Raw genomic sequence first — 144,179 nt, forward strand, 5'->3', positions numbered from 1 at the left:
GGTTGTGGAAAAGGTGCTCTATACTGGGTTAGGGAAGCTACTTCATGCTATTGGATCTGTCCCAACGTTGTAGGAAATGTCATACCCCATGTACCTAATATAGACCTCATTGTTACCAGTCTTTTAATTTTACTCATTCCGTTTTTCTGTCTCCCAACTGGTGCAAGAAGAGCAGACCATTCTACCAAACAAGTCTATTGACACTCGGTATTGCGGAATATATTAAGCCTACCAAATTGCATGGATTTGAGCCCATTGCTACACTGTTGTTGTAAGATTGACCTGCGGAGATTGAGGCTGATGGCAATGATGAGACTTTTTTTGAATCCATAGATGGTATCTTGGCAAAAATACATGTGATTGATTGCCTGTCAATAGTCAGAATACATGTTTCGCTTTGTAAAGCCAATTTTCTGTCCCTTCTGTATTAGAAAAGCTCAAATATATTCAATCAACCATGAGAGGACTTGCTGGCTCCTGTAAGGAAGGTACTATTTAGGGCCCTCTCAGTATTTGTCTGTGCTGTTGGCAGACTTAGTAGTTAGCCCTGACTGTAGCTATATCAACCTTGATGAAGGGAAGTCTGTGTTCTTCAGCCTGTGGATACCATCCATCCCTGTGACTAAGGTACTTCTTCCCCAAACATTAGGACTCACTGATGAAGTATAAGTTGGGGAAAAGAGATTCACTAAAGTTCACAGGATGGTTCATTTTATTCATCTAATTTGAGTTCTTCCTCTATGGAAGATGCCCTCTGCTGACGTTTATATGAAAAGAGATATTTTCCCCCTGTCTGTGCCCATGAGAGATGTTGTTGCAGAGACCTGTAATGCAGACCTTTCTGTTATCAATCTTTTAACTTTGCTTTTTCCATTTTCTGAACTATTTCTAACAGTCAAGTTGACTCTGCCCATGAACTGGTATAAATCTGGTCTTCAGGCAATCTTCCTTCCAAAGCATACAAATCACCAGAAGAATTTCTCTTCACTCTTTTCTTTCAGAGCTGTCCCTGAGTGGGACAGTCGCATAACAGACACCTTCTGCCAGTTGGTACCAACATTCTGGGTAGATCCCATTAACCAAGCCTCTGTTTTCACTTTTTTTTCAATGAATTAATCTTTAGAAACTCCCCCATAAGTCCATAGGTGTGGGTGAGGAAGACTTATTCTATTACTGAATTCGTTATGTTCTGCAGTGACAAGAAAATAACAAAATGATTTCAAATCTTTGAAACATGATAAAATTTGACTTATGACCCAGAAATATGATCTATTTTGGTAAAATTTTTGTATGCATCTGAAAAAGCGTATGTATTTGGCCACTGGTGGATGTAACCATTCACAATTAGACTTTTTAAGACAAAAAATGGATCCAGTCTTCAAAGCTAACTTGTTAATCTTAAAAATTGGAGTCAGTGGGTAACAAAATATATTTTGAGGGTCAGTGAGCAGAGAAATAAATAGAACTAGATTTGCAGTAATTTTTTTATTATAATATGAGCATCACTAACCAACATTGGCAGTATGATTCCAATTATTTTATCTCTGCTTCTCCAGTTTCTCTGAGAAAGAAAAGGAAATAATGTTAATCTTGTGAAGTTATTGGGAAGATTAAATAAGCTAATGCATGATGAGCGCTAGTAAGACTCCTGAAACAAAGAGCAGGTCTCTGTCCCCTGTAGATCTCTGTGAACAGAAAAGTCAAGTGCAAGCACTGTGCGTTCCTTACTCTTCTCACCAGATTTGTAGAACTACTGCATGTAAGCCTTGTGAGGAATCTCTTAGAATCCAATAGCGAGTAGCTTCTGGGTCAGGAAGCTTACAGTGCATTGGGAGGAAATCGGCCAGTGACTTGGCAATTGCAACTTTAATCATTCTCAAAGTATCTGTGGCCTGCCTGTTATATTTAAGCAACTATAGTTACAAAAACTATTATGGAGATCCATATGTAGTTTTAAGTTTTTGTTAATATATAAAATATATTTGATTCAGCATATCTCAAGACATTACTTAACATGCAATCAATATAAAATTCATACAATCTTTTACATTTTCCTTTTAGTAATATGTCTGTGTGTTTTTATATTTCCATCACATATAGATGCTTACTTGACACATTTCAAGTCCCCAGTGGCACTTGATATGTGGCCAATGTCTATAAACATTAGAGAGCACGATTTAGAGAATACCAAATTATGTAAGCTATTTCTCTACCTTCAAAATTTACAATATGGTAGGAGAAAGTTAATTATAATGCCATGTATGCAATGTGTAATACCACTTCTGCAAAACAAATCAATTTATCATTTTATTATTTCTATTTATTGTGTACATATATAAAGAAAAGAAGAATAATATCAAAGGTAGGTGAGTCAGATATGCCTGTCCAAATACAGTTCTGCATTGTATAGGTTGACTATTGAAGTGTACAAAAGCCCAGGGAACTTATTGAGGGGCATTTAAATATAGATACTTAACTTTAACAAGTTATCTATTGGTCAGTCTCTAACCTTGTGAAGTGGAAGGTGAGAAATCCTCATAGAATTTCAGGAGAAAAACCTTTCAGGAAAGATTTCTTTTGTTATGCTACTATGCAGAAATAACTGCAAAAATATAAAAGGCTTTTCCTTGGACAGCCAAATGTAAGCATAATCCAAAAATTATTCTCAAGTGATGAGAAAAGTCAGGATTGGGGCCTCCTTGGTAGTGCAGGCAGTTGAGCATGGTGTTGTGAAGCTGTCTGCAGCCTCCGCAGCACGGGTTCGATCCCGGCTGGATGTGGAGATACCCACATGGTGTGGCAGACCTCTCCTGTCTTGCCCGCGCTCCCCTCAGCAGTGTATTTCAGTCAGTCTGCCTGTTCTGTTTCCCACTCTGTCTCTGGTGAATCCTCTCACCCTCCTGCACATCTGGCCTGTACCCCGGTTCTTGTAGGCATGAATAAATAAATCTTTAAAAAAAAAAAAAATGAAAAGTCAAGGAATGAATGGGCATACCAGGTAATTTCATTTTCTTTCAGGTCCATGGTTTAAAATTCTGTGTAAATGCCCCTGTTTGTTTTAAATCCTGACTCACTGATCAACACCGTAAGAGACATCCCTCCCTACTTATCTACTTCTGTCCTCTGTCTTCTTGGGAGGGACGGCCATGTCAGGTATCTACAGATCTGTGGGGAGTCAGAGGTTAATAGCTGGCATTGCTTCAATTTCCTGCTCTTCTTTTCCAGACAAAAAAAAATAAAATAAAACCTTCAAACAAAATGTTCTACCTGCCTCTTTGTAGCTGTAATTCCACACCCTTGTCAGAAGGCTGCTGGGTGGTGCTAGATTTGTAAGTAGTTATGAGCATTCATTAATCAATTCCTTAGCCAGGAGCACTCAGGCAGCTGCTATTATGTCAAACAATTATTTATCCTGACAAGGGTGGAGCATGTAGGAAACATGGCAGCAGCTGAATTCACTTCTCTCCTTTATTTTCAAGCAAAATGATAAATTACCCCAGAACATGTTTCTCAGGTTCTTTTAGAAAATATGTATATATTAAAAATAATGCAGGGAATGTGGCACTACTCTAGATTGATTCATACAGCTCTGCCTACCCAGAAATAACATTGATCTTTTTTAACCCCTTGGTTTTGAAGATCAAAGTAGTCTTTGCTACAAAACGAATTACTCATTCATGATAATCCCTGTTTCAATAGTCATCTAGAAGTTGATCTCCTGCCTTGTATGTTTGGTGACTAATATTGGAGATCTCAGGAGTAGTTGTATTGTGCCTTATTTTTCAGTTATGGGATTAACTGTATATTCTATTTTTTAAAAAACTTATTTATTTTTGTGTAGAAGAACCGGGGTATAGGCCAGAGATGGGGGTTGTGAGGATTCACTAGAAACAGAGTGGGAGCAAACAGGCAGATTTACTGAAATACACTGCTGAGGGGGACAGCGGGCGAGACAGGAGAGGTCTGCTGTGCCATGTGGGTAGTTCCCTGGCCCGGGATGAAACTCAAGCGATAGTGGTGATTGTGCTGAAACTTACCCCCTAGACCACCACGGAGGCCCAAAACTAGTATTATTTAACTGAGTAACTCCAGAGCAGATAGAGATTGCATCTGCTATATCTATAAAGGAGTTGACTCTTATTATCACTATCTGGGCAATGTGCTACATGATGTGATGATGGAGGATTAATTTTTTCATAAACTTAGTGGAGTAGCCTGCACCTGTGATTTGCCTTATCCTATTTAATGATTGCAAGGGCTTCTGCATGTTCAGCATAGATATATTTGTTATTCTATCCAGTAAGGACATCTCAAAGACATGTCTGGCTTTGGCCAGACATATAATAAATATAATGATATATCATGATAAATTATTTCACACAAGAGTGAAATAGTCCCTAACTAATTTGGTAAAGTGTGTTTACTGTATTAATAAATCAAGGCTATGCAGATACATTGGAAATTTTTTTATGAACATATTTCATAAATAAAAGTAATAAAGAACACTGGAGTGTGTACCCTCAAGGGTGTTGTTTAAAGAAATAAATAAGTAGGATTTTACTAAGTGCTGATTCAATGAAGAAATATTAGCAATTTCATAAGAATCAAAAACATTAATTTAACTCTCTTACTCGTCTAACATACTCAGATGTGTAATAAGGATTAATAAGATGTCATTGAGAAAAAATTAATTTTTACAACTCAGGGAAAATTGCTGAGAATAGGTTTATCTTGATGTAAGAATGCTTTAATGGATTCTTGAAAATATTCATCAAGAAGAAAGTCATCAACTAGACAATAACAAGCTCAGTATTAAGTAAATGCATTTAAATGCATTTATTTTTTCATTTTATAACTGCAACTAAGATTTAGTGGTATGATATACTAGTTCTCTTGAGCTTTTATTCTTATCTCAGTTCATCTGGATTTCAAGGGTATGGGAGCTCAATTAAAGGAATGTTTGCCAAGGCACACCTGGTTCCTTGGCATCCACCTGGTTGGTGCAGGAGCACCTATTAAGTCGTTGAAACATTAATGCTCTTGGAATGCTATTAGTATGTTAAGTTACGGTGCATACTGACATTATTATGTTCTCCACCTTGGGTTTGTGTTTCAGCAATGAGCCTGTCCCTAAAATTCTCGCTGCGCTATAACATAATGTCAGTTGTGTGTGACCACAGAACTTTAAATATCTTCTCAGGGTTTTTCCTCTTTCAGTAATCATGTATTGATCATTGCTGTAATATTTTACAAACAGATCTATCAAATTACAAACAAATGCAAAACTCTTTGTGTTACATGTGACTAAGTGGGTGTATAATTTTTCTGGTAATATTTATCAGATTTTAGTATTGGGTTTATGCCATCCTCATAAAACAAGTTGGAATATATTATCTCCACCTCTTTTTTCTAAAAAATAAGAAGATAAAGTAGCATTAGACATGATGTGTTCCTTAAATGATATATAGATTTTCTGTAATGAAGCTATAGGGGTTGTTATTTTCTCTGTGGGAAGGTTTTGGTAATGGGTTCAATTTCATGAAAAGATGTAGAATGATTCAGATGTTCTCATTGTTCTTCTGTCAGGTTTGGTTAATTATGTTTGTCAATGTATTTCTCCAGTTTACCTAAAATATCAAACTTATTGGCAAAAAGTTCTTTATTATATTGCCTTATCTTCTTGATATGTATGAACTCTATAATGATTTCACCTCCTTAATTCCCAAAAATTTGTTTTTCTTTTTTTAAATTTTTTTTTAAAAATTTATTTATTTATACAAGAAACGGGGTACAGGCCAGATGTGCGGGAAGGTGAGAGGACTCACCAGAACAGAGTGGGGAGCAGAACAGGCAGACAGACTGAAACACACTGCTGAGGGGAGCAGCAGGAGAGTCAGGAGAGGTCTTCCTTGCCATGTGGGTTTCTCCCTGGCTGGCCGGATTCGAACCCACATTGCAGAGGCTGCAGACAGCTTCATAGCACTGCGCTCAACAGCCTGAGATCCAGGGAGGCCCTAATTTGTTTTTCTTTACTTTTTATTCCTTGTAGGAGACTATCAGCTTTATTAATCATTTCAAGAAACTATTTGTAGCTTTGTTAATTTACTCTGATGTTGTTGGACTTTCCATTTATATAACATTTTAAGCTAAAAATATATTCTGTTAATTTTTAAACTTTTTTTGAGGTCAGCTTCTATAAAATGAACCATTTTGGAGCATACAGCTCAGTGGCATTTAGTATATTATCAATGTTAGGTGACCCCCATGTGTATCATGTTGTAAAACACTGCCTTCACTTGCTGGACAAGATCTTGACAGGAGGAGGTGTTAGGGCTCCCGGAGTAAAGGTAATAGCATGACAGATGCAGGAGAAGAGTGAATACATGGGCAGAGAAGCACACTGAATGAGGTATTCACTATCGTTACTTTGAGGTATTTCTCAACCATGTCTTCATTATTTGTAGAGTCAGTCAATATAAGTGAGCCTGGGAGTGTCTGTAAATGTTCATGCTGAGCCAACACAGAGCACTTTACTCTTGCCCCATTAACATATCTTTCTTCGGTACGGGCCGTCTTGTCTTCCCGAACAGTCTTTACTTACAAGGCAGAGGGTACAGATGATCAACAATGCTGAAAAACCTTCAATCTCGAAATGAACGCAGCCAGTTTAAATTACAGCCACGGTCATATTTGGGTAGAGGACTATTAGATTGGCAAAGATTAAATGAATGATAATCCCTAAAGCCTAACATTGATGAGGGCATTAGAAGGGATAGTCTTTATGATATATTCTTTATGATAGAAAGGGGTATTCTTTATGATACTGCAAGTGAGGGTATTTGTTTGGCAATATTAACCAAGAATTTTTAAAATTCTGTGTATTTCTCGGAACCTACCCTAAGGAATTAAGTATGTAAATTCAGAATATTAATCACAGCAATGAGTAATAGTAATGGAAATTTGGAGGCAACCTAAACTGTCAAACAAAAGGGAGACTGATCAAATAAACTGTCACATTCATAAAACAGAATACCATGCAAGTATCAATATAATGAGAAAAAGTATTTTAATTAATGTGGAAAAATACTTAGAAATTATTAAAATGTTTTATATGTGAAAGTCCTTTGATTAGCTCCTTATCTGGGTTAGGGTAGATAACTCAAATGTTAATAGTGCTATTCCATGGGTAATGAGAATATCTGTCTTTCCAATATTTCCTGAGTGTTATATCACAAAACATGCGGGTAACAAAGATTCACAGCTGGGTGAAACTGTTGTCCGATTCACCAGACTTCTCTCAGAGCCATCTGTGTACGTCCTTGTAAAATCTAGTTTTAGCAAAACCCCACTAAGGCCTTTAAACCATGGTGGCTGAAATAACTGTGCTATGATATTATTGGGGGAAAGCTTTTATTTAAATGAATAGGGATCAGGATTCAGATTTACAGCCCAAGGGCAGTGCCAAGGTGTTGTCCACCAGGGCCAGAGATAAGACAGTTTTAAAGGCTCAACAGGGAAGTGGACTAAGTTCCATGTCCTTTATTTGAAAGTTTTGGATTGGTGGACAGGTGTTTTCAAACAAGAAGTAGCTATGTGGGGTCTTTTATTTCAGACAACAGATGGCCTTCCTGTTTCTTCCTAATCATGGATAGGGAGAGAAAAGAGTGTTGTTCTCTTGTAGTAACTGATAAGGAGAAAGCAGGGAGTGGAGTTCTTTCAGTCACTGATAGGGAGCTGAGTTAGGCTGCTTGTCACCAAGAAGTCTCAACATGGCAGTAAGAGGCCAGGTAAGTGGAGCCTGTTCGATTCAAAGGAGGGTCCGCAATCAGAACCCCCCAACTCTTGCTACCTGATGAGGTTCCTCATTCTCCATATTCCGAGGTGATATCTGGTCACCCTGGCTGGTCTAGGGCCAAATCTCTCAGGGAAGTTTACACTAAATGCCCCTTTCCTTGGATGTTTTCTCTTAGTAATTTTCATTCTCTCACCCCCAACCTCCTCCATGACTAGCAGTTCCCTCTGACTCATGTTATATTTGGGGTTGAGCCCAGTTGCTCGCCTCCAGCATAAAACCCCACTGTTATGACTCCCATACCTATTGCGAAGGTCTGGAATAAAGTCAGCTTAACTACTTAACAGGTGCCATCAACCTTTACTTTGGCATAGATTACCCTTCTGTTTATTTCCAGTCTCCAATTCATATTTTTTTTTCTTGACCAGCAACATCACGTCGTTGAGAAACCAGTTTGCTTGAAGAGCTAGATTCCAGAGAAAGATCAGTAGTGAAAAGGTTTGGAGAAGTAAGTGAAGGAGTCTAGAGGGTAGATTGACTAGGTTCACTGATAATTTAGATTTGTTGTCCTCAAACAAAACAGGTTCATGCTATCTTAAAAGTCAGAGCAAAAAGATTGAAAACACTGAGTTTTACTCTGTAGTGTTTTACCCCGTATTTCCTCTGTCTGGCTTTACAGAGAGCAAGCAGTGGGGTGTACAAGATCTCTCCAAAAGGGATCTTGTTAATACTCAGTTGAACAAAGAGTAAGACACCCCAGTCTATAAGGAACAATAAAACAGCCAGAAAGCAGTAAACAGTGCAGTTAGTTCTCTGCAGAGAATTCGAGTTGTGACATGGAACCTGCCTTTGAATCTTCCATCTGCCAAAGTAGAAATGGTAATAATATTTCTGTTTAGTATTCTGAATTTGATTTAAAAATCCTCTTTGTAATTACTAATCCTCTCCTTATTAAATACATATGGAGCAAATATTTAAAGATTATCAATTTGAAATGATGCAGAGTAACTTTTTGGCCTCAGGACAATCATAGGTTGTACTCCGTTTTTTTTTTTGTTTTTTTTTTCTTTTGTATCTTATTATCAAGCACTGGAACCTGAATATGAGAATATAACCACGCAAAATATTTAGACTTATAACTCTTTTAAATAACATGACAAAAGGAATATCATACAACAGTCTTGAAGGAATGTAGGCCTCCTAAAGACCTATCAGAGAAACCAAAGGAAATTTTTTAGAAACCCTGCATCAGATGTTAAAAAAAATCAAACATGTTCTCTATGAAAAAAGATCAGGAATTTTAAAAAAGGCCATCAAAGGGAATCTATTTGATGAGGGAAAACTATAGAAGAGCTAAGTATGTAATAAGAGCAATTAAAATCCATAATGAATATAATAAATACCATAGTTAATAATACAGAGAATAAAAATAAGTTCTAGAAACCATCCTAGAATATGGGGGAAAGCATAAAATGTAAAGACTATAATGGTAGCTGTGGGAGAAAGAAAAGACTCGATTTATAGATATTATATATCTATAAGATCTATTATAAGATACCTATTATAAGAAAAGACTGAGAGACAATAAGACTCAATTTATAGATATTTCTGAAGAAAGAAATCATGTTAGAAAACTTGTAACAGAAATAGTAAGATATATAATTTAAGAAAAATCTTCTGAAAAAATACTGAGTACATTGACTGAGAGTTTACACATTACTACTGCCAAATTAAATACCTGAATAAGAATTTTAAAATAATCAAGGAGAATTTGGACCCCAGAGAACAAATCTAGGTCGGCCATATTTGAACATTAAATGTCAGAAAAAGTTCCATTCATTGTTGAGTGGTTGCAGTCCTGAGATTGCAGGAAATAATATCATAACTTTCCTACACTCATTACAAGGTTGAGCTGCAATTGCTACATATACACACAAATAATTTTTCTTGAATTGATTCTCACTTCTTTAAAAAGTCAATCCTGTGCAGCCTGTGAAACTGTCCATAGCCTCTGCAGCACGAGTTCCATCCCCTGCTGGCCAGGGGACTACCCACATGGCACTGCAGACTTCTCCTGTCTCACCTACTGCTCCCCTCAGCAGTGTATTTCAGCCAATCTGCCTGTTCTGTTCCTGGCTCTGTCTCTGGTGAATCCTCTTACATTCCACACCGCTGGCCTGTACCCCAGGTTTTTATGCATAAATAATAAAAAGTCAGCCCTGCTATCCCTACAAATGTACCCTGTCCCTTATCCCCAACACACAAGAGTGGGAACATGCCAAAATGTATTTTTTTAATGTAAAAGCTCTGGGTGAATTATTTATAAATTCATTTCTTTGTTTTCTTAATTTTATTTTGTCAAGATTTGTCATATATATGTATATATTGAATAAATTTCAGAAAATACAAACTCATCATGGTGGTAATTTCTAGAGTTTGGTCCCTAGGGACTAAACATTCATAAAATGTATAATGGAAATAAGAATTCAGTCTTTTATAACTTTGAGAGTTCAATTTGTGAGCACAGTAAAATACCAAGGAGACAAAAATCTCTTCTCTTTCGTATATATTACATTTAATGTTTGAAGGCTTTCTAGATATAAAAGCTCTGAATAAATTTTCTATAAGTCATCTATGAAGTCTTCTTTGTATCCTCTGACCAAATCAGAAACTCAAATTACATTTTGACCCAGCACAGAAGCTCCTGGTTCCATGCTTATTTTTCTCCACACCTGAAAAAGCCATCACTGACTTTCACAATGTAGGACACCTTATAGATTCTTACTTGGCTCAGCAGATCTGCCTGTGAGAAAACAAATGAGGCGTGGAGATTTAGATGGAACTGTCTAACACAAGCACATGTTGTTATGTCATTAATGAAGAGAATTAAATCATCGCGCTGCTGTTCTCCAAGTTTCAAAGTCAACTTGCTCCTTTTGGAGGCAACTGGCAAAAGCAAGAATTATTAATTCTCTACAGGAGACACCATGTCATTTGTTATGCAACCATCCCTCTGTGTTCTGCATGTGATGGTGTCAATGACTATAGACTAAAAGAGGTTCTATTGTTATAATGACATATGGCTGTAATGAAAATCATTGACCTGGAATCACTGGAAAGAAATTTGCAGGAACAGCCCCTTACTTTGGTAAAATAACACTTTTCAAATATGACCAAAAACTATGAAATAGGATGAATCTTTTCTGTAGAGTCTCTTTTTCCACCATTTTGGATTTTTTGCACCTGCTTCTCTAGCCACAGTTTGGGCTATAAGTAATAAAAGTAGGACTAAGGAGGCCCCAGAATATTAATATAACTGAGTTGATACTGTAGAGGATAAGAAATCATTCTTTCTCTAGCATATATAATGAACTGCTCAGAGTTTGCATACAGGTAATTGAGTTACCTGCAAATTTGGCCTGGCTTGGAAGTTGTCCTTCTTTCTAATGTAACAGTAAAGTTTGAGTTGGGTAGGTGTTTTCCTTGGGAAGTTTTATGGAATTTATTAATAAAACCACCTCATCCTGGGCTTTTGTTTTTGGGAAAGCTTTTGATAACTGCTTTTTTTTAAGATTTATTTATTTATACACATAAGAACTGGGATACAGGCCAGAGGTGTGGGAAAGGGATGAAAGGATTCAGCAGAGAACAGAGTGGGGAGCAGAACAGGTGAACTGGCTGAAATACACTGCTGAGGGGAGCAGCAGGTGAGTCAGGAGAGGTCTGCTCTGCCAAGTGGGTCAGCTCCCTGGCCAGCAGGGGGTTGAACTGCTGTAGTGGCTGCCAACCAAGGAGGTCCCTGAAAACTGTTTTAATTTCCTCACTATGATGGGCTGTTTGAGTTTTCTATTTCTTCCTGATTGAGTAATGGAATGTGTGTTCTGAAGAATATGACCACTCCTTCTATTTGTTGCCATGTAATTATACATACTACTTTGTATTTCTGTAATATCTGTTGTACCTTCTCTTTCATTCTGATTTATTTATTTGTACTTTTTGTTTTCTTCTTTGTAATTCTGCAAAGATTTGTCTATCAGTCTTTTCAAAGAATCAGCTCTTGGTTTTTGGTAACGTGGTACCCATTATCCTTATGTATCTTTAAGTTTCCCCTTCTTCTAGAGCTTTGTATTTTTCAGTGTTTCTTCATTTTTCCTAAAAAGGTTAGATATTAGACAAAAGTAAAACCAGGTGAAGAAACATCCCAGAGAAGTCCTTTTCCTTGTCTCATAAATTGAACCATCTAGGCATATTCTTTCTTCATCTAGGTATGCATTTGCCCGACTGGGAGAACAATCTGACTTACTTAAGGTGTGGCTGATACCTTATGCTAGCACTGTGTAACCTAATTTAAGCAAGCTGTAGGGGCACAGGAAATCCATTAATCTCTGAAACACCATCCTGAACTCTAGCCAGAGAAATGGTCTTGTTGACCAATAGCATTCTTTGATATGTTCATAGGGTTGCTGATTTTGGGGTCATGTTGAAAAAAGGCAGTTGCCCAGGTAACAAAAGCAATGACCTCCTCATGGTTTTGTAATTCAGATATATTCTTAGGCAAGAGTCTGCTCAAAGACACACCCATTCTGGGAATAGGGAGTGAAAGTGGGTGCCTGTTTGTGAAGAAAATGCAAGAGGGGTTTACAGATTCAAATCAGGAACAAATAATTGCAACAAAAGCCATAGCATGGGCCTCCCTGGTGGTGCAAGGAGTTAAGTCACAACCTATGAAGCTTCTGCAGCCACTGCAGCACTAGTTCGATCCCTGGCCAGGGAGGTGACCCACACGGTACAGCAGACCTCGCCTGACTCGCCTGCTGCTCCCCTCAGCAGTGTATTTCAGTCAGCCTGCCTGTTCTGTTCCCCACTCTAACTCTGGTGAATTCTCTCACCCCCCACATCTCTGGCCTGTACCCCAGTTCTTGTATGCATAAATAAATATTTTTAAAAAGCCAAAGCCTGTTCAAGAAGAGATTTATTAAGCTGAACACCATATAACTAAAGAGAGATTTATATAAAATGGTCAAATAATCAAATAATTATCTGTTAAGATAGAAATTTGGTGACATAGGACATGTATTGGGTTTTCAGAAAAGTTATGATACATTTTTGAATAGAAAAATACATCATGACTTTTGTGACAACCCAATATAACTATGTGCCACAAAGACATATATAAAACTGTTGCCTGATATGAGCTAATTTCTCAGCAATAGCATCTAAAGCTAATTCATGAGATTACATGAAGTTAATGTCACTCTCAGAAATTATGTCTCCTGAACCACATCTGCCTTGCCCTGAATGTGCCATGACCGAAATGTATATTAGCAATAACAGGCAGGAAACTGTGGATACCTGGGGGTGAAGAGAAGCTGCTTGCTTACTGCCATTCCAAGTGATCTCTTTAGATACTGGTCAGCTTTTCAAGGCTTTATTTTGCCATATGTTAAAATAGTTGTTTCCAATGCAATAGAGCTTCTTGGATATCAGCTGAGTTCTGATTGGGAGTTATGCTGCCTTGTTTCCAACTGTGCTGGACTGTTTACTCAAGGCAAGGTATTTAACTATCTATCATACATCACTTTCCTTATTGATAAAGTGGAGCTAAAAGTAAATATTTACCTCAAAGAGTAGTGAAGAAAATTTTAAAAAGTACTTAAGTCGGTGCCAAGCAGCAGAATAACTAATATTTATTAGTCATTATTATATTCTTTGTAAAACTAGCTTTTTGGCACACATTTCTGTAACTCAAACCTCAGCCGGCTGATGAATGTGGTTACAAAATCTGAGCTCTACTAGCATTTTATTTTCTTTTATTTCCAGTATAATTGTAGTTCAGATGTAGTATTTCAGAAATTTTTCAGGATTCAAATTGCTCTCAGGCCATGGAATGTTGTGTTTATTGTTTAATTATCTATAACCCCTGAGTTCTCTCTCTTACCAGTTTTAAGCAAAGTTGTGAATTGGGTAAAGTTAGTAGACACTTATCCTGACCCCAGTGTCTCTTACTCCAAGTTAGTAACTATAAATGTTTCTCCCTGCCCATCTTTTTTTTCTTTTCTGAAGAGACCTCCCCAGCAATCTTCTAATGATATAGTCTGGAACTTTCTTTTTATTTTGTCAATTATTCTAAAAATTGGGTGGCAGTATCCCTTAGAAGCATAGAATTATAAAGTTAGAATTTTACATTTTTCAGTTTTACAGACAACCAGTTAAAGCCCCTAAATAATTGAGACTACTCTTCAGTGTCCACAAACATTGAAATTCTACAAATATTTTCTAGCTGGTGCCATTATGATAAACTTCAAATTCTGTGGTTTGGTTCATTTCTCTTTTTAAAACACAACCTGTCTTCTGTTCCTACTCTTGCAAGGATTCTGAGAGAGCAGTGTGTAGAAAGCTCTCTCCGGCACTCGCAAGTGAGAAGACACAACATTCCAGTATTCTCTCTCCTAGTAGATATAGCAGTAACCTAAAAGAATGCATAGTGAGGGCCTCCCTGGTGGTGCAGCGGTTGATTGCTGGGCTGCGAAGCTGCCCGCAGCCTCTGCAGTGCTTGTTCCATCCCCTGCTGCCTGCAAGGGTCCCACATGGTGCAACAGACCTCTCCTGCCGCACCCGCTGCTCCCCTCGGCAGTGTTCTTTGTCTGCCTGTTCTGTTCCCGGCTCTGGTGAATTCTCTCACCTTCCCATGCTTCTGACTGTACCCAGTGCTTGTATAAATAAATAAATCTTTAAAAATTAAAAAAAAAAAGAATGCATATTAATTTCAATATCATGGTAGCAGAGGAAACAACAGATTTGCGTGCTGGGGGCTTCTTACAACCATATAAATTATTACATGTGCGCAGCAATTGCTCAGTGTCCCTAAGCAAATTATCTGTGAAAATAAAACATGATCTATGTTTAGGTCATTCTTCCTGGCATGAGATTTTACATAAACTTTACAGAAGGCTCTACTAAAATAAGCTTATTTTAACCTGTGATAACTTTTCACTACAATCAACTCTTTGGATAATATTGCTGACACATAATGTATATTGATGAAGGCCACACATTTTTTCTTCATTATTTTAGAATCACTTCCACTTTACATGAACTTCCATAGAGACCTCGTACTTGGTTCTTAATTTCCTTTTCTCCTATAACATCTTGCTAACAGTCAAAAAAAATTATCTGAAAAGGGCAAAAAATTAGAACGAGAAATACGATGAACCCTCATTTTTTCATGTACTTGTTCTACAAGTATTTATAAAGTGCTTTGGGAAAGTGGTTAGATCTAGAGCTATACATTTTAATGAGATAGTCTTCTTGTTGTCAAGTAGTTTACAACTCATTAAGGAAACAAAACAATAAAGTACACATGTTCCTATGTCAAAAGGTCAGAATTGAAGTGTGTCCCACCTCCTATAAAAATTTCAAGAACAGCATTAAATTAAGACTGGAGAAACCAGAGTTTTTCAGAGCAGGTGGATTATATTGAATCAAGGGTTTAGCTTGCCATGAAAAGTGGGACATCTTTCTAAGAGCAGGAAAATAGAACTTAAGTATTGTCCATGAGGGAAAAAAAAAGGTCCAAAGGTCCTAGTATCCCATTAGATAATCTGACATGAGTTGGAAATGAGGAAGACAGTAGAATGAGGACAAAGACTCCTGGGGTGAACTGATAACAGACACATCAATGAAATGAATTGGGATGTTTTGAGGTCTTCTCGCTGTCCCTGTTTCTGGCCGGGCCTCTATTATTCCACCTCCAGGACCCTGAGAGTCTCCATAACTCTACTCACTTAAGTGCCAACCCTGGTACCTGGTACCATCCCCTCCTGTAACACCGTCAGTGGCATTCAGAAATTAATTACTTCAAAGTACAAAAAAATCCCAGAATCAACTCCTAGGTGAGGTAAACCCCTAAGATTTGTATCATGCTGCTTTCATTTTCTGCAGTGTTTAATTCTTTATAAATACGTATTTTTTCCTTTAGTGTTGAAAATGGGAGCCCACTGTGACTGTGGTCACGGTTAGTAGGAACCCAACCTTTTGTTGACATTCCCTAAATGTTAGATATTAATGAGAGGAGATGAGGCATTTAAGAGCAAGAAAGTAATTAAAATGCACCCCAGTTGTTCTAGCTGCATTAGAAACATATGGGAAAAAAGTGAACACTTCTTATCAAATGTAAGCAAAAACTATCTTTGGGGAAGCATGGCCTACATGAAATTGTAAGATAGCTTTACAATTGAAATATTTTTAAAATTTCCAACCAAAAAATCATTTGCAAAGGTCTTTTACATTGTGGCTGAGCATGTGAAATATGTGTCACTAATTTTGGGGATGTATAAACACATTTCTCTAGAATCCTATCAAAATGTGAGGCTTTACTCCTAATCCTTTAAGATAACCGTTTAGTCAGGTAATGAATAGCAAGTGGCACAGAACAAAATCTATCTATACATTTGAATTTGAGCTTTTCTGAGGCCCCTTTGTTCATGTCAGGCTGCTTTACTCGGAGTCCTTGCACTAAACGCCTCTGGTTGCATTCCATTCAAGACAAAGGCATTTCTTAGGGATGTACCTCTCACAAAGAGGTATTGATGGACCAGGAATCAGAGTTTGGACAAATGAACATTTCATTATAACACAGCCTAATTGTTAAAGCTCTTCTTATTGAAAAGAATAAAAATTTCATGAGTCATCACAGTGGTGCGGCCTAAGCTACTCCTCCTCTTCCCCACAATGCACAGAAAGCATGGTGGTTTTAAACTGATCATTGGGCATTTCGGAACCTCCAGTCCTTCCTTCCTTTTGCTCTAAGTTCACATAAGTAGCACTTATGAGATAACATTGGTAACAATTTTAAGCTGAATTTTATAGATGGAGTTGTTTAATTGCAGCAATCACAGGCAAAGGAAGTTCAATTTAAGAATATCCTGGAGGACCGACTGGGAGAACATTTTTGCACACAACACTAATGATAAAGGACTGATCACAAAAATCTGCAAAGATCTCATGAGACTCAACACAAACAAAGAAAATAATCCAGTCAAAAAATGGGCAGAAGAGCTAAAAAGAAACTTCTCTGAAGAGGAAATGCAAATGGCCAACAGGCATATGAAAAAATGTTCAACATCACTTGTTATCAGGGAAATGCAAATCAAAACTGCCATGAGATACCATCTTACACCAGTGAGAATGGCACATATTAAAAAAACTAGCAACAACAAATGTTGGCAAGGATGTGGAGAAAAAGGAACTCTCCTGCACTGCTGGAGTGCAAACTGGTCCAACCACTATGGAGAGTTGTATGGAGATTTCTTGACCCAGTAAACATACTGCTTCCATATGATCCAGCAATTCCACTCCTAGGTATTTACCCAAAGGACACAGAAACATCAATTCCAAAGAGCACTTGCACCCCTATGTTTATAGCAGTACTATTTACAATAGCTAAGCTTTGGAAACAGCCCAAATGCCCAAAAATAGATGACTGGATCAAGAAGATGTGGTTCATATACACCATGGAATATTACTCAGCATTCAAAAAAGATAAACTCATGCCATTTTCAGCAACATGGATGGAGCTGGAAGGGATCATGCTCAGCGAAATAAGCCAGAAAGAAAAAGAAAAATACCGGATGGTCTCACTCATAGCAGGAATCTAGAAAAATTAAATAAGGGACCAGGAAAAAGAATAACTAAAAGAAAAAAAAATCAAAATCAACAAACAACTATGAACCAGAGACTCTCTATGGGGGTTGGGAGGCGGGGAAGGGAGGGATTGAGGTCAAAATAAGGGGAATACAATTGTATGGGGAATATAAAAATAAAATTTATTAAAAAAAAAAAAGAATATCCTGGAGGGTCTGCCCCTCCATGTTCAGGAGGATTTGATTTTAGGACCTTTTTAGCTTCTCCAGGAAAGCTAAGTATTAAGCCTTAAGTGTAAAATCTGGGAGGAGGAAGGATCAAGGCATAATGCCAATCACTAATCTGAGAATCAGAAGTCATACCATTAATTGGACAATAATGTTGAATATGTCATGTAACCAACTGAAAGCTCAGTATGTCTGAGAGGGGGACAGGTGAAGTTTAGATTAATGAGGACCACAAATGCATGGCAACCAACGGGCCTCACACCTCAACAGGCATTACTGATTGATTGTAGAAGTGTTGTTGGATAACACCCGAACAGGCATTACTAACTCATCTCAGAACTGTTGCTGGCTAAAATGTTGTGTCTCAGAATCTTTGCCGACACGACACCCCCATCAAGTTGGCTCTCTCAGTTTAAACCTTTCTTCTAAGTTTATGAAGCTACAGTTGTCATCTGTGATAATAGATAAATTATATTATTCTTCTCCTCATAGTGCTCCCGTGGCTCAACTTTTCATTTAAAGTTAATGCCGAAGTCATTAAATGGCCTCTAGTCAGTTCTCTTCCCTCACCTGCCTCTCTCAGACAACCTGCTCCTTCACAGTTTTATTTGTTCCTTAAATATATTAGGCATGCCATTTTCTCAGAAACTTTGCAGTAATTGTTCCCTCTACATTGAATGTTTTCTCCTTAATACCCCTGTGCTCACTCCCTAATCTGGTTCATGTCTTTCCTAATCTCAGTACTTCAGTGGTACACAAGTTTGGCTAATTACAACCCCCAGGCCAAATCTGGCCCTGTGCATGATTTTGTCTAGTCCACAAGGTAAGGATGGCATTTACATTTTCAGTTGAAAAATACATAAGTCAAAAGAAGAATATGTTCTGTGACCCATGAAAATGATATGAAATTCAAATTTTGCTGTTCATAAATAGTTTTTGAAACACAGGCTGCTTTTGTGCTGAAATGGCACAGATTTGAAAAACTCTGGGAAATATTTTATAGTCTACAAAGTCTAAAATATTTACCAAGTGGCCCCTGACAGAAAGAGCTTGCTGAGACTTAGAATAGGTTTATCATTTTATTAAAATTTGCTAGAATCACCTACAACCCTAATATCCTCTCTTTCATTTGAATGAAATCCATGGTTTTAGAATCTACATTACAGTTAATCTTTCAGAGACTATTTATCAACTTTGACTGAAGGACCAAAGCAGAATATTCACAATTGTCTGAATAAGCTACCAACATTCTTCTTTAAGAAAACACTTATTGATAAAATGGAATTCAGAATATCTTAATAGGAACAGCAGCAGGCCCAGCCAATCATGATAGCAAAAATGTGGCAGTCTCCTATTATGTGTAGGAAGCTGCTGCTTATCAATTAGAATTTAAATGTAAGGACTTGTAAAAGAGGTGCAAAGAATCAAGACATTCTAGCCCCAAGATTGATATTCTTATGAATATACTGTATTACCTGCAATACTCGTGGCAACAAGGAGAGGACAACATAAAAGACAGTTAAATGAGGGGACCATTTTCAACAATGCCAATCCCACTGCCAAGAACATTAAGATAGTTTGCAGTAACTTACTAAATGTTTGGCTTTGTAAAGATTTTGAAATTATTTTCCATAATCATGTGTACATTTGAGCATGGAGCTGACATGGCTGCTGCTCTCCCTGTCCCAACCCAAGTCCAAACACAACATGACTTGAAGGGCTATTTATCTGTTGCATCACACAACAAGCCAAACATTTCTTGAATTCCATTTTATCAATAAAGGTTGATTTAACAAACAAGAAATTTAATCATGTATGTGTAATTCCTCCTTTAGCCCCATCCTTTAAAAACATGATGCCATTGTAAAAGAGAAGTTTCTCGTGGGGAAAGATGTTAGTCTTTTTTAATTGGAAAGTACTGTTACTCAGAGCATAGATGGAACTGTTTTCCTTCCATTAGAAAGACTGAAAGATTCAAGTCTCTGTTGTTCCTTAATTTTTCAAATGGATTTTTCTGGCTGTTTTTCATTAAGATGTGTTATCAGCTTAAATTTGCCTACTGTTTAATTAAAATAATTGTCAAAGGGTGACAATCTAACACTCTAAAAAAAAAAAGAAAACACTTATCACGTTATACCATATTATACACATTCCTTACATATCCAGGGGAACTAATATGGAATGACAGAATTACATCTGTTTTACTCCCTGACATATACTCAGTACTCTGAATAGTGTCTAGCATGTAACACTCAATGAATATATTTTTGGAATGATTGAATTCAATGGACGATAATGGCAAGAAGCAGATATAGATTAGATAGGATAGTCAGAGGGGCCTTCAGGAAAAGATGATATTTGAGTGTGAAAGGATACTAAAACTTTAGAACAGATTTTTTTTAATTAGGTACTAATGAGCACAGAAAGCTTGCATAGAATAGTCTGAATTAATATAGAGCCTGTGAGGTGGGGAGGTGGTGAAAAAGTAGGTTGTGTCCAAGCTGTGAAAGACGTAGAATGTCTGACTGAATGCTTGACATGCTTGAATTTAAGCCTATAAAACTTGGGTATTTTAGGAAGGTTTGCCTGATAATATATTTTTAAAGTATGACTTGAAATTGGTAAAATATATATAAATACATATATGCACACACACATACACACTCACACACACACATATCTATACATATATGAAGTGCAGTAGCTTGGATTTCCAGTTTCTAAAGGTTTAGCGTTGGACAGTGGCAAAGGATTTGGAAAGGATTTGGGGAGTAGGGGAAGAGGAACCAAGGATACTGTCTACTGTCGACATTTTGATCCTCAGTGAAGCTGTGCCATTGTAAAAAAATTGAAAGGTAGCAAAAAGAAGAAAGCATTTTTAAAAAACACAGCACTCTACTTTAGTTCTTTGAAATTACTTGAATAAATGTGCATGCAATTCCCATGTGTTTTTAAAGTGGGTCTTAATGATTTTTTAAAGCTGTGTTCTCTTCTCTGTATTCTCAATACTATTTGACTTTCTCATAATGGTTACATTACATTTTCTACAATTACAAAAAGATATAAATATATCATATCAAACTAAAAATAATGATAGTAGTTTAGGTGCATAACAAAATTTACAAGTATCTGCTGATATTAAGAACAGATTCACTTACATATATTAGCTGTGAAAAGCATGAGCTTATAGCAGAATCTGAGATGAAAGAATTTAAATAAGCTAACAGTTGAGTCCGTTACAATTCTTTTGTCGAGTAATAACAGGTCCTGCAACCGATTAAATTAAGATAATAAATTTTGGAGATTAAATCTAGATCCAATCCCAAAGAATCACTTCATTGATGCTTGTGTCATCTTTAAAATGGGGATGACAACCCTTTTTCAAAGGGTCTCAGTGGAATTAATATGATAAAGGATATAAGCACCTATATACTGAGTAACTATTTCAAACATGGCAACTATTATTAAGAACGCTCCTGCACTGCTGGTGGGAGTGCAAACTGGTCCAACAAATATGGAAAGCCGTGTGGAGGTTCCTCAGCCTACTAAAGATAGAGCTTCCATATGATCCAGCAATTCCACTCCTAGGTATTTACCCAAAGGACACAGAAACATTAATTCAAAAGGGCACCTGCACCCCTATGTTTATAACAGCACTGTTTACAGTAGCTAAGATACGGAAACAGCCCAAATGCCCAAAAATAGATGACTGGATCAAGAAGATGTGGTACATATACACCATGGAATATTACTCAGCATTCAAAAAAGATAATCACATGCAATTTGCAGCGACATGGATGGCGCTGGAAGGGATCATGCTCAGCGAAATAAGCCAGAAAGAAAAAGAAAAATACCGGATGGTCTCACTCATAGCAGGAATCTAGAAAACCTAAATAAGGGACCAGGAAAAAGAATAACTATGAGAAAGAAAAAATCAAAATCAACAAACAACTATGAACAAGAGACACACTATGGGGGGGCAAGGAAAGGAGGTATTGGGGTCAAAATCAGGGTTTTACCATTGTATGGGGAATATAAAAATAAAATTTAAAAAATAAATAAAATTTGTAACCCCTGGGGGGGGGAACAACTAAGTACTATATCAAGGCAAAGCATGAAACTGAATAAAAAAGAAAATGGAGTTTGAGAATCAAGTTAAATTTATTTGATCTTTGACTTGATTTGTTCCACTTAATAACAGGAGCTGTGTGAGGTGCTGGTGATACCTGTATTATCAAAGCCCTGCCCTGTGTTTAAGGAGCTACCAAACACATTGCCTATGGTATCACAATGTCGTGATTCAAGTTCTAAAGAGCAGACTCCCCAATGAAAGTTCAGAAGATAAATCCTTGTGTTTTTGTGTGCACTGATGCTTTCCACTAAAAATGAAAACACTCCTATTTCGAATTTATTCTTTCCTTCTTTCCATTATGTGACAGTTATATACTGATTATCTTCCATTATCAAACATTCTTCTTGGATCTGGCCAGATAACAACAAAGACAAACAAAATTTCTTCTTCCAAGAAAGTTTCAATCTGATAAAGGCAAAAAGTAAACCAGGAAACAAATAAATAGAAAAGATAATGTCAGTAAATAATGAAAGCTATAAAGAAAATCAAACAATGCTAAGTGCACGGACATTTCAACTTTCCTGTGGGTTGAATTTCTTGAAGGCTTGGCGTGTGGTAGGTATTTACATTTATTTTGGTTGGTTATTTGGTGATTTGGCTTAGTTAGCTTTGAGTGTTGAATCAGGCTTTTCTGAGCAAGGGGTATCTAATGAGACCTCAGTAACAAAAAAACCTGTCACAGAGAGAGAAATATTTGGGGGAAGGGAATTCAAGGCTCAGGGACTAACTAGAACATATCACCTAAGGTAAAAACTACTCAGCCAGTTCGATAAACAGAACTAGTTAACAGTAAGTTTGGAGGGAAAAGGAGGGAAAATATGTGTAGAGATATCTTCTTAACAACAAACTAAAATATAAGCTCCTAAATGTAGTAGAAAGCAGAGACTACTTACATTTCCTAATGTAAGGATTTTACACAATGGCCTAGAAAATCAGACGTCATCTACTTTATCTAGTCCTATAGTCCATGTACTTATTTGGCCACCAAATAAATGTAAATCCCTACCATGTACCAAGCCTTCAAGAAATTTAACCCATGGGTATGTGCATTTAGCATCAACAGCTAAAGTCTAATCAAAGAGGAAGAGATCACCTCTATCTGGGCTAATATAAGCGGATTTTATAGTCAAGAGAGTATTTAAACTGGGGCAGCTAGGTGGTTAGGATTTAGACTATAAAATATGAAGATGTTGAGGGGGAACAAGAAGACATTCTCAGACATACCATGAGTAAAGGCAGAGACATTAGTAGACAATCCTAGCATGTTTGAAATTCTAGCTATAAAACGTTTCTGAGTTTTAAGTCAACAGATCATTGTCAAAACTAAATTTGACCTTGTATTTGTGAGTCCCAAATTCCTTAGCAAGAAATGTCGTGTCTGTTAATCAGAACTCTAGGAGCTACATCCTAGATCTTTGTGTGCATTGAGCAGTAAGTGAGATGGGATGGGTAGGTTATTACCCCTCAACATCCATTAGCTCATTTAAGAAGTAAATTTTCCTTTTGCTGATGCAGCTGCAAGAATTCTTGCAAAATCAGCTTCTACAGACAATCTCTTAATGGACTCTCTTCTAGGCTGACTGCAACCAGTCCATAAAATGAGACGTGTAACAGTGTGATATCCATAGCAAGGGGAGGTTCCAGGTTTCCTGCCCCATCCAAAGAAGAGCTAAGAGGTGAGAAGAAGCTAGAAAGGACTGGTGAGAGGAGTTGGGGTGGGAAAGAAGAAAAGAAGACTCGGAGCAAAAGTATCAAAAGGGGGCCTCCCCGGTGGCGCAGCGGTTGAGCGCTGGGTTGAGAAGCTGCCTGCAGCCTCTGCAGTGCCGGTTTGATCCCTAGCTGCTCCCTGTACTTCGGTCCTTCTGCCTGTTCTGCTTCCCACTCTGGCTCTGGTGAATTCTCTCACCCTCCCGTGCTTCTGACTGTACCCAGTGCTTGTATAAATAAATAAATAAATAAATAAATAAATAAATAAATAAATAAATAAATAAATGAATGAATGAATAAATAAATAAATAAATAAATAAAATTAAATAAATCTTTAAAAAAAAAGTATCAGAAGGATAGTATAACTTAGAGGAGAATGACATGCTTCATATATTGTAAAGGCCAGTATGATGGGATAGCAAACAAAGTGACAACTGGTTTGATAGAGTCCTAGCTGTTTATTTTCTCCTTTGCTTTCCTTGCTTTTGGAGATGATTTTTCTGAGGTTTATGTCAGAGTATTTTGCCTATGTTTTCTTCTATGCATTTCACAGTTTCAAGTCCTACATCTGAGTCTTTTATGTATTTTGATTTTTTAGAAGACTTTTTTAAAAATATTTTTATTTATTTATTTATACAAGCACTGGGTACAGTCAGAAGCGCGGGAGGGTGAGAGAATTCACCAAAGCCAGAGCAGGGAACAGAACAGGCAGAAGGACCGAGGTGCACTGCTGAGGGGAGCAGCGGGCGGCAGGAGAGGTCTGCGTGGCATGTGAGACCCTCACCCAGTGGCCAAACCAGTGCTGCAGAGGCTGCAGGGAGCTTTGCAACCCAGCGCTCAACCGCTGCACCACTGGGGAGGCCCTTGAGTTGATTTTTGTATACGGTGTGAGACAGTAATTTAGCTTCATTCTTTGCATGTGACAGTCCGGTTTTCCCAGCACCCTTTAGTGACTTTCCTTTTTCTAGTTCTTTGCTCCTTTGTCATATTTTGGTTGACCATAAAGGTGTGGTTTTATTTCTGGGCTTTCTATTCCATTCCATTGGTCTCTGTGTCTGCTGGGTTTCAATGTTTTTATTCTTATGACATTTTAGTATAGTTTAAAGTCTGGGCATGTAATACCTCCATTCTTTCCCTTTTTAGTTAGGTCAGCTTTAACTCGTCAGAGATTTTTTTGTGATTATGTATGAATTTCAGAAATATTTGTTTCATTTCTTTGAACAATGCCATCGAGATTTTTATTGGAATTACCATGAGTCTATAAATTGCTTTTGACAGGAGGGTATTTTTGATAACATTAACAAAATCACTACTTTGGAAGGAAACATGCACTCCTCTATGTTTATTGTAGCACTGTTTACAGTAGTTAAGATATGGAAACAGGGCTTCCCCTGGTGGCGCAGCGGTTGAGCGCTGGCCTGCGAAGCTGCCCGCAGCCTCTGCAGTGCTGGTTTGATCCCCGGCCACTGGTGAGGGTCCCACATGGCACGCAGACCTCTCTGCCACCCGCTGCTCCCCTCAGCAGTGTACTTCGTCAGTCTGCCTGTTCTGTTCCCCGCTCTGGCTTGGTGAATTCTCTCATCCTCCTACGCTTCTAACTGTACCCAGTGCTTGTATAAATAAAAATAAATCTTAAAATAAGGAAAAACCTAAATCCCTCAAAATCGATGAATGGATCAAGAAGATGTGGTATATACACACAATGACCAAAAAAAGACAAATTCACGCCATTGGGAGCTGTAAGAGATTATGTTAAGTGAAGTAAGTCAGAAGGAAAAAGGTAAAAATCCAGTGGCTTCACTTATATGTGGAATATAGAGAAACCTAACAAAGGACCAGGATAAAGAAAATACTTGCAAGCTGCCTATAGATCTGAGTCATGCAGCAAGGGAGTAGGAAAGAATAGGGTCAAAACAGGGAAGAGTACAAGGGATGGTGGAGCTACATTGTGGGTGCTATCGTAGTGGGAGAACTACAGGGAGAAACTGAACCATGATGTAAGAAAATACAGTTTTTTAAAAAGTGATAACTAGACCCAAAAGGCAGAGTCACCCAGTTCAAGGTGGCTTGCTCTATGAGGATTCTGTGTCACCAGCTTCTCTGAATCCCATTGACTAAGAGACACACCACAAGGACTCCCATCTAGGCTTTGTTATCCTAAAATACTAAATCAATTATATCAGTGTATTAATGACAGCTATAGATGCCTTCCACCTGAATTTTAAATTGTGTTTCGTATTTGTTGTTTATCAACACTGACTTTTCATTTCAGTTATGCTGTGAACCATGCCGTAGAAGAAGACCGCATCACCCTGGATGTCTTTTGATTGCCTTGTTATAACACCACAGTTGTAATAAGCAATTTAGCTAGTAGGTATTATACTCAGTTATTGATAAAATAGAAGGCTCTTGTCTCAAATTGTCTTTCATCCTGCCTATTTCTGGCATTTATGGTAAATACACACACTCTGCAGGTATTTGGTTTGTGACTCTTACGCTCCTTGTTAAGATTAACAGCACAAGCATGTAAGTGGTATAAAAATAGAAGGGAGAAGGCCCTCCCCTGGTGGCGCAATGGTTGAGCCCTGGGCTATGAAGCTACCTGCAACCTCTGCAGCGCCAGTTTGATCCCCAGCCGCCGGCGAGTGTCCCACATGGCGCGCAGACCTCTCTGCCACCCACTGCTCCCCTCAGTAGTGTATTTCGTCAGTCTGCTTGTTCTGTTCCTCACTCTCGCTCTGGTGGATTCTCTCACCCTCCCGCACTTCTGACTGTACCCAGTGCTTGTATAAATAAATCTTTTTTTTTTTTTTTTTTAAAGATGGTGGCTAGACATATACCTGCTTGGAGGGAACATTCTTATCCAGAAGCTCCAGAGCTATGATATAAGAAAACAAATTTCCTAGTTTAGTTTTTGTTTCATTTTTTGGAAGGTGGGTGGACCTTCTTGGAAAGAAGTTGTTCCTTTTTGATTTTTGAAGGGCTTGATGAAGATGAATGGCGAGTTTAAGCCAGGAAGAACAATTTCAACCCCACGCCCTAGATATCATCTTTCAGGGAAGTAATACTCCATCATGTCAGGAAAGTAGCAGCAAATCTCATTAAGATAATTGCCTGCTGTTTGTGTGTTAAGTCCTCATTTCACAATATTCCTTATTGTTTGGAAGCCTGGGTGAGCCAAAAGACCATCATTTTCTTATTTTTAACACAGGCCCCTGTTATTTCCTCTAGACAAGCATATATTATATTCCTAAGTTCTCGGTAAGTGTGGTTCCTGCACTCATAATCTGAGACTGGGTGGAGAGAATGCAGTATTAGATGATTAATGCTTCCCCTTAGTTGTCTTGCTCTCACTCCTGTATTTAGTATCTCTCCCTTCTTCTTTGTCTTGCTTCTCCTCTATCATAATCCCTTCCCTATTTTTGTTTTTTTGGTAGCACTCTGTTCTCCTTGGACTCTTGAGCTGCCTCTGTCTACACCTTTGAAGTCATCTTAAAAAAGAAATATATTTTTCTTACCTCTGAAGTTATTTGCCAATTACCTTCTTTCCATGTTGTGTAAGACACTCAAAAGTATGGTCTTTCGTCTATTTGAAGGTCCACTGGGTCCATACTTAATCAGTTGCTCTCAACCAATATACAAAAAATTTAATGAGATACCATTTGAAAACTACAAGATTGTTTTATTTACCTATAGATAAATGTAGTGGCGATTATGAATGCTATTGGAATAGAGTATCATGTTCAGTAATTGTGGCCATTAGATAAAAATTCATTTTTTGGCCTACTCACTACTTTACTTAAGGTGAAGTAATCCTGTGAAATGACTGCCAAACCTGATAGAGGGACAGTATAAGTGAATTTTCCTCGAAGGAGCGGTAGTGCTACCATGCACACCATTTTAAACTATTTTCCACAAAGAAATGGAGCCATATAAGCCAAATGTTCAATTACAGTAAAAATCTAACTACATTGCAGTTATCCTTCCAAATATCCTACAAGTTTTCGTTTTTCTTAAACTTTTACAAAAGTTTTCTTCTCACAGCCATCCTGTGTTGCCATTTGGTCTTCATTTGATGAGAACACAGCTATGAACACAAACACAAACGTGGGTACTAGATTAAAAGTTTGTCTTCCAGGGGGCTTCCCTGGTGGCCTAGGGGTTAAGTCTCAGCACTATCACCGCAAAGGCCCGAGTTTGATCCCCGCCAGGGAGTTAACCCTCATGGCACAGCAGACCTCTCCTGTCTCGCCCACTGCTACCCTCGGCAGTGGATTTTAGTAGATCTGCCTGTTCTGCGCCCTGCTCTGTCTCTAGTGAATCCTCTCACCCCCACACCTCCAACCTACACCCCAGTTCTTCAATGCATAAATACATATATCTTTGAAAAAAGATAGAAATGCACTAAAATACATCATAATTTCTCATAGAGAACTCTAGGATGCCAAAGAAGACATGCCAGTTGGGGAATTTCTAGCCTAGATGAAGAACAGGCCACTTCTAGGAACGCATGCTCTGTTCACGAGGTCGTCATGTCACAAAAGCAGCAGCAGAAGATGAACAGTACAAGGAACATGGAATCTCTGTAAAGGCTAGAACACAGCTTAGTAAGTGGGCATGTATTATTTTCCTGACTCAGGCCCTGCTCTTATCCCTAAAAAACTCAAAGGAATAGGAAGATAAAAATCATTGAGAAGGCATAGCACACTTTTAAACCCTTCTGACTAAAAAAACAGTCACCATTCTCTTAGCACTGCATTATCTGTTGGATGTTTTACTCTTCAGAGTTGAGTGAGGAGGGTTGTCAGACCCTCCTAAACTGCTCTACTGTGTAGTGTTTAATAACTTGCCTAAAGGTGAATGGGTTGGAGACAAAGGATGGCGGTGGGGGCTTTGAGGTCCTGAGCTGAGAATCAGGAGGCATGAAACCAGTCATTAACTCGTGTGACCCAAGGCGAACAGTTCGTTTCTTTGCTCATCAGTTCCTTTTCTTTCAAAGATGGCAGTTGGGCTAGACCAGAGATTGCTGTCAGCGGCAGCCACAGCCTGATCACATTATATACATGGAAATGCAAAACAGCATGAACTCAGAATTCCCTCTGCATTTATTCTAGAGAGGAGTTACAGATGTTCTAATTATTCTTTAAATGTGGAAAGTGGTAATCCTTCCCCCGTCCTCAAAACGAGGAGTTTGTGGGGCCTCCCTGGTGGCGCAGCGGTTGAGCGCTGTGTTGCGAAGCTGCCCGCAGCCTCTGCAGCGCCGGTTCGATCCCTGGATGCTCCCCGGCCACCGGAGGAGGGTCCCACATGGTGCGCAGACCTCTCCTGCCGCCCGCTGCTCCCCTCAGCAGTGTACTTCGGTCCTTCTGCCTGCTCTGCTCCCTGCTCCCTGCTCTGGCTCTGGTGAATTCTCTCACCCTCCCACGCTTCTGACTGTACCCAGTGCATGTATAAACAAACAAATAAATAAATAAATAAAATACATGCCTCTAAAAAAAAAAAAAATAGCATTCTCCGCAGGGTCCCCAAACAACATTAACTTACCAAAGTCCCTCCGCCTTCTGGTGCGATTGTCAGCCCAAGTCCATCAGTCCAAATCCGTTGGCCTCTCCCTGCATCAGCACTGGCGAGCTCCGAATCGTGGTCCTCTCTTCCTGGATGATTCTTTTTTTTTTTTTTTAAAGATTTATTTATTTATACAAGCACTGGATACAGTCAGAAGCGCGGGAGGGTGAGAGGATTCACCAGAGCCAGAGTGGGGAGCAGAGCAGGCAGAAGGACCGAAGTACACTGCTGAGGGGAGCAGCGGGCGGCAGGAGAGGTCTGCGTGCCATGTGGGACCCTTGCCGGCAGCTGGGGATCGAACCAGCGCTGCAGAGGCTGTGGGCAGCTTTGCAACCCAGTGCTCAACCACTGCACTACCAGGGGAGGCCCTTCCCCATGATTCTTGCTGCTTCAGGGGTTGTTGGCTGGTCCTCCCGGGCGTCTCCTCCATGTGAGGTCTCGTCCCGCAGCTCCAGGACCTTGTCCATCTCCTGTGCCGCCATGGCGCCTCCGGCGTCGTCACAGGCAAACACAGCCTGTTACTCCTGAGTCCCTCCAGGTCTACGCATGGCTCCATACCCGTCTGCATGGGTCATCCTGCCGACTTACAGCAACTGTAGGGGCAGGACGGGGCGCAGTGCAGGATCTCTCTGATTCTATGCAGACCAGGTAAAGGAGGAGTCAGAGTCCTCAATGGTTTTGCAGGTCTTTTATTGGGGTTCACCAGGCATATGGCAGGCAGGGGTGTTTGGGGAGTGGGTGGGAGGCTGGCAGGCCTCCCAGCCCCCAGCAAATCCTCACTCTATCTGGGCTCTCCGGCCTTCTCTCATGTTCTTCCTGCTTCTCCTCTGCTCTCCTGCTTCTGTTTGTTCTTGGCTTCTTCTGGCGTCCCCGTGACACCGCCCTTTGAAACTCAGTCTCTTAGCCCAGGTGTACCCACCTACGCATGCCCACGCCCTACTCCAGGTGCCGCCATCAGGCATGCATTCAGGACCGCAGGGTTCCCTCATCTGTCCTAATGGCGGGAGGGCAGAAAACCCTGATGCTTTTACCTTACCCTACACCAGCCTAAATCTATGTCAGGTATATAGAGGACAATTCTAGATTTCTTGGAGGTTGCAAGTGCAAGAAGCAGCCCTCATTTCTCACAGCAGCGGAGAGATGGAGTTAATTACCACTGAGGAAGGGCACCTGGGCGTGGGCCCCAGGCTGTGAGGACAGAGGCCTTTAGAGCTGGTACCGCGAGTACTGGAACCCGCAGGCTGGGTCTGTGCAGGTAAACGAGAAAGCTCTTCTGCTGGCCTGAGGAGCAACGCAGAGCTAATGCCCACAAGACACCCAGGTGGACGACAAGGCTGCAGAAACCCACACACGGCTGCCAAAGGAGAGCACATCTTCCCTGCTTCCCCAGCAGCTTTGCACTCGCCAACTGTCGCCCCCTGTTGGCAGAGCCTAACATTGACACAGGGGAAGCAGAAATGTGTCCTCTTGGCTTTAGAAGCGCAAAGGACAAAGGCAGTTTGAAGCTGACTGATAAGTTAAAAAAAGAAATAGGAAGAATAGTGATAAGAATTATTGCATGACACATAAACTGGAACTGGCTAATTGCCTAAATTTAATCCCCATCCCTTGGCAGTGTATCGTCATATTATCATTTCAGAGTAAAATGATTCTACTTGTTCTGACTTCCTTTTACAACCCGCATTATAACTACAATATACAAGATAAACTTTCGATTTAGCTTTCATACATGCTATTATTTGCTGTATAACATCACTGGTCGGAAACCTAGATCTCTCCGTTCAGTTATAGACCTGCCTTTAAGGATCTCTTACTCTGAGCTAATAAAGATTACCTTTGTCATAGACCATTGTTTCTTTATAAAATGCAGGTGATATTTATCATCAGGTCACCTCCAAGGATTCCACAAATGATTACCTAGTCAATGATTTCAAGCTGTCTGGCTTTCTCTTGGGGATCAATATATTGCATGAAATTAGCATTAAACAGGAGAATGCACCCATATACAAATGAGAAATTATGATAATCATCCTTTTTTTCTCTTTTAAACTTTTTTTTAAATATTTATTTATTTATTTATTTATACAAGCACTGGGTACAGTCAGAAGCACGGGAGGGTGAGAGAATTCACCAGAGCCAAAGAGGGGAGCAGAGCAGGCAGACTGATGAAATACACTGCTGAGGGGAGCAGCGGGCACAGCAGGAGAGATCTGGGTGCCATGTGGGACCCTCGCCAGTGGCTGAGGATCGAACCGGCATTGCAGAGGCTGTGGGCAGCTTTGCAACCCAGGGCTCAACCACTGCGCCACCGGGGAGGCCCTATGATAATCATCCTTTATGTTTAGTGCATTCTTATATTTTATTAAGAAGGTAGAAGATTATTTTTATTTTGCTAAGAGGGAAAGGACAATGAAATATAAATGTGTCTATCTATGTGTGTTGAGTAGAAACTAGCATGGAGGTGAATAATTGGAGAACACAGAGGTTCTTGGGCCTCCCCGGTGACACAGTGGGTTGAGTGCAGTGCTGGGAAGCTGTCTGCAGCCTCTGCAGCCTGGGTTTGATTCCCAGCTGGCCAGGGAGATTCCCACATGGCATGGCAGACCTCTGCTGTCGTGCCCGCTGCTCCCCTCAGCAGTGTATCTCGGTCGTCTTCCTGTTCTGTTCCCGGCTCTGTCTCTGGCAAATCCTCTCACCCTCCTGCGCTTCTGGCCTGTACCCCAGTTTTGTATAAAAATAAATAAATCTTTAAAAAAAAACAGAGGTTCTTGAGGCCTTAATTACAGCAGCAGCAGCACTCACCTGCAAAATTGGATGAAGCATAGCATATACAGAATAACCACAAACTGTTCAATAATCACATAAGCATAAATTGCTCAGTAATTGCCTGAGATAGCAGACTCAGAAAAGGAATGATTTTTCCAAAGAAATAGTCGGTCAAGAGATGGTATTTACCTCTGAGCCCAAATTAAGTCAACAGTTTATAAATATGTCCTGAGCATCCTTTTTGGAAAGTATTAGAAGGAATGGACAGTGCCTCAGGAATACATTCTAATACAGTTACCAGCTCTTCATACCCTTAGACTATGTTAAGAGAGGCAATTTAAAGACAGATGTGAACTTTTGATAAAAAGACATCATTTTGAGACATGTTTTATATATATATGTGAGATTCCCATATAAATGGGAAACTTAAAATAAATATTTTGTGATAACAAAGTAGGCAAATGCAACGTTAATGGTAAACAAAATATATTTTGAAGAAATTTTGCATTAAGTCAGAGTATTCATTGCATTAATATAAGTACAATACCCCAAGGCACTATGTCAGTTATGCTGGAAATACCTGATCATTTTTCATTATTTTATATTGGCCTGTCTTTATCATGTATTAAATGAAAGATAGGATCAGCTCGGCACAAGAACTTACACTAATTTATCCCTTTCTTTGTGAACTAATTAAACACATGCAGTTAAAATTAAACTGAACCATTTTGTTAGGTAAACTATGTTACTGCTACTTGGGTGTAATTTGTGTTAATAGTATTATCAAGACTTATAATTAGACATGTAAAGTTCTAAATGATTTAGTAGTGTTCTAATTGCTGAACTTAGTAATTAAGAAATCCACAGGGAGAGAGCAAAATCACTCAGGCTGTGCTCACTGCCTGGGTTACTTTATTTAAAATGTTTTAGTCAATGTGACCATCACTGTAGGCAAATCCATAGTCGGATTTGTAATCCTGGACCTGTACAATCTGCATTGCTTCTGAAAACCTAAGCAATTATTCTACATTATGAAACTTCTCTCAAAGTAATGACAATAGTAAGCAGAGTAAAAAACGTGGGTTCTTTATGATACACTTAAATAGGCTAATTCTCTATAAGCTGTGATTCTAAATACTTTGTTAATAAGAAGACTACATTTACTACCAGGCAATAATCATAAGTCAAATTTAAAATATTACTTTAAAGGTATAGTGTCATACATATTTTATATCAGGCCATATGTTTTAGGCTAATATTATTTTTAAAATGGTTTGATATGAAGGTGAATACACATACAAAAACTGATTTTTGAAAATGTTTATTCCTAATATCAGTTAGGATTTTTTTTTCTAGGAATATTGCATTACTTACCTACAGTGGCCTACAGTATGATCTCTGTCTCATATAAGAAGTCTGGACCTGGTTGGTCCCAAGTTTGGTGCAGTGACTCAAAGGTACCATCAGGTACTTTGTCAGTCTTCATAATGAAATTGGTATTTTAATGATGGATTATATGTTTTAGGGAAAATAATGGAAGTGGGAAAAGGTATGTTTTCCTTATTTATAATTTCTCCCATACATCACATATCCATAGCTTGTGGCTGATTCTGCTAGAGTGAATTTCATGGTAGGATATTGTCAGTCTGGGTTATATCTTGGATGGGCTATTGAACATTTGTTATTAGATATTTTTCCTTCTTGTTTCTGTTCAACTGATTCAACTTGTTTTTTTATGAGTTTTTTTTTTTTTTTTAACATATGTAGCTTTTGCTGAATTTTGCTCCAGCCCAGCAGGCCATGTAAATGTATGTGTGTGTGTGGAAATTTTAGTACAAGAAGAAGGTACACTTTCCTGTTTCTCAACTTAAGACAATTTTTGTGGAAGTTATTTGTTTTAATTTTCAAATCCTTCTGTTTTCTAAAATTCTTCATGGCCCCCACAGCTATTTGAAGTATCTACGCTGGAATCACCTATGAAATCAGCTGGACTCATCTGTATTCGAAATGATGTGAAAATCCTAAGTGTCATTTATGCACTGAATCATTTACATTTGATTCAGCTGACCGGGGGTAAATATTCCCATTTAGAAGTTTCTAGTGCTTAGCAGTCGTTCATTTATTCATCCATCTATACAAGATTTTTTAGCATACATGAAATAGGTAGTGTTCCAGAAACTGAAGATACATTTGTGAATATAAAAGCCAAAGTCTCTCCTCTCATAGATTAAATAATAGAGCTAGCTACTACTAACTTGAAAAAATAGCTACCAAAATCTGCTCAGATGTCATTCTCTCATCAGATCTTTTCTAGTTTGCTTCCATATTCCCTACTATTAAGGCTGTTGACTTTTCTCCCTCTATGTTTCTGTCTCTTCTCTGTACCCACCATGATGAACTGTGGACTCTTGGAATACTTTGTGAGTCTCTTTGATATTGACAAAGAGCAATGTCTTACTGAAATTGTATGAAAATATAATACACTCAAATGTTTATGAGTGAGTGAATGAATATAGTTGATATTTGGTATTTAGTATGTTTGTGAAAACTTCAGGGCTTCCTCACTATGATCTCTCTTGCAATGTGATGTGAAAATCAGGTGGTGTGGGGTTCCAAGAGCTTGGCACTCTATAACACACCATGGAGGCTAGATGGTAAATGTTTAACTAGCAGTCATCAGTTTAAAAAACATAAAAGTACCTTAGCTTGAAGTTCTGGGCTATAAAACACAAAACTTGAAATAGCATTGGAGGGAAATGTGGGCATGTTTCAAATGTTTCAGAAGGCCAGCTCACTACAATGGGAATTTCCAGAATTTAATGTTAGTACAGTTGGGTAACGATGCTATGAATTAGTTAATTGTGGTCATGGAGCATTTTGTTTTTCTTTCTTTCTACTCTGGCATCAGTCTGCGGGAATACCTATAAGGGAACTTTCCCAGGAATAAAATTCAGTTGGAAGGGAAGGTAGTAGTTCAGTAATTTACTTTAGTTTCACTGTAATATATTATATCGAAGAAGAATAACATTTACAAATTCTGCAACACCTATCAGACCAATACCAGCTTCTGTTAATCTAGAGTCTGCTTTATCCAACTTAACTATGTCATGGCTTAGTCTCGAAAAAAGTGAATCAAATACTGATGATAAATGAGAAGTGAATACATTATTTTCCCCATGGAGTATGTGGATTTCCTTAGGAAGTGGGAAGTATTCTCAGAAATGACATTTGGTGACATACCTATAAAATGCCAGAGACTTTGGAGACTCCTCTGACATATTACCTTATTTTATCTTTATACTTTGTAAAGGAGGGATTCCAGTGCCATTTTGCAAGTTGGAAAACTGAGGCATTGGTAGTAAAAGGCAGTACCAGATTGACATTCCAAGGCTCCTTTCACTAGAGATAGCTGCCTCAGTGAGGTGGCTTAACATAAAGGGAAGCATTTTAGAAGAAAGAACAAATAATTATCAGTTCTGACATCTCAGTATGATGATAAAGGCCTGCAAATCTTTCTGGAAGGTTGTTCTCTTCTAAGGAACTAACAACAGAAAGTGTGTGTGAAGAAAAGTAGTATTGTTAAAAGGGAGCAAGGAACTAAAGGAGAGAGAGATGAGGAAGCAATCAAGAATTTCTTATTCTTTTAAGAGTGTATGATTCTTGTTACTTTATGCACACTGTATGAGTGCTTGCATGTTGCAGAAAAAATAGTTTTGCAACTTTAATTCTATTTAATATTAATGGCAGGTGTTGACTTTGCAATCCACTCCATTTCTCAGTTATTTTAAGGATTTCTAAAATAAGAATTATAATTCTTATAATTAATCAATTAAACAGCAATTATTAAATTACTTAACAATTATTATACATGTTATTGTTCAGTTATAACTATAGAATCTAATTGAGAGTTAATTCGAAGACATTTCAAAGAAAGCTTTTTACAACAATCATAATTTTATTTCTTTTATCTCTTGAAATTATAATCAAAGTGCCTCAGTTTTCTCATCTGTAATGTGACCTGATAAAATAATTAGTTCTGAATTCTGATAAAATTTAAGTGCAAGATTTTATTTTTAATAATTTTTAAAATTTTGTAGAAAACTTGCACAGAAAGTACAGTGAAGTCCCGTATATCCCACACCTATCGCCTCTTAATATGGTACATTTGTTAGAATGAATGAATCAAAATTACTCCGTGATTATTTTTTTTTAAACATTTTTTTTTAATTTTTATTTAGGCATGTTTTTTATTTATTTATTTGTTTGTTTGTTTATTTATACATGCACTGGGTACAGTCAGAAGCGCGGGAGGGTGAGAGAATTCACCAGAGCCAGAGTGGGGAGCAGAGCAGGCAGAAGGACCGAAGTACACTGCTGAGGGGAGCAGCGGGCGGCAGGAGAGGTCTGTGCGCCATGTGGGACCCTCCTCCTGTGGCCGGGGAGCAGCCGGGGATCGAACCGGCGCCGCCAAGGCCTCGGGCAGCTTCGCAACCCAGCGCTCAACTGCTGCGCCACCGGGGAGGCCCTACTCTGTGATTATTAAAGTCCATACTTTATTCTGATTTTCTTACATTTTTAAAATGATTTATTTATTTATGCATACAAGAGCTGGGGTGTAGGTCAAAGGTGCAGGGGTGGGGGGTGAGAGGATTCACCAGAGACAGAGTGGGGAGCAGAACAGTAGATCTACTGAAACACAGTTAAGGAGCGCAGCGGGTGAGATCGGAGAGGTCTGCTGCGCCATATGTAGTTTGGTTCCCTGTTGGGGATAGAACTCAGGCAGTAGTGGCGATAGGGCTGACACTTATGACACTTTACCCCTAGGCCACCAGGGAGTTCCTTGATTCCTAGTTTTGAGTCTTCACACCTCTCATGGCCACATTTTCCTGGTAGCCAGATCATAGCCCTTTGCTTCAAGGAGTGAGCCTGGCCTTCTCTTCCTCTATGAGCTGGATTGGTTTTCTGTTGCTGTGTGTGCAACACCTTGCTATGAACTCAGTAGATGAAAACAACACACATTTATGATTGCTCAGTTTGTGGGTGAGGAGTCTGGGGGATACATTAGATTGGTCCTGCACCCAGGGTTTCTCAAGACTCCAATCAGGTATTGGCGAGGTCACCTTTTTTACCTGAGGACACGCTTTTAAGTTCAATCAGATGTTTGGTAGAGCTTATTTCCCTGCAGTTCTATGACTGAGGACCCCAAATTCTTGGTGGCTGTTGGTGGGAAGTTTCTCTTAGCTCCAAAGTTGTCTGGAGTTCTTTACCACGAGGACTTCGAATGTGCCTAATTATTTCACCAAGACTGCAAGAGTCTTTCTCTTAGAGACGGCCTATTTCACCTAACTTGCAGTCTTGCACCCGATATCCTGAAAATCATATGCATCCAGAATAACTAGCATCACCAGATTTGGGGTCTCAATTACATCTGAAAAGTCTCTTCACCTTTGCCATATTCTAGTGGCTGCAGGCAAGTCACACAGAAGAGATTATGAAGAGCACCAAAGCCAGGAGAGGAGATTCCTGGAGGCACCCTGGGTCTGCTTGCTACAAACTCCTTAGTCCCAAGACTTTGTATTATGACTTGCTTCATAAAGCAGCTGTTCAGTGATAAATGAAGAAGGCAGACTGAGTTTGTTACACGCATCTTGAATTTGGAGAACTTCCCCAAAGGCCAGGTTGCATTTATGAAAGTCAATTTTTTTTTTCTGTGACCAAGATTTACACTGACTATCAGATCCAGTCTGAACGGTCCTAGCCTTTCAAGCCATGCTCTTTGACTCTAACAGACTTCAATTCAATTTCCAGTTTTGCCACTTTCTAGCTGTGATTTTGAATAAATTTTACCTGCCACTTTCTGCTGCTCTACCTTAAAGAGGGATTACGTGATTAATCCTCATATTGTGAACTAATTTATCAGTATGCCTGGAATACATATTGAGACTCAAAAGCTAGGATAATCATCATCCTTATGGAGAGCAGAGACCTAATTAATCTCTGTGTACATTCAGACCCTGTGCTTCTCAGAGCTCCAAAGCACAGTCCCACCTCAAGGGAACTTAGCTGAGCTCTAAGACTTGATATGTAAAGTCTCATGCTTTTAGTCATAAGATATCCCCTTGCAATATATCTAAATATTTGGCACTGATAGCAAAAATATGTTGGAAAGCACAGCCACTCATATTTGTTGACATGGCTGCACTTAAATCCATTTTGCTGTGTTCTACATTATACAATCTGCCCTACAAATGATACAGAACGGTACACTTATAACTACTTCAAGTTCATCTCTAGGCAGTCTGGTTCCTGGTTAATATCTACCAGGCTGAGCTGGCGTCTCTCACAAGTTATTGTTTATTTTCCAGAAAAATCAAATGGGCCTAACTGGCTAAAGAATCTTAACAAGCATTAAACAGAAAGAAATAATGGTTGCGTACAGTGATACATGTGGTCTACAAAAGTAAGGAAGAAATTGTAATATTTCGAAATATATTTTCCCAGTGGCTAGACCATCCTTACTATGTTGTTCAGTTCAACATTCTATAAATCAAAGATGATGGACAATCTCTGTGAAGCTGGATGAGAGCATGGAAGATGGCTGAAATATGAAAAATGCACATTCTCTCTTAAAGGGAAGTAGCACATGCTTTATTTTATCCAGTTATTAAGTCAATAATACTAAGTGCTAAATGATGGTAGGTAGATTAAAAAAAAAGAAAAACCAAGACGGAGAGAACCTCACCCACTTCTTTTGTAATTTCTGACTCCAAAAATGCAATTCACATGTTCACCCAATGATTGCTGTGTTTTAGGGCATGGCATGGCCTCTGTGTGAGAAAAATTCAGTGATCATTACAAACACCTTGGAAGACAAGGCCACAGAAATAATAAACATGGGCATATTCACACATAATATAGTATTGCCTTTTCCGTACAAAGTATTATACAAATCTTGTATGATGATCAGTTTAAATGGTTTCATTAAGCAAAGGGATGTGTCAGAAATTTTAGATTTTCATAAAACAAAGTTTTTGCTTTGTTTCTAGTCTTTTTTAAAACCAACAATTTACATGTCCATTATGAAAACTATAGCTTGCAACTAAAGTATGACACTTGAGGAAAGAGTTTTTGAAGTAAAGTCACTCAGTTTGGGTGATTACTTATGTTTAATGAGTATTTTTATGTTTTTGCAGTGCAATCTGAGTACCAAATAAATATGGAGACCGGTAAACTCCTTAGATCTGGTACAAGGTTGGCAAAAACACTCCTTGTTTTTCACAGTATTTTTTTTTTCTTTTTTAAAGATTTATTTATGCATGCAAGAACTGGGGTACAGACCAGAGATGTGGGGGGTGAGAGGATTCACCAGAGCCAGAGTGGGGAGCAGAACAGGCAGACTGAGTGAAATGCACTGCTGAGGGGAGCAGCGGGGAGTCAGGAGAGGTCTTTGTGCCCTGTGGGTGGCTCCCTGGCTGGCTGGGGATCGAACTCCTGCTGCAGAGGCTGGGGATTGCTTCGTAGTGTGGTGCTGAGCCCCTTGCGCTGCCGCCACCAGGGAGGCCCAGTTTTTCACAGTATTTCAATTGTGTAATCTGGGAAGATGAAAATGAAAAATGAAAAAGTTTTTTGGTTTTTTTTTTTTTTTTTTAGATTGGCATTTGAAAGTCTCTTTCTTGGCTGAATATCCTTAAATATTAGGTACGTCAGACCCTGCATTTATTAAACAGAGAACCATAATTTCCTCTCCCTTAAGGGCAAAAAGTTCCAACCTATTTCGGAAAACGGGTTTGGAGGGAGTCGAGAACGGCTGACTTGGCAATTTTTCTTTTCCCGCGTCTCCACGTAAAACGCTCCAGGGCGGCAGCGGCACCTCAGCCTGTGGAGTTGATGCCCGACACGACTTTTCTCTTCCGAAAACTGCAGCGGAAACAAATCCACTCAGGTCGTGCGCGTTTATTGGAAACTGAGGCGCGCGCTCCCACGGCGGGGTCCCCAGGGGCTCTCCGGGGTCGCCCCGCGGGGAGGCCGCCCCGCGCGCGTGGGGAGCCGAGGCGCGCGTCTCCGGGCTTGGCCAGGCTCGGCCGCTGGCAAACGCGGCTCCGTCGGGATCAAGTGGCCACAGACGCCACCGGCCGAGCATAAACGGCCCTTTCAGCGCCGGCGGGGAGGCGGGATGGCCCCGCGCGCGGCCGCCCCGTGACTTTTCCCGGCTTCCCCGAGCGCGCGCGAGCAGCGCTCTCTGCGCCCCGCGGCAGGTGGCGAGCCTCGAGGTCTGCGCCCCGTCCTGGTCCCCGAGCAACTCCACTTTCCCGCGGCCCCGGGACGGCGGCGCCGCCGGAGGTCGGGCAGGCTGGGCAGGGGTGGCGCGCGAGCCTGAGGGGGGACGGCGGGGCCGGGGCGGCGGAGCGGGCGCTGGCGGGGCGCAGGGGGCGGGGCCCGGGCGCCCCAGGCTTTCTCCTCGGGCCCCGCGGGACGCTCGAGAGCCACCCGGGCGCTCGCGGGTCCCGGACGCGGCCCCGGCTCAGCCCGCGAGTGCGCGCCCCAGGCGGCACCCCCGCCCCAGGGGGCACCCCGCCCCAGGAGGCACCCCCGCCCCGGGCGCACCCCACCCCAGGGGGCCGGGCGGGCGCAGCCCCCACCGCGGCCGGGGAGGCGCGCCTGAGCGCGGGGCGCCCCGCGTCGAGCCCGGAGCCGGGCGCGGGAGGCGAGGGCCGCGCTCTTGGCGCGCGGGGCGGGGCGGGGCGCGGCTGGGGGGGCCCGGCGCCCGCGGGGAGCCGCGGAGGAGCAGGCGCGCTGCGGGCCGAGGGGGGCACGGTTAAAGCCGGGCCCTCCGGTGCGCGCCCCGAGCCCGTCCTGAGCTCCCGCGCGACTCCGCAGCCTCCCGCGCCCCCGAAGCTCCGCAGGCGGCGGCACCTGAGCCGGCGCCTCCCCGGCCCGCGGTCCCCGGATACGGCTGCGCGGCGGGGACACTCGCCCTCGCGCCGCGGCCCGGAGCCGAGGTGAGGCGCGGCGCGGGGGGCGGGGGGCGGGGGGCGGGGGCGGAGGGGGGCGTTGTTGGCGCCCCGAGGTGCGTGCGCGCGAATGGCGGCGCTCCCGGGGCGGGAGGCCGGAGCGGGACGCGCGGCCGGGGCCGGGCTGAGGAAGTTGGGGGGTGAGGGGGGTAGGGAGAGAGCTCGGGGGCCGCGGGGGTGTGAGGGGAGCTTTCGGGCCGCCGCGATCGCCCGCGCCCGCGCGCCTTCGCCTCCCATATGGCGCCCGCGTGAGGGGCCCGCGGCGGCGGGGCGGGCGGAGGGGGCGCGCGGGGCGCCGAGGACCTCGCCCCCGGCCGCGGAGGGATGGGCGCCGCGGGGCCCCCAGGTCGGAGCCAGCCCCGGGGCGCCGCGTCGGGACCCTCCACGTCTCCCCCGCCGCGTCCTCTCCCTGAGGGGCCGCGCGAGCTGGGCGCGTTGGGGGTGGGGAGCGCCCCGGGAGCTCTCTACGCGCAGGACCCCACCTGCCCGCGCCGCCCCGGGGTGCGCTGGGGTGAGGGGCGCGCGCGCGCGGCGGGGACCCCGGCTTTGGGGAGGCGCGCGGGGGCGCGGGGAGGGCGCGCTGCCGGGACGAGGGCGCCTTCCCGCGGGCGCGGCGCGGGCGTGTGGGGGGCCGGCCGCGCCGGGGCGCAAGTGTGTGCGGGGCGGCGGGGACGGGACAGTTGGAGGTGGCGAGGGCGCGCGATCTGGGTGAATTTGTGTGAATTCGCTGGTTTGCTTGAGCGTTTGCCAACTCCAGTGCGGCACCCCGGGGCTCCGCGGCACTTCCTCTGAGAAAGGGCCCCCGCTGGACCTGTAACACAGGCTCCCCTAATCTGAAAGCATCGGGGGGGGGGGGGGGGCGCGGGCGGGGAGATGGTGAGGAACTTCGGAAGGCCCCGCAGGCTGCAGGGAAAGCCGCCTGGTTAACTGTGCCTGTCCTGGCTGAGAGGGCCCCGCAGAGGGGACTGGGTGGGGGGCCCTTCCAGACCAGGGGGACCCCACAGTCACCTGCAGGAGGAGCCAGGGTTAGTGACTGAGAGAGCCTTGATTTCTGTAGGCGCCCCACACTGAGGTGGAAAAGCCACAGCCCTCGAAAATTTTGGTCCCCTGAGCTGTCACCTTGTGTAATAGATCTTTCCAGATTAATCACGCGAAGGTGTGGCAGTTTGGGTGGGTGCCGGGGGTGCTGAGGTGTCTATTTCTGATCACTTCATGTTTGTGTGTTTTTTAAATTCCGCTGTGGATGGGTGTGATTTAGTCCCACTAACCCCAGAAGACGTCTATCTCCAGTTTGAAGGAAGGATAGAAGTGCTTTTTTATGTGGAGTAATCATATAGAATTATAAATAGAAGTAAATATGTGATACAGAAATATGTATTTGTATAAGTAGAAATGCATATAGATATATAATTATATATATAGTAATCATATTATGTAGTGTGTTAATTGAATTAAAGATTTATTTATTTATACATACAAGAACTGGGGTACAGGCTAGACATGCTGGGGGTAAGAGGATTCACCAGAGACAGAGTGGGGAGCAGAACAGGCAGACTGACAAAATACACTGCTGAGGGGAGCAGCAGGCGAGACAGGAGAGGTCTACCGCGCCGTGTGGGTATCTCCCTGCCCGGGGATCGAACTTGTGCTGCAGTGGCTGTGGTTAGCTTCATAGGTTGTGTCTTAACTCCTTGTGCCACCAGGGAGGCCCGTGTTAATTGAATGAAATGGTGAATGCCCCTGTGGTTTTTCTTCTTCCACAGGAAAACAGACTTAAGTTTTCTCCTGTAGAAACTCTCTCCAGTTAGTTTAGGATTTTGTTTTGGGAATGTATCTGTGTGTCACGCTTCTAAAAATTTCAAGCGTTACTTGATTTGTGTGACACACACAAAGTAAAGGTGACCTCTAGTGTTGTGTGACCTGGTGTTTGGCAGTGTTTAAAAACTAGGGGGAAGCCTAGTGCCCTGACATTTCATAGAAATTTGGTGATGTGTTAGACGCTTGATCATAGCGGGGCAGAAACTGTACCGAGTTTTTTTGGATAATACTGTTGTAGAGAGCTGAACTTGTTATAATCTAAATTTGCATAGCTCCACCCTTTTTATATTAAAGCCCAGTGCACATATTAGAATAAGAAAACCAATGGAGTAAAAATAAGCAAAACTTATTTTTTTGGTCACTTTTTTTTTTTGTGTGTGTGTGTGTAAAGGGTCTGATAGTTCATGTTTAATTTAAATCACTAAAAATATTTTATGGTACCTTGTTAAGTAACGTAACTACCATTTACTTATTGCTGACAAAAAAAAGGAAATAACCACACCCCTCAGTCTTCAAATGCCTTTTCAAAATACTCATATATCTGAAATATCACATAATCTTGATTTGATGCTAATGTTTAAGTTATACTGGGTTTCCGAGGAATGCATCAGGAGTGTAAGACATTCTGATTGTTTATGAACTACGTGATATCGCATGTATTTGACACCATCTGCATTTAATTACAGAAATTAAAAAAAAAACACTGAAAGAAGCAACTTATAAATCTTACACTTTTACTGAATCCTCTGGATATAAATCATTTGTGGGGGTGGATTTGTCTTTATGAACACGAATCCATAAAGAATTGAATGGTGCCATTCCTTGAGGTATGTAGGGCTGTTCTTGTTCATAATAAATGGTCTCAGCCTGGCCGGGTGAAATACTAGACTGGAGACAGAAGTGCCATTCTTCTTTCTATGTTTTTTCAGGGTCTTCTGTCTGTTATCAGCTATCACTTTCTCCTACTGCCAGGCTGTAAGCGGGCCCTGCTGCTATATTATCTCTTGTCTTTTTTTTTTTCCCTCTGAAATGATGTGGGTTATTGCCCTGGTATTAAGCCTGTGGACTTTGTGACAGATTCGTGCTGTCCTCAAGCTTTATTTCTGGGCTGGATTGTGAGCTGAATGGCCGAGGCTCTTAGGCCTTGATATCTTAGGAGGGGGCTTTGATATGTTTTTTTTAATTGGAAGAATTTTTATTTTTATTTATTTTTTTTAAAGATTTATTTATGCATACAAGAACTGGGGTACAGGCCAGAGGTGTGTGGGGGAGGGTGAGAGGATTCACTAGAGAGAGTGGGGAGTAGAACAGGAGGATCTACTGAGATACACTGCTGAGGGGAGCAGCAGGCAAGACAGGAGAGGTCTGCTGCGCCATGTGGGTAGCTCCCAGGCCAGCCAGGAATCGGGAATCAAACTCAAACTTGTCCTGCAGTGGCTGCCAATTGCTCGATAGCACTGTCTTTAATGCCTGCTCCACCAGGGACGCCCTAGAAGATTTTTTAAATGAAATTTTTAGAATGGTGTCTTAATTTCAGACATATTCTGGCAGTTTCTTGCTCTGCTGAGAAATTGAAGCAGTCCTTTAAAAAAGTTGAATTTTTTTATAGTGAGCCCAGATTTTTTTTTTTAGGACTATGTATGCTAGGATATTTTACCATGGAAACACTCTAGCCATAAGTAATATGGGTGATATATCCTTACTCTGGAAGCCAGAAATAACAAGTGTGACATGATATTCCTGGTAGCCATACTTGAGGCCAGATCAATCATTTCAATATTATTTTGCATACCAGCCTGTGGAGGAAGGACACAATCAAATTAGTTTGCATATAGCAGTTTAATTTAGCGTTAGAAAGAGTAGTAGTCTCTTGTCTTCTTATCTAAAGCATTGAACAGATATTCATTCTTTCATTCAGTAAACGTTTCTCAAAAGCGTAGTAAAGGGCCTGCCTCCCTGGTGGTGCAGGTGGTTGAGCACAGCACAGTGAAGCTCTCTGCAGCCTCTGCAGTGCCGGTTCGATCCCCACTGGCCAAGGAGATACCCACATGGCGCAGCAGACCTCTCCTGTCGCACCCGCTGCTCCCCTCAGCAGTGTATTTCAGTCAGTCTGCCTGTTCTGTTCCCCACTCTGTCTCTGGTGAATCCTCTTACCCTCCCACACATCTGGCCTGTATCTTGGTTCTTGTATAAATAAATAAGTCTTTAAAAAAATTAAATAAGAAAGTAAAGCACTGACCTCCTGTGCTCTGGATATACAGACTTATGAGTTCCTGGAAGGTTGTGCTGTGGGTTTCAGAGAAGTAGAGAAAGAGAAGACAAGGTAGTTTCAGTGACTACAATACAGCACTGTAGTCTCTTTACGTATTGAGCTGGAGATGGACACAGAATACTCCTGGCAGGCATTTGCAAATGCCAATTCTGCATGGGGCACCTAGAGAAGGTGACATAAAGGCTGAGTTAGTATAGTCAGGGACGAGATCATGGAGGACTGCTTGCCATCCTGAGGACTATGGAACATTTTCTGTTGGTGATTAAGGAGTGATACAGAGATGACAGTTCTCACTGCAGTCTAAAGGAATGGTTGGAGGAACACGAGGCAGGGATCAGAGACAGCGGTTTAGCAGGTGTCGGGTAAGCTTATTAGGAGAGATTGAGGACCTGACTGACAGCACGGTGGGTGGCCATAGCATGATGGAGCAAAGAGCTTGATTATACAAATGTTAATGTGGTAGACTCTGTAGGGGTAGACAACAAATTGGATGGTGGTGTGAGGTGGGTCGTGGAGGAGACGAGGCAGGTTTGAGGTGCAAGGATGAAAAAGTTCAGCTTTGGACCTCATAGCACGTGAATGTTTATAGAAAACCCTGTGGAGATGAGTGGCCACTGATTCACCACACAGAACCTGTGAGCTGGGCAAGATAGGTAGGCGGATGGATGGACGGATGGATGAATGGGTGGGTAGGTGGGTGGATGGATGGACTAATAATGTTAAATGACTTAGCAGTTTTCAGCATATAGATAGTTGTAAACAAAGGAAATCGACAGGTCTTCCAGGGCAGGTGCAGAGAGTATGAGGGGAATACAGACCTGGGGGATGCAGACTTTTAAGAGTTGGGTGGAGAAGTAGGGAGTGATAAAGGAGGAGAAGGTACAAAAAAGAGAGGCAGGAGGAGAACTAGAGAAGAGAGAGAGCTTTCTGGTTGCTGAGGGTGAAAGAATTTCAAGAAATGAGAGTTAAGGTACTAAAGTGAGGGGTATCCTGTAGTTCTGGTTTGCCCCAACTTGCTCTGTGACCTTGGACTCAAGATTTAGCTCTCCATCCTCATCTACAAAAGGAGGGTCAGAGCACCTTCTCCTTGGGGGATTTTGAGGACCCAGCGCCTGGGAAGTGGTTGGCTGGTGGTTAGGTAAATGCTAGCTGTCTTTATGAAAGCCCAGGGCACATATTAAAGGACTAGAAGATTCCTAGAGACTTGCTTTCAGGGAGTGTGACTAGAAGAGATGTATTTAAGATGAAAATCTGATCGTATTTATGGCATTTGGGGAAGAAGCCTGCAGAATACAGTTGAAAAGTTTGAAAGGAGCAGACAGCCAGGAGAAGGCATAGTAATGCTTTCAAATGCTTTTTTTCCTCAGCATTTTCTCAATCTGGATGAAGTGTTTTTTTTTTTTATTTTAGAGAAAAAAGGATAGATATGTTAAATATGTATTTTAAATATGTCTTAAAATTGGATATATATCAATATGTATATACATTGTTTGCCTTGTAAATAGTAGGCATTTTGAGAAAAGGTTTGTATCTGTGAGCTGGTTTGGGACAAATCAACTGCTGCCTGTTGCTTGTTGCAACAATTGCGTGTCAACAGTGCATTTTTTTTTTATTCATTGGTTATAAGGTTCGTTGGTGAATAATTGGTTATGAATGATATCTGTTGTTCTTTTTTAGACAAATGAGTATATCTGTTTTGCTCCATACTTGTTATTCACCACTAATCTGGTCTATAATGATAGACACGTAGTAAGTATTTGTCCAGTAAAATGAAGTTAGATGATCACTCTTTTTACTCAAGTACAGTAGGTAGGTAGTTTTCAATCTTTGATCATGTCCTTCGCCTGAAATTCTCTAGCTGCACATTTCCTTATCAGGGCCTCTCTATTTTATACCTGAATTTTGGTGTTGTGTTCACGTGCTGTATAGTGTACGGCCCTGTTCCTGCAAAGCACGGTCTTCTGTGCAAGTGCTTTTCACTGAAGGACTTTTGACAGTTCCAAGTTGAACATTCACCAACTGAACTTGCGACTTTGTACTCCCAGCACAGTGCTCCTTTCAGAGGTGACAAAGGCCAATTTGGGATTGCCTTAGATACAAGTGTCATCCCTAGGTCGGCATTTAGGGGTGCAGAGTAAAAGCAGAAGTGCTGTTTGGACTTAGGAGTAGCAGGATAGGTGGCATCGCTCAGGTTATTTCCAGCTCTAGCTGGAAATGTGTGTAGTAAAACGTTTGGATTAGATGGAAAGAGTATGTAATAGGAATAATCCAGGGAAGCTGTGTGTTTTGTTTTTAGCCTTGCACTGTCTATCTAAATTGTTGGTAATTGGGGGGAAAAAATCACTATTTTTGGTTTCATCTTGAAGGTGTCATCAGTCTTCATTGACTTGATTTAGGTAACAGAAATGTATCTGCAGATATTCTAGTTCACTAAGTAAATTTATAATATAATTCATTTGGAAAGTCTTTGTTTGACTTTGGAAGCTGATTAATGCAAAATAATGTGTAAAATTATTTTGCACTTCTAAATTCTATTTAGGAGAATTTTAATACCTGAATATTTTCAAGACACCAAGACGTAATTTTTCAGAGATTACATGGACTTTGATTTATTTAATTTAATAAGCAATAATAGGTGATGCTGGTGGTGCTGATTTTCCTCTGAGTGAAATGTTTAAGTTGAAATAATGTGTTTCCATGAATTAAAATAACAACAAAAATAGAAGTAAGTGTATAAATAAGCTGTATTTTCTGCAGCATCATGCCAGATTCATCAGTGTAAATTGAATCATACTTGCAGAATTGAAAACTTTCAAAACACTTGAAGAAAATCCGGCAAAATTGAAGTGGATTGGGGCTATTTAAATCTTTCTACTTTCCTGTATGTTTGAAATATTTTATAGTAAAAAAAAAAGACAAGGAATTTAAAGCAAATTCCACTTTAAATGTGTTAGGGGGTTCCCCATTTTGGCTCTCCTCTAGAGTGACTTTGGGTTTCCAGGTCAGCAGATCGGGTAGGACGCATTAAAGACTTAATTTCCGTTTTCTCCCTGAGTTGTACATTTTCCTTCTTTCCTTTTCCCTTGTAAATAAACCTTTTAGTAACCTTTTGTGTGTGCCTGTAGTGGAGTATTCATAAGTCCCTTTTAAGCGCATGGGTGAGGACCCACAGCCAGGAACCCGTTCAATATCGGGGCTGCTCTATAACAAATGTACTTAAAGACTTGGCTATTTAAAGCAACACCCAAGAAAATCTTTCAGTAAAAATAAACCTATTAATTTTAACATTCAGATTTTTCCAATTGACTTTAACAAACACAGGCTACCGCCACCAAAAGCTGGACACACCCCTCCACCACATTTTGAATGTAGTCACATCTACCAGGATATCTTAAACTTGAAAACGGAACATAAAAGATTCGTGGGATTCGTGGGATTCTGCACCTCTTCTTCATCATAATATCCTCATTCAGAGAGATGAGGCCCCGCAGGAGAAATTTGGTTTATACTTGGGCTGAGTGCATGGGTAGGATGCCTTCTTGCTTGGAGACCATTGCTCCCAGCCCAGCGGGGAGCACCTTGCTCCAGGCCCCTGGCCATGGTCTCCTCACCAAGAAGGCCCCACCTTGTGCTTTACATAACTTTTGCATTTGTGCTGCTGTAGCTGTGACTGCTGTACTCACTAGCCAATTGGTGGAGCCAGGGCTTGGGGGAAAAACTAGTCAAACAGGTTTGCCTGTCTCTTGGGGGGGGGGGGGGGTGAAGCTATGAAATTTGTGGATAAGGTTAGGGGTGAAAGTATTTTAAGGAATATTAATGAATGCTGATCACTGACTCTGTTTACTCCTCCTTTGGAAAATTCTTGGGAGGCCTTTGTAAGAATGCGTCTTGCCGGAACTGCAGTGAGAGTAAGGGAAGCTGGGAGCTAGAAAGAGCAGGAGGAACTGGAGTAAGCACAGGTGGAGAGAGGGGAAGGAAGAACAATAGCAGGGAAAAAACCCCAGGAGGAGAGGACACTGTTTCAGTGTCCTGTCCCTGCTTTGTGTGAGCTGGGTGTATCATAGCAGGAAATCATAATATTGACGTGAGAGTGAGTTGAATCAAAACAAACACACACCTGTGGTTTTCAACATCCCCACCTGAGAACACCCTACCTGGTCGGGGTGCATGTCAGACTTGGATGGGAAATGTTGCCTTCACTGTCTCTCATCTCATATTGGAAACGCTTCCCTTGCACAGCGCTTCAAGGTCACCTTCATGAAACCTTTCGGTAGTTTGCACATTTCTCACCCATTCCTTCCATGCTTCTGTCCTCCTTCTGTCCCTGCCCATCTTGTCCAGCAAGTCCTCAGATTTTACAGACCATAACGTGGGGGTGCAGATCTCCTAAGGAACATGTCGAGGTCACTGCAGCATTTGATTTCGGTGTTTCGTGGGGCATTTGAGCCTCTCGCCTGGGCGGCCTTGCTGGAACCTGGACGCCAGTGAAATGCCCTGCAAACAAACAGCCCCCAGTTTAGCCCCAGGACTTCTTTCCCCTCTGGCTGAGGTGTCACCCACCCTTCTGCTTCCTTTCCTGCCATTCTGAAGAACATCTTTTGTCCCTAAATCTCTGCTCTTCTCTCTTCAGTTTTACTCCGCTGGTGAAGTTATTTATGCCCATGGATTGGATGTTTATTTGCACATAGATGACCTACAGATTTCTCAGTCCGCCTCCAACTTCTTTCCTGCTCTCTCAAGACCTCAGAGTTTCTGGTCCAGGCTCACAGTGCACCCCCCTTTGCATCAGTCTTCCGGCTACACACTTGGGTGTTATTTTAAGGCCACTCTCCCCTGCATCGCCCTGTCTGGTGTGGTTTCTAATTCCGCCACGGTCGTCGTCTTGGAGACCTTGCAAACTCTGCTGTTTCCACTGCCTGCTGCTCTCTGTGTGCAGAGGCCTCCAGGACCCCGCGCCTGGGGTCTCTCTCTTTCACCCTTTCCTTGCCTTTGATCTCCCCTCTTTACCTGTCAGCTGCCCCTACCACCCACCTGCCACCTCCATGATCCCCTTTCACTGGGCCACTTGTTTCCACACAGGTCGTCAAACGTCGGCATTCTGGCTGGCTTGCAGGGCGTTTCGTTGCCCAGCTGCAGGCTGGTCACCCAGGGATTTCCTTCCACGCCCCAGTAAGGTTCCACTTATCCTCAGGAGTCTGCTGGGTCTCCCCACCAGAACTCCCTGTCTTGTGCTTCCCAAGCCTCACCCTTCGGGTTTGGGCATTCTAGTCCCCACCCAGAGTGGCGCTTCCCAGTCTCTTACTTTTCTTTGACTTTCATTTCTCTATATATGGATGATCCTTTACTGCGTCATGATGTTACTTCTCCCTCTGAGCAGACCGGCTCCCGGAGCGGGAAGTTTTCCTCTTAGTTCCCCCTGATCTCTAGGACAAACACCACATGTGAGCAGAGATCAGACATTGAAACGCATCTGAGGTGTCTCAGAAGATTGCAAGGGAAGTCATAGGTTCCTTAATTTTCTGTATGTATTTCATGCTTTTGTTCCTAATCTACGTCATTCAAATTTGAAATGCTCCCTTATTTGTTTTTAAATTAAATGTTCTCCACGGAAGCCACACAACTTACATCAACCTGTGTCATTTCAGTCACAGTACACGCGTGCGCACACCCAAGATTTGAGTCATAGAAGGTTCCTAAGATAAGTCCTCCGAATGCTTTATTATAAAATTATAATGACTTGATAAGTTTTTTTTTTCTTTTTCAATTTCTCTACGGCTTCTAATAAATGAGAGTACAGACCCAACTAATTGTGTGAAGGGCTAATAAGAGGAAATAATGATAATAATGCCAGTTAATTATATGGATTTAGTTTTTATTGTGTATTTATGTTTGACTCTAAGTACGTATGTCGTCACGAGAAAGCACTGGGAGGACAGGAGATCACGCCCATGAGGAAGGTGTGACTTCGGAAATTTGCTCATTATTCCCTCTCCCCCGTGGACCTTCTGATGTCAGCACATGTCTACACTCCAGCCCGGATAGAGTCCTTTTTTCCCTCTCTCCTCCATCAGGAAACACCGAAAGTTCCCTGGTTCTGATTTAGAGACTGTAGAGGAGCAGGTAGAGGAGTCAACCAGCAGCCTGTTGTATGAGACGGCTCTTCTGCTTTCGGACCCAAATCCAGTGTGATTTTTGTTAAATCTAGTATAAAATTTAATATAATTAAGAAAGTTTGAGAAGGCAACAACTAGGTCTTTTCAAAGACTGTGGCCTACCCAGGGATTCAAGAAAAAGTCGACTGTTACCTGGCTGATGCAGTCGTAACCTTGGCGTCTCTATGTGGTGAAGGAGAGAGATACTGGATTAGGACCCGGGCAACCAGGAGGGCGACTTCCCGCTCTGCCAATAAGTAACCATGAGTTAGCTGTGTGATGCTAGGCAACCAGGCACTGGAGACATTGTCCCTTTCTCTACAAATGACAGGGTTTGAACATGGTTATCTTTCATTTTTAAATTGGGACTCTTGATTTTTTTTAAAAGAAAATATAATTTTAAAAGATATTTGGTGTCATATCATGCCAGATACCTTAAGAACCATGTGTTGCATGGCTAATAACAGTGGCAGTGACATACAAGACTTCTCTGGACTTGCTTCAGTGGACCAAATAGCAGGTGTAAATCTCGATGCTTAGGAGGCTCCAGTTTTACCTGTGAGTATGGGATCATCCAGGAAATGCATTGTGTCTTTTTTTTTTTAAGATCCATTCATTTATGCATACAAAAACTGTGGCACAGTCCAGAGATGCGGGGGGTGAGAGGATCCACCAGAGACAGAGTGGGGAGCAGAACAGGCAGATTGACTGAAATACACTGCTGAGGGGAGCAGCAGGCGAAACAGGAGAGGTCTGCCTCGCCATATGGGTATCTCCCTGGCCGGCCGGGGTTTGAACTCATGCTGCAGAGGCTGCAGATTGCTTCCTAGTGGGGTGCTATCCCCTTGTGCCACCAGGGTGGTCCAAGAAAGGATCTTATTGATGAGACACTTCTGTTAGCCTTGTGATCCTGGTACATTTTTACAGCCTTAGGTGTCTCTAAGGAAGTAATATGCATCTGTCTCATTGTGGAAGAAATGAAAATTGGCTCTGGATGGTCCCTACTTTCACTTACCCTATTCCTTTCATTAAAATCCCCATAAAAGAGAGTTCTAAAACATCAGCGTGAGAGATTCTAAAACTTAATCAAGCCTCAGAGTTTTTCTAAGAAAGTAAATACCTCTCCAAACTTAAAGCCTTGTGCCTTCTCACTTGTAAGATTTATGAATTTTTTCTCGTTTGTTTAAGGATGAGATCAGCATCACAACAAAGAATTTCCTTGTTGTTTGCTGTTGGGATCACGTGGTGTAGACGCAGAGAGAGAACTGGTACCAATCTCCTCCTGGAGTTGCAGAGAAGAAACCTGCACTCATTCTGTGGGAGATAGGCATAGGCTCCTACATACATATATATAATTTTAAAATATGTGAGAAAGAACATACGGGATTTATTGTCACTGCTTTCTTTATAAACAAAAAAAAATTGCATTTTTAAAATTGCAAGCCTCTATCTCTGTCAGACCATGCTCAACATGGTCTCTGGGCCAGCAGCATTCGTATGCCCTGGGAATTTGTTCGCGATGCAAATTTTTGGGCCCCTCCTAGATCTCCTAGAATTGGAGACTACGGAGGTAGTCCCCAAAGCCATTGCTTTAACAGGCTGTCCAGGGACTCCTGATGCGTATGCTAAAGTTGAGAGCCAATTTTCGATTTTCTCATGTGATGAAAAAATCTCTGATTATTTTAGGGACAAAAGTATGTCCAGATTTCAAAATGCTTTTCTGGTTAACACTTTCACAATTAATTTTTGTAACCAAAATTTATGATAGTACTTATTATGTTTTATAGTATAAAGGCTTAAGAAGTTTACCAGGTAGGATTTTCACAGACTATTTTGATTTGTGAACCCCAGAATTAAAGGTTGGTCTATTATGTGACATATGGCAGTGGAGACATTGGAGAATCCTTCTATGGGATTGATAAGACATACTGGATTAGAACCGATTCACTAATTGTTATATAGATGTATTCAGGTATTCTTACTGGAGTTAAAACGTACCCCCGATACATACAAACTCCTCCACGTATTAACTACAACAAAATAACTAGGTGTTTACTTTTGTGTGTTTCCCTACAACTTTCTCTAAGTGTAACCCAGTGTTTTTAATGTTAAAATTATCTGGGGACCATTCAAGAAAGCCAAATGTGCTAAGACCCAGTCACATCTTCAGAAATTCTGACTTAGTTGGCCTAGGTTGAAGATGGCAGGTTTTCAGGATCTCTGCTTTTAGGAGCTCCCCAGGAACATGCACCCAGAGTTGGAAGCCGCTGGCTGCAGCAACTAGCAATTCCTTAGGAAGTTACACAGTAAATCCACTAGGCCCTTCCATGGTCTTTTGTGTGACTGAAAAATAATTTGATCTCCAGCTGGTTATTAGTGTTGGCTTTCATCAAGTTATCAGTCATGCTTTTTTGCTCTTTGTTTTTCCCCTTGTCTTTGCTCTACGTCCTTGCTCACTCTAGGCAGTTCAAGCACCTGCCCCTGGAGAACCATCCCCACCCCAGACATACCACATCAGGGTTTGCAGCATTTTAACAGCATCCCCATGTAAGTCTCAGTAAAGATTCTCTCTCATATAACTTATTTTTTTAAGATTTATTTATTTATGCATACAAGAACTGGGGTACAGGCCAGATGTGTGAGGGGGTGAGAGGATTCACCAGAGACAGAGCGGGGAATAGAACAGGCAGACTGAGTGAAATACACTGCTGAGGGGAGCAGCGGGCGAGTCAGGAGAGATGTGCCGTGCCATGTGGGTTTCTCCCTGGAGGGCCGGGGATCGAACCCGTGCTGCAGAGGCTGCAGACAGCCTCACAGCATGGCGCTCAACCCACTGCGTCACCAGGGAGGCCCTCTCATATAACTTTAAAATTGAGGTGAAGCTGAGGTTATTTTTTTCATTTTTTTAATTCGCATTCTTTGATCTGATCTTCAGTTTTCATGATCCCGATCATATTGGCCTCATAGAACCCCTTCTCACCCACTTTTTGGGACTTGTAAGAAATCTTCCTCAGCATGTAATTTGATATCCTCAGCTGCAGGTGAAGAAAATGAGGGGCAGGGTCTCCCCTGGTGGCCCAGTGGTTGAGTCCTGGGCTGCAAGGCTGCCTACAGCCTCTGCGGCACTGGTTTGATCCCCGGCCGGCGAGGGTCCCACATAATGCGACAGACCTCTCCTGCCGCGCCCGCTGCTCCCCTCAGCAGTGTCCTTCGGTCCTTCTGCCTGTTCTGCTCCCTGCTCTGGCTCTGGTGGGTCTTCTCACCCTCCCGCATTTCTGACTGTACCCAGTGCTTGTATAAATAAATACAATGAATCTTTAAAAAAAAATAAAGAAAATGAGGGGCAGCGAAATGACATACGTTGATGTAAATCTTAAAGGCTTCTGATTTGAAGAGCCACAGGTGCATGCCATAAACATTTTAATATTTATTGTTATCACAGCAATTTCAGTAGAGGATTGTGTGCAATGGTACTATCTTCATAACTTAACCAATTTGAAATGTGAGCTACTTGAGAAAGTATTTAGGTGACCCAAACATGACATATGTTCAAAAATCCAAAATACATTTGTTTTTATTATCTAAAGTAATATTGATAGCACTTTACCAGTATGCCGATTTTTGAAATAATTCTAATTTGTGTAATTAAGTGATAATGGGAAGGCTGAGCATGTAACAGTAAAGGGCGTGAAAACTGAAAGGAACATGTTCTTACAGACCACTAAAACTGTGTTCTTATGCTGCTGAGAGATTGCAGGAGTTTTGCATCACGACAGTTTAAAAATATTTTGGGATTATTTACTTACTTATGCAGAGTTCTTTCAGGATCTGGAGCTGGGCTTCATGATTTTCTGAATCCCTAGAACAACGGAACTTTAACTCCAGTTTTCATATTTTAGCTTCACATACCCACTGCATTAACCTCTCGTTTTCTTACCGCATGCAAGATTGAAGTTTCAGCTTTGCCTGGCAGTCCGGTGGTAGAATTGCATCAAAATCTCCAGCTGCTGCAGAATACAGAGACATACAGCAGCCAAGGGAGAGCGAGAGGGGTCAATACAGGGGCTGGGAGAGCACAAGGGACCATGGTGATGGGTCATGGGTGATGTGGTGGTGGGAGATTTATAGGGATTATGAGGCAAGAAATCAAATAATATACAACAATGAACAATGCTTTAAGAAAATGAAAAATAATTCCAGCTGCTTATTAAAAATGCAGATTTGGGAATTTCTCCCCAGGCTCCATGGTAGCCTCTCTGGCGAAGAGAGCCTGGAATCAGCATTTTTTGAGAACCATTCATTAGGTCATTGACTTCAAGGGTGGACTTTATTAAATTTAATCTCCACCAGAAGCATTCGTTGTATACATGTTAGGCACAAGGCACTAACGGGCCGTCTGCTATGTCCATCCTCATTTTCCTTCACTATTTTCTCCTTACTGCCTCCCTTCTCGCTGGTGAGCTCAGCACAGTGCCCCAGATGAGTCTGGGCCAGCGATCACTGATAAGCCAAGAGCTTTGAGTTTCTCATTACAGCTTCACCACCTGCACTGCAGATGTCAGACAAGAGATGCAGCAGATACAGGTAGTATAGGAAAGTGGTCAGCGTCGCTGGCCTGGAACACTGCAGACCAGCAGCACCTTCCTTGGCTATCTCTCCTTCAGGAAAAGGTTTTCGTGTGCTCAAAACTGAACTTTTTGAAAGGTGTAACTATTGATCCTTTCCGTATTTTTCGTTTGTTTGTTTGTTTGCATGGAAGAGCTGGGTTACAGGCTAAAGATGCGGGGGCGAGAGGATTCACCAGAGACAGAGTGGGGAGCAGAACAGGTGTATTGACTGAATACACTGCTGAGGGGAGCAGCGGGTGAGACAGGAGAGGTCTGCTGTGCCATGTAGGTCAGCTCCGTGTCCGGGAATAGAGGTCAGGCCATAGGGGTGACAGCACTGTGACTTAACCCTAGGCCACCAGGGAGGGCCCCTTTCCATATTTTGTGAATGTACTTGAAGAGCTGCTTGTGTAGTAACCTTATTTTCCTTACTGTGCCATGTTAATGTAAGGAATGTAGTAGGAATAATAGAATATTTCCCAGCAGTCTCTCAGATGATTTTGTTATTAGACCAAAATTTGTGGATTGATCAATGAATATATGAATATTGAATGGAATTTTTTTTTAATTAGGTGTGCTAGAAATTTGGACTAAAATTTTTACACGGGGAACTTTGGATTAATTTATTCTGTTCAATTTGTGATATGGGAACCTAGTTTCTTCTTTGCATTCACCATATTCCACTTGTATTTCTGTAGTTGAGCTGCGCATTTGCGCACGAGATCCTTTTTCTAAATGATTCAAAACCACTGTTTGGGAAACTAAGAGTTACCTATATTTATTCACTGCCAACAGCCAGTGAACTATTCTCCCAAAGTAGGTTTTCCACCCAGAGTGCTCTTGGGGTTATTAGAGATGCTCAGCTGTTGCCAGGTCACCCCTTCTTGTGTGTGGGAGACAGCACGAGCCCACAAGCAGCCTCCATTTCTAAATTATCTCTTCCCCCTGCCCTAACCCAAGTCCAGATGTCCCCACTTCACACTGTGCTTTCCTTGCTTTTAGTAGTTTACCGGCAAGTAGACAATCATAACTCACTTCAGAACTCAAGGCATCGCTGGTATCGGAATCATCAATGTTTCAAATCCAGGCTATTTAACACCACACAGCAAGAAGACTGAGTTTTCCCCTGGTTTGGCCACAGTTACGATATTTATTTTTCAGCCATATTTTCTTCTCTTTTCACATAGTGGCATAAAAGCGGGTTGAAAATGGCCAGGACGCACTGTTGCAGTACGTGAGGTGCTAGATCTGGCTTAGCTTTTCATCTTCCGTCCTGCTCTCCTTAACTGTACGATGGGGCAAGCTTGTTTTTTGTTTTTTTTTTTTTTTGCCTCTGAATGGTCTCTGGATAGAAAGCGAAGCCTGTAGTGGAGGAAGGTGCAGGATATATAGTACAACTGTTCACTGATGGTTTTGTCGGGATAGAGGTTCCCAGCTGTGTACTCTGGTTGAGGCAGGACTTGCACACTTTCCCAGTGATAGCTCCACATCCTTGAAGTCCCCTAGGTTCTGGGCAGACCGGGATGGGTGGTGATCCCAGAGCTGGCCACGGAGACTCAGAAAGGGAGTTCGGTGAGTTCACACGGACTGGGTGTGCGCAGGTCCTCGGTGGGGATGCAGGTGTCATTGTCACACCTTTCCTGCTTTTTCTGCTGCTGCACAATCCCCGGAGTTAATCATTGCCAGGCCCCGCCTCCCTCCAGCAGGATGGGGAAAGTGAAACCTCCCGAGGCATAAACAAGAAATTGCACATTTCGCTTTTACTCGCATCCCATTCCCCAGCTGGAACTTACCTCTTAAGTGAGGCCCTAGGGTGGCTGGGAAATGTTGCCTTTTGTCCTTCTGGCCGGGGGGCGAGCTCAAGTGGAGGATTCCGTCCCTAGGAGAGCAGCAGGGAAGGGACACCACTCTTGTCCTGCATGTGCCTGCGTGTGGCATCCAGCACGTCCCCCGCCTCTCCTGTTCCTGTGGTTTCAAGCAAAGGTAGTTTTCTCGGCCCTTTGCGCCACCGCTGTGAATATGTGAGTTAACAGAGCAAATGAAAAAAGACTCCTGGATTCAAGGAAAAGCTGTATCGAAATCTGTGCTGTGTCTTGCCTCTTCCTTTGCCCTAATCCAACACCATTACCCAGGTCTCTCCATTGGTGAGATGCAGAACTAACTTCAGTGCCTCAGCTTAAGCTGTAGATTGAGACCCTCATTCAGTAGTAAGTCAACCGATGCCATTACATATCCTTTCATTTAAAAATAATGAAACAAAAATGGGATGTTGGAGGTGCGTGCACTCCATCCAAAATCACTATTCGGGTTATTCGTTCAGTAACTCTTACCCCTCAGCCCCCATTGGTTCAAAGTAGTTATCCATTTATTTAATCTATTTTTCTTTATTGAGGTAACATTGGTTTACAATGATGTATGTGATTTAGGGGTATAGCTTCACAGCTAAATTTTTATGGGCCATATAAAGATTGCCAACTAACACTAAAATCTTTTTGGGAGCTTAAGTCATGCTAGAGGGATATAAGAAAATAAGGTTTAATAATAAAATCGATACATGTTTAGAAGCACTAGCAGTGATAGCCAATGAGTCTTTACTTTGCTGAATTTGTTTCTTACTTATTTCCTGGAGGGCATTTTCCAAGGCTTACTTCCAGAGGTGTTTTGAAGAGAAGTTAGTCTTACAATATTTCATATAATACTAAGATTGATCTCCGGTGTCTTTATGATTGATAGATATTTGCTCAAGTAAATGCAGGCCACGTAAGGCTGAATGGCAGAGAACTTAAAAGCACTAAGAATCTGGGCCTCCTTGGTGGTGCAGTGGGTTGAGCACAGCGCTATGGGGCTGTCCGCAGCCTCTGCAGCGTGGGTTCGATTCCCAGCCAGCCAGGGAGGTACCCACATGACGCAGCAGACCTCCCCTGTCTCGCCCGCTGCTCCCCTCAGCAGTGTATTTCAGTCAGTCTGCCTGTTCTGCTCCCTGCTCTGTCTCCGGTGAATCCTCTCACCCTCCCGCACCTCTGGCCTATACCTCAGTTCTTGTATAAATTAAAAAAAAAAAATGGCATTAAAAATCTCACTGGTATTTTACCCAGACTACCTAATCTTCTTTGAGGACTAAATCTTTCACTTCTTTTTTTCTAAGAAGACTGTTCACCACGTACAGTCATGATTTTTAAATTTCCCATCAACCCTTGTCTTATTTTTCCTTTAATGTGAAGACACTTTGTTAATTGTATTTTTAATGATGAACTTGAATTGCTAAGCCACTGGGATGACAGGTCGTCAAAACCTAAATTCTTCCCTCTAGTTTATGTGTTTATCATTATTTCCCCGGTGCAGTTCAGTCTCATGCCTACTTTCCTGTTCAGAGGTATTACTGAAGTAATACCAAATAGGAAAGGTCAAAGCATTCTATTAAATGGTGGACAAAGGTGATAACCTCCTCGTAAAAAAAGAAATAAATAATTCGATGGAAGTAGCATTTTAGACTAAGGCTGCCAGAAATCTCGTATGGCGTTAGACCCTGGTATTTGGGACTCCTCGTTCGAAAATGGGAGGAAAAAAAGAGGGACTCAGTCTGTTTGTCGTCTTTATAAAAATTTAGTAACTGGAATGTTCCAGGGTGCGGCTAGATGAAACAGTGACACCCGAGAAACCGACCAGCATAGCTGATCTGATTTCTGTCCGGTGTGTTATGGGATTAGTCCCTTCCTTATTTTGCAGGGGTGACATTTAAGTAAAGCGCCACCCACATACCTTTATTGTTTTGCCCAAACACACACTTGAATATGAATGTCTTCGGCATGGTTAGAGGTGGACAGTCCTATTAAACATTGCAGCTGTTTCTTGAATACAGGCACAGAGGTGTGTTTTTGATACAGCGAAGAAAATGTGGTATGATGGGAAAAATGAAATTTGTGGAGCCTGAATTTTGGGTTTTCTACAGTGCTTTGGCAGTGAATTACAGTAAGTCCAGTAGCATCTCAGCAGCCAAGAGAGGATTTGGAGTAGTTGCCGATCAGGAGGGTCTAGCTTTGGAGCAAAGGTCAGTCCAATAACTGCCAGAAGAAAGGGCACTTGTGTGACCCTTAGGAGGTGTTTACTGCCCTGGACGACGTGTGTTCTGGTGGAGATGTGGCGGGTCAGTAGCAGAGTGTGGTCATTTGGGGAGTAAGAGAGCCCAGCAAATGGAGACTGATGTATTAGCACACTTGATCCCGGAGAGGAAGAACCAGGCTTCAGCTCCAGGAGCATGTGCATTGAAGGAGTGCCTTATAGATACGATGTCCTTCTGGTAGAAAATTTAAAAATCTGGAAAAATGTAAGTAGAAAAAGAAAGAAATCACTGACAGTCAGAATGTACTACTGATCACAGTTTGGTATCCCGTTGTCATTACAGTCATTTTGTATATAGGCATGTGTATATTGCATTATATAGTTTTCGTTTTTGCTTTCTAAAAGTTATGAGCATTTTCTCCTATTAAATTCTTTGGAAATATGGTTTTGGATGGTGGCAGAATATACTGTAATTTTCTTAATCCGCCATTGCTGGCCTTCTCGTGGTTTCTGGATGGATGCCTTTTAAAAGAGTTTGAACACTATGCTATCTGATTTTCTTTGGGAAAATATTAAGGTAACAGATGGACTGAGTTTGTTTCTCAAATATACAGCCAGTTTTTAGCACTCCTTATGGTAATAAGTTGTTCTTTTCTCATCCAATCATGGTAACTCCTTCATCTTCATGTTTTTATTTATTTATTCAAGGAATTCTTACAGGTCACGTTCTTTGATCCTTTGATTTGAAGATTCTTGCACAAGTTCCACAGCTTTAATATTTACCTCATTTACTGTCTCAAGTCATTGCTGTTTCCTTTTCAAAAAATGTATTTCTTCTCCTTGCCTATTTATTCGAACAAATGAGCATGGAAATAATTGGGTAAAATTCCAAACAAAACAAGACAAACCTCCAGTGGGGTTTCTGGAGAAATTTGTTCAGTCTGTTTATAACATTAAAAAGATTGAGCTTTTTATTTATTTTATTATTTTGGATTGAGCTTCTGAGAATATTGTCTTCCATGAAAATAATAAATATGCCTATACTTTTAGTATTATTTCTCTGCATATCTTAAGAGAAAGGCTAACTATACTTGGTACAGCCAGAAACTACCTTGGTCATTTATTTCAACCCCATCCATCAGTTTCTGCTCCCACAAGAGTGTGCATCCTGTGAACCCTCCTGAACTTTTCTATTAAAAGTCTCTTTCAGATAATTCCCTGAATTGAATCACCAAATTTATATAAATTACACAAAAGGTGACTGCCAGGATACTTCAGATGACGGGGAAATTCACCTTGAAGAAAATGTCTTACAGAACAACTTGAAAGAATTATTTTCTGAAACATAATTTTTCTTCAGTGTGTTTTGATCATAATTAGGAATATAACTGTGGAGATAAAATGATTGGAATAAAAGACATGTGAATACACTTAGAAATCAAAAATTTGGGCTTTTCTTCCCGGGGTTACCACTGATATTCATTTAAAAATTAAATGCTATTTCATCGATACCCCGTAACTGTTACTCAAGGAAGAGAGCTCTTCTGTCTTTCCATCTTATGGGAGTTTTATTTCAAATTATTAAAAGTCTGGTTCTCTATTATTGATGCAATTATATGCCCTGGAACGGTGCATTTTAAATGCACTGCAGTGTATGTCAGCTTTGCTGTCAGTATTATCCTCAAGAAATTATCGATGAAAAGTGAAGATGTCGGGGTGAATTTTAAAAACAATCCTCGAGAAGGCATGGGTAGCCAGATACCCGCAACAAGAGTCCGCGCTTGTTTGGGAGGGTCAGGCTGGTGTTCTGTGTTAAGTGGCTTTCTGTTTGTCATTGCAGCTATGAAGTCTTACACGCCGTATTTCATGCTCCTGTGGAGTGCTGTTGGGATAGCCAAGGCTGCCAAAATCATCATCGTGCCGCCAATTATGTTTGAAAGCCACATGTACATTTTCAAGACGCTGGCCTCGGCCCTGCACGAGAGAGGCCACCACACGGTGTTCCTCCTGTCGGAAGGCAGAGACATCGCTCCGTCGCACCATTACAGCCTCCAGCGCTACCCAGGGATCTTCAACAGCACCACCTCGGACGCTTTCCTGCAGTCCAAAATGCGGAATATCTTCTCCGGGAGACTGACAGCCATCGAGCTCTTCGACATACTGGATCACTACACCAAGAACTGTGACATGATGGTCGGCAACCGCGTCCTGATCCAGGGCCTGAAGAAGGAGAAGTTCGACCTGCTGCTGGTGGACCCTAACGACATGTGCGGGTTTGTGATCGCTCATCTGTTAGGGGTCAAGTATGCGGTCTTCTCCACGGGCCTCTGGTACCCTGCTGAAGTGGGTGCTCCTGCCCCCTTAGCTTACGTCCCAGAGTTTAACTCGCTCCTCACAGACCACATGACCTTGCTGCAGAGGATGAAAAACACCGGCGTGTACCTCATTTCCAGATTGGGGGTCAGCTTTCTGGTTCTTCCCAAATACGAGAGGATAATGCAGAAGCACAACCTGCTGCCCGAGAAGTCCATGTACGACCTGGTGCACGGCTCCAGCCTCTGGATGCTGTGCACGGACGTGGCGCTGGAGTTCCCGAGACCCACGCTGCCCAACGTCGTGTACGTGGGAGGGATCCTCACCAAGCCGGCCAGCCCACTGCCAGAAGTAAGGTTTGCTGCACTCCTTGGTCATTTTGTTTTTCACGGTGAAGGTCAATTTGTCGATTTCGATTTGACGAGAGCGTGGATTGGTTTGGGTTTGACAACTAAGGCTCCTTGTTGTGCAACAGTCCTAGGCCAGGCAGGTTCACGGTTGATGTGAGCAAAGGGCGAAAGAATCTTGGGGCCTCAATAGCTCTGACAGCCCTTAATGGGGAAGCAGGGGGCCTGATACGCAGGCAGAGCAGCAGGCAGGGAGGCAGGCAGCAACCGACCCCCCTAGCCCCTGCGACCTCCCGCTTCCCAGCCCAGGTGTCCGGTCAACATTATAGGTGCGCATGCCCCATGCGCACGGCACGTGCTTTTTGCACTGACACCCTATCAGATGTGGGTAAACAAACCTGGGAGGAAAACAGAGGTGCAGCTGTGGCCACAGAGACTGGTGGCAGGAGGCTTTTGAGCCCAAGTTACTCCATGTTCCTTACACCACTCCAGGAAGCAGGGAAGACACAGACACTGCCAAGTCCCTTTATTTGTGGATGCCCCACACCCTGGGAGGTGTTCTGTGCGCTGAGTGGCCGCTGCTGTGTGGTCATAGACTGGAGGAAAAATAGCTTTCTGATTAAGTAATAACCGCTGTATGTGAGGAGAATGTAGTTAGATGATCCAGTTCAATGATCGTGATTTTGCTCTGGATTAAAGACAGAGTTACCTTCTGTTCCTCCCCGAAGAACACACTCACAGGCCTCTGTGTCTGGATGGGGTTCAGAGAATTCCAATAAACACAAAGCTGGTGAATGGATTCTGCGTTAGGCAGTCACAATCACTGCGGAGTTCACGTCCAACAGTGAAAATGAGGCCCTGCCTTCCACCAAGCTCGGCGGTCACGTCATTTTAAGTTAGCAAGCAGCGTCTGTTTTCAAGAAATCACGCCTCATTAGATTTCATCTCAAAGCAGGGATCCATGGCCCCTTAAGACATGGTGTCTCCTCATTAAGTGAAACCTAAATTTTGTTTTGGTTAGTTGAGCTGTCAGTGAATCCTTTGTGTACTGTCTTCCGTCCTTGCTGGGTTTTTATAGGTACCTCGAACAAGCACCTGCAAGTCCGTGGTCTTTTGGGGCCTCTAAACTCGGGTTTGCTCTGGGTTTAATCCTCCAACACCTGGCTGCATTTGCCCGGAAGTAGAAGACCTAATCCGTGATTTTCTTTCTTGAAACTATTTCTGCCCTTAAACTTTGAAAAATAGTCACAACAAGCGCAAAATGGCTCATTTCTACCCCTCTAACCCCCCACCTTTGATAAGCCACACAGCATGTGAGAATATAGTTCCTCTCCCGGAACCCAAGCTTATCGTTTGCTCTAAGGCGCACTCTGCCCATTACTTTTGCTTTACTTAACTGTTTTACTTTAAAAGCCATCTTTGAGTGGTTTCTGGGGCCGCGTTTAAAGCCTTGCTCTGTTTTCTGACGGGTCATAATTCCTGCTTTGACACTGGTTGCCCCTGCTTGGCGGGCTCCCCTGCGCTGTTATTTCTCTTTGGGCTTCGGTCATGTTTCTTGTGAAAATGTGCTTATTTACAGTCATCCCTGGGGCTGTGACAGTGAAGTCCCTCACGCAGACCAGACCCACGTGGCCGGCCGCGTGTTGCACGCCTGGACCTAGAGTAGCGCGCGCTGTTGCCAGTGGACGTCTGTGAGGCTGTGCGTGTGAGGGCTGTTCCGTGTCAGTGCGTCATTTACTGACGCCTCAGCAGGGAATATTTGGAACAGTGTGTCTTATTACTCTTTCAGATATGCCTCACTCGGGTCAGGTTTTATGTGCTCAGAACACACACGTGTCTGTTGGGATTTCTGTACTAGATTTATTGATGTGATAAACTGTAGCTGAGGGTTCTAAAGGTCAGTGAGTCGCCCCAGTTTTTTAATCATTTATCGGGCATGGCCGTGACACTGAAACAATAGGGCCCAGCAAATGGCCACTTACACACCATCCACTAATAACAGCGTGATTGTTAATTGTCGTAGCTTACACTGGCGATGGATTAGGATTTCTAGATGTCTGGAAAAGATTTGACAGTGGGATTTGATTTCACAACCTGGGGTGAAAGGGCAGAGAACTTTTCTAAAAGACATTTTTTTTTTTTAGATGCTTTCTTCATGCTTGAGCCTAAAGAAACTAGAAAGCAGCTAGCTTGGCTTCATTCATTTTATTTTTTCAGTCTCAAAATATAGAGAATAGTCCATTCATTTGTCACATTAGAGACTCCGAGAGTCTGATCACAGTGAGAGTCTGTGCAAAGTCAGCAGACTGTTCTGTTGATTTGGTATTTTGTCTAGATGACTGTATCTCTGTCACTCATTTTACTCATTTGCACATTTTCAGGGGTTCACCTAGAAGCCATTTCTTATTACATATGGTAGTAGGAAGCTGGCATCCCCAATAAATAAAAGAGGTGTCAAAGCTGAGATAGGGGACCAGACTCCATGGGGAGGGAGGCCGTAATAGACTTGATCCAGGATGGTAGCAAATGAGGAAAATTGTTAATAGTACCTTATAGATGTTATCCTATGAACTATAACATACTCAGTTCCCCCTCCCCCTTTTTTGTAAAGGTTTATTTATTTATTTATACAAGCACTGGGTACTGTCAGAAGCGTGGGAGGGTGAGAGGATTCACCAGAGTCAGAGTGGGGAGCAGAACAGGCCGACTGACGAAATACACCGCTGAGGGGAGCAGCGTGCAGGCAGGAGAGGTCTTCACGCCATGTGGGACCCTCGCCCAGCGGCCGGGGATCGAACTGGCGCTGCAGAGGCTGCGGGCAGCTTCGAAACCCAGAGCTCAACCGCGGTGCCACCGGGGAGGCCCTCAGAGCCCCTTCTTAAATTGGTGCAATTTAGTTTTAAAATGCATGCTAGTTTTCTGCTTACCTTGTCATGCTGTCTACTACCTGGCCGCCTCCTTGGGGGTCCCAACACGTGTGGGTGAAGGTCTGGGTGGGTTCACAGCCATGCGGTGGCTTATCTCCTCTCAGTGCACTAGAGATCACAGGTACCAACTAGAAACAAAATTGCTGAAGGCACAAAGGTCTGTAAAATAATCCTTGATTCTTTACTTATTAAATGAGAATGAAATAATAACATCTACCAAGAAGTGATTATAGCTTCTAGTAGTTTTATTAGAGGGAAAGACTTAATATGCCACTCAAGGACAGTACGTTGACTTAGGGAGTCTATTGATGATTAAAATCAATCATGGGCTTCAGGTGATCTGTTTTAGATGATTTTCCATTGACCAAGATAGTCTAACCTTGCCAGATGACTGTTTTTTTCCACTTTTCAGCTTCTCCCGCCTTGACCTATAATCACACCTCGTGATTGTACCTTAACTGTTGATTTTTCAGTTGGCTCTTGCCTTAACTGGACTGTGGAACCCTCAAATGGTGGATACCCCATTTATTCATCTTTATTTTCTGAGCACCTAGAAAATGGTAGGCACTTCATAAATGTTAAATATTAGGTAAACTGTATTAAACAGAAAGAGTTGCCAAAAATAGATGGTTCAGCTAGTACAAAAATATTGTTAATATATAACAGTTATACATTCATTCCAAATTTATGTTCACATACCACCCAGCCACTAAGCAACCAGACTTTCTGGGTAAGTTATTTTAGTGAATTAAAATAGCTGTCGAATGCTACTGACTTGAAAAATGGAGGGCAGTGCAGTCAGGTTGGCTTTCACACGTGAGTTGGGAGGTCTGGCACTCATGGAGTGCACCTCAGAGGTCCTTTATTGCCAGACTGAGAGTTATGGGCATCTTCATTTCACCAGTTGTAGAGACCTTTTTATTTTATGGAAACTTAGTCATGGAGAGAGATTCAGGTAAGAGATAAGCAGAGATAAGAAAGAGCTCAAGGCCAAGGACAAGATCCTAAGATACTGTCGCTTTGTCACTGGTCAGAAGTCCTTCACGGAGAGAGGTCTTGGGGGAATCAGGAGACATTTAGCTACAGATTCGTTAGCTTAATCCCCAGGGGCAGTTGAGGGTCTGAGAAGAGGAATAAAACTAAGAATTTAGAAAACTTAAATAAGAGACCAGGAAAAAGACTAATCAATACAAAATCAAAATCAAAATCAACAAGCAACTATAGGGTCTCCCCGGTGGCACAGTGGGTTGAGCGCAGTGCTGTGAAGCTGTCTGCAGCCTCTGCAGTGCCTGTTCGATTCCTGGCCAGCCAGGGAGCAACACACATGGCACAGCAGACCTCTCCTGTCACGCCCGCTGCTCCCCTCAGCAGTGTGTTTCGGTCAGTCTGCCTGTTCTGTTCCCAGCTCTATCTCTGGTGAATCCTCTCACCCTCCCACACCTCTGGCCTGTATCCCAGTGCTTGTATAAATAAATAAATCTTAAAAAAAATAAATTTAAAAAACAAAAAAACAAGCAACTATAAACCAGAGACACACTGCGGGAGGGGGAGAGGGGAGGAAGAGGCGGGGAAAGGAAGGACTAGAGTCAAAATAAAGTGGGGTGCAATTGTATGGGGAATATAACCAAAATGAAAATGCATACATTGTGCAAAGATGAAAAATGATGTAAGAATTATATAAAATAAAATATTAAAAATAATAAAGCACAACTTAAAAAAAACGTAATTAGCATGTCAGAGTTACTGAGAGCATTACAAATAAAGATTAAGGATCTCATAAAAAAAAAAAAAAATAAGGGGCCTCCCCTGGTGGCGCAGGTGGCTGGCTGAGTGCCGTGCTGTGAAGCTGTCCGAAGCCTCTGAAGCGTCTGTTCGATCCCGGACAGCCGGCAAGGGTCCCACATGGTGCGGCAGACCTCTCCTATCTCGCCCACTGCTCCCCTCAGCAGTGTACTTCGTCAGTCTGCCTGTTCTGTTCCCCACTCTGGTGAATCCTCTCACCCTCCTGTACATCTGGCCTGTAGCCCAGTTCTTGTATAAAATAAATAAATAAATCTTAAAAAAAAAAAAAAAGACAGAAAACAGCGACTTTTTCTGTGTTCAGTTTTCAGGGATTTACCTGGAAGCCATTATTTGTTATTACATATGGTAGTGGGAAGCTGGTATCCCCAATAAATAAAAGGGGTTGTAAAGCTCAGATAGGGACCAGACTCCAGAGGGCAGCGGGGGGCACTAACAGACTTGATCCAAGATTGTAGCAGATGGGGAAAAGGAAGGCCATTGGTGATAGTATATCAGATCTGTTATCATATGAACTGTAAAGCCAGAGTCGAGATTATAGCCAGTGGACCGCATGGATTATAATGTCTGCTTTTGAATAAGTATCATTTAATCAAAATATGCATCCCTTATAACTGCTTTCTTATTTCAGATGTCATCACTCAAATATATTTTATAGAATGTGTTCATCTCTATAGTACTGCTATTTTTAGAGGGTAGCTGTGTGCGGTCAGAAAATTGAAAGCTCTAATGTTTGCAGGAGAGTAATCATTTAATTCCAGCGACTAACTCTGAGCTTAAATATTCACCACAGCGTGACTGTCAGGCACAAATGGTAGAGCCCCTGTGCCAACTCATTCATGTATAATATTCTTGCAAAAGTATGGCCAGCCGATTCTGTATTTTGTCTTTACTTGGTGGCAAGAAACCAAATTACCTTTGCTAAGCGAATCTATCCAGGAAGCAAATCAGGCTCTGCTAGAACCACCAATAACTCACTGTTCAGTCACTGAGATAGTAATTTCTATGCAGCTCTGCATTTCTAAGTTGCTTATCAGTTGCTTCTGTAGGCTTCAGGGGCTTACAAGGATTTTCAGTCATGACAAGAGACACAAAAATAAGGACATACTCAAGCAAACTTATGTATAATCGATAGTTCAGGGTCTCACCTGAATTTTAACCTCCTCTCTCTCTCTGCTAAGTATTTAAGCTTCAAGATGCCCTGTGGGATTGCTCATTTGGATATCAATTCAAACACTGGCAATGTCAAGAGAAATATTTTTAGCTGATCATTTCTACAATTGATAATTTTTGTAGTTGCTGCTGGCACCATTTTTTTTTTTTTTTGGTATGATATTCTTTACAAATACTCTTGTTCCGAGCCAAAGGGTTCTATTTTGAAATGAAAGTCCCTGCTGTCAATGAGGCTGTCAGACGGATTCCTGAACACACACTTGGACAGAGAGGAAGGAATATGAACTCCGAGGCATCAGGGGCATTGGAGAACAAACTGCCTATTTCATAGTTGTGTTTATGGAAGTTTTTATACCAACTTTCCAGGGGCTGTGGCAAAGTCGCAAAGTGGAAAAACATGGACTTTTTCTGCCAGATGGTCTTGGCTTTTAGTCTTGGCCCTAAGAGGACCTTAGTGGCTGAAGGAGGCAGCCGCTTGAGATGAGGACGGAGTTGGTCTCTGAGAGCAGCACGGGCAGCCCTGGTGGCCACTGTTGCTCTCCTTCGGTACTAACTGGTTATTTGCGATGAGCCGTGATGATTGCAACGCTCCCCCCTGGATGTTTTCTTCCGGCGGGCAGGAGAGCTGCCTCTCCGACTGCTCTAGCTTTCTCCAGTGGTCGCCTCCGGGTTCCTGGTGCTGTTTCCTCAGAAGTCCATGACTTTCTCGTCAACATGGATTGTAGATCCCTCAGCAGGTCTAGGATGCAGCCAGTAATTTGTGACAAGTTCTCAGGCAGTCCATGTGGCCCATAAACTTTAATTTCATATTATATTATGTAACATATTTTGAATGACATTGATTTTTTTTTTTTTCAGCTTATGGTAGGTTTTCTCGATTCTGGAAAATTCTTTGCAGTGTAAATTGTACCTATGTGTGTGTGTGTGTACATGCTACAGGAACTGTACATCTGGAAAAGTCATTCCCTTATAGTTCTGTTTTCTGAATTGATAAGTTATCAGCATTAGGAGACAGATGTGAACAGAATAGCCATTGTGTACCCTCGTTAATAATAGGTATCTTCTTCTGAACTAATACCATCAACTCTTCTACTTCCATTTCAACATTTTTCTCTTTTTTTCAGCACTCTAAAATGGTTTATCTGCTGTTAATATATGGCATTATATCAAAACAGACTGAATTTCTTTTTTTTTTAAGATTTATTTATGCATACAAGAACTGGGGTGCAGGCCAGAGGTGCGGGGGTTAAGAGGATTTACCAGAGACAGAATGGAGAGTAGAACAGGCAGACTGACTGAAATATACTGCTGAGGGGAGCAGCAGGCGAGCCAGGAGAGGTCTGCTGCGCCATGTGGGCATCTCCCTGGCTGGGGATTGAACTCATGCTGCAGTGGCTGCGGACAGATTCATAGGTTGCATCTTAACCCTTGCACCACCAGGGAGGCCCAGCAGGCTGATTTTAAAGTCACGTTACACACATCCCTATTTTATGAAATCCTAAGTAGTTTATATACTGAAATTATTTCTTTCTTAGCTGTCGTGGTAGCTAAGTAGTAAGTAGAAACTTACTACTCCAGTAGCAAGTAGAGTGTCACATACTTCATATAACATCTCATAGGTTCTAACCACCACTAACATACTATACAGAAATAATAAAAAAGAGAAAGGTTTTATTTTTCAGTCTTAGACTTTGTATCAACTTGCTTACTCTGGAGATAGTTTTATTCTGTGAGAACCATTTTATCCTTTTACTTGGAAGCCAGGCCTCTTGGAAGTTTGCTAACTCTGAACATACATATAAACAAAACCCTTTGTCCCTCCCTGATATGTCCTGTGTCAATCTAGGACAAAGTTGGTCTGTAGTGGGTATATTTGTAGACCCCCAAGAAACCCAAAAACCCAAAACTGGAGAAATAGCCAAAGAGAAGTAGGCACTGAATCAATGGGACAGAGGTTCTCAGGCACTTGCTTGTCCACAGTGTGTTCTAATTGCATCTGACATCATGGCCTACAGGAAACTCCTGCAGACCGCTGGGAGAGGTGGCGGGGCTCATGTGGGCTGCTCTTGCCCTGTTGCCCCTCCTCAGTCACAGGAGCTGGGCGCCACCCTCCAAGTGGCGGAACTGTGCAGGCCAGAGACCTGTGGATTTGTGGCAGAAGGCTCTACTCCAGGCCTTGAACACAGAGACACTGCCTCCCGGAAGCCTTCTCTGCAGAATCAGTCCCCATTGTGCTACCAGATGGGGCTCCCATGCCCGAGTGGAGGCCTCGTGCCTCCACCACCTTCTTGCTTGCTGTCAAGGCGGTGCCCCTTGTTACAACGGGAGCCACTTTTTGGAGGAGATTTGGAATTCTGATTCCATCAGCATGAATGTAACTAGCCTGTTAAAAGAACATCTATTCTAGAAAGGGCTGTGAGACAGAAAATTGCTATTAAGTGAGAGAGATGGCTTCCTTTTTTCCTAAAAAAGTTTGTGTACTTTTGAGAAGAGCCCTGTTTTGTAACTTTGCCAGGCAGGGTAGGTTCACAAATAGTTGTAGCAGTTTGAAGGAGAATTTGGAGTCCTTGGCATCATTGTCTCAGGTTTTAATGGTAAGCAGAGAAACAGGCCAGCAGGGAGACAGCACTTGGGGTCCCCCGCGGATCTCTATACGCTCTTTTGTCTGATGTTTTCGTGTGAGCTTTTTTACTCATAGCCGAGCCGTGTGCTGTCTGTAACTCCGCCCTTGTATCCCCAACCTCCAGGCTCAGGTGTACACACTTGCTGACGTGCACAGACCCATGCTTAGGTGCCCACAGTCAGGCACTCATACCCGGAACCCGCACACCCTCTCCATTAACACGATCAAGGCCGCAGCTGATAGCCACAGAGGCCAAGGGTGTAAAAGCCTGATCAATTTCATGTACCCTACAAATCCCTGTAAGGTAATTATTTATGTGTAATTAGTTTTTTTTTTTTTTCTTATGGGTGGCTTTTTCATATGTGAGTTCTCAGGAGAATTATATTCAGATGCAATATGCCATGTTGAGGATGTCATTTTCTCTTAATTTGCTCTTGTTTTTCCATCTAACTATATAATATAGTACAAATAAACTTCTCAAAGTAAGCTGAACTGATTTTGCATCCCTTTGCATATAGCAACTACTTAATAAATGGCTATGGGATTGAATTGTTTATAGAGAAAAGATCTCTTTTAATAACAGTTCAAACAATTTCATTTGCCAGAATCTGTAAGGAAAACATTGGGTTGTGAAAAGCCAAAAACTTCTCAGTAATAGTAATGGAGGAAACTCTTTAGATGAGGGTTCTCAGCTCAGTCTTTTATTTGGCTTTCCTTTTCATACCTAGTAGTGCCACAGGCTGCAAATACAGGTTTCAATATATATGTCTAACTAATACATTAATATGTTATTAATATGTATAATTAATGTAATTTCAAGTTGTAAAAGCCTATGCATTTGCCCAACTTATTTTGCAAAAATGGGATAAAATTCTTTTCACACTCTCGATTCCCAGAGCTTTTAATCAGTGAACAAGCAGCTGAAGTGGCTTGAGGCTAACTAAATTGCCTATGATTAAACCCTTGAGGCTAACTAAAGTGCCTGTGATTTTCACACTAGACCTAGGAGCATTTTCCTCGACATTTTCTTTTGTTCCGCAAAGTCCTCTTAGAATTTTTTCACATGTGGCAGTGAAATGGCTTTGCAAATCACAAAGGAACAACCCCTTGTGAAAGCGATGACTACCTATTTCAATATATAGCCAGTGTGTATTTATTTTGTGGCAAGTAGGCTGCAGACCCTGGGCTGGTGATGTTAAGTCTAAGTCTTGGTCTGGCTGTGTCGCTTTCTGTCTACTGGGAGAGAGGATTGATAAAGATGTAAGCAGATGAATCAGATGCTTCCTTTCAATACTGAAGGGCAGTGGTAGCGCCAGCTGGGGGCAATGATAGGGATTAAAGAGCTTCTCAGGTGACTGAGTGGGGTCTCCTGGGAAGGTGGAGCCAGCCAAGGAGCACGCCCTCCGCCAAGTGAAAGGAACTTGGAATTTGAAGATCCAAGGAAGTTGAGAGGGGGTGAGGAGCTGAAGGCATGGGCTAGCACCGGGTAGCCACGGTGAGCGTGGAGAAAGGTGTGCCCATGATCACACCAGAGCAGGCCCTTTGTGCTCTAAGGGGTGTGGATCCTTGAAAAAGTTGCAACGTGACTGGATTTGCTTTTGGAAAGAATCATGGTTGCTCTATGCAGAAAGCATTGTAGGTGAGGAAGAGAGAGGACAGGGTGAGAGGATGTGCCAGAGCTCAGAAATAAGCAGGCTGGTGGATGTGGAGGTGGTGAGCAGGGGGATGATTCCAAGTGTAGGTGGGAGGTAGAATTCACAGAAGAGGTTGAGTAAGGAGGACAGGGGCTGTAAAACAGCCAATTTTCTGTTTCATCAACCAATACATGGCCTTATCTTGCTGGGATTTCCTTAAGAAATGATCAGATTTTCGAGGGTAAGTGCCATGTTGACTTTGGGCTACACTGACTTTTCCAAGCCTGTGGGGGTGTCAGCAGACAGGTCCAGTTAGTATGGTCTCCTTGCACAAGGATTGGCAGTGGTCAGGATTGAGTATTCAGATGGGGAGTTATCTTCCAAGAGATTGTACTCAAGGGGTAGGAATAAAGGAAATCACAGACGTGCAGAAAGAGAGGAGGCCTTAGGTTTGGACCCCACACCATGCAGAGGCTGGAAAGAGGAAGGGACACCCCAAAAACTCTGAGAAGCTGTGCTCTAAGTATGAAGCGGAATGCTTAAAACCTGAGCAATTTGATTTCATTTTCCTCAATGTCACATGTAGTCACATAAAACATTAGAGTAATAAAAAAGGAGGGAATTCCCCCCCACTATGCTACTGAAGCTGGGGGGCATGAAATCTTGGCTTAGTTATAAACAGAAATAGAGGTGCAGGGTAACCCCCCTCTATGTCACCCAGCACCAACCTGTCTCCTATTAACAGCACCTACCAAGCATTGCATTTGTGGTTTTGTTCTTTTTTTACAATTCAGTTGTCCCAATTAGGTCTTAAATAACTGGTTTTGCAAATAAAAATCAGGTGAGACTTGTGTTTTGTAGCTTTATGATTTAAAGGGTAGAAATTTATGTCATTTCGTTCTCTTCAGTTAAGATAGAAAAGTCCCCATTGTTTTCAACTAATTAGAAGCAATCGGTGCTTTAAAGCCATAAAGAAGAAAGTTAGGTGAAGATACCAATTGAAGTTATTTGTCTAGTAATTTATATAGAACTTATTTTCAGTGGAATGCAAGTTTTTTTTTTTCCCAAAAGGCATATGCAGTTGGTGTAATCTTTGACTATAACTTGATTTTTACTTTCCAAATTTGGTTAGTAATAAAGTTAAAATATTTTAAAGATTAAGAGGATTTAATGGAATCATAGGTGATATGTTCTATATGTGAGTTGAACTAAATAAGCTACTTAGCCTTGGCTGGTTTTTCATTTAAATCTAAAGACCTTTTCAACAGAGAGGACAAATATGCATAGCTATTTGCTTTATCAACCTCATCAGTGCTTATATTGATAACTTTACTTCTCTCAGCTGCATAGGGCCTCCCAAGTTTTATATCCAGTTATTTGAGTAAGTACTTTTGTTTTTCTTGTTAAAAAGTCAGTATTAGGCACTACTGGTTACTACCAGCTGAAGCCTCACACAGCTGTGTATTTAGCATTTCATCGTGCTAAGAATTGCTAATTAGAACATCAAACTGGACAAAGCTTACACAGTGGACTTGATACAATGCCATTTTTGTTTGAGAAACATAAATAAATAATCTTGACCCATTTGTGCTTTCACTAATGAGCATTTGTGCCGAGGATGTAAAGCAGGCAATCGAACAAAATGTCTTCACCCGCTGGGAATAATTTACCAATATTATTCTTTCACAGAAATCTATAATCTCTTTAAAATACGGTCAGTCTTGTCCAAATTGCCAAGATTACATGCGGCCTTTCACTTTATCATTTTTCCTTTCTCTGCTCCCTTTCAGCCCCCTCTTCAATGGAGGACCCCCCCAACCAAACCGTGTACTGCTCTCTTTCCCCTCTCTTTGGTTGTCCTTGTTTCACCCCCTCCCCACTCTGGCCCCTGGGGCCAGGAACCCCACTACAGCACCTACAGCCAACCCCACCCTGGCTCAGACTGCCTCGTGCTCCAAAAGCCCCTCATCCTTTCTCAAACCACCTGTTTCTAAACCTCGACTGCAGTTACTTGTAGGCAAGATGAGCAGCCGAAATTTGCTCAGTGCTGCGTCAACGTTGATAGCAATTGAGAGTATTACCTTTCTAGGAGGAGCGAATGTTTTATACTGAAATCAGAAGTGTGGGGACAGTCAGAAGAGTCTGTTTTGCAGCAAGATTAACCTGGTTAGCAAAAGACAGGGGCAGTGGTTTCCGGGGTTCAGGGGCACACTCTGGGTGTTCCTTTCACCCACTCAGATGGGTAATTTTATTTTCTTTATTTGCTCAAAACTACCAAATATGCCATGGATCATTATGCTCAGGCCTTAACAGAACACGTTGAAATATCTAGGCCATTTATTCATGTATTTCATAAATATCCATGGAGAACTTTCCTAAATCTGAGACTATGTGCGTTAGCAAAGCAGATTAGCAAAGCAGAATTAAACCCTCAAGGACCTGAAGTGTGGAGGGAGAGGTACTTAACTTCTAATCACGTGAAAGCACCTTCGAAGTGCTGTGGAGTTAAACACAAGCACGTGGAGAGTGTGGCGCTGGGCTTGGGGTGGGGCCATTGGAACCTGTTATCTGAGTGTCCTGCCTCCTGCCTCTCGGTTGGGAAATGCATTACTGGGGGATACGGCCCTCTCACAGCCAGATCCTCTGAGGGAACCCAAACTAAAGCTCCTTGAAAGGAGTAGTCAGACCAATTTGAGGGGTACTCCTCTATTCCCTCTCTTTCCCTCCACCCACCCCCCCATGGGCATCCTCACCGTGGTCTGTGAGGGTCACCGAATCTATGCACTTTCCCTTTCGAAAGCTCCTTGGATAAGGAGCAGGGTCTTCCTTCTGCCACGACTGGGACTGACTTTGTGGGTTATTCTGATCCATGATTCCTGCTGAATGTTCCCTCCTTAGTGGAAGGTCATTCCCTCCCACTAGCTGCTTGCTTGGGTGGTAAATTCTCTTTGTCATTTAGCCATAGTCAGGCCTGGCTGTCATGAGGTCTCTCACTGCAGAAGGCTTTGTAGCTTCCATCCCAGACGCCCTGAGGGTTCCCAATCCTCACAGACTCCTGTAACCTTTTGGGGATCTGGGCTGAGAACATTCCTTCATCCACACAGTAAAAGAAAGTGCTCTGTCCTTGATACCTGGGTGCTTGATTTAGTCACTGATTCACTTATGGAGCCGTGTTTGCTGAGCTCCTACCATTACCATGTGCTGGGCAGTCCATCAGATGCCAAGAATAAAGAACAAAACGTCTCGGTCCCTGAGGCCCTGCAGCAACCATGTGCCACCTCTACGGGTCACAGTCTGCAGAATCCCAGGGCTGGTACTACGTGGAAAGAAAACCCAAGTGGGGCAAAGGGAAGTCAGCCTGGCGCTCTGCCACCCTCTTTATCAGACTCCATTCACTCATTTTATTCGTTCACCAACTGTCAGCAAATATTGATTGTTAGGCCTTCTAAATGCCATGGCCAAGGAGTGTACTAGCCACACCCTCCATGAAAGGACTTGGAAGAGCCTGCCACCCCTGAGGCTGATCTGACTTCAGCCCTGGCTCTCTTGCTCAATCTGCTGGACTTCTCCTATTTTCTGAGGCCCCGCTGAGGTCAGGAGTCAGAGTGGGGCCACATGCCAGGAAGGGCTTCTCTCTGGGCTTGCTTACCGTGGAGTGAAGCATCCACGCCCTGTAAGCTTTCTCATTTCTTGGCGTCATCTCTTCTTACCTCCGGCTGCTCCGTGAGGTTCCAGTACAGTTCCTTCAGGAAATGTCTTTTGGAGCTGACCAGTGGATGTTCGGTACCTCAGCGGGCACAGGCTGGACCACAGAGCAGTCCCGGCTCCATTAGGATCCGTTTCAGGTGCTTGGGGGCGTATTTTAAATCCTCTGAACCTCACCTCCCTTATCCATTGAGATGGTGAAAATAATTATGTTGCAAAATTAGCCAAAGTAAATCTTAAAAGTCCCAGCACACGTAGACTTATTTGGCTTGTTGGGAGAAAATGGGTAGGTAGCACAGGTGAGCAGCACGCGGGAATGGAGGGGACCAGGCAGGACACAGGTGGGTGATGTTACTTTCTTGTGGTAGTGACTGTATTTTCCTTTCCACTGTTATGATCTCATAGAATCATAGTTTTTTTATAAAGGAATACTTAAACATTTCCTGTGCATTTTTATTCCTTCCCCAGGTCTCCACTGCCTGCAGCCTCTGCAGTGCCGGTTCGATCCCCGGCCACCAGGGAGGGTCCCGCATGGGGCGCAAACCTCTCCTGCCATGCCCGCTGCTCCCCTCAGCAGTGTACTTCGTCAGTCTGCCTGTTCTGTTCCCCGCTCTGGCGCTGGTGAATTCTCAGGAGGAACATTTCTAGCTATTGACTCATGTGGATGCTAGCTGCCACCCAAAATTAATAAATAAGATACAATTTTTACGTGTTGAAGTAAATATAGGCAGCTCTCCTGCCTGCCTGTGAATATGCAGGTGCCTCTGTTTCTCTTTCTCATTTTCCTAATCAACCTGTCCTTTCAAATGTAAAAAAAAGGTTACACACACGCACACACCCACACGCACACACACACATATATAAATGCCCTAGGCCCATCTATTGCTGAATTTTATTTAATTCAATTCAAAGTCTGTCCTAGAAAATGTCACCACACGTACAGTACAGGATATTTTCACCTTAAAGGTAAAGCCCTGATTTTTGTGACACATTTATTATTGTTGTCAATCTTACAGTAAGTTCTGTGGAGGATTTTTTGAAGGTCACTGTGTTAAAAAACTTGACAGTCAAAAATGTAAATTGAATACCTAAAATTAACAGCCTTTACAAAGGTAAGGAGGACGTTGGAATTAATTCCTAGCGCATCTTTGTCAGCAGATAATCGATGGCTGAAAAGGAACCACAAAGACACTATTGCTGATGCCATGGCTGTTGTCATAGATAACGTTACCTTGACAGACAGCTTCGTTGTTAGTCTGTGCCTCCCCTTTCCGCCAGCCTCGGGAGCATCTGTCCCTCTCTGCTCAATCTTATTTTGATTTTATTTCTAAGACAAAGCAGTGCTTGAATTTGGATTATGTGAAATTTTGATGTGGCAACTGTCCTCAGTGACCTAATTACAGATTCCAGTTCTTACAAGTAGTTAGAAAGTTGTCACTCTCCACATATTACATCTAAATGGTCCCCTAATATGCCAGTTTAAAAAAGAGACAGACTTAACCATGTATGTTTATATAAGTGGGGTTACACCAAGATTAAGATCCCAAATGTATAGATCACATTAACTGGTTCATAAATTTAGAGATTAATCATCAAAGAAAGTTAGGAAAATGAGAGAGGAGGCTGGAGAAAACATTTTTATTAAGTTTTTTTTTCTTTTTTTTTAAGATTTATTTATTTATTTATTTATACAAGCACTGGGTACAGTCAGAAGCGCGGGAGGGTGAGAGAATTCACCAGAGCCAGAGCGGGGAGCAGAACAGGCAGACTGACGCAGTACACTGCTGAGGGGAGCAGCGGGCGGCAGGAGAGTTCTGCGCGCCATGTGGGACCCTCGCCCAGCGGCCGGGAATCAAACCAGCACTGCAGAGGCTGCGGGCAGCCTCGCAGCCCAGCGCTCAACCGCTGCGCCACCAGGGAAGGCCCATGCATGTGCTTACTTTTGTAAGAAAATGCCTAACAGTCTTCCATGGCGGCTGTTCCATTTTGCTTTCCCAGCAACAATGAAAGAGAATCCCGTTGCTGTGCATCCTCGCTGTGTACTTTTGCCTTTACCTGTTGTTAGCACATCCTTAATTGCGTCGTCATGGTGATATGTGATGCAGATGCCTTTTTGCCATCTCTGTGTCTTCTTTGGTGATGTGTGTGGTCAGATATTTGGTTGATTTTTAAATCTAGTTTGTTTTCTTCTTGTTGAGTCTTCAAAGTTCTTTGTATATTTTAGATCATAATCCTTTATCACATCTGTCTTTTAAAAATATTTTCTCTCAGTCTTCGGCTTTTCTTTTCTTTTCTTTTTTTTTTTTTTATATAGAGGCATGTTTTTTTTTTTTAATTTATTTGTTTGTTTATACATGCACTGGGTACAGTCAGAAGCGCGGGAGGGTGAGAGAATTCACCAGAGCCAGAGTGGGGAGCAGAGCAGGCAGAAGGAACGAGATACACTGCTGAGGGGAGCAGCGGGCGGCAGGAGAGGTCTGCGCGCCATGTGGGACCCTGCTCTGGTGGCCGGGGAGCAGCCGGGGATCGAACCGGCGCCACAGAGGCCGCAGGCAGCTTCGCAACCCAGCGCTCAACCGCTGCGCCACCGGGGAGGCCCTTCGGCTTTTCTTTTGTTGTCTTAACATGGTCTTTGACAGAACATGCAGCTTTCCTTTTCAGTGAAGTCCAGCTTATCCATTCTTTCTTTCATGGATCATACCTTTTTCATCATCATCATCATCATGGCTTCATTCATCCCATTTTCCTGAGTGAGGTTCATAGCACTTCATCTTTAAATAGCTTCTTCATGCCAAATACTGAGCTCAGCATTGCCCCTCCCCCCAAAAAATGTTTCAGTGAATTTTTGTTGGGTGTATGGATGCATCTGTAATTTTTATAGTAGCTTGTTAAATAGAAACTAATGTTAAAATTTATACATAGCAGAGTTACAGAAAGGCAATCACTTTGGCTAACTTTTAGGTCCTTTTCCTTAAGTCCATCACTACGTGGAAGCTGCATGTACACAGCGAGTGGTTTCTTGTTTTGATATTTTTACTCGTCTTCATGGTGCAGGGTGGAATGCCCTCTGAGCAGAGCTGGGGGTCGTGACATCTGTGTGCTCCACTAAGACCCACATGCCGCTGGGAATGAGGAGTGTGTGCACTTCCCCTGTGGGGATGTGTGAGGGGGACTGAGAGCATCGTGAATACATGACCCACGGCACACGGAGCCTGTATTTTATTATTTACTCATTTTGTAGTCAAATAAAATCCTGGATGCTTATGATTGACTGAGGCTGTGTGTCACCATTTTAGGGAAAGACATTATTTTCTTGAATCCTTCCCAGGAGTGAGACTTAGTCTGTCTACACTGTCAGTCCATTTTTGTCATGAGTCAGAATTCAATAAGGTTATATTTGCGAGGGACAAGCAGTGGACACAATTAAAAACAAAACTCCTTTGGTGGTACTGTAGGTGGATTAATAGCTGTGCACTTAAATGAGAGACAGGTTTGTTGTAGGAAAGAAAGCAATAAAAGGAAAACCAAATGTTTGGTCATTGGAAAACTGGTTAAGATTTTTTTATCATGTTTTTCTTCCCTTCAGAGAACTGCAGAGGGAATATCATACAACTTTATCTTTTCAATGAAATTATATTTCATTCCATTGAACATGTCTATATAATACCCACTGAGCAAGTTAAAAAATTCCTAACTACTTGGAATAATAACTTTTAACTTATATAACATTATCCTTCTGAAGAACTTAAAATACGTATTACCTCATGATGACGATTTTACTAACATTGTAGAGTAGAGGACACTGGACCTTCGTGCTGGAGTGGAGCTCAGTTCTCGGGTTCTGATTTTACTTCTTGTTGGCTTCTGTCTTGTTTCAGTTTCTTCAGCTGTAAAATAAATTATAGGGCAGTATCAATTTAGGTCTGCTTCACGATTAATGATGCTGGGATGATGTTGGATTTTCAGGTAGAGACTCCTGGTGACTCGGGTGCTAGAGATCGCTCAGTAGTCTGGGTAGGGCATTATCGTTTTAAATCATTATAGTTTTATAGATTTAAAAATTTTCATTATGTTAATTTGCATTGCAGCCTTCCTCAAAAACATCACAGAAAAAAATTCACTTGTGAGATAGTAGGAATGTTACATACAACCAGCCATAAACATGGACCTTCATCTGAAGTCTCCTTGTTTGCCTGCCACTTGGTGATGGCGTCACCTAGGATTATGTTTTAGGCAAATATCGGAAAGCAAGTAGCCAGCCGCAGTAGAAGTTCATTTCTGAGTCATGTAAAGGAAGTTCTGTAGGCTTTTAGGGTGGGGCGACGACTCAAATGTAGGCAGGTGCCCGCCCTCCGCTCTGCTGTTGTGGAGAGCAGCTCCAGCCCCCGAAGCCCACTTCTGACCTCTGCTTGCATCTCACTCAGACACTGGCCCATCCGTGTCTCTGCTCAGCTTCAGCTCAGGCTGCATCACGTGCCCAAGAAGCTGGAGTTGTAAGGAAGTGGAGGGGATGGATATTACTAGGCAGTTAGCAGTCTCTCCTACAATGATTGACTGTACCTTTGTGTATTTCATTTTTTTCAAAGTTAACTGCTATATTTATGTGTTCAAATGAACAGTCGATGATCATGTAGTTAGCGTGTTAAATACCAAAAATTCAAATGAGTTCATTTCAAAGACCTATTTGACTTTGTTTAAGGATTCACGGGCTGGGCAGCATCCTATCTAGAGCAAGTGAAAGGTGCTTCCAACTTTCACTTGTGCCAAGTGAAAAGGTTTTTATAGGCAAAGAGAGAGCAGGATAAGGGAACAGGATACTAGTTAGGGTCAGCTAACCAGCCTATGGGGGATGGGAAAAGGTGCAGATGGTCTCATGTCCCTTCAGGGAATGGAAAAGATGATCGCATTGGTGCCAACCAGAAAATTCCATGCTGGCCAGTTCAGCATATCCCTGGGGAAGGTTGAAACCAGTTAGGTTAGTCTTGGGGTTCACGCCACCCCCTCTATTTGGGACTCTCGCCTGCTTTTTACTGATCTTACCGCTTTAGAGCATGCATTCCCTGGTCTACCTCACGTTTTCCACTTCAGGAAGGAGAGATTTCCATGTGATTTCTTAAATTCAGTGACCAGTGATTGGAAAGGGCATGCCGGTTGTTAATTACAAGCAGCACTGTTTTGACCATTGGTGACCGGCATGTGGGGATTTCCCTAAGTCAAACCCACCTGGAGGTCCTGCCTTTGCCCCCAGGGTGGCTGCATGTCCATGTCCGGATCGCTGGTTTCCCTCCGCCCAGGGCTAAATTCTTTGCAGTGATTCCAACTGTGAAGTCACACCTGTGCCCTGTGGAGTGACATTATTTCCAAAGGACTGGCAGTAGGCCAGGCTTGGAGCCCTTTCTTCCCATGTTATCTGCAAGTTCTAGAACATATCACAGGGTCAAGAGAGCACCTCTTGGACAATTTTGCACGTGTGCATCTCTTCTGTGGTCACACTTAAATGTTCCGATGGGAGCTTCCTTGGGGGTCCCCTGTGCTACAGGTATCTCGGGTATTTAGGGTGCTTGCTGTTAAGCATAAGCAGATGACCTTTTCCGGTAGACACAGCTGCCCATCCCCAAGCAGCGCACAGGAAGGGGAGCAGGGAGCATTTCCTGGCCCAGCTACACTGTGATGTCGCACCTGGTTCTGAAGGTGTCTCCCACGTCTTTCAGACTGATGATTGCTGGGTGCTGTGCCCAAAGTACAGCTGTGTATCCTCAGGTAGCCTAAATAAGCACATTGGACAGTAACATTTTGCAAATCTACACGTAAACTTTGGAAAAAGAAAACTTGTAAACCGACATTTGGAATAAACCCCTTTATAAGTAAATGGCTCTTCCGTGGGTTTGATTGAGTATAACTAATATTTTTTTTTTAAGATAAGCTGTGAGATATATAGTCAAAGAATGCTTTTTGAATATACATGAATTGTGGGAAATATACTGTTTTGGGTGCTTTGATAGTCAAAGAATTTCTTGCCTGCTCAGAAGATGACAGTAGCTCATATACAAATAACAGGTATGAGCACTACCAAGAGAGAGATATAAAATACTATCAGAAAAGAAAAATAAAGAATTGATTCTTAAACTTGGCGAGATCAAAGATTGATGTGGAAAGAAGGCATCATTTGAGCTGATCTTAAAGGACTTGGTGGTTTGGATGGATGGACATGCTTGCAGGGGGTATGTGCATGGACAGAGTCACCTGCGTGGGGAGTCCTGGCAGAGGGCAGGAGAGTATAGACTGAGTGTGATTCACTGTCAGCCTGAGAAACAGATGGGATAGGATTTCAGAAGATTATGGGACCAATAAACATTTGCAGAGTTTTTGTCTCGGATAAAGTTTCACTCACGAGCTGTCTTGAGAATTTGAGCTGCACTGCGCTGCATGCCCTCTGAGGCCTGAGCAGGTGGATTTAAGAACTAGAAGCTGGGATCATCCTCAGACTCACGTTGGGCTGTTGGGACTTAGCTGCTGGTTGAGACCTCAGCTGGAGCCGGAGCCAGACCCCGACTGTGGCCTGTTCGTGCGTCTGTGTTTGCTCAGAGCTTGGTGATGGGGCCGTGGGGCACTTGTTCTGAGAGGCAGGTGACATCTACAACACTTGCTGTGGCCCAGGCTCAGTGGCCATGTGGCATTTCGGCTACCGTGCTGTGCTCGGGGAGGTCACCACTGCCCCGGTGTGGGGCGTGTGCTCAGCACTGCTGAGTAGCGACTGGGGGTAGCGACTTCAGAAAGAACAAGAGGGGCTGGACACATGGCTCCAGCCAGGGCTGGAAAACACCGCCGGCCACAGTCCCCCAGTCTCATTTCACTTTGTGTGTAGATTAGGCATTGATACCTGCCTCGATTGCTTTTACTAAATCGACTACTATCAAAAAGTATCCAATGAAAAATCATTCGTAGTTAAACTTGCTAAATCAGATACTGAAATCCGTGGAAGAACGTTGACATTTAAACATAAAAATGAATAGATTATCTAGATTTTTTTATTTGTATGTGGAATAAGGAGATTCTTGGTTTGCTAATATTTTGGAGAGCAAATGGGTTTTATCCTAAGGTTGTAAAAATAATAAAAAAAAACACTCCATCCTTCTTGTGCACAGTTCTGAGTCATTTTCCCAGGTTCTTTCTGTTGTATGCTATTTAATTCTACTCTTGTCCTTAGTTTTAATGAAAAGCACCTTAGTTCAGACAGGGAAGAAATTCTTCTCAGTGAGCTGCTGTCGTCCGTTCTCTGTGTTCTGTGCCGTTGGATGTGCTGGGACAGGGAGTTAGAGGACTTGTACAGGATTCCTCGGTGGCAAATAAGGAGTGCTGAGAAGAACTACAGAATTTATCTGGCCCCTTTTGTCGCAAACTTTGCTCGTAAATGTTTTGTGTTACCTTCTTTCAGACCAGGCGCTCATGTGGGTGGCCAGGAAGTGGTTTCCTTCTGCCTGAACAGTGCTGGATTAGTGAATTAGGACACAGAGATAGGCTCTGTGTGCTTGCTGTGGAGGTGAGGCCGGAGCCGGGAGTCTTCCCACAGGCCTTCCGTCGTCTGACAGGCCTCGGGTTATAATGGTCCAGGTCTGGAATCAGAGAGATGGCCATTTTGAGACTGGGATTTGGTTTGGCCTCCTCCCTGGAAGGACCGGATTGAGCGTTGGCCAAAGTGGACCTTTGGAATGTGACTGCAGCCGTGGCCCATCCGTTCTCTGAATTCCCAACCATGGACTGTTGGTGACTCACCTAGTGGATTGTGCTCCATGCGTGCTGTGCACAGAAAAGTCACTCTTTTATAGGTATTTTATACCTATGCTGAGCATCACTATTTTTCACTCCTTCAGAGTTGCCATAAATTCTTAGCCATACTCTCTTTGGGGGAGGTACCCCAAGGAGGCTGCCAGTTGCCCAGTGTCCACTCAGCAGTGCTGCCCCTGGTATGGGTGAGTCTGTGGGGCTGTGTGCAGCCAGCTTCCTGCCCCTTCAGGCTTCATACTTCTAGACAGTTCCACTTGGATGTTACTCAGAATTCATTAGGTTCAAATGTGTATTCCTCATCTGAACCCCTTCTTCACTTGTGCTGCTTCTCCTGGTTAACTGTGATTATTCCAAGTCAGACGCCTGGAGTCATGCCAGCCCCATCCTCTCCATGTGCTGGAGAGTTTTGGTTTTAATAAACACATGTGCAGCCATTCCTCGCTCTGCACCAACACAGGATGGTGTAGACCCTCATTTGAGCGTGTCCACCTGCATCTGGCTCACCTAAATTCCCAGCTTTTCACATTCTCCCTTAATACCCGGCAGGACTTTGCCTTGTTTATTGTGTTCCTGTGGTTAACCATTGTGGTTATCACAAAGCAAGTTTTGTTTTGTTCTGTTTTTCCTGGGAGCAGATAGGTAGACAGGCTGGCAGACTCACTTGGGTTTTGTCTAGGAAGGCACTTAATTTGGTGGCTCAACTTGAATTGAAAAATGAGACCTTTCTTTAAAGTGCTTGACATTCTCCTTGTTAGTTCAGATTCTGGGGAAAAGACAATCTTATTTGTCCAGTTTCTGAATAAAAAACCAGAATGCTGTGTTTATTGTTTCTCTTTTTTAGGATGTAGAATATGGTTAGGATCCATGATTTTTTATTTATTTATTTTTTGGACAAATAGATACAGAGAAAAGTTTATTAAGGAGAAAATGAACAGAAATAAAGTGGAACTCTCAGGCCGGTGGATCCAGGCCAGGGATGGGCAAGGAAGCCTCTCTTGATTTTTTAAAAGAAACGAGTGTGAGCAGCACTTACTAGTTCTCTAGTCCAGGAAGAAAGTCCTGTGTCTCCACTGACACGCGTGCTTTCATGTGCGAGCTGGCCCCAGCCAAGGCTGTGCTCAGTAACCCATGTGAGCGGGACTTCAGGCTCCGGAGGGCAGGCTGTACTTGGGGTTTGAACAATCAATAAAGTGTGGGGCACTGAGGGAAAGTCAGGGCAGAAAGGAAGATTACAGATGAGCTGTTAAGAATGTCAACTCTCTGGGACACGGATTTGTCCCTTTATTCCTTGATAGGTCTCAAATATCCAGAAAACGCCAAGTGCTGTCCACAGATGAATGGGTGAGTGAATGAGCGAATGAATGAATGAAGTGCTAACAATGAGTGAATGAATGCCTTCGCACCTGCCTTGCTGACACGCTGTTGGTGAGCTGTTACTTCATAGCCAGGGCCATTGTCTTCCCAGTGGAACTTGGGTATTTAGCCTGACAGCAGGTGTCGGTGGAGCTCATACGTTCATCTTCAGGACACAGGCCTGCTCACTCCCCCTCCAGGGGACAGAAAACTCAGCCTGCTTTTTCCCATCTCTGCCCCCATCCACACACACAACCCCGTTCTCATTGTCTGATGCACACACACACTCTCCAGACTCCTGGAGTCTTCGGAGACTTTAATTTTATGACCTAAGATTCTGACATCATTTGGGGGGCTGATTTTTCTCTCCTGATGAGGTTTGCATTGCTTTCGGACCACCGCTTCCTTTCCTGGCAGTCTCAGTTCTGGCCTTGGGCATCCTGACTGGGCAGTCTCGGGAAGGTCTTCAGAACCTTGAACACTTAACTCTCTTCAGAGCCAAGTCGGGTGTCAGATTCTGCTTACTTCATTTCATTGTAACTGTCATGGCGAAAATTTTACAAAAGGCTCATGAGAAAGAAAAAAAGGTACCGCGGAAACTCAGTGGAAAGGAATGTCCTCTTGGAGGTCCTCATTTCATTCCCCTGAACGTTACTGGTTAACAAAAGGATCTTCTAGATTTTTCTCTGCATTGATCACTCTTTTGCTTCCTTAGGTCACTTGTGCCTTAAGCTTAAGCCCCTTTGGATAATCTTGGAAATCACTTGAATGTCTTGAAAAACTAACACCTAGATCTGATACTGTATAGGACACATTTTCTTGTGCTATTAATATTCTCGTGGGTTTGTTGTAACCAAGTTGACCATGAAGAACTTAAGACTTGGAGAACAGAGGGGAACAGAAGGAAAATATCTCAATGCAGAATGTGTTTTCCCTCTTCCCTCAGCGCAGATACCATTTCAGGCCATAATCTGTGTTGCTCTTCAGTCTGCCCAGTGAACTAACAGGGCAATTCCTACTTGACAGAACACTTGGAAATGTTTGATCTCATCTGATATTCACCACATCTCTGAGAAGCGCTATCAGCATGTGAGAGATGAGAAAGCTGGGCATCAGCGAGAATAGGGGGCTGGGTTCAGTCCATTGTAGAGCTGGGGTTGGAACCAAACCTTCTGCCGGTCACATCCGTGAAAACAGTGGTGGATGCATTTGTTTGATGTCCCACAATGTTTATAAAACATTGTGTACCAGAGTGTTCCCTGTGCTCTGACCTATGGGATTTTGCAGACTGAGTGTTTCATTCTCTGCACCCCACCTGGCCACAGCGGCCCATTCTTTACAAAATGAGACTCTCTAGGTGGAAAAGGAGGTCTGTTGAGGTTGGCGTTAGAACTAGAAAGGGAGAGACCAGATTCCCAACCCCCCTCCAGCATCTCTGTGTAGGATTTGCTCACAGTCCAGGCATTCTTTGCCACAGAATGGCCGGGACTGACAAAGGCTGCACTGTTACTGGTTTCTCAACACTGCCTGCCCCCCTTAAGGCTCCTATTTTGTGGGGAAAGAAAGGAGTAGGTTTGGGTCACAGGCTGGCGCTAGCCATGGCAGCCTAGGCCTCGGAGCATTCAGTCTTCCAGAGGCTCCAGCCACAGATGACATGTCAGAATTAGGCCTGATCAAGGTAGAGAGGCGTCTGTGTCGTCCAGCTTTTCATTCATTATCCTTTCATTGGTTATGACGTGATGATCTTCTTTGTAAAATCTGTCTCTACGTGGAGTTGGGGTGTGAATTGGCCACAATTAATAGGATATTTCTGTGGGTTTTTGGAGAAGAGGCAGATTTAAAAACAAAGTCACCCTGTGATGGTCTCCAAGTCTCAAGATCTTACTTGTGACCCTTTTGGGTAATTTTTCACCATCCCCCATTTCTCAATAGCCATCATTTCAAAAACTGGTGTAAAATGACCAAAAGATTGCACTTTGGGGACAGCTGCTCCCCCCCCCCATCATGTGGCAGGTGCCTGGCCAATATTCTGCTCCCCTCTCCTGTATAGTACCCTGGCTCACCCAAGACAGCCCCCCGCCCCCAGTGAGGACGGACATATGAATGTCTCCAGCTGCTCTGCTCCTTCATCCCCTGATGCAGCAAATTGCATTGTGGTGCTGGATGGCCGCAGTCCCAGAGCACACTTCAGTATCCAGGAGGGCACACTCTCTGTTCTTTTTGGAAATTTTCTTGGCTGTTCTTGTACATTTTGTTTCCTAGATGAAATTTAGACTCAGCTCTTTCATGGCTATAATGATCTTCCTAGACCATAGCTGCACGGCCTTGAACTTAGCTGCATAAATAATGAGCATCTTTATAACAGTGTTTCTTTCTCACACATGTCCTTTTCCTGCATTTATTCAGCTTGTCTTTTTTTGCCCCCCTAGTAAAAATTTTCATGCTTTCTTCATATACATACTGTAGAGTTTGTTAGGTTTTTCCTACTCTTAGCTATGTCTCAGTTTTATTGCTATTGCGAGGGTTGCTTTTTTTTTCAGTTTTTTTCAGTTCTTACAGTTTATATATATAAAACAATATAATGAAAATATAATATTATAAAAATATAAAAGTTATATATATATATGTATACAGACAAACAATTCTAACAGACAGGGGTTTCTAAAATACCTTAATTTTTTACACATTTATTTGAATGCATTTATTATGAAGAATTAAAAAAATCATTATTACATCATTTTGCACATTGTCAGTGATGGATCTTAGATTCCAGAATATACTGTATAGGTCCAGAAATGAGAGGCTGCCACAGGCATTGGAACTGTAGGGAATATAAGTGAAAACTGTAATCCAATGTTGGCTTATTTTCTATTTCTTTTCTATATTCTTAAACTGTTTCCTGAAACGGGAGGTGTTTTGAAAAGGTTTCCTGCCCTCTCCAGTAAGGAAAGCCTGTTTTACTCACTCAGCAGCTAGAGGGTGGAGCACCTCCTCCTTGTGCTCACTCCTGCTCACGTGGTGACACTGCTCACTCATTTGGGGCATCCGATGTGCTTTTTTCCCGCCCTCCTCCTGCTGAGACTGCCTGAAGTAGAGCCAGTTGATAAAGATCCTGTGAACGGATAGAACAGAAAAAATAAGGGGAGGAAGACCAGCAAGGAGAGGCCTAGTGCTCTGTGTGGGTAGTGTTCAGCTGTGGGGGACCTCACTGGTGCTCCCTACTGTACCCCCACCCCAGCATGGCAGCAGATCCCCCCAGATGGTGCTGTGAGATGCTGAGAGCCTCTCACCACAGAGCTTGTTCCCCCTGGATGCCACTTGCAGAGTATTTGAGAAAACCCATCTTACAAAAAATATATAATGCAACCTTTACCATAAACCCAAATGCCCAAAAATAGATGACTGGATCAAGAAGATGTGGTCCATATACACCATGGACTATTACTCAGCATTCAAAAAAGATAAACACATTCAATTTGCAGCAACATGGATGGCGCTGGAAGGGATCATGCTCAGCGAAATAAGCCAAAAAGAAAAAGAAAAATACCGGATGGTCTCACTCATAGCAGGAATGTAGAAGACTTAAATAAGGGACCAGGAAAAAGAATAACTATAAGAAAGTGAAAATCAAAATCAACAAAAAACTATGAACTAGAGACACTTTTTTTTGGGGGTGGGGGGCGGGAGGGGAGGGATTGGGGTCAGAATGGGGGGGTTGCAATTGTATGGGGAATATAACAATAAAATTATTTAAAAAAAAAAAGGGAAAGGGAACTTAGGAGATGCTCCTAAAGACATACCAGCAAGCCACCAGCTCTGGAGACAAGTGGAAGGTTCTTCTGCTGACCTCACCAACCAAAGAAACATCATGTCTATCCTGGTCCCCGAAAATGAAGGAGGGGCCCCTGGGCTGCTGTAGGGACTTGACAGGAAGCTCTTAAAGTCCATCTGTCCTAACCTGAATGGCTGTGCCTGGCAGTGTGGCCGTCCCGACCCAGCATGTTCACCAGCAACTGCCTTGGCGTTGAATGTGGGGCTGACCCCGACCTGTGACCTGCTCGCCGCCACCTCAGTGCCTGGCGGGGCCCACGGGAGCACCCACCAGCACCCCCGAGTCATAAGGTGGTCTGAGAACCCCGTGGCCTGGATGCACAGCAGCCTGCTCACCACCCTTCAAACGAATTTCTCTTCTGCCTGTGTCAGGCATTCTAACCAGAGTGCAGCCTTTTTCACAGTGTGATCCCCCGAAGCCGACAAGGTGTCCTGTGTGACATGGATCTCACAGCGTCGAATGCTCAGAGTACGCTGAAGAAAGGAAAATGCGGACAGCAGTAGTCGTGTGCTGCCCTGCGGGCCTCCGAGCACAGGGCGTGACTGCACGCGTGGACGCAGAGCGCTGATGTCTCCATGTGCTCTTACAGGATGGTGTTGCCGGGGGGGGCAGCAGATTTGTTTTCCTTACGGCAGAATTATGTGTTCCTCAGAACGCCCTGACTTCTAGTTTTCCTTCGGGAAACCAAAAGTCGGTGTCTTTGACAAAGACTTACTCAGAAATGCCTTAGCACAGAAGCAGGCTTGTCCCCACAGTGAAATACAGCCAGGCCGGAGCTCCGTCAGACCAGCTGCTGTCATTGGCGGTGCTCAGCCACCAGGCTGGCGACCCGTGGCTAGTGGAGCTTCCTGAGAAGTAAATTGTTCTGCAGTTGGATTTGTTCTACTCCCCGCAGGTCTCCAGTGGCCCCCCGCATCTCTTGCTCTGAAGTGAGATCTGAGAAGTAGGCCTTTTCTCATACAGTGAGGGGAAGAAGCACCCCACAGAGTTTTCGTGGGTGCCTCCCACTCCAACTTGTATGATTTCTGTTCTACGTGAATTGCAGAAAAAGAGAAGTATTAAGGCGCTAGGTCGATGGATGCATAGACCTGCTAGCTAATGCCTCCCCTTAGATCATAAAACAGGAGGACTGTTCAGGAATGGAAACGACCCAGCAAGTGTAGACCAGGATGCAGTTAGCACCCTCCTAAAGTCAACACCTCCTGGGAGGAGGTGAGGCTGGTGGCTCCTGTGTTGCTTTGATGCTGAATCCACATCTTTTGCTTATTTTGCACATATATCGCAGACCACATTTTAACTATCAGTTTTTTTTTATAATAAATTTTATTTTTATATTCCCCCATACAATTGCAAACACCCCATTCTGACCCCAATCCTTCCCCTCCCACCCCCCATCCCCCAAAAAGTGACTCTGGTTCATAGTTTTTTGTTGATTTTGATTTTCACTTTCTTATATTCATTTTCCTGGTCCCTTATTTAAGTTTTCTAGATTCCTGCTATGAGTGAGACCATCCGGTATTTTTCTTTTTCTTTTTGGCTTATTTCGCTGAGCATGATCCCTTCCAGCACCATCCATGTTGCTGCAAATGGCATGCGTTTATCTTTTTTGAATGCTGAGTAATATTCCATGGTATATATGTACCACATCTTCTTGATCCAGTCATCTATTTTTGGGCATTTGGGCTGTTTCCAAAGCTTAGCTATTGTAAACAGTGCTGCTATAAACATAGGGGTGCAGGTGTTCTTTGGAATGGATGTTTCTGTGTCCTTTGGGTCAATACCTAGGAGTGGAATTGCTGGATCCTATGGAAGCTCTATGTTTAGTAGGTCCAGAAATCTCCACACAGCTCTCCACAGTGGTTGGACCAGTTTGCACTCCCACCAACAGTGCAGAAGAGTTCCTTTTTCTCCACATCCTCGCCAACATTTGTTGTTGCTAGTTTTTTTAATATGTGCCATTCTCACTGGTGTGACTATCAGTTTTATTTTTCTTACTTCTGCCTAAGAGCTTAATCACTGCACTCTTAGGTCATGAACTACTGATTTGTTGTTATCACTTCCATACTGATCTTAAGTTAAAAATCTCCCCACGGTTGTATAGTTAACATTGTCAGCTGAAATACTTTCATCAAAAACAGGTATCTAGTTTAAAAATGAACAGTGATGTAATAAATAAATACATTTTTTTTTCAAAATAGAAAAGCAAGGAAAAAAAACCAAAAACAGGTATCTAGTGGATTTTCCACTGTATCTTCCTCTGTACTCTCTAATCGCTAAGTTTACCTGAAGCCTAGTTATAAAGTGGGCTGTGGCTGGCGCTGCCTAGGAACTCTTCTGGTCTTTGCTAAAATGAACTGCTGTATTTTGATTTCCAGGATCTGCAAAGGTGGGTAAACGGTGCTAATGAACATGGCTTTGTCCTGGTGTCTTTCGGAGCCGGTGTCAAGTATCTGTCTGAAGACATCGCCAACAAACTGGCTGGAGCTCTGGGGAGATTGCCCCAAAAAGTGATCTGGAGGTAAATTAACAAGATCTATTGTTTCTCCACTGTTGATTTTCAGTATCCCTTGCTTAGCCCGTAGTCCTAATGACATTGATGCCCTGGCAAGATGAGGCAGAGGCTCCTGAGTTTTCTTTTAGTATTGAAACCTAGGGATGAATTTCTAAGATTCTGTGATAGAGACATCCAGGCCATAGTGCAGAAAGAATAAATGGAATGATTTGTCCTGTATCTGATGCCTTTTTATTTTGCTCTCAGCTGTCTAGCCTTACCCACCCATTAATTACTATCATTCAGACGTTTTTGTTTTGTGCATGTATTTCTGTATGCTCCTGCAAATCAGTGCTGGGGTGAGAACAAATGATGGATGAATAAATAAATAAGTAAACTCCTTCATGGACCCTTTTGGGGCCCCGCTTGGTTTCCTTTGTAAACACTTTAGACTTATTTCTCCAACAGGCCAGGCCTCTCAAATACAGCAGCTGACCAGGGAGCACCAGTCAAAGCAGACCCATAGATTGTCTGAGCCTGTTTTGGGAAACACTGCCAACGTGTTTCTGTCTCTGGAATTTCCAGCTCCACGTGTGAAAATGAGAGCTCAGCACTTTATTAGCAGGTTTTTATTTAGTCTGTCCCCACTGTTGGGCTCTAGAGATAGCGCAGAGGGCAGTGGCCATCCCACAGTTTCTACATAATTGGAAGAAAATACCTCCGGAGGCTCCAGACAGCACGGTTTTTCCAGTAGCGACGGTGTGAGGACTTGCTCTGCTGCCTCTGACTGAGCTACGGGGTAGACGCATATTCTACTCCAGGTCTTCAAGACTTTTCACATTGATGCAGTCCTGTTGGGTTTATTCTCTTGGCCTTAACCCAGAAAGCCCCCTTTTGCTTTGGGTGGACAATTTTTGTCCCTCAGCTCAGACACTTGCTTTTCAGGCCCTTTATGGTGTATCTTTCAGAGATGAAGGCAGCAAGCTCCTGAAGGTGTCCTGTACTCCTCAGGACTCCCACGTGGGGGTCAAGCTAGGAGAATGCAGTCTCCACTCTCCTTCAGTCAAGCCTCCCCCTCGGCTCCTGTGTGAGGCCCGAACTAAGGCTGGCCCGGCCCGGCCCTTGGCACCTCACCTTCTGGGCCTGGTGGAGAAGGGCCTTCTAGCACAGGCTCATCTGGATGCGTTGGTCTCAGTACAAAGCAAAGAATTTATTTCTCAGTCTTGGAAAGTGTGAAAAAGAAATGTACTCAAACGTTTGTTGTTACCAAAGAATGGTTTCCTTCTTAAGAATATCAGAAAAGATGACCTTTGTTCTAAATGAAATGAGTGAACCAGACAGTCTGTACATCCCACGAGTGAACTCATGTCTGAAAGATTCATTGTCTGGTGCACATTTTAGGTTTTCTGGGACCAAACCAAAGAATCTAGGAAACAACACTAAGCTGATAGAATGGCTGCCACAAAATGATCTGCTCGGTAAGTCAGTGACTCGTGGGTATTTACTTGCTTTTGGATTTTAATTATGTAAATGGGTTTCTACGTAAGTAAGTGGCTTGTACAACGCGTGTGTAGTTTACGGCAGTCGTTACGGTATTTGGCATCGCTCGTCTTTGATGTCAGGCCAACAAATCAAATCTTACGTGTTGGAGGATATTTTGTAAATTATATGTGGGGGAGGCCTATAAATTAAAAATTTTAGACCAGTCTCCAATTTTAATTTTCTAGAAAATACACTTATAAAACTATTAGTTTCCAGTGAGCAGTTATTTAGTATTATGACTTCAGATTCCGCGGAAGACAGGGAGAAAGGAGATCTAAGTGTGCTTCTTCACCCTCGGTTTTGTCAGCGCAACAGCCGACACCCCTACCCGGGGCATCTGACCGGTGTTTGGGTTTTTACTGGGAGACTCTCCAGCAGCGCAGGTACCCCGGGCCCACACCCAGACACCGGCTCAGGAACCTCTCTGGGTCCTTGGAGTCTCAGCTCTCGCTCCGATTTGTGTAAGCCTGGGCTCTGCGCAACTCTGTGCATGGCCTTTGTGGTTCTCTGTTGGCTTTCAGCTATGACCCAAAGGTGACGAGAATTAGGGACCCAGCTAGTGTCTTTCCCCTCTCCTTTTACTCCTGCCCCCCCACCCCCAGTCAGCTGTGCTCCATTTTCTCTGCTGGGCTTGGTGCTAAGGTTTTGTTCCAAGAAAGAATTCTTGTGGGACTAGGCTGAGAAAATATTTGAGATCCACTGCAAAGATGGTCCCTTAGTAGGGCGAAGTTGAGAAACCAGTTTGGCTTTTAATTGAGACAGATAACTGGAGATATATATAAATCAGATAATTTTGTATATCTAACATTTTAATAGGCCCGGAGCAGGGATGACCGAAATTATGCCTTTAATATTATCTCTCCAAAATATGTGTTTACTGCAATCTGCTTATTTCTGGAGCATCTCTTACTAATACACAATCTTGCAAACTGTTTTCTTTTCTATCCTTCTGTAGGGCATTCAAATATTAAAGCCTTCCTGAGCCATGGCGGTTTGAATAGTATTTTTGAAACCATGTATCATGGTGTCCCCGTAGTGGGAATCCCACTCTTTGGAGATCATTATGATACCATGACCCGCGTGCAAGCAAAAGGCATGGGGATCTTGCTGGAGTGGAAGACGGTGACTGAGGGGGAGCTGTATGAAGCGCTGGTGAAGGTTATCAATGATCCCAGGTAAGGATCCAGTTAACATTGGGCAGGTGGACTTCACATGTGGAACATACAGCAGCAGGCTGTCAAGACCCAGTGATGGCCAGGAAGTTGTCAGTGAACCAATGACAGAAGTATCTTTTAGATTCGTATTTAGAATGCCTGATGGGTGTGTTAGCATTCAGAAAAGAAAATGGCAGCTGTTGGACAGTCACGTATGACCTTGAATAAGTCTGCCAGAATCTGCCAAAGGAAGGGGCTCCATAATGGGAACACGCATGGGGCCGTGCACTGTCAAATTTTGTGTCTTTTGTCTCATCTTATCACTCACGGTAACCATATTTCACAGTTTTCAGTATCCACGCTCTAGAGATGAGGCAATTGAAACTCTGAAAGCTTAAGTCATTAGCCCATGATTACCTAGCTCTGAGAGTGATATTCGAGCCAGACTGACAGACTCCAAGGCTGCTGCCCTTTGTAGCGCCTGGCACTGGATGCCACCAAAAGGCTGATTTATTGACTCAGGTGAATGACTACTCAGGATCTTCATTGTATCTTGACCTTTAAATTCTTGATACGGCTTGAGCTCATCGAATTCACACATGCGTCTCAAGGGGTGGAGAGCTGAGCTGTGTAATTTTAAAACAAAGCTGGACTCTCCCCCTTTTATATTTAATTAATCGTGCATTTCACACAGCAGTAATGTTGGCAGGCATGTAAGCTTTTTTGTGTGGACACACGGGGTCTGGCTTATCCCTGAACAGAGAGAAACTCTAAAATATAGCAGCACTAAGAAAAATTCCTTCCCATGAAGTGCCATGGTCTTCACCTAAAAGTTTGGTACAAGCTCCCTGGGCACATGGTGCTGCCCCTAGCACGGCTCAGAGGTGGCCTTCAGAGCTGAGCCAGTGGTATCTGGAGCTGTGAAGTCCATGACCCCCGAGGTGCCTGAGGTTGGGATCCCTTTATCTCTGTCCTGTAGCTTTTCTTTCAGTGTCTAGTGTTCTTCCAGATGCGCTATTCTGGAAAACAACTGTGTCTTGTTAGTTTTTCGAAGCAGACTTGTCAAATGGCCTGTGGGTTCGAGTAGAGGGGCTAGTTGCGGAACTATGGAGGTGGTGCTGGGTACGTGAGAGATGTAGGCCATTTGACTCATACTAGAAACTCCTAGTGTGATTGCATCCCTTGTGGGAAAAATCCCTAGTGCAGAAAAATTGTCATCGCTTTGTTTCATCTGCCTACTGCCATCTTCTTACTGGAAGAAATCTTGAATTGGAAAGCAGACTACGGCGAAGTTCAATGTCAGTCAACACTGACTTTGAGGCTACTTCTCTCTGGGAAACACCCTTTCAAACTAATTATGGGGGACACCCCAGTGTTCTTGCCTGTTTGATCCATGGACTCCCTTCCTCGGAAGGGCAGTGTCCCGGAAAGTGAACCGGTGAGTAAGCAGCAGACTTCACGAGCCGGCTCCTTTCTGAGTGGACTCCTGTTGGCCATAGTCTTGCTCTCCCCCATTCACGGTCAGGCGCACACTTCTCTCCTGGCCTGTCTGTCTTCTCCTGTCTCAGAGCACAGCTGCAGCTACAACCTCCAAGGCATGCTGTGTGCGCCGTCCAGATGCAATTTCTCTATTATGACTGGCAAATCCAGCTGGACATTGGCCTTCCAAGGGTTTTGTCCTTAGGCCAACATTGGTACGCAATTAGTACACACTTAGACTTTGAAAATGAAACATTTATTACATTATGTTTTACTGCTTTCTGTGTATCCTGCTTAAGGGATTATATAACCATTCGTAAGGACTTTTTTTTTTTTTTTAAATTGTATTTCTTTTTGCATAGAAGAGCTGGGATATAGGCCAGAGGTGTGTGTGTGTGGGGGGGGGGGGTGAGAGGAGTCACCAGAAACAGAGCGGGGAACAGAACAGGCAGAAGGACCAAAATACAATGCTGAGAGGAGCAGCAGGAGAGACAGAGGTCTGCTTCGCCATGTGGGTGGCTCCCTGGCTGGGGATCAAACTGAGGCTGTAGTAGCAATAGCACTGACACTTAACCCCTAAGCCACCAGGCCCTATGCTCTTGATATACATCTATACATGCACATACACATATACCTATATACATGCTTGTAAATATGTATTGTCATGGATAGCTTCATAGGGATGTTTCTCAGCTGCATTTCATCTAGTTAATAAACTTAATAACCTCACACTGTCACCTAACATTCTTTTAAAAATCAGGTTTTTTTTTAATGAAGTACTATTGTTTTATATCCTTATTACTTTCTTGCAAGTATAGGATATTCCCCTCAAATGTGGTCACAGGAGCTCTGCTACCACCAGTGCACCTATAGTACCCTCCACCCACTGATCTCCCCTAATCACCATCCCCTGTCTCCATCCCTCTCCCCTCCTGGATGCCTCAGATCTGTGGTCAGCTTTCAAGGGTTGGTTTTAAATTCTGTCTTTGTCTGACCCTTTGTTTGGTTTCTCTGTGCTTCACCTATAGTGACACCAGCGCATTATCGAATGTCAGTGCTTAAAAAACAGCATGGGGACAAAGTTGTGCATTTTTTCCTCTCTGCCCTCTCTGTGAGAATCTAATCAATACGCTCCCCTTCCTGGTTGAGACTGGGTGATGATGCCATTTCAGTGCCGATGGAGGGGCAGATTACACGTGTGTGTGTGTGTATGAGGTGAGGTACAGTGTAGAATGAGAACAGGATTTGGAGTGAGAGCTTATATCTGAATCTCACCTTTATAATCCTATCACATTACTTAAGTCTTTCTGGTTTTCTTCTCAGCTGGTGAAACTATTTTGTGCTCAAAGGTGGTGTTTCAAGCTTTTAACAGCACCAGACGCACACTAGGCACTTAAAAATGGATGGTCATTTTATTTCCCCCCTTTTAAGATTATTTATGCATAGAAGAACTTGAGTGTAGGCCAGAGTATGGGGGGTGAGAGGATTCACCAGAATGTGAGGAGCAAAACAGGCAGATCTACTGAAATACACTGCTGAAGGGAGCAGCGGGCAAGGCAGGAAAGGTCTGCTGCACCATGTGGGTCGGCTCTTTTGCCGGGAATCAAACACAGGCTGCAGAGGTGACTGTGTGACAGAGCTGAGTCTGAATCCCTAGGCCACCAGGGAGGCCCACTTTTCCCCATTTTTTTTTTTAAGAGGAGTGAGTCACAGTTCTGAACGTTGTGTCTACATGATCCTTCCGTTTTGCTTCCCCCACAGCTACCGTCAGAGGGCCCAGAAGCTTTCAGAAATCCACAAGGACCAGCCAGGTCACCCTGTCAATCGGACGGTCTACTGGATCGATTACATCCTCCGTCACAACGGAGCACATCACCTCCGTGCCGCTGTCTATCAGATCTCTTTCTGTCAGTATTTTTTACTGGATATTGCCTTTGTGCTTTTGCTTGGTGCTGTCTTGTTTTACTTCCTTTTGTCCTGGGCAGCAAAATTTAGCTACAGAAAAATCACAAGTTTATGGTCTAGAAATAAGCAGAGCGCAGTGAATGGACACTACCAGAATGGAATCCTCAATGGCAAGTACAAGAGAAATGGCCATATTAAACACGAAAAGAAGGTGAAATGATCCAGCAGCCCCTGTGAGAGTCCCAAATCTGCTCATTGAATTTTTATCGCTATAATTTAGTCTAACACCTACTAAAAGTCAAACGTCAGTAAACAATTCTAAAACTCCCTCATCTGATCTTACTAATGAAATTCCGTGGTTTTTCAGATGGCTGTAAAAAGCACACCCTAATATGCAAATATGTATTGTATTCGAATACTGATGCAGAGAGTTTTGGCACTGAACCTTTTAGAAGCCTTAATTATTTAAAGCAATTAAGTGACCTTGTGAGACCTTAGTTTGAAATCTCCATGTGTGTGTCTCCCAGGTAAGGGATAGTTTCTTTTCAAGACATTTGTGTGTATGTCTGTGTGTCTGTATGTTTCCTAATTAAGATAATTGTCAGCTGACTGGGGCTTACAGTGCGTGTTCTCGTTGAAGGTATAACACACACATCAGGGGTAGAAAGACAAAACCCAAACATTGCCTTTCTAGAATTTAATATGTATGAACTCAGAGCACTACCAGGAAAGAACATTTTCCCTCAGACTGATTACAGAGGAGAAAAAGCAAAGTATAAATTACACCATTTTTTTTGACTTTTATATTGTCCTTTTAGTTTTTAAATTGGTTTTGGTGTCCCTTTTCTTGACTGTGGACACTTCTAGAGAGGGGTTAAAAACCATGCAGTTAAGTAGATGCCACGGTTCTATTTTACTTTCATTCTCCACTACCGATAATTTTCCTCTGGAGGAATTTTGTAGTTTATTTGATTTTATTTTTAATGAGTGACATTAAGTACTTTATTAAGACAAAGCGACCAAGTCCTGACTTCTGTTCAAAGTACTAAAGATTATTGCTTCTATGGCATCGTTAAACATGGCCATTGTTTGCGTTTTTTGTAAATGATGCTTTTCTATAATGTAATTTCTGAATGTCCCCGTGTTATTTTCTGAAGTTTAACTTAAAAAAAAAAAAACAAAAAACACCTTCCCCCCTGCTGTTGTCTGGGCTACACAACCTATTCCACACAGGTGCCAACATTTAATTCTTTTAAATGAAACACTTGCCATATTGGTACCTGTTTGGTCTGAGAGGTTGAAGATTCTCTCAACCCATCAAAATGTACACAATATGCAGAAGGGACCAAGAAATTCTACTGCTTGTTGGTAAAAATAAGTTCCCACTTCCCCATGCTCCCTCAGCCTGTTCCCGGCAACCCTTCTCAGTCACTGGGGCTGGCATGGAACAGTGAGTGTTCACTGGAGAATCAGGAGGTAAGGCCCAAACAGCACGAAATCAGGATCTCCTGGCCAAACTGTTCTCTGGTTGGCAATTACGAGTTTTCTCCATGTCATTCTGTTTACTTAGCCTTTGCACTCGGTGTTGAGTGTAAGCTTTATTTATTCCTAGTTTGAAATCCCACAGCTGAGGGTAGAAAAGGCAACACGTACCTAATGACATTCACTAACCCAGCAAGTGTGAACTTTCTAGAATGCTGTCACTCCTCGTCATACACGATGACATACAACTTCACTCCCTCCCACCAGGAGCCGCTCTCCTCTGCTTTGAGATAATGTCATGAGTCGTTTCTTACCATTCAATGCAGAGGTCCTGCTGTCTGGACACTTGAAGAAATGGTATTTTACATAGGAGCCTATTAGTTCTACCTTTTCACAATCTTACCACAATGTTGCCGTTACGGGAGGAGAAAGGACAGAGGCAATGAGCGGTGGGAGGCTAACAGGTCTTTGGAGTGTATGCTTGAGCCGATTTTGCTTTTTTTGGAATTGGATGAAGTTGACAGTAGGCACTGACTGGATGACGACACATAAGTTAATCTCCACTGTGATAAAAACTTAATAAACATGATTTAAAAATAGAGAAGTTGTTGGAATAAAATTTTTATATAGATTTTTTTCACAATACTATGTAAATCCACAATAAACTTGTTTCTAAGACAGGTCTTCCAACCTTTCTATGTGTATTTGAGTGTCAAACCGTGTATAACATGTGAGAATGTTTGTTATTGCGCACAGGGTTTACCCTGCAGGATATCAACATGGATTGTTAAGTATAGGTATTTACTGATCACTTTTTTTCCTAGTAAGCTTATTGTTAGCCAGTTTTGGTATAAATAGACTGATTTTAAATTTTCCACACTTGGGTTAGATTCTCTAATAAAGTATAGTTTTCAAGAAGGTATTCACTTTTTTTTTTTTGAAAAAGCCTCTACAGGTATTCTCATAGCTGGTCATTATGTCCATTGCAAATGAAAATTAAATCATTTCTCTCCTAGACCCTTACCTTTTAATATCTCTGCATATAAATGTAGAGGCAGAATTGGGATGTCCAGAATTTAGGGAACTCATGATTGAAATTGGAGAGCGTTAGACACTTTGTGTTACCATTTGAGCACATTCTCAGACTCCCAATTCCTGCATCATTTTCTGGTAGGGTAGCCTTGATGATACAGTCCTCAAAGATTCACCTCTGAATTTTATCCAATCACATATTTACACCCCACTCGAAATCTGATACTCAACATACCTGCTTCACCGGGGCTGGGATCTCCCACACTGGATCCTCAAGACTCCTTCAGCGCAGCAGTGCAGGTGCTCCATCTGCTCCCACCTTCCACTCCCGTGGGGAGGCAGCACAGAGACAAGAGGCAACAGCCTGGTATTTTTACCCATTTCTTGCTTCCACCCAGACCATAAGAATATTTGTGCCCACAGGACCCGCTAGATTCCAGTAACCTACCTCGGGCTACTGCTTCCAGCTTTGCATTCTCACCAGGCACATCAGACATTGTAATTAGGCATTAGGGTGCATGGATCTACACTGACATTAAGAAGTCAGATTGGTTGTGATAACACTAAGTGCATCTTTGCCCTTCACAAACAGTAAATGCCCTGTCTGGAAGGACACAACTGTAGCGAGCTAAAAAACACATTTATGCTGTGGGGTGGGGGCAGATTGGCTTCATTTGACATTCACTGCCTCTCCTGTCAGGGGGATTTGCAGTTAAGGGCAGGCTCTGCTTCAAGGAGTTGCCTGATCGGGTCAGAGACTCGGACACCTACGTCATTACACTGTAGGTGCTGAGAGCTGCAATAGACATCTGTGCAGGGGGCTGTGAGACATGCAGGAGGCAGGAAAAGACGTCTGAAACCTGGGTGTGCACTAAAGGATTCCACCTCACCATCTGCTTGTTTTGTGATTGGTGATAGTACAACTGCCTGCCACTCACCTCATCAGAAGTGTCCTAGGAACTTCATTTTCTCTTTTACGAAAGGGTCACATATCGAAATCACACACTCAGATGTTCCTGACTTTGAAGGAGAACGCCAACATTTACTTCACTTTGAATTACCACATGGTACGGGCTTAACTCACTCTCTCTCCTCTCTCTCCTCTCTTTCTCCTCTCTCTCTCTCTCTCTCTCTCTCTCTCTCTCTCTCCTTGCCCCCACTCCCATTCTCTCTCACTCCGTACTGGCCACCACACTAAATACTTTAAACATATTATGTGTGTGACTTTAAAATATTCAGCAAAATCTGGGCCTCACTGACGGCACAAAGGGTTAGATTGCAACACTATGAAGCTATGCACAGCCACTGCAGCACCAGTTCAATCCCCCCCCCCGGGTGCTGTCCCACATGGCGCAGCAGACCTCTCCTGACTTGGCCTGTGCCCCCCTCAGCAGTGTACTTCGGTCAGTCTGCCTGTTCTGTTCCCCACTCTGTCTCTGGTGAATCCTCTCACCCCCCATGTCTCTCGCCTGTACCCCAGCTCTTGTATGTATACATAAATAAACAAAATGACTAGCATGGAATCAGCAACTCAAGATCCCAATATGTCGGATTAGCCCGGGATATACTGAATAGACTGACCTTTTTCATATCATTGTTCTTTCAGTTTTTGAAAGTGCTCTTGAAAAAATTTGGTGTCTTTTAATTCACCAACCACTTGATGAATCTACTCACCTTGTGGGAGGTCAGATGACAGAGGCCACTGGGCAGAATGGTTATTTCTTGTCATTATTCTTCACAACTCAGCTACTGACACAATTCTAAAATGGAATGATTCCAAATTTAAAAGCAATATTTAAAAGTGAGAGATCCAAAAAAAGATAATAAATTAAAAGTGAGAGCCAAAATTAAATAACAACTCAAGGGATTATTCAGTGATTTGTTTTATTACTGAGGGAGTAATTAATTCATTTTTCATTCTCAATAAATCAGCTAGTTTTTAAATATAAAATCACTTTAAAGAATGGCAATTTGAAATTGGGGTAATTGAAAACAATTTGAAATAAAAAAAAAAAACTAAGTCATATCACAAAGTAAGAGTCATCATTTCTGTTAGTAAAAATTCTCCAAAATATATATGAAGAAGCTTATCTGTATTTCTGAGATAGTAAGGTTTTTAGCCAGCTTTTAAAGGCATATATTTCATGCAAGAATGCTAACGAAATTTTTGGCAGAGAACACAAGATTTCTCCAACAAATTTTGTTGAGAAATGCCTTAGAAATTCATACAATTCAAACATTCACTTTGTCAATTTTCAGCAAAATATTATAAATTCCCAATGACTTGGGTATTTGGGTTGCAGAATAATGGCTAGCAAGAGGATGGCATGGATACTCTTAGTTTCCAAAACTTATAAACCAAAAGGCATACGATAATCATATAATTCATATTCTCGTGGGTAAATGAAACATGATTTAAGAAGTAATTCAAATAGTTCACAAGATTAATAATATGCCTACTTAGTGTAATAATACCAGCAGTTCAACAAAGCAATAAATAATCCAGTTCAGACTGGAAAATAAGACCTATATATAAAACTATACTGTTACTCAAATGAAGGAATTATAGTGCAGTCCAATAGCAAGTCTAGTATCAGCATTAAATGTCTCAGGTATTACAAAGCATTTTCATGTGTTAATAAAACCTGAAATTCTACTGAATTTTATACAACTGAAAGTACTTGATTGCTTTATTAGATTCTAACTATGATTAATTTTAACTTACAGGCACCCTATTTTGTACAGTAAATGATCATTCCCTATTACAAAGAATTGGTCGAGTACTTAATTTAATAGCCAGGCATTTTTTTGTAAGCTTTGAATCCTTAATTCTAATATTAGTATTAACTTTCTATCTTGATCAGAAGTATAAGACAACAAGAACTGTTTGTTATCAGGATCAGAGACAAGAGATAATTTTGCTACTGGGATTTGCTATTGAAAAATCTACGTTTTTTACTTAGCATAGCATGGCATGAGAGTGTAAAGTAGCTAATGTATTTGAAAGGAAGATTTTATATCTTTCTGTTAATTCTACTTTAGTTACTCTTTAATTGATGTTCCTGAGCATTTCTTTTAGCAGGTAATGGGAACTTCTGAGTTTTAAATGGGCTTTTAAATGTAAAATTAAATGTCCAGGTGTGGATGATGTGCAGTGCTGTATTGCTGGGTAACATCTATGCATTTTATTCACCAATGTATGGAACTGACAATTAGAAACTAGGTATCTGGAAAAATCCCAAGGCTGTGATATGAAAATCATCAATTCTGTGGCTATCCTGATGCCTTCTGGTTATAACAAGAAGTTTGATTTATGAGTAAAACAATTCTAGAGGGCTTAAAATGCCAGCATCAACAATTAAATAAGCCTTGGCAAAAGAAAGAAAAAAGAAGCAAATGATATATAAATCTGTATACACACGTGTGTGTGTATCAGATTGGAGTGTACATGTGTAGTAAGCATTTAAATTATACGATATAATTCTTTAGAAATGAAATTTTAAAAAATCAAAGAAGTCGAGTTTTAAGAACTAGGTCAGATGCAGCTCTGTAATTCTTGCTAAAATATTGTGAAAATCAGATGAAATTGTTATAAAATTAAATCAAACCAGTGCTCTGATTTTTTTCTTCTTTCTGGAACATCCATCTTCTTATTTATTCTGAAAAAAAAAATATTTCGAGATTTAGAAGTTTAATTTAAATCCTCGTTACAAAGAATTCAACTTAGCCCCGGCAAGGCAGGTTTTTCAACACTTTGGGATTCAAGAGACTGAAAGCAAGGGACAAGTGCACGCAGACACTTCTAAATAAATTTGCTAGATCCCCAGCGAATGGCTGTGTCAATCTGATCATTTGTGAAAGCAAAATTAATGATCAGTTTGAATAAGAAGCCAGTTTCATATTTCGTGCGGATATCATGAAGCTGTTTTTCCTGGTCTCTTCCACCTTCCACACTTGTGGTTTCCTGTCCTGGGATTTCTTCTGTTTTGCATTTTCTGACTCACCCCACCTTGCGTGGGTGCATGCTACACTTTTTATCTAATGTGGCTTTGTTTTTTGGAACATAATAAGGAAACACAATTAGAAAGTCCTGCATTCCAGATTGTAGAACGCCAAACTGAGAAAATGTCCAGTTGTATTAAAAGTCTTCTGTGTTCTAGCTGAATTGCCATTTGGGATGTGGAAGTGGGAATAGGCAGTGGCATTTTCTTTTGGGTCTGGGGAGAAACACTTCCACCGATCAAGCACATCACCCACCTCAGGGCACCCTGGATTGAGTACCCAGTGAACTGGTTTGGAACTGGTTTATCAGTTCATCCAACTCTTTCCTGTCCCCCTACTTGGTCAAATTAAAATTCTTATACAGGGGCCTCCCTAGTGGCATAGGGGTTGAAGACAGGACTATCAAATTATCCGCAGCCAATGCAGCATGAGTTGGATCCCCTGCCAGCCAGGAGCAACCCACATGGCGCAGCAGACCTCTCCTGACCCGCCCACTGCTCCTCTCAGCAGTATTTCAGTAGGTCCACCTGTTCTGCTCCCCACTCAGTCTCTGGTGAATCCTCTCACCCCACACACCACTGGTCTGCACCCCAGTTCTTACCTGCGTATTTTTTTTTTTAAGATTGATGTATAAATCTTTATTTTTTTTTAAGATTGATTTATTTAGGCGGGTAAGAACTGGGGTTCAGGCCAGAGGTGTGGAGGGTGAGAGGATTCACCAGAGACAGCGGGGAACAGAACAGGCAGACTGACTGAAATACACTGCTGAGGGGAGCAGCTGGTGAGATAGGAGAGGTCTGCTGTGCCATATGCTCCTGGCTGGCTGGGATCAAACTCGTGCTACAGTGTCTGAGGATAGCTTCATAGGTTGTGTCTTAACCCTTTGCACCACCAGGGAGGCCCAAATCTTTACAAAAATATAAAATTCTTACACAAATTGCTTGGGCAGATAAAGGCCTTTGTCTTCCCATGGAAGCTGCCTCTTTAACACCTATGCTCCCCATCAGGCTTCTCTGTACAGGTGGTATTTTATCTGTTTCTTCAATTCTTGGTCACTAAGCATCACTCATATGAACTTAACATCTGTTCACCTAATAGGAACAGAAGCAGCTGGATCTGCAGCCAGCTATCTGGTAGATGCAAAGGCCTAACACTGGCCCCAGGCCTGCAAGATCTTTCCTCCACTTAGGAGACATTGGCTTGGTCTTGGTCAATGAGCAGAGAGGTGTGGGCAGCAAAGCAAGGACAACTGGGGAACGAGTTAGCATTTTCTGATTGAGAATGACTTCAGAATGCCTCTCCTCTTTTTCACCATGTTTTGTTTTGTTTTGTTTTAATCCAGTTGGTACATTTCAGGGATATTCCAGAGAAGTGCTTACCTGAGCTAGAGAGATGGTTCCTCTAACCATGTGATCTGTGTTCTTTGCTTTGCCCCCAGAGAGTAGGTGGGAAGGGACAAAGTCAAGCAAAGACCTTTAAAGGTCTTGAATATAGGACCAGAGAGGTTAATGGGATTTGGCAAATGCACGACTTTGGCAGCATCCAGGCCTGGTTGGCCTGCGGGTCCTACTATGCCTGTGATGTTCTAGCAACCCAGCCCCCAGCATAGGCAGTTGAGCTTGTAGCTGTACTGACTCAGGGGCCACAATTGTGCTTGTTGGAGAGTGCTGAGCCGGACAGAGGCAGAACTTATCTCTGCTTATCATTTATTTCCTCAAATAAGAGGGAAATGACAGCAAATTAATAATTTATCATTTTCCAGTTTTAAAAGTCAATAGATAAAGGTATCATTCATCTACATGGAAATTTCTTTTATGAGCAAGGATATTTTATTATTCTGCTACCTTCCAGATGTCAGCTTTAGTATTTTTTCAAAAGAATTAAGGCTGAAACAAATATTTCCTTTTCCCCCCACATTTGAATTTTCTCAGGTAAGCATAAAAAACCTTCTCTTTTTGTGATTCCTGATGTGACTGGCTAAACTACTGCTAAATATTTATGGCAAATGATTTCAAATTCCCCAGACAATAGAATCTCTGAAAACTCAAACTAAAAGCAGATGGGGTAACCAGTAAAAATTTAAAGGTATTCTAGAATCTGATTCCTACTTTATAGCGCTTTGTTTTTATTCTATCAGAGGGATAAATAGCCTTCTATTGTCCTTCTTTCATTATCACTTTATACCATTCAGGCTTTAAAGTTCCTGTCTTAAGGGCATCATTCTAAAGACCATTAGCAAATACAAAAGACAGCTAATTACTATGCCTCCTGAAGACAGGAACCACTAATCACCGATTAAAGCTAATGACTCGTTACTGTCATTGTGTATGGCTGGGGAGCCGTGTTTGTGAGTTACTTTTGAGTCTTCATAACTGTAAACTAAAATTTGTGAGTTGTGGGTTACTGGCTAGTTTTGGGTTGTTTAAGGCTTCCTACACACCGAATTTCACCGATGGCAGCCCTGAAGCCCCTTACCGGTCAGTCCAAGCGCTCTCCTGAGCTCCAGGTAGGAGAATACCTTGTTGTCATCAGCATCAAACAGCTCTAGTTCTTCCTGCTCTGGTGCTTCTTCCCCGAGAAGATTCTGGATTTCATCATATGTTAAATACCCATTGGCGTCGCTGTCAGCGCTGTAGAAAAGGACTTGGAGATCTATGGATAAAAAGGGTTTGTGTAGTGCAACTCAAATGTTCATGTGCCTTCAGATCAGTGTCCTGCTACTGTTACCAGTCAGTCCTACTGTCCGCACACTTGGCTGGACATTGACTTTGAGGCTGGGCTTCTGCTGTTCAGCTCCTAAACAACTTGATAGTCCTTACTCCAAAATCACCCTTTACTCCAAATCATCTGGTCACTGACTTGAGTAATCTGTTAATCTGTATTCTCATGGCATTTTTGTGTTTAAATGACAGTGCTTTTCTCTTCCATTTGCCTTATTCACATAGAATATTCCCAGTCATGGAGATTACTTTTTTTTTTTTAATTTTATTCATTTATACAAGAGCCAGGGTAGAGGCCAGATACGCGGGAGGGTGAAAGGATTCACCAGAGATAGAGTGGGGAACAGAACAGGCAGACTGATGAAATACACTGCTGAGGGGAGCAGCGGGCGAGACAGGAAAGGTCCCCTGTGCCGAGTGGGATTCTCGCCGGCCGGCCGGGATCGAACCCGTGCTTCAGAGACCGCAGACAACTTCACAGAGCAGCGCTCAACTGCCTGTGCCACCAGGGAGGCCCGAGATTACTTTTTGATAGGTTTATTGGATCAACCTGCTCTCCTACAACTATTACTGAAAACATCCATCCGACTAAATTTTAAAGAACTTTTCCCTGTCTGACTTACATACAGTCTCTACCTATCTTCTATCTTCCTAACATTTCTAAATTTAACATCAAAATCTGCCTACTCTTTCCCCTGTCCTTTCTGAACACACGGACATCACTGTGTAGTTGATAGCATCTATAAAACTTATTTTCATATACATAGAATCAAGTGTCTCTTCCTTGATAACATCACTAAAGAAGATTCCTTTGTCAGTATTCTTATCCTGTCATCCTCACCGCTATAAGTTCTGCCTTTATTAAAATACTATCAAACATTGTTTTCTCTGTTTCTAAAGTGCCAGTCACTGTATGTGATGCTGGGCACGCATGGATGAAGAAACCATAGTCCCTGACTTCAAGGAGACAAACCAGCCAGCACACAGTTCCAATCAGCAGTGGGATATACACTGTATTGTAGGTAGAGACAATGTGCCATTGAAGCAGAGAGAATGAGGGAAGATTCCAGCCACCTGGGGTTGTTTTAGTGGTATCAGAACAGAAGCTTACCAGGCGGTGAAGTAAAGGTAGTTAGTGACAGGCATGACCCTATGGACAAAGGCCCGGGGTTTGAGAAAAATGTGGTGCACGAGTCCAAGTGTTTTGGTCTGACAGGAGTGCACGGGACAAGGAGGTGACTTCACAGTAAGGACACGTTCCCAGCTGACATCAGCCTTTTTTATCTCCGGGTTATCATTGTTAAACAGGCTCTGCATTCATTCGCTAGTTAGTGCCTTTCCATAGGATGCCTGCCTCAGTCCCTGAGTGCTGAATACTGGGTCAGAATGCCCAGCTTTCAAACTGCTGGTGTCAGGCTTCTCACAATGCAGATCATTTGATATAAAATTCCTTCGAGAAAATAAGCTAAATTCTAAGCTAAAATAAGTATAACACATGCAAATTCATCTGTGCTTGGCTTAGAAAATGTTGGTCCATCCTTCCATTTCATCAAAAACACTGCAAGCTATACTTCTGAGCAACATCTTTAAAGACTCATCACCCAAAGCAAAGAATGTCAAAGAAAAGATAAACACCTGGGATTACATCAAAATGAAAAGATTCTGCTCGTTCCTCTTCAAATCTCATCTTACAACTTACCCTTTATATCAAGACTTCTCAGGCGGGGTTATGCCCTCCGCCCCCATTTTTTCTTCTGACTTTCTGTGTTCTTGGCTCTTGCGAGCAGCCCAGGCTAGGTAGGTTCACCATTGGTTCTAGTGCCTTGAAAGAGAATTTGTGCGTCCTTGGCATCTTTTCACTGGCTTTGATGGTAAGCAGGGAAACAAGCCAGCAGGGAGACAGCAACTTGAGCTCCCTGTGAATCTCTATATGCTCTTCTCCCTGGGCTTTTCCAGGAGCTCTCTCGACTCTTCCTTCTCCACCCACGCTCAGCCTCTGACTAGCTCCGCCCTTACATCCCTGACCTGCACGCTCAGGTGTGCACATTTGCTCACGCGCACACACCCACGCTCAGGTGCCCACAGTCAGGCATTTCTACCCCGCACCCATGGACCCTTCATGTTAACAAGATCAAGGCCACAGGTGATAGCCACAGAGGCCAATGGTGTACAAGCCTGATCATCTGCATTTATACTACAACGGCTACTCTTCATAATTGCTCACATGCTCTTTTCCCCATGGAAGACACTGTTTTGGTGACATTTTGTATGTTTTCCCAGCATGTAGCACACATCTGAGCCTAAGAAACATACAAAAAATGCTTGTCTGATGAATGAGAGCATTCTAGATCATTTTGTCTCAAAGCTTCTGCATCAGCTTGTTAGGATCAAGGATGAGATTTTGGGGTAGTAACAGGAATGAGCATATTTAGATAAGATGTATTTAACAGCTCTGGCCACTCTGCCATAAGTGGCCTTTTTAACTTTCTCCCAGTATTAAACCCTCTTTATTCTCTTTTCTCCCCTCAGGTCTCCCACCTCACGCACTCTGTCTGTATTGTTCATTAACATTTAGTCAGTATCTACCAGGGGACAGGTTCTCAGCAAAGATGGTGGAGTTAACTACTTAGTTAATTCTTTTCAGCGAAAAGTCTATGGGAAGAGTAGGAAAGCTCTTCCTTTGACAATTAAATCCACATTGTTCTTGATCTGTTTGTATAATAGTTGCCTTTCTCCCTTGCCACCCTGAAGAAGTTATAGATGGTATAAATACAGCATGCACTGTCCACATTTATCAGCAAATGTAAAATTAATAAACTACATATATCCTGATTTGTAGACCGCTGTAGGGCAAGGTCAAATTATAAGGCTTTCTGCCCTCCTGCCATCAGGATAGATGATGGATCCCTGCAGTCCTGAATGCATGCCTGATGGTGGGCACCTAGAGTAGGGTGTGGGCATAGGTAGATGGGATTCACCTGGGCTGAGACTGAGCTTTTTAGGGGCGGCATCACAGGGACGTCAGCAGAAAAGAAGCAGAGAAGCAGAAGCAGAACTGCGAGAGAAGCAGAGAAAACGTGAGAGAAGTCCGGAGAGCCCAGAAAGAGTGAAGACTTGCTAGAGGCTGGGAGGCCTGCCAGTCTCCCAGCCCCCTAGCACCCCTACCTGCCATGTACCTGGTAAATCTCAATAAAAGCCTGCAAAACCCACTGAGGACTCTCTTGGACTCCTTCTTTACCCAGTCGGCTGGATCAGAAAACCTGCACTGTGTCCATTTCTGCCCCCTCTACAACCACACACAAACTATGTGTTATAATATATGGCAGGCTAACTAGTTGTCAATAAAGATGTTATTAAAGACAAACACAACAATGACATTATTTTAACATGAGTAGAAAGCTTGGAATAAGACAAGAACAACTTATGACCATATCCTATTAAAGGCAGGCAACATGAGGTCATTTTATTATATCTTTTAATGACCATTTTCACCATTTTGGAAAACTCCATTATTTTTTCATGAATTAATATTATTGTATTACTCATGCATATGCAGATAATAAAAGATTCATTAAAAGTTAAGAACTGGACACTTTTTATACACAGCCTGAGTGTGGATCGGGTTTATGCCTCAAAAAATTGAATACTAATCATTTAAGTTCCTATGGCTCTTCCTTTCATTTTGTAGAATAAATGATAGTAATGCTGCAGGAAAAAATGAAGAAACTATGCTTTGCAGTCATCTCTAGCCCCAGAGTGATTTTAGACTTAAATGTATAAAAATATATGGATTGATAAGGCAAAGGAAAAAAATATGTGGGCACGTAAATTACACTTGATGTTTTATATATATCAGATAAATATGCCCAAGAATTAGGAAGGTAGCACAGAGACAAATGATTCTAACTCGTTGACTCATTCAGATGATGTCCTTGGACACCCAGCTTCCTCTCACACTGTGAAACTCACCTGTAAGATTCTTTATGAATGAAATGGTTATCTTGGGTTTCTCTTCCAATATTCCAGAATCCATAGCTTCTGCAGGAGCTTGTGATGCTGTTTCTGGAATAGCTGTTTAAAAGAGAACAAATCATCTGCGATGCTGGTCTAAGAGATGTGAGAAAATAAACAGACACATGCTTGGTGTAGGAGATCTCGGCAAACGAGATGTCAGCGTAAAATAGCTCCCTCATCCTAAGAGCATCACGCCATGTGACCTGGCACTGAATGCCTAATTCCACATCCTTTCCACTGGAAACAGGACCTGAGGACTGCCCATTCTCACTGGGTCCTGTTGCATTTCTTTTTCCCTCCCTACTCAGTGCTTGTGCAGCAGGGGTTATTCAGGATTCACTTCTTTGTTCACGCGGAGGTGCATTTAATGAGCTCCAGGCTATCCTCGCCCCTAGACCGTGTACTGTGAATACCAGGCTGCACAGGATGTTGTCTTGGGCACGGAGACTGCTTACTGCCTGATGCCACGTTCGGATCCTGGCGCTCTTTGGAGTTGTTCTTCCTGTTTGTCATTGTCCACACAGCTGTTTGATCAGAAAGGTGGTTGAGCCCACATTTGAGGTTATTAATTGGCATGGAAATCTCAACCTGGCCACTTCCTGCAACATCACACCTTAAAAATCTCTCTCTGGGGCCTCCCTGGTGGCCTTTGGGTTAAGTCTCAGCACTATCACTGCTTCAGACTACATAGCATACTTCCTCCAGAAAACAGAAAACAGTTCTGAAGTTGCCCTTGTGTTGATTCTCTCACCCACCGGCCTGCCAGGCTTCTGTATCTCAGAAAGGCTGGCTGCCTCAGCTCCCATTATAAACTCCTCTCTGCTTCCATCTGATTTTTCAAGGTTGTACTGCAAGTAGTTACCATCTTTCCTACATATTACTATATCTCCCTTTTCCCCCAGCATCCCCAGAAGAATAAAAAGATTTCTTGGTATCATCCATTTTTGAAAAATAATTCTGTCTTCCTCTAAGTATTTTCTTTTCCTTTCATTATAAAACTCCTCAGAAAATGTACCCCCGTTCTTTAAGTAACCCACTTTGACTTTTCACAACACTCAGCATTATCTAAAATCATCTTATTTGTGCTTATCTCTGTCAATGAGACCATAACCCCTGTGAGGGCAGGGTCAAGTTCTCTGTTGGCCACAGCAGTGCCTGGCTATCGCTCCTTGTTAGATAAATATTGCCAAATCAACAAAGGTTGGAGGGAAGATAATTCTACCAAAGTGTGAGGACAACCAATGCAATTCATAATTCTCTCTGTTGATCACACCAAATCTTTATCCTTTTCCTAAATGTAAGGAAACAACACATTCTATAAAACATTACAACTCCCTCCAAATCCTATCTCTGGCCAGTGTGAACTGAATAAAAAAGTTATTGGTTTATAAGGAATATGGCACAACCAAACAAAAGTTTCAAAGAAAGTTTTGTTAATTACAAATTGATGTCTCAATTTTTTTCAAGTTGTTGTGCAAAGTTGGACCATTTCCGCCATTCACAAAATGTTAATAAAAGTCCATGAAATATAACTGGGAGAAATAAAATGTTGCTCAGGTTAACACTTTACCAATATGTTTTTGTCGTTACTTTCACCTGAGGGATTTGGGATTAGTATGAAAAAATCTGAAGTCTCTCTTGTAATGATTATTGCCTGTTATCGTTCATGAATTTGCTCACTCCGCAGTAAGCACATACAAATGACCTAATATATGCCAGAAAATGTGCCTGAATTAGGTGCAAAAGCAATGAATTAAACATGTATCATGCCCACCCTTTTCTGATCTCATCCCAAAGCATATTATCAGTAAAATAATAAGCGAATGATCAACATACCAGAAATATCATAATTTTGACTAGCTGTTGCAAATGGTAGTCCAGGAGTATTTAATTTCTTTTTTTTTTCTTGGAAGGATAGAGTTGTTGATGTGTGATCATTTAAACGTTCCCTCTGGGTGATAGTCAATGTATTTTCCAGAAAATAGAAATTATCTTTAAGTTGATAAAGTTGTAAGAAAACATCATCCAACTCCTAGAAAGCAAGTAATAATTTGTGAGTGCTTAAAAGAATATAAAATATGCTCCAAAATAATGGTTTCCAGCATATCAAATTATGTTTTCTAAAGAACTAGAAGATACAAAGTACATCCAGGGAAAACATTTTATACCCAAAGTGGTTTCTGATAGCTCATGAGAAAGAAAAAAATTGTGTATTTAAGAGAACTTATTTGTTATTTTATTATCAACTTTTTGATCTCTTTCGGCTTAAAAATCTATCAGTCAGGTGGACCTCAACCTACCAATTTTAATCAAAGAAGAGATCATTAGATTGGATTTTTCATATAAAATTATACAAGTGGTAAGGAAATTAGTTCTTTAAAGGAAAATCTACTATAAAACTTTATGAAGCAAATAATTCCATTATTCTTCCATGTGGGAATTAATCTAAAGGTGAAAAGTGTCTATTCAAATCATTTAAATCAATTAAGTTTGTAAAATCCATTGTTAAATTCATCTTGGGCTCATAATAATGTTCATAATGACATAGGAATAGTTTCAGTTGCAAGCAGTATTGTATTTCTGACAATAGTGAGGCATCTCATGGTGAAACAGACCAATCTAATCTTACTTCCTAATGAAAATTAGAGTGAAATTATATTCCTATGTATTGATTATGAATATGTGAATATAGATGTATTAGCATGAAGCAGCTCTACTAGGAGCTGGTAAATGATACAGTGTGATGTTTCTATTAAGAGGTATTTTAATTATATTAATATTTAAGATATTGCTGCAGGTAGAAACACATCATTTAATCACTGAGAAATTAGTGTGGAAAACACTTTACTAAAATTGTGATTTTCTGGTTCTGATGAAAAATAGAACAAATCATTTTTTGGATAGGAGTCAGAGGTCAATGACTATGAGCTGAGCAATGGTTTGCTACACAATCCTTTGGTGACACCTAGTGGTGAAATGCAGATTTATTTATTCAGGTTTTTTTTTTTTCTTTTTTTCCCTGCTAAAGAGTACAATGCCAATACTGTATATAATCTTGGGAGTTGCTAAGGTAAGAGATGGGAACAAAAATAGAGAAATTTAGTAAACTTATTCAGAAAGAAAGTTATATATGGGTAGGTATGAAGGAGAGCGCAGAAAAGAAGCAATTTTTGCTGAAGATTTTTACATTTCATTTTAAGAAATTTGTGTAGAGAGGAAAACTTATGGATACATTTTTTTCTGCAAGTGTCTTGCTGGTGTGGCTATGCTTCCATTCTGCAGTTAAAGCTCAGCCCCTGCGCTAACAGTTCTGAATATGCTTCAGTTCTGAAAGAAGCATCCTCTTTGTTCCAACAGGTTGAATTCCATAAAGAGGACTAAGCTCCACGGAATTCAGATGGGAGTCAACAGAGAACCTGTGTGAACATTTTCTGCTTTCCATAATCTGCCATTACCCATCACATTTTATTCCCATCATGTCTGGGGATGAGGGAGTGGAGCTGTCCTTATAATTACTCAAGCATATTTGTCGACCTGTTTTCCTTGTGTGTGTGTTATTTAACTAAAATAACCTGCCAGACGATGCAGTCTCTGGTTTTTATTTGGCTCTAAGGAGCAAAATTATCTCTATTTTTACAAATGAACTCTGAACTTGAGTCAGAATGTTTCAGTGTCAGAAACACTGTGCTGGAGATAAAACACTATTCAGATGTCAATCTTGTAATAGAAATTGGGGCAATTATTTAAGTATTTTTAAGCTTCAATCTTTTTTTTTTTTTTGAATGAAAACATTAGATTCCATAAACTTCAAGCTTTCTCTGAATCACAAACTTCTTTGACTTTTATAGGATTATCTATGTGCTTTATTAACTCTTTGGAACAAAATTTTACCAAAAAGTAGGGGGAGAAAATCACAATTATACTTCTAAAGGCTATGTCCACGTATTACAAGTGGAATTGGAATCTTATTAATTATCCAGTTAATTTAATTACTTTAGGTATTTAAATCCAAGCTCAATTTTTCATAGCTTCATTTGCCTACATTAATGTGTCTCCATTGATTAAATTAAATGTTTAGACTGCACTTTGCTATATTTATTTAGCCCATTGAAGTGTCAGGGATAAGAGAGTATATAATGAAATAAGAGAGTATATAATGAAATAAATGACTATAGGTTCTCAGGGGAAATATATATTTTCTTCACACTAGAGAAATTTCATTGCATTAATTTCACTTACAATAAACAACAAAATATTTTCAGTACAAGGTCAACATTTTTGAGATAGTCATCATTTTCATGAATTCATTCCCAAAAGTATTCACTGAGTGGACAAGTGTCAAGTGCACTGTCTTAGGGAGAATAGCAGACCCAGACCTTCAAGGAGCTTATAGTCAGTCTAGCTGGGAGAATGGGCATTACAGATAGACTAAATAGGACTGTGAAGATGCTATGGGGATTATAATAGCAAGAGACCATATTTTTTTTTTTTTCAGGAAACTTAGAAATGCAGATATAGATTTTATTCACTATTTCTAGATTCCTCTCAAACTATGATTTCCCTGTCACTCTCTTCTGGCTGGGATGAGAACTGAGACCTTTTCTCAAACACAGATGTGTTTAACCTTTTAAAAAATAGGTGAAATTCAAAACCATTCTATAATAATATGCTATTTTCATTCATTTTATTTATGGTGTTTGGGTGAGTAGAAAAAAGGGTCTACAGTTGATTTAACAGGAATTTTACAGTCTTGTGAAGGAATATTGTTAATACCTTCTGTCTGCTGTGAATATCTAAGTTGCAAAAGTCAAAGGCCAAACTGTGCTTTTGAATATCTTCTGTAATATTTAAGTTTCCTCTAACTGGTTGTCATGTATGATTCTTGGGCTCTTCTGTTTTCCAAAAGATGGGGCAAATTTGTGTCACACAAGTACATTTTTTAAAGCTGTAACTGGCATCTTCAACTATTAGATTCAGAGCTCATTCCTCTAATTGAAGCACTAACAGGCACCCAGCCCTCCCGGGATATGTCATTTCCACAACATAATTTTGTATGTAAAGAAGTGGTAACTGAACTGTTTAAAATAGCCGACAACAGATGAGTGGTGTAAGATATGGTATGTACACACAATGGAATATTACTCTGCTCTAAAAAAAGGTGACCTCTTGCCATTTGTCACATCACTGATGGACCAGGGGTGGGGAGATTACACTAAATGAGATAAGAGAAGGAGAAAGGGAAAAACTGGATGATCTCACTTATGTGAAATATAAACAAGGAAATTAGAAAAAAAACAGACACAAACAAATTAAACTAACCCTTGTAACCTGACTACAGGACTGAGGCTGCCAAGGTAAGGAGGGTCAGACAGCAGGGGAGGGGGCCTTGTGGACTATGGTGGAGGACTATGGGTGTTCTGGGGGTGGGTCTGGTGTAATAACCTATATATGAAGAAATATGAACCTGTATCCCTAAAATCATGAGTAGGTATCTGCCTTTTGCATTTTTTTCACTTATCCTTTTCAAGGCAGCGCTGTTCGCATGTCTCCTACATGTTTGAGCTCACACATGTCTGACGGGGGGTTCCGAAAACCTGGCTTCACTCTTGCAATGCACCAGTTTTTCTATAAGAAAATACAGGGCTGCCTGTTTCTTAGTCACTTTACATTTGTTCAACTAGCAACAAGACAGTAGCTCAAAAATAAAGGAAATATTGGGCCACTCTGGTGGTGCAAAGGGTTAAGCACAGCACTGTGAAGCTATCTGCAGCCTCTGCAGCATAAGTTCGATCCCAGGCCAGGGAGCTACCCACATGGTGCAGCAGACCTCTCCTGTCTTGCCTGCTGCTCCCCTCAGCAGTGTATTTCAGTCAATCTGCCTGTTCTTCTCCCCACACTGTCTCTGGTGAATCCTCTCACCCCCCACATCTCTGGCCTGTACCCCAGTTCTTGTATAAATACATAAATAAATCTTTAAAAAAGAGGAAATATCTTCAATAAATTGGCATACACAGATGGCAAATAAGGGGAAACACTGACTTTTTTTCTATTTAGTCTTGTAGCCCTTTTTCCCCCCTGGAATGGATTAGGGATCATTTCAAAGGCGCTTTTATGCTATTGCATGGAATTTTTCTGTGCTGTTTATGAATGAATGCTAGCTAGCCATTCAGGGAAGCCTCTCCTGCTGTTTTAAAGACAAAAGAACAATTCAAAGATAAGTGACCTTCATATCTGAGGTCTGTATCTTCTGTATACATTTGGCATTCACCTTCCTAATCTGAAGCACACATTTGAAAAGTAAAGCAGAAAAGGTATGCAAGTAAAAGCTCAGATATTAATTAATCCTACTCATATCAATAAATATAATCTATCTGAAAATATTCCCAGGATGTAAGTAGTGATATATTTCTTTGGGGAGGTAGGTGTGGAGATTCTTCCTCCTTCTCCACTAAACAATCTCATTTGAGTACTTCATGTTCAGTAAATTCGAAACGCTGGGGAATACATTTTCCTTCCTATAACTCAATGTGGTTTGCATTAGTCCTTAATAAATATATTATGATATGCCATATACCTCCGTTTGCAGTTTCAGAAATGATTGTGTTGCTTCCTGCCAGCTACCTCCAACATGAACAAATAGGCTATTGCACTCAAGGTGAGTAACTGTGTATCTTTTAAAATTGAATTATTATCCTCTTAAAAAATTAATCATCCTCACTCATGCACCAACCTAGACAGAGTACTGACCTCCTCTAAGCGGTTTTGAAGGTTAGTCAAAGTGGCGGTGACATTTTCAAGTCGTTTTTCGAAGACACTCATTTTTGAAGCAACAGGATCCTGTAGCGGCTGAAACAAAGGCGTCACAGAGGCATTAACAGGCAGAAGCAATGACTTCATTAATTGCATTGCAGGTGAAATTACTGGAAACACTCTGGTTTTTAAGCTTCTCAGTAAAGTGTCAAGTTCTTCTTTAACAAGGTAAAGGTGTTGCTGATATTTTAGTGGCACAACACTGACATCCAATGGAGAAACAAATTAAAACTTGTTTCTTTTCTTAGAAGTCACTGAATAGAACAATTTGTGCTAGTCTTTGTGTGCATGGTCCACACGGTCGAATTTAATAGATTTTAACTCCCATGAATTCTGATCTCTATCTTGGCCCCTCAAAGCAGAATTATAAGAAGACATAGTTGTATAAAGATGTCAAAAGCTTTCTGCTATTGTCTCTTTTTTGTTGTGATTGATTATTGGAAACTGGTTGCAGGCAAAGACTTGTTTCTTAGTTTGCCAGGTTATCATTATTTAGTAAACATATCATTAGATTATGTATAGTTCTATTCATGGCTTTAAAGTGAACCTACAAAGAATATGTCATTTGTCCTAATGAGAATGGGTTGTGGTGAACTCTTTCCACCATATTATCAGGGTTGGGCTGAGTCAATGCTCAGCTGATGTCCTAACATTATATAATTAGGTCTGCTGAACAATTAGGAGAGTATGAATCACTGGAGCTGACATCCCAAGTCGCCACCTGTGTGCAAATGAACATCTCCACACAGCCAACCCTGTCTGGAAACCAGAACCTCAGGTCTGCAGTTTTCTTGTCACAGAGGAATGTGGGTACTGCCCAACAGGAAGATACAAATCCTTATTCAAAACTCAGATAAGTTTGATGGTTTAGATTGCATGTTCATGAGCCACAAAAAAAATTTAAAAGTGATTGAAAAGGGAGCTACGATGAACACACTGTAGGGTAAGGTAAAAGTATCAGGCTTTTCTGCCTTCCTGCCATTAGGATAGATGACGGAACCCTGCGGTCCAGAATGCATGCCTGATGGTGGCACCTGGAGTAGGGTGTGGGCATAGGTAGATGGGATTCACCTGGGCTAAGACTGGGCTTTAAGGGCGGCATCACGGGAATGCCAGCAGAAGCCGAGAGAGAAGCAGAGAAGCATGAAGAACCACGAGAGTAGCAGAGATCACCAGAGAGCCCAAACAGAGTGAAGACTTGCTGGGGGCTGGGAGGCCTGCAAGCCTCCCAGCCCCCCAGCACCCTTTCCTGCTGTGTACCTGGTAAATCCCAGTAAAAGCCTGAAAAGCCACTGAGGACTCACTCCCTCCTTTACCTAGTCTGCTGAATCAGAAAACCTGCATTGTGCCCCTTCCTGCCCCTACAACATGTGCTCAGTCTATGTTCAATATACTCTTCATTTTTTGGATAAAGGAAACCTTATTTACTGTGGGTTTCCATGCAGTTTGTGGGAAAATCCTTCTTCCCAGTAAAGGGGATGTGCAGATGTGCCAGGCCTGGCCAGTCTGAATAACCCCTCTCCTGCCAGTAATAATTAGTGCAGAGAACAACACTGAACCCAGCAGACTCTGCCAGGGTTGCTAAACCTGTGGGAGAAGAGCTAAGACTCAGTGGCTCTGGGTGGCTGGATCCAGCTATACCTGAAACTACATATGAAATTATTAGTTGCATGAGCTAATCCATTTATTCATATACCTAAAATAGTTTGATAAGAATATTTTATTTCATTTTATTTTTACTTATAAGACAAGGGATCTTGAACAATGCAGTTGACTATATACTAATGACTGATGTAAAAATTTTGAAAAGAGCAAAAATTACATATTTACAACATGGAGTGATACTTCCAGAATATATCTATCATTTCACAATGAGTTACTGTTGAAAACAATATGAAGCTTGTTTTTTATTATCCAACCTGAAAAAAAAAGTACTAATAAAAGTGAAAAAGCACTAAATTTGGTGTGAAATTATCTGGGTGGAATTTATTCATAATTTTTTATTAATCAATTTATTCTTCTTAAATCACTTCTTGCATTTTTTCTTTTTTTATGTTTTATGAAGGAGTTGACCTCCATAATAAATTTAACTGCACTGATATCTGGTAATTTCCTGTCCAAAGCCAATGAGGAAAACATAAAAACAAACCCAACAAAAGAAAACACCAATAAACACATCAAATATATGGATGAGATTATAATTCGCTAATCTGTTTCAGTTTGGGTTTTCTTGTTATATAAACATCACAACAAAATACTTCATTCATTTTTCCTGTTTGTCTTTTGCTTCTTATGCAAAGTTTGGGTGGTGAAAGTTTAGGGATATCACTATTTCTTTTTTCTCTTTTCCTTCTAATTCTTTTGTGGAAAGTCTTAATGAAAAATCAAAGGAGATTGAGACAGTGGAAACACGTAAGAGAAGTTTACATGCAGTGGCATATGGGTAATAAGCTTAAAAATATTTTTCATTTATTTATTCAATTAAACACATACTTGTTGAAGGAATACCCTGTGCTAAGCACTTTGCAAGAGCATTTTCCTATTATTTTGGAAAAAAAAAAAAAAGAAACGTATCAATGCTGAGTTATCTGAAATAGGAGCGATGATGTAAGGGTTTTGTGGTCTTAAGCATAATTTAATTAGCACATTTTCACAGTATGGGATCTTTCTGTTTAAAATTTGAATTGAGAAAGATAAGGGTGAGCACAGAAAATGCTAATGGGAGTGAGGCGCTTTCAGGTTCTATTTGAAATTTGCTGCTACTTGAAGACCATCGAAAACTCTCCTGGCACTTCAGGAAGGGCTTCACAAAGGATCAATCACCCACACTCATTTAATCTATTCAGAATCCGAGGAATTTAGACATCTTTGGTTTAGATCTTCTCTTGACAAATGTTAGGCAGTTGAAAAACTTCTAACCAGAGTAATGAGCTAATGAGAAAGATGAAAATTGGAAGCAGTCACTCTGAGTCTGATTAAATCTAAAAAAAATATGTTGCTTTCACAATTGCATTATTAGTAATGTAATGGAGGACACAACTTGTGCATACAACTAAGAAGGGGGGTAGATTGAAAAGGAGACATGGTCCACATGTATGAACTTTGCAAATAAGGTGCTGCAGCACAAGGACACTTGATTTCACACAGGAGTGATTAACTTTTTTTCACCAACACTAATGTCCAGATTCTTAGGTGCTCTCTGATTAATGGAGCTGAAATAATAAGGTTAGGCTACATAGTATTTTGGGAGGGGAGGTTGGAGAATGTGATCCTTTTATGACCATATAAAGATTTTTTATAACTATTTTGTTGATATCACTTTGCCTATTTGCTATGCCTCTGAACATAGTCCATCTTAATTTTTCAAAGGCTGTTCTTTATTTTAGTCAACCTAGGAATCTATTACAGTGTATGTTGTATGTATGCTATTTTCTTGCTTAATACTTGTAGCAGTATCTCAGGTCAATATTCTGGGGGAACTGTAGACAGTTCCTGGACCCCTCATGTCACAGCGGTTTGTCTTCAACCACTTGGTCACAAAATTTTCTATAGGGGTCTTGGATAGTGGCTTAGGATTTACTGCACCGAGTAACACCATTTGGTAACAATGCATAGAGGTTTACATTCTGATACACTAAAAGTCAGGAGAAAGTTTTTTTTTTTTTTTTTTTTTTTTTTAAGATTTGCTTATTTATACAAGCACTGGGGTACAGGCCAGAGGCACAGGAGAGTGAGAGAATTCAGCAGAGACAGAGCAGGGAGCAGAACAGGCAGAAGGACTGAAATACACTGCTGAAGGGAGCAGCGGGTGAGACTGGAGAGGTCTGCCTTGCCATGTGGGAATCTCCCCAGCCAGCCAGGAATCGAACCAGTGCTGCAGAAGCTGCGGACAACTCCACAGCACTGCCCTCAACCCGCTGCGCCACTGGGGAGACACATGGAGAAAGGGTTATTGATGAGGCAGAATAGGCTTTGTAGAGAAAAGAAATCAAGTGTGTTCTGGTCACTTTTGCTCCATTTTAACATACCCCATAGATATTTTAGAGCTCTAAATGAATATTCCCCTGCCACAGACAATTGAATGATAACTATCCTCCTATATAAAAATGAATACATTTTATTACCAGAATCTAATAAGTGGTCTTAATAAAAAGTAACTTCAACTGCCTATTTCCTGGCAGGAAAAAACTACAAATAAAATGTTTTAAAATGGAGGTGAACATATCAGATAAAACATTTAGTTGCTTTACAATTTATAGCATATTGATATATGGAGGTTTAAGTTGTGCTGTTTGGTTTTTGGGGCTTTTATATATAGCTTAAGGGGCGATTATCTATCTATCTATCTCTCTATCTATCTACCCATATATATCCATATATACAACCCAGGCTAAAAGGATTAATCATGCTAAGTTCTATGGGTGTGAAGATGCACACTTAGTTGTGGTTGTGTACAAAAAAACACCCAACCTTGTTGTGGGATGATGATTTTCACTTCACCCCCAAGCATTACTGTGCTTGCTTTGGGGCAGAGGTGCAGTTAGTTCCTCTAGTAAGGTACATGCCCTTTTCAGGCGCCTTCATTTTCACCAGAGATGTCAGCCAGCCTCAGCATAGCTGCCTACTTAAGCACACAGACAGCCCTGCATTTAACTCCCCCCGCAAAGTTGATTGTGCTCAAGGTGCTTTCCAGAGAACAGTCGTGACCTGACTGTCTTTCAATAGCTTCCAGAAGCTTAGCTGAGATGAATAACAGTCATAAAGGACTGCACGTGGATCACAATATCTACCCAATCATCTAGGCCCATATTATTCAAATTTTACTTTTTTTTAGTAACAGTACTCTATCAAGTGGGATTTTTACATGCACCCTGATAAATAAAATGGATTAAAAGAGGAGTCTGTCCCCTGGGGATCTCTCTTGACTGAGATGGAACCCACTGTGCTGCAGTGAGTGATCAATTTGAAAACCACTGCTCTAATTTGGGATTGCAAACCCAAATTCTTTAGGTGTCCTCTTAGACAGTAAATGAATCTGTGTCTAAAATAATTAGGAAGAATATACAAGAATATATATGAAGAGATACATACATATAATGTACACATATATAGAAGAATATATAAGAAATAAAAAATCCCGCTTAAATGAATACCTTTGGGGATGCATGCATGTTCCTGTTATACATGCATTGGTATACATGGTGGAGATTTAGTGACCAAAGTGTATCATCTAAGCAAATTATTTAATCACTCTGAGGTACTGCTTCCAATTTTTAAATAGGAAAATTATTGCCGAGCAAATACATTTCTTGAATAATTAATAAGATCATGTATATGAAGTACTTATCAGGGTGCCAGACACATCACAGCATTCAATGACTGTTACCGAGTAACACTAGAAAATATATGCCGGCATGACAGCTAATGAAAATCATCAATTATATTTTGGGAATTGATGGCTTTATTTTTCAGTTTATAACTCCACTTTTTATTTGCTGAGCTATTGTGAAATAAATTACATACATCATTACATTTCCCTCTAAGTATTTCCAGTGCTCATCTTTACAAAAAGAACGTGCGCGCACACACACACACACACCCCTGACATAACATTACCGTATTTGAAAATAGAAACTCCTTAATGTCTTCCAATACCCAGGCCACTGTCAAATTCAACCAACCATCCCCAAAAGATCTTTTGATATATGGTTTTCCAATAAGCAATTTTAAACAGGAAATCAGTTACCAGGTTATTTCCCATATAATCTAAATATCATTTGGCCATTTTTAGCAATTAATTTTATGCGAGTTGGCGAGTAGAACAGGACAAATGTAGGCAATGGAAGGGCAAAGAAAGATTTGGCCTGAACAGCCTGTCACATTGAGCTGAGCGCCAAAGCACGCTGTTCATGGCAATTGGTACTTTTACAGTTGGATTCCAATGTTACAGGATAGGGATCCAGCCTTCCAGAATTCATTTCAGCAAGTAACATGGCAATGAACAATAATACAAACCTGGGAACTGGCAGTGTCGAACAGAGAATTCACCATTGTGTCCATTGAAAGAAACTGGTCAGATAAATTATGGATGTAATTGTACAACTGGATAATTTTTCCTTTCATTTCCTGAACCACCAGTGTAGTAGACATATTCAGTTTGTAAACACATTCAATTAGACAGGATACTTCCTATGAATTGAAAAATAAAGGAATATAGAAAACAAAGGAGTTAGTCTTTTAAAGTTAGTTTACTAATTCTTTCCATACAATTAGTTGAATTGCAATCAAGTTGAAAGAATTAAACACCAGAAGAGAAATATTGTTACAAAGAAATTAAATTTTAGTAAAACCAACCTAGTTCCTAATTTAGATCTTCTGTTGGAAAATGATATGACAAAGGATTCTTTGCTGCTTTTCAAATGTGAGTGCTAGTTATTTTAATTTTTGAGCTGTCGACATACATTTTTACTAACAGTAGATTTGGAATTCATGAAAGGATCACAGCAATTAGAGAAAAATAAACAAGACTAAAACTGAACATTTGTTATTTACATTAGACCAAGATTTTCCAAATGTCCATGCTGGTCCATCAACTTAAATGAATTCTTCCAAATATCTGATCTTTGAAAGTAACTTGCTATTCATTTCTTTCCCTCTCATAATTCCCCATCAAACATGCACTCATAAGCATATTCACACCATCCTTCTATACTTTCTAGAAGTGATTTGATAACTTGAATCTTTGGCATGATTTGTGTTATCACATGAAACAACTGATTTCTTAGGAGTTTTGTGAGTTGCAATCAAATCTGGTCTTTCAACTATTCTTCTTTTTCCTTTATTTCCACTGCTCCATGGTATCTGATTCTAAACATTCTTCCTGAGTGATTTCATTCATCATATTTCAACTATGTTGCCTTTTTCCTAATCAAAACTATAATTCGAAAATATATAGTTGAACACCTATGACATAACAGACATTTCTAGGCACTAGGGATACAGCAGTAAATAAAGCAAACATGTCTGTCTTCATGGAGATTTCTTTCTAGAGGGAGAAGCAGAAAAGGAAAAACTAAAATTATATATATATATATATATATATATATATATATATTACACATGTAGGAGAAAAAGTCAAGAAGGAAGAAATGAGTTCTGGTGAAGTCAGAGGGGCAGAGCCACATGTAGTCTCCTTTGTGGATGTAAGTTTTCAACTCTTGGGGTAAACACCATGGAAAGTAATTGCTAGATTGTATGGTAACAATATACTCGGTTTTATAAGAAACCACGAAGCTTCCAAAGTAGAAGTGGTTGCTCCATTTTGCTTCCCCACTAGCAAAGTTGAGAAGTCTGTTGCTCCACATCCTTGCCAACATTTGGTGTTGCTAGTATTCTAGACTTTGGCCATTCTGACAAATGTGTACTGGTATCTCCCTGAAGCTCTATGACATATAACATGTTATACCAATGTGCTTGTACTTATTCACTGTCTGTGTCTTTTGGTGTGATGTCAGTTAAAATACATTGAGTACTCAAGACCCAGTGGTATTTTTTCAGTTGAATTGAGTTATTCAGCTCCACAAAAAAAATTAAAGGTCTCTTCCCTTTCAGAACTATTGTTCCACTTATGTCAAGTTACACCATTATGTTGAGAGATGAAGTTTAAGTATGAGCAAGCCCAGAAAAAAAAAGAGGTCTGTCTAGGAACGTATATTGAGTATGGTTACTGCCAGTGAAAGTCATCGGCAATAAATGAATCAGAAGCCTACTACAAAGTTTCGAGGGACTTGTGTTACCAATGACATGATGTCAAAGAAGAAATTTTTGAATTTACTAAAACAATTTCAGATCACCATCCTTATTTGAAGAGGAAACAAACTACGAAAGTGGGCACACCCAAAGGATGGCATTCTCTCCAGTGAAAGGAGATTGACAATGAAGACCTTGTAGAAAGCAAGTTAGGGACCATGGAGACCACAGGCAATGAAAAGTTGCTTCCATAGAAATAGCGTCTAATTTAGAAACCTCCATCAGGTATCAGCTAAAGAAACTTTATTCCTCATGTTGGCCTAACAAAAGCTCAGTCACTGCGGAGGCTGGTCTTATTCTTCCCTGCTTCAAATGGGCATATTTATAGTATAGCAGATAATCTGTCCCTGCTCCATACTGTATATAATATATGCATGTGACATATAATATATACTAATATCTACTGTAAATAGATTATATACTATATATAATACACAATATATATATATTCTATATACTGTATACAATGCAATATATATCTTATCTGTAACATTGCATATTGCATATATACTATTTATATATAGCATGTTACACATATAGTATACTTCTATTGGAAAATGACATGATTAATGAATTGAATTCATTAATTCAATGAATATATTGAATATATTGAATTTCACACCAGTCTTGCCTTTGAGAACATGAAATCATAGGAGACAGGCGTTTACTTCCTATTTTTCTGTTTCTGCCAAGTGTCACCCAGAGTAGATGGTAGATAAATGGTGTCCAAATAAACAAAATCATTTATATTGCTATGTACCGTCATCTTACATGACCAAAATTACTGAAATGTTTATGATGCTGAATATTTATTAATAAAAATCAAACTAAAATACAGTTTCAAAACAAATCTCATAAAGTAGATCACGCTTTAGAACACATAGAACAAATTATCTACCCGGGTCAGTTTCAGTATATTGAAATGCATAATATGATTCCGATGGAAGAGAAAATGCTTTTTTATCTGGGGGAGTTTTCTTCACCTCAGGTTAAGAAGGGATTTTAATTATTCTTACACTGATCTATTAATTATTCATAAGGCCCGTGATCTTGCTGCTCCATCTCTACTCTGTCAGGAGGAGGTTTCTGGCCTCCTAAGGCATGTGCCCTGAATAGGTTGTTCAAAATCTGTCAGGTTAGACTTTTGCAGAGGTTTCTCACCACTTTCTTCAAGATCTTTTATGTCTGCATAGAAATCTTTGTTTCATCAAACAAATTCTGAATGTGAGAAATAGCCATTTTGGAGAAAGTTCATTAAATTTGATTTCAGACTCAATATAAAGAAAAAAAATCAGCTAAGCACAGTCAATTTCCATAAAGTATGACTTACTTATATGATATCTAAGACTCTCCTTTAAAATTTACATGAATAGTTAACAAAATTGAATATCAAGAGCATGAATTGGAAGTTCTTGCAATGACTGGATTCTCAAAAAGTTTTATTTTTATTATATAACACTGTGTGAATGTAGTGACAGGGCCATAGAGTCAAAAGAAATAGTTCACTTTTTTGCTGAATAAAAAATACCTCCGAGAAAATGTTGCCATCAGATCAGTTCTGTTTATATATCAGAATTTATTTCTAAAAAATATGATAAGGATGGATCACCAAAAGGAAACCAAGATGTACCAAAATGCCATGAACTTAGCAATCAGAATCCCCTTACTTTACTATTCTCATTTTTTATCTTGATATATTTTCTTAATATATGATATAAAATTCTTATTAAGTGTTCTCTTCTATATTATCTTTAAATGATAACCCTATGAGGATGTGGAGAAAAAGGAACTCTCCTACACTACAGGTGGGAATGCAAACTGGTCCAACCACTGTGGAAAGCTGTGTGGAGGTTTCTCAGTCTACTAAAAATGGAGCTACCATATGACCCAGCAATTCTACTACTTGGGATCTACCCAAAGAACATAAAAACATTAATTCAAAAGGAACTGCACCCCTATGTTTATTGCAGCACTATTTACAATAGATAATATATGGAACCAACCCAAATGCCCAAAAACAGATGATGTGGTATATATACACAATGGAATATTACTCAGCAATCAAAAAGATAAACTCAGGCTGTTCATAGCAACATGGATGAAGCTGGAAGGAATTAAGCTAAGTGAAATAACCCAGGAAGAAAAAGAAAACATAGTGGATGGTTTCACTTATAGGAGGAAATAGGGGAACCAAATAAGGTATCAGGAGAAAAAAATTAGAATAAACAAAACCCACAATTAACAGAACTATAAATCAGAGACATTCTGCAGGTAAGGGGGAGGGAGAGGGATCTACACCTCAGAGAAGAAAGACTACATTGTACAACAATGAAGAATGATGTAAAATATATATATATATATATATAAATAAAATACACAAATAAAAAAATAAATGACAGCCCTAGATTCATTATGAATATACAAAGAGCAGCAAGCTAGTCCAACACCTATTTACAGTAAGCTGGCCCTCTGCTTTGTATCTACAATTAACTTCTTGTAACATAGAACTATTGAATTTTACCTACTATTTGAAATCTCACCTTTTTTTTTAAAGTTTAGTTTTAGTTTTTTTTTTTCTTTTTAAGATTTATTTATTTTATACAAGAGCTGGGGTATAGGCCAGATGTGGGCAAGGGTGACAGGATTCACGAGAGACAGAGCAGGGAGCAGAACAGGCAGAAGACCAAACTACACTGCTGAGGGGAGCAGCAGGCACAGGAGAGGTCTGCCATGCCATGTGGGAATCTCCCTGACTGGCTGAGAATCGAACCTGCATTGCAGAGGCTGCGGACAGCTTCATAGCACTCAACTCATTGCGCCACCAGGGAGGCCCAAAATCTCACCATTTTAAGCAGCAATAAGCTTACAGAGAAAGATTAGCTGAGTCATACATTTAACCACAACAAAACAATAAAACACGCATCTAGAATGACAATTTCCCAGGATATACCTTTGCCTATTGTCAGTGATTAAATGTGCAGGGAATTTAAGCAGCACTGAGGAATAAAGGGAAAAATACTTGGTATTAAAATTATCTGGTGCTAATGAATAAGGAGTCTTTGTTTCTCCCCCTTTCCTTTATCAAACTGTTAGAAAGACTCTGTCTCCCTTGGTTGCTTTATGTTTCTGTCTACAAGTTTATTTCTGTTTTAAATCTTGTTGTTCTGGGCAAGTTCCACAATGATGCACAAATTAGGGGAAGAAGAGAGCAAGAAGAGATATCAGACATTATTATTTTTTAAATGTTATGGTGGCTTTGGGGCCTCCCTGGTGGCACAGCAGGTTGAACACAGCACTGTGAATCTGTCCACAGCCTCGGCAGTGTGGGTTCATTCCCGGCTGGCCAGGGGGATACCCACATGGCGCAGCAGAACTCTCCTGTCTCGCCCGCTGCTTCCCTCAGCAGTGTATTTCATCATTCTGCCTGTTCTGTTCCCCACATGTCTCTAGTGAACCCTCTCACCCTCTTGTGCCTCTGGCCTGTACCCCAGTTCTTGTATGCATAAATAAATCTTAAAAAATGTTATGGTGGCTTTAAAAAATGGGTAAGATGAATCACAGTAATACATTCAACATAAAAGGGCACTATCTTTGGCTTAAACGGGTCAATGTACCAACTCTCAAGGTTTGGGGGAATATCTTCGACACTTGACATCAGGCTAGAAAGGACTTAGATGATTTTTCTACTTCTAAGGGGAACAGCAAAGAAACCCATGAAGACTCTGATGGAGGATTATTGGGGTTTTGGTGGTGAGCATGGTGTGAAAACAAATAAAGACAGAGTTGTAAACCAACATTACCTCAATAAACTCAACTGGAAAAAAGTGCAGACAGGTAAACTTGGTATTCAACTCCACAGCCTCATTTTCAAAATTTATGACAATTACTGTATTCAAGTTTTGAAAAATACTATAGCTCTTGGTCTTTTTTATCATATCATTCTAGAATTCCCTTTCTGAAATCTGGTTCTGGTTAACAGGAGCCACAACCTTAACATTTATTAAAATCAGTTCTAATTCTTTTTTTGTTTGTTTTGTTTTAATATCACTTCTTCCCTAATAGGAAGAGAAGAAGTTGATTTTTTTTTTTAAAGATTTTATTTATTTATGCAAGCACTGGGCACAGTCAGAAGCACGGGAGGGTGAGAGAATTCCCCAGAGCCAGAGCGGGGAGCAGAGCAGGCAGAAGGACCGAAGTACACTGCCGAGGGGAGCAGCGGGCACTGCAGGAGAGGTCTGCGCACTATGTGGGACGCTCGCCAGGCGGCCAGGGATCGGACCAGCGCTGCAGAGGCTGCGGGCAGCTTCGCAACCCAGAGTGCAACTGCTGTGCCACCAGGGAGGCCCTAAAATCAGTTCTATTTCCACTTGCCCTTTCTCAAAGAGGCTGACCTGTAACTGTCCACAAGTTTTCAGTCAACAGAACTACAATTTTCTCAGCAATTCAAGTCACTCCTCTTCCTTTACCTCAGAGAGTCAGTGCCAAAGCTTTCTCCATGTCCTCACTAACTTTCAAATAAGCTCTTACCAGTCCCTTTTCACGTCAAACATTTAATCCAGGATTCTGTTATCTCTTTTCTAGAATGTCCCTCCTAATAGGTGCAGTCTGTCCAGCCTCTATCTTTTCTAATTTTACTTCTTCTCTTCCCTCAAATTTGTGTGTCTGAGGCTAATTTGATTTTGTCAATATTCTGATGGAAAAATTTAGTTAAGTCCTTAGTAGATGCAGGAGAGTGTAAACATTTCTTAACTTGACTTGTGAGTTCCCTTGTAATCCAGGTAATTCCCCATCACCTTTCTTACACACCCCCACACCATGCCCTCCATCACCTTGGGTCTGGGTGCCAGCCACGGAGATCACCACTATTCTCAGACTTACAATCCTCATTCATACACTTATTAATCTCCTTCCTGGAATGAGAGATTAGAGAGGTACTATAGCTGTGTGTGGAGGGCCGAGGATTTGGGAATCAATTTAAACAAGGCTCTTGTCTCCAATTTTTATCCACAATACCTGGCCCAAGTCCCAGTTTCTCATATATAAATCAGTGAGAATAAAATTGTCTTCACATGGTTGACATGAAAATTGTACACACTTATATAAAGTTCAAAGCACAATGAATGGAAACAGCAAATGTCTAGTAAATAGCATTTATTATTCCATTTGCTGCCATTGCTGCTATTCCTACTGATTCAGTTGCTTTGCCTTTACTGCAACACACTGTTTGAAATTCTCAGTATAAATCTTTCTTTTCCTGAAAGTGGGCTTGATTACTAGATGAAAAATCTTCTGATTTAAATTTTAAAATGAGTGAAGAAATTGTATAATACTAGTCTGGTCAAAAGGTGATACTTGATTATAAAAGAAAGTTTTAATATTCCTTGGGGTGCTTTACCTCATAAACGATTTAAAAAGATGACTTTAAAAGTGTCTGGACCAAAAGCAGATTCATGAAGTAATTATATGTTTGGGATGAGCATGTAATTCATTATCCAATCACTTTTCAGAGTGAAAGGGATATTATCAATAACTATGCTGAGACAATAGGAATGAACAAGAATCGTTCCTGGAAAAGTGTTCCTCGCCAAATTTGGTTCAGTAGATTTTATTCTGAGTGAGTGGCAAAGGCTTGGATTGCAGAAAATTAAATACCAAACATCAAATACTATATCAATGACATATAAACATCAAAGAATGTATTATTTAACATTTAAAAAGAAACCAATATCTGTCACCCTCCTTTAGATAACATGCTACATTTATCTTTGCTAGGTTTTGTGATATGTGTGACATATGTAAACAAAACCTATAAAAATGGAAATTGTCACATATTTAATTTGAATGAGGTAGAAGAGTAGTTTGAATAATATTCCAAATGTAAAGGACAAAGTAGCTTGTATAAAAGTTCGAATACACCCAGTTGCCAATAACCTTCTATGGGTTATTGAGACAAGAGAGACATTTCAGGATTTTCTGTAATATTTGCTAGAAGACTAGGAGGCAGTTGTCAAGTAGAGGTGTTATTGAATGTTCTTTGAAAGAAATTAAATGACGGGTATGAAGAGGCTAAATAAGCAAAGTGTTGAAAGGTTGTCATCTCTACTGGGAAAATCCCAAAGATGAATCCTCTTTTCTCTTTGACATCCAGTTCCTTATGTCTTTCACAACCTTTTCCAAGATGGTGACACAGAAATTGATTCCCATGTTTGCTTAGCTGGCAATCAGCCATCTGCGTGTTAACCAGGAAACAAAATTCGAGGAAAATACTTTCTCAACCCGCTAGAGGAAGGCATTTCTGAGTCGATTCACCTGCTGAGAATCTCACGTATGTTTTAATAAGTTGGGGCTGTGAATCTCCTGCTTTTAAAGTAATTATCTTTTGTTTTATCACATGCTCCTTAGGTAATTTTTGTATATAGAGAAAACTTCACTAAGCACCGAAATTACGAAATGGTATAAAACAGTTCCTTCTGGGAAGTCCTTGGGTGCTAGTCTCAGATGCTGTGAAGTAGGACCTCCTCGCTTGTTCAGCTTTTAATGACAGCTTCACAGTTGGAACCAATTTGTTAACCAGAGCTAAGTAGCCTTGCTCAGGTTTATACTTCCATCCTTTTTTTCTCATAATGTTTTCTTGCTTTTCCAAGTGCAATCTTGACTCCTGGGTCTATACACAAATCCAGGACTTTCAGTTCATATCGCTTAATAACTTCACCCTCACTAACTAGATCAGCCTCTTGAATGTTTACTGTCTGAAAACCACTGGTTTAGGTCTCAATGGTTTCTACCGCTCCTCAAATCCTCTCAGAATCTACTCAGGAAGGGGACAGGCATTTCTAGATATGCAATGTTACTTAGAACCATAGAATAGTCCTTGGGAAAATAAACTTGTTGGAAATATTTGCCAATATACCTAAAATCTCAATAAATATGAAAAATTCATTCAAAAATATTTATCAGCCTCTGCAGTGCCAGTTCGATTCCTGGCCGCCGGCAAGGGCCCCACATGCTGCGCAGACCTCTCCTTTCTGTGCCCGCTGCTCCCCTCAGCTGTGTACTTCATCAATCTCCCTGTTCTGCTCCCTGTTCTGGCTCTGGAGAATTCTCTCACCCTCCCATGCTTCTGACTGTCCAGTGCTTGTATAAATAAATAAATAAATACATACATACAAAAATAAATACATAAATAAATACATAAATAAATCTTTAAAAATAAAATATTTGAACAAATTATAGAAGGTCTGAAAACACTGGTCCAACGTTGCCTACCTCAAGCTGGGAAGGGGTTCGCCAGATGATCACAGTTCCTATCACTCCTTATTTTTCTTATGCCTCTCCTTGTCACTCATATTATCTTTCTGGACACCAGGGATTTGAGTTTTTGATGCCTGAAAGTGAATCTAAGACGAAGTGTCTTTCTAAACAAAGGCAGCTTACACAATCAATAGAAGCTCAAAAATTGAAATACATACTGTAGGCAAAGGTCTTGGCATTTGTAAATGAGCCTTTTCATATATTTTCAACTAAGGTGAACTCTGTTTTTATTATCTGTCTCAGAGAATTCCCAGAGACCAAGATTCAAGATTCTTGCCTAAGAACAAATGAAATTTATTATCTTCCTAGATAGGAAAGAAAGAGATTATTTTATTGAACCTAAAATTTCATGGAAATAGAAGAATATTATAAGAGTGAAGGAACAACAGAGAGACTAGACAAGACAAAAGCATGTCTAGATCCAGATTCACTGGACTCAAGAATGCAGTTCTTGTGTGAGAAGGATAGAGAAGGGACAAGAAAATAACATTCCTTTCATTAATGGACTTAGAGAAAGCGTCCAGCTCGGAGAAGAATGTTGGTGGAGGAGGAAGCAGAAAGAGGTCTGATTAAGTGAATGGGGGGTGTTAGAAGTCAAATGGGATTTTAATCATGCTGACGCCATGACTGAGCTGGAGTGCTGATATTCTCAGAGCTAGAGAGGTCTCAGAATGTGGGCCGAGAGTTAAATGATCCCAGCTGCAGAGATGACAGAGCAGCAGGACCTGGTGCTTATGTTTTGTGAAGCCAAATGTTTGGCATTTCAATTGTATCCTCTGAAGTTTAGCAAATGCAGTGCAAGTGAACGGACATTCTCTGTCATCTTTAAATAGCAATTTCAAGTAATAGATCAAGTTACAAGTTGCCAGAAAGCTTTCAAACCCTGAAAATGTGAATTAATTTTCTTTTAGAAAATGTTAGTAACAGTTAAATGGGGAGGGAAGGAAAAAAAAATGAGTTGTTATATTTTGTTAAGCTCAAAATAGACATGTGTAAATTTTTCAGAATTGCTCTATTTCTTGTGACCAGCTAAAGCGTTAGTGCAGATTTACTTGAAAGTTAGCCAACGAGATATAATTAGTATTCTTTGTAAAAGGCGTTTTTAAGATCCATGATTCTTCCTGATTTCCTATCTTTTTGCTTCTTTCTTTTGTTCTGTCTTCTCAACCTTTTCTTACTCTATTCATTTCTTTGTTTAAGAAAGTAGACATGGGTAAAGGGGGTAATTTAGTGAATTAGTTGATAGAGCAGGAAGTCCACGAGAAAAGAAAACTATCTAGCTTTTTCACATTGTCCAAAGGTGAAGGTCTTTAGGAAAGTCTTGCTATGGAATGTGTTTAATGTTCAAAAAGGGGCTAATTCAGGGTTCAACCTCTCACAAAGGTCATGTGAAGCAACTGTGCCCAAAACATTTTCTATAGCTTCTCACTGTTGACAATGTACAGTTCTTGCTCCATCACCTGGACATTGGGAGGTTTCACTGTCTGGACACAGCACTTTCTGCACCAACTGCCTAGTCCAATTCAAGACTCACTTTCTGTAGAAATCTGCAATGATCAACCTCACAACCAATACCTTCCTTCTCTTAAACAGCTGTCTTAGATGGTAAATAGCTGTATGGACACCCAGACACGGTGGTATGTACAATTAAATGTGAGCTGATATTTTGGCGTTGCCATATCTGTAAAATGTTATTGCAAATACTCCTATTTCAATCAAATATACATTGGAAACGGCTTGCAAATGTAGACCATGTTTTAAGCATTTTTGTCTCTCCATTTATCGTACTAGCTAGAACACTAGGTATTTCGATGCTATTTAATTTTCTTTTTTTTTTGCTGCTATGTTGGAAGCAGTTGGAGAATTCTGTCCAAAGTAACATGTCATGGGTTTTGAGAACTCCTTTGTTACCATATGCCTCTTTGTGTACTTCAGGAGATCATTAAAGATCCTGTCCTTTGTTTAAGTTTGGATTCCAAACTGAAAAAATAGTCATGTTGATCCAATGATTGTAAGTGCAAAGAAATTGTGGTCTAAGTGGAAAAGGAGAATTAACTTTATGAGACCATCTTGGTCATCATTGTATCAGCAAAAGAATCCCCTTGCTTAAGACAGGCAAACTGTCTATAAGGAGAAAATGAAACCACACCTCCTGCAAACACTAAGCTCAAGGGAAAGAGACTTGCGGAGAAGTTAAATTTAGGCACCAAGTGAATGAGGTTGATTCCTGTGCACGTGACAGCAGGGCTGAGGCAGGGGCAGGGCTGCCATGTGGCAGGAGGGCTGCTGAGGAGCTGGCAGGGGCCCCAGCATGGGCTGGCAGGGGCTGTCTTGCAGCAGCTGGGAGCACCAGGAGGCAGCAGCAGAAGATGGTCATGCAGCTGGCAGGAGAGACAGTGAAACAGTAACCTGGCTGGAGCTTCTGTCAGCAGCTCAAACCAGGCATCGACCTGCTCGGAGAACAGAGAAACCAAGGGTGGATACCGCCTGACTAAAAATAGTCAGCCAGACCACATGAACTGGCAAAACAGAACATTTGAAGTCAGTGTGGAATGACCTTCCTCTCCATGAATTTCCATTACTGGTTATTTTGCGGGTACTCTGTCTTCTTCAAGGAAAACTAGCAGCCAAAGGACATTGCGCACCAATAGGAAGACTCTCGAATCATCCCTGTAGATGCTGAATTAAATATTAAGTCTTGGCCAGCCACAAGCTAGGGAAGCATCTTGTTCTTTTAGCCAAGGTTTAGGACAGCGATGCTTGAAGGTAACACTCATTTATATAGGAACGAGGTTGTAATCTAATATTAAAGAAAGGGCACCTTTACCGGTAATACACATTTGGGGTTTGTGAGTGTTCTCATCCAAAATACAGTTAAATGAGGGAACATTGGGAGGGCCCAGGTTACACAAGGCTGCTCTGGAACACTTTTGTGTGCGCGCACACACACACACACACACCCCTACTGAGTGTACCCAGTTGATTTAAAAATGATGTCGTCTAAGGCAGGAAGACTGACATCAGTAGAGAGATTAAAAAAGCTGAGCAGGGCCTAGCCTGGTGGTGCAGGCTGTTGAGCGCAGTGCTGTGAAGCTGTCCGCAGCCTCTGCAGCTCCGGTTCAATCCTGGCCAGTCAGGGCAATACTCACATGACGCAGCAGACCTCTCCTGTCTCTCCCACTGCTCCCCTCAGCAGTGTATTTGTCAGTCTGCCTGTTCTGCTCCCGGCTCTGTCTCTGGTGAATCCTCTCACCCTCCTGTGCCTCTGGCCTGTACCCCAGCTCTTGTATAAAAATAAGTAAATTTTTTTTTTAAAAGCTGAACAAAAAACATAGTTGGAGAATCTTTTACCTTAACTGTGCTTGCTGCTATGTCTGTAAAAAACTAATTTTTAGCATTTACTTGTGCAATATAATAAGAATTAGTAACCTTCAAATTGAGGGCTCTGATTTCTCAGGAAGTTAGAGGATAATCCAAAGGGTTTAAGAAATAAAAACTTACTCTGAAGAATAGCAGCAGTGCCATTTTAAAAAATTATTTCTCTTCTCTCCTCTCTCATTCTTTTACCATTTTACCTACATGTTCTCATGTCATTGTTGTCATCTACCACCAAAATTTCAAACTTTTCTTGCTAATGCCACTTACTCTCAGCAGCAGACACCTCCTCCCATGTAGGTTAGTGGTGAGTAACCAAGTTTGAGGTATATGCTATATTGCAAATGTAGACCGTGTTTTAAGCATTTTTGTCTCTCCATTTATCGTACTAGCTAGAACACTAGGTATTTCGATGCTATTTAATTTTCTTTTTTTTTTTTTTGCTGCTATGTTGGAAGCAGTTGGAGAATTCTGTCCAAAGTAACATGTCATGGGTTTTGAGAACTCCTTTGTTACCAAGGGCGTAGGGCCTTTGGCAGAAGAGGGTCTCTCACCCACTCCTGGCCTCGCTGACGTCTGGCGTCACTGTGTATTAATCACGTGCTTGTGTGTCAATTTATTCCTGAAGAGAATGGGGCTTCATCTAATGTACTTTCCCTCTGCATCTGCCTTGAGAACTGATAATATCTAGACTTACAATTTGAAAATTGTGAGTGCTTTAAAACTGGAGATTTTATATAATTAATAGTCCAGTTTTTCTGACGCCTTTCACAGCACCCAGCTAAATAATATGTAGCTAGAAGCCTTTCACTGATTTAAATCGAATCTAGCATTTTATTAGTGAGTCAGTCACAATGCTGAATACATGAATTTACTGACTTTAACTTCTATATGCCAATCCTCTGACTGTGTACATAAAAAAAGGGCGGTGCAAACAAGATGCAGGCATTTCCCAGATGTTTACTGCTAATAGCAATTTTAGTTTATGCTATTTCACTCTGTTCTGTGTCTCAGAATCCTAAGCAATACTCACTACTGAGTTACTTTGTATTATTATGGGATTTTTCCTTTCTTCTAACTCTAAAGATAGCATTTGCCAAACATACTTCACTGGAGACAGAAATCCCTCTGAGAGACTAGGCTGTAATTACATAACATAGTTTCACCATCGTGGCATCCTTTCAGATAAATGCATTAGAAAAATTACACCCATTGCTTGGATAGAAATGATCTCACGAGTGCACTTTGTGTTATATGTGTAAAGCTGCTCTTGTTTGACTCAAGATTGCGGTCATGGGGACATTTCTGAAAGCACATAGCTGGCAAGAGGGTTCCACCTGGAAACTCCCCTTGGATTCCTTATAATATGTGTCCCTAAAATTCTTACTTTCACCTTTCTAAGACATGATTCTTCACTGACAAAACGGAGCAATCACAGCAGATTTTGTCAGGGTTATTGTGATGTTTGATCATGTAATGCCTGCAAGGCCTTGACTTGGGAGCTCACGGGCAGAGGCCAAGAAAGGACTGGCTGCTTACACTGGGGTCTCTTTCCTTGCAGCCAACCCTCCCCCACCACACCACTACTCACACACACACACACACACACACACACACACACAGACACACACACACATACACATACAGCACCTGGCATGATGGCTCTGCAAGAACAGCTCCATTTTTCTCAGCTGGTGTGGACTTCTCTGCAGTATTCTTGGAAATAATACTTTCTATGAAGGGAGTTCTCTGAAAAAATAAAGTGAAAATGCATGAATAGAAATCACAAGTAACAGCAAATTTATGGAAAAATAAAGGTCGGTACAAAGATTGGTCTTTGTTTTCCAGGATATTTGCATCTACATTTCCTAAAGGCAACTAATACTCTACCCAGAAAGGGTAGACAGAGCTTCAGTGAAGCTTAGTATAAATTTCTTACTGATTGCATTATAATTTAATAGAAGACTGTTGAGTCGGTGCTGCATCCCTGGCCCTGTGCTGCCCCTGGGAGTGAGTGGGATGCAGACCACTGACCAGTCATGGGGCTGGGCCCCAGCTGCCACCTCCAGGCATGCGGCGGCATCAGACATGCATCCTCACTATGACTAGCTGGGGAAGGCAAGCACCAGCTCACATGGGAACACAGCAAGGATATTTCATCTGCCTCAGTCATACATTCTCTCTCAAGTGGAGAACATATGGTTTTCAGCCTAATAGAAAGATCAGAGACAGTCAGTTTCTCTACCAGGAAAGAATTTTTGCTGGGTCTATATCATCAAAGTTGCTTTTTTCAATTTACCAATGGGATGGAGAGGAAGTATTGAGGACTCTCTTCTCTTTTGCTATATAAAACTTGAAAGTAACCAAGTTGGCAAATTCTACTTACTACTTACTGTTGGCAAATTCTCTCATAGGGCATTGACAGTGGATGAGAGAGCTAAAGGAGTATTGGAAAGTGGGGTTGTTACAATTTAAATAGGGTGGTCCAATAGATCTCATTGACAGGTGACATTTAGAAAACCTCAATAAGGGACCAGGAAAAAGACAAACAACAATAAAGAAAAAAAATCAAAATCAACAAGCAACTATAAACCAGAGACACACTATGGGGGTGGGGCAGGGGCAGGGAGAGGAAGGATTAGGGTCAAAATAAGGGGGGTGCAATTGCATGGGGAATATAAACAAAATGAAAATGCATACATTGTGCAAAAATGAAAAATGATGTATGAATTATATAAAATAAAATATTTTTTAAAACACAGAGGCAGAAAGGAACTTAGCTGTGTAGATATTCGGGAAGAACATTCTAGGCAGTGGGGACAGATAGTGCAAGGACCTTAAGGCAGGGTCATGCTAGAAATGTTTGAGATGCACCTGCAGCCATTGAGCAAGGGATTGCAGAGAGGCGAGGTGTGAGAAGGTGGGGACCCAGGGCAGGAAGTGCTGGGGCGCTGAGCAGTCCTTGGCTCATCTCCTTGCACAGAATGAGGGCATGAGCTAATCTACCTGTTTAAAGGATCTTTTTGTTGGGTAGCATTAGTGGAAAAGGCAGACCAGTTAGGAATCTTGGAGTTTTCTAGGCAAAAGAGGAGGATGGATTGGATAAGAGGTTGTAATGATCAGGTCCTCAGCACATTTTGATTTACTGATAGATTGGTGATAAGGATTATCATAAAGAAAGATTACCAGACCAACTTTCAGTGTTGGTCATTAAATTGAAGTTCGGTAAGCATGGGATATTAAATCAGTGTGACTACCTTACCCTGGTAAATGCTTTTTATTTAATTGGGACTATTTCATGTGACTTCAATAACCCCCAATTTCTACTTTCTCCAATGATTTTATTTGAATAGAACATTTCATTTAGATGAGGTTGGGCACAGGGATGCCACCATTTAAAGGGTGGTCGTACATGAGTGTTCACCTGGAGAACTTTCAAAAAATGCTTTCTGAATAATTTAAAGACAAGACCCCCAAAATCCCAACTATTTTCTCAGCCTCTCAGATTTCATGGCCAATAAAAGTGAACATGTATAAGAACTTTCTATCTAGAACTCAGAGAAATTAGCACATTGCGTCAGGAGAGTACACATTATTTCTGAAAGTGTTATTGATGCCAAGCCTAGTGTGAGGAAGGAGCCATGTTCATCATGTGGGTTTCAGGTCCATTAACAACACCAGAGAGGGAGAGAAAATTCCTTTTTACCAAATGGAAAATGTCAAAAAATCAGCAGGGTAAAAGAGAATTGGATTTTCATGATTCTAAGAAAGGAAAAAGAGAAGCAAAATGAGACTGAAAATATGCCAGCCTGTTCTCCTAAATAAATAAGTCAATTGCATGTGTGTCCATCAGCAATGGAAAGATACTACTCTGTTTAAGTGCCCATCATTTTAAAATAAAAATGTTGCCATCTCCTGAATCACGTCTTTTCTCTACCTGCAGCTCCAAAGTCTGGGTGTAGGTTTGGTAAACCATGAATCTGTCCTTACCTGCTGGTTTATGTCTTTGAGTTCAGATCCCGTCTGTTCTTTTCTGTTGTTAATTGTTGCCACATCCTCCTGCTCACTGGCAATGTCAGCAGGTGCTGTTAAAAGAAAATACAGATTTTCTTTTTTCAAAAATTTCTTTTTTCTTTTTTGAAATTTATTTCAGGACATGGCTAGTATCTCAGCAGGGCCTATGGGATATATGTTTCAGGCACATCTCCATCATATACGTAAGTTAAATATTTAGTATATACAGTAGGATGAGGAGGGATAAATAAAACATTTTTCTGAGAATTTTGACCTTATAATTACGAATACAATTGTACGTAATCATATGGAATCAATCTTTTCTAGCAAAGTTGATCACAAGAAAATTACTGTAAAAGAAAGTGTATGGTTTTATTACTAAGCTTGAGGAAAATTAATCAGGATGAGTTTGTATAATTCTATAACATGAACATGCAGTGACACACTCCCTAACCCTTATTTGGACACACTAATCATGGAAAATATTACATAGCACTGTGCTCAATGATTGGTGTACTCGACAATACAATAATATGATGTGCTGAGAGATATGAGCTGACCTCCCCACTATAGTATGGTCTCTGCCATGTTACTTTTATTTCTGAGCACCTAAAAATAACACTTTTTTGATTTCAAATTCCAGCTTCCTCTCCTTTTTCTTTTTCAGAAATAATAGTAAGACAACGTAATTGCAGTGATTAGCACCGGGACTTAGCATAAAATACTATTCCATAAAACCGTCTAGAGTGTAAGGTTTTGCTTAAATGGAAATATCTTCATGTTTTAGGTATTAAACTTCATTTCATTTGTAGATCAAAGAATGACTGATTTTATATAAAAACTAATTGTGTGTTGATGGTGTTTGGTTCTAGATGTCCAGCTTTGAATCCTGGTGTGACCACTTACTTATTCTCCTTGTGCCCCAGGTTCATCACTTAAGATAACCCAATCTAACCAGCTTAATTATAGGATTAGTATGTGAATTGAGTTAATATGTATAAAACTCGCAGATTGGTGTTTAAATAATTTGCTGTAGATGATATTGAGTTTTTCTATAATTTTTAAATTTATTTTTTAATTTACATATAGTTTACATCATTGTTCATTTTTAAACAATATTTGCACACCCCTGCCTCAGCTGTAGTCCCCACAGAGTTTCCTTCACCACTGCACCCATGCACCATCACCACATTCCCTTGTGTTCCTCCCACCATCCCTCTGATCCCTCTCTTGCCTCCTCCCCTGCAGGATATCTCTGGTTTATAATTGTTCGTTTTTGTTTTGTTTTCTTGTGTTTGTATTGTTATTATTTTTCCCCTGATGTTGATGGAATACTATTCAGCAATCAAAAAACACAAACTAATGCATTTGCAGCAACATGGATGGAGCTAGAAAGAATTATGCTCAGTGAAATAAGTCAGAAGGAAAAAGGAAGATATCGGATGGTTTCACTTATAGCAGGAATACAGGGGAACCAAATAAGATGATATTGAGTTTTACCCCTGTAAGATCTAAAGAAATGAATCACAGCAAAGTGAAAAGGGAACATCTAATAAATGAACACATATAATGGGTTGACAATATTGGTTCGCCCACATTACCTATTTAGAAAATACCTCTCAAAATCACTCAGAAAATCTGTTCATTGACAAATGGTAGGGATCATTGCCTGGCAGAGAAGTATGAAAATAATTTGAAATGCATTGCCAGAAATATTCATCAAATGAAATTCATAAATAAAAATGAGGAGTATTGTCAGAGTTCTTCATTTACTGCATATAGGAGAATTGACTTTGATGACATATCACATAGTCAATATACAAAGCTCCAGTTCATATTGAGATTCAAACTCTTTTTAAAACTTTAATTAAAATCCAAAGGAGTCCAGTGAATAATGCCATTAACCTTTTACCATAAGAATTTAAGGGATCGCTTTGTAGGTCAGTGTGAATAATGAGTTTGCTAGTCTCATCCAAATGTCCACTGGTACACCTTCCCACGCCAGAAACTGGATTTTTAAATCATCATACATTTGGCATTCTTAAAGAAAGAAAAGTAAAAACAACAACAACAGGGATTTCAAGTCAGGACTGTCTTTGACTGACAATGGTACATGACAAATTTAGTAAAACCTTTTCTTGATTTAATTACTCGCTGTCAATACCTGATTTGTTTTAAAACATACTGGAAAGAAAGATTTGTCAAAGAGGGGAGAGAGGCAGATAAAAAGAAAACATTAGAAAAAGAAGAAAATTGTTAAAAAAAAATCTGAGCTGTGCACTCTGTGATGTAGTTCATCACATCTGTGCTTGTATTATGTGATTGAAGAGGAGCTGGGGCTAAAAGCTAATCAGAAGGCAAATTATTACCAACTTCTGAATTTTAAAGCAAAAGACAAGGTAGGAGAACAGGAAGATGGTGTGTTGGAAGAAGACCTTTTCACTGGGGTGGAAATATTCCTTGACAGCTCATAACACATAACCTGAATAAAAGCAGGAAACTGAGAAGAGAGTGGGGAAGCTGAATGCAACCCAAATGGGTAAAACCACGGTGGTGATGGGAAAAACTGATGGGGAAGGAGACGAAACAGTGCTTGGCCTTCCCATATTACGTATCATTTATTAATTCACATTTACATTTTTGAAGCGATCTTCTTCCTGTTGGTCTTTGAGGGGTCAGAGTCTACCACCATGGCCCACTGGCAAAATATCTCCAAGGAAATTGGACTTTCAGAAAGAAAACAAAAAGCCTTGGAGATACAATAGCTTTTATTTCTTCTTTCCTTTCTTTTTATTATCAGATTTTAATTTACATGTATTAACATTTTTTAGGGTAGAAATCATTCAATTACTAACCCTTTGCGACACTATGGGAGAGAAAATCAAGATTCCTGTTGAACAAATATTATGATTACCTTAATTTAATCTAATTTTTACTTCTTCTTTTAATGGGAGATTATGTCTTTCAAGAAGAAAGAAAATTGGGGAAAAAGCAAATGCTGCTCTGTAGGCAACACGACTTATTTTTCTGGACATGACTTAATCTATGAAAATATGCATATATTATGAGAACTAAATTTACTGGATACTTAATATATTCTATATACCTCTAAGCTCCTGCCATTTATTAGGTTGTTTAATCATGCCTACCAGCTTTTGTTAGGTCTGGATAGGTTTTTTTTTTTTTTTTTAATTTTTTAATTTAAATTTTATTTTTTTATAGAGGCATGTTTTATTTTATTTATTTGTTTGTTTTGTTTTTGTTTTGTTTATACATGCACTGGGTACAGTCAGAAGCGTGGGAGGGTGAGAGAATTCACCAGAGCGGGGAGCAGAGCAGGCAGAAGGACCGAAGTGCACTGCTGAGGGGCGCAGCGGGCGGCAGGAGAGGTCTGCGCGCCATGTGGGACCCTCCTCTGGTGGCCGGGGAGCAGCTGGGGATCGAACCTGCGCCTCAGAGGCCGTGGGCAGCTTGGCAACCCAGCGCTCAACCACTGCGCCACCGGGGAGGCCCAGGTCTGGATAGGTTTTTTTCTTTTGTATTGCCATTTTGTCCAATCCTTAGGTGTAAATAAACAAAGGTAAAACTGAGGGAATTAAATTTGACCCATCTCATATTGCTCCTTAAGATTTAAATTCTGAACCCACCCATGGACTTAAATACTAGTGTCTCCCTGACATAAGTATGTCACAATGAAAGGAGAGAAAACAATAGATAAAGTGCCAAGTAATTCACTAAAGAAAATATCAAGAGTGTTAGGAAATGTGTCTATGTAACCTTGTAATAAACAAAATGAA

General features: G+C 41.4%; 1 protein-coding gene across 1 annotated transcript; it reads left to right on the plus strand.

Moving 5' to 3' along the window:
* Positions 1–61,592: 61,592 nt before the first annotated feature.
* UGT8 (UDP glycosyltransferase 8) lies at positions 61,593–98,033 on the plus strand (the record flags this gene model as incomplete). The annotated part of the gene is made up of 5 exons (XM_084252212.1): positions 61,593–62,414; positions 91,618–91,760; positions 93,135–93,211; positions 94,231–94,450; positions 97,670–98,033. 5 exons carry the CDS (start codon positions 61,593–61,595, stop codon positions 98,031–98,033), a joined length of 1,626 nt encoding a protein of 541 aa, XP_084108338.1.
* Positions 98,034–144,179: the final 46,146 nt, after the last annotated feature.

Source organism: Talpa europaea, assembly GCF_964194135.1.
Source record: "Talpa europaea genome assembly, chromosome: 13".
Lineage (NCBI taxonomy): Eukaryota > Metazoa > Chordata > Mammalia > Eulipotyphla > Talpidae > Talpa > Talpa europaea.